The 142,753-nt window shown below is 48.1% G+C and overlaps 2 protein-coding genes and 1 pseudogene across 18 annotated transcripts; 1 reads left to right on the top strand and 2 right to left on the bottom strand.

Annotated features, from left to right (window-relative positions):
* Window positions 1-5,282: 5,282 nt before the first annotated feature.
* On the bottom strand, window positions 5,283-37,314 carry KDM5C (lysine demethylase 5C). Of its 9 annotated transcripts, none has more exons than XM_072816145.1 (26): window positions 36,640-37,314; window positions 32,544-32,621; window positions 30,156-30,278; window positions 29,680-29,850; window positions 29,018-29,152; window positions 28,133-28,256; window positions 27,841-28,022; window positions 26,660-26,818; window positions 24,748-24,867; window positions 24,458-24,616; window positions 23,662-23,843; window positions 23,407-23,569; window positions 16,973-17,092; window positions 16,665-16,859; window positions 12,897-13,078; window positions 12,680-12,804; window positions 12,400-12,547; window positions 11,679-11,784; window positions 10,641-10,999; window positions 9,887-10,025; window positions 9,252-9,431; window positions 8,968-9,105; window positions 8,198-8,797; window positions 7,852-7,930; window positions 7,529-7,728; window positions 5,283-6,149 (listed from the first exon to the last, which is right to left on the bottom strand). In XM_072816145.1, the coding sequence occupies exons 1-26, from the start codon at window positions 36,787-36,789 to the stop codon at window positions 6,012-6,014; spliced, it is 4,455 nt and encodes a 1,484-aa protein (XP_072672246.1). In that variant the 5' UTR covers window positions 36,790-37,314; the 3' UTR covers window positions 5,283-6,011. The 9 variants fall into 9 exon arrangements, with proteins under 9 accessions (XP_072672246.1, XP_072672240.1, XP_072672243.1 ...); XM_072816139.1 differs by lacking the exon at window positions 5,283-6,149 and adding an exon at window positions 6,180-7,425; XM_072816142.1 differs by lacking the exon at window positions 5,283-6,149 and adding an exon at window positions 6,180-7,425 and having other exon boundaries at window positions 7,861-7,930.
* A 6,287-nt stretch (window positions 37,315-43,601) lies between these two features.
* Window positions 43,602-123,764, bottom strand: IQSEC2 (IQ motif and Sec7 domain ArfGEF 2). Of its 9 annotated transcripts, none has more exons than XM_072816149.1 (16): window positions 122,835-123,764; window positions 96,756-96,785; window positions 83,700-83,795; window positions 62,792-63,053; window positions 61,193-61,594; window positions 59,228-60,123; window positions 57,612-57,773; window positions 57,007-57,129; window positions 55,849-56,015; window positions 53,291-53,430; window positions 51,779-51,904; window positions 49,450-49,549; window positions 48,728-48,889; window positions 47,013-47,186; window positions 46,472-46,521; window positions 43,602-45,874 (listed from the first exon to the last, which is right to left on the bottom strand). In XM_072816149.1, exons 1-16 carry the CDS (start codon window positions 123,539-123,541, stop codon window positions 44,909-44,911), a joined length of 4,563 nt encoding a protein of 1,520 aa, XP_072672250.1. In that variant the 5' UTR covers window positions 123,542-123,764; the 3' UTR covers window positions 43,602-44,908. The 9 variants fall into 9 exon arrangements, 6 of the variants coding, with proteins under 6 accessions (XP_072672250.1, XP_072672251.1, XP_072672252.1 ...); XR_012026320.1 differs by lacking the exons at window positions 43,602-45,874; window positions 46,472-46,521 and adding exons at window positions 48,135-48,279; window positions 48,461-48,600 and having other exon boundaries at window positions 47,047-47,186; window positions 122,835-123,762; XM_072816150.1 differs by lacking the exon at window positions 83,700-83,795 and having other exon boundaries at window positions 122,835-123,763.
* A 1,808-nt stretch (window positions 123,765-125,572) lies between these two features.
* LOC140628516 (small ribosomal subunit protein uS2 pseudogene) lies at window positions 125,573-126,447 on the top strand (annotated as a pseudogene).
* Window positions 126,448-142,753: the final 16,306 nt, after the last annotated feature.

The following is a 142,753-nucleotide window of genomic DNA, read 5'->3' as shown; positions in this document are numbered from 1 at the left end:
TGAACCTTCAGGTTGATTCTCCTCTTTATTCTTATAATCGGGCAAACTCCTGTTCATCTCTCCAAATAGCTCATCACCACCTTCTCCATGAGATCTACTCTTACCCCCTACTCTCAGGCACGGAAAAATGGAAATATTAGCTACAAAAAAATAGTGGGTATGGGTCCAACTTCATTCTTTTGCATATGGAAATCTAGTTGAACCATCACCAACTGTTAAAGACACTGTCTTTGCCCCATCGAATTGATTTGGTACTCTTGCACTGAGTAATGTATAGAATTGCTGAATCATTATATTGTATGCCTGAAGCTAATATAACGCTGTATGTTAATTACATTTCAATTTTAATTAAAGAGAACCACTTGGCCATTTGACTTTGTTCTTCTTGGCATGTTCTTCTTGGCAAATTTGCATTTCCATGTTTCTGCAAAAAGGCTGTTGGAATTTTTAAAAAGATTTTATTTTTATTTATTTATTCATGAAAGACACACACACACAGAGGCAGAGACATAGGTAGAGGGAGAAGCAGGCTCCATGCAGGAAGCCTGATGTGGGGATCCATTCCAGGACCCCGGGATCAAGACCTGAGCCAAAGGCAGACATGCAACCACTGAGCCACCCAGGCATCCCAAGGCTGTTGAAATTTTTAAAGAGATTGTGTTGAATCTGCATGTTAGTTTGGATAGTATTGACATCCTAACAATATAGTCTGCCAATCCATGAACACAGAATGTCTCTTTTAATTTCTTTCAACAACGTTTTCTAACAAGTCTTTGGCCTCCTTGGTTACATTTATTTTTAGGTATTTCTTTTAGATGCTATTGTAAACGGAATTGCTTTCTTAATTTCATTTTTGGATTGTTCATTGCTAATGTATAAAAGCAAAACTGATTTTTATGTGTTGATCTTGTACCCTGCAACTTTGCTGAATTTATTAGCTCTATGCCTTTTCTGCCACTCTTGCATTCCTGTGATAAATCCCGCTGATTATAGTGTATAATATTTTTAATATACTGTTGGGTTTGGTTTGCTAGTATTTTGTTGAGGACTTTTGCATCTACATTCTTAGGGATAATTGATCTATAATTTTCTTTACTTGTGATGTCTTTATCTGGTTTTGGCAGGCTCAAACTTTTCTCTTTTTTTACATTCCCTCACTCACCTCCCCTCTGGTAACCATCAGTTTGTTCTCTATAGTTAAGAGTCTGTTTCTTGGTTTGCCTCTTTCTCTCCATTTTTTCCCCTTTGCTTGTTTTTCTCTTAAAATTCCACACATGAGTGAAACCATATGGTATTTGTCTTTCTCTGACTTATTTCCCTTAGCATTATACCTTAGCTCTATCCATGTTGTTGCAAATGGCAAGATTTCATTCTTTTTTATGGCTGAATAGTATCTTAGGGAGGGTGTGTGTGTGTGTGTCTCACTTCTTTTTCTTCATCCATTCAACTATTGGTGGACACGTGGGCTGCTGCCATAATTTGGCTATTGTAAGTAGTGCTGCTATAAACATAGGGGTGCCTGTATCCTTTTAAATTAGTGTTTTTGTATTTTGGGTGTAAATACCCAGTATTTACTACTTTGTTGAGGATTTTTGCAACTATACTCATGAGAAATATTGGCCTGTGGTTCTCTTTTTTTTTTTTTTTTTTTGTGGTGGGTGTCTTTATCTGGTTTTGGTAACAGAGTGATACTGGCTTGATAGAATGAATTCGGAAGTTTTCCTTTTCTATTTTTTGGAACAGTTTGAGAATAGGTACCTATTAACTCTTCTTTAAATGTTTGGTAGGATTTGCCTGTGAAGCCCTCTGGCCCTGGACTTTTCCTTCTGGGGAGTTTTTTGATTGGTAGGGTCAAACTTTTCAATATGGGGGCACTTATCAGCAATCCTGGATATACTGCTAGCTGAAGCAGCTAGGAATATTTCTAAGATTTGTTCCATTGATTGATTGAAAGCTGTACTCAGCAGTAGCCTGTGTTAAATGAGGTAAAGATGCCAGATATACAATGTAGAGGGAGGAATCTCTAAATGCCAAGGGTATTGATAGCATAGTGGTGAATGTAGCTGCTCTCCAAATATTTAGGGCAATAAGAATGTTGGTGTTAACTCATCATGTGTAACCCATTTAACTCACCTTCTGGCCATGTGGACATTCCTCTTACAAGGGCTTTGAGAAATACATTATGAGGTGCAGCAGAGACTAGCTAGGTAGTCATTAAGCCTGTTTCCTCTTCAGACTACATTTTCCAATGTCCCTTGCAGTTGAGTATGACCTAATCAAGGAACTTCCATTTGCCGAAATGGATTTCAGACTTGCTATAAAGCAGGGACTTCCTTGTGTCTCCCATTTCCTCCCTTTCTGAACTGAAATGTCTGTAGTAGTTATCCTGTGCCTGTTTCACCATTGCATCTTGGGTGTGTTGGGGACTGATAACTTGTGTCATAAGTTTCACAGATCTACAGGTGGAGAAAAATAGTACTCAAGGAGCCATACTTAAGGAATACACACGGAGCCATGTTCACACCTGGTCCTGATTTAGAGGGGATCCTGGACTTTGAGGTGATGCTGAAATGAAGTGGGAATGCGTGAAAGGGATGCAAGTCACTGGGGGCCAATGAACTACAGTAATCAGTTTCCAAGGTGGCACCAAGGATCTTCACCTCCTGGTATTCGCACCCTTGTGTAATCCCTTTCCCTCGAGTGTGGCCTGAACCTAGTGAGTTACTCCTAATGAGTGGAATATTGCAAAAGTGATGGGATGTCACTTCAGAGATTGGGTCATGAAGACTTTTCATCCTGCACTCATGCAATTCTCATTTCACTTGACTGGCCTGATGAAGCAAGTGGCCGTGTTGTGAGCTGCCCTATAGAGAGGCCCACAAGACAAGGAACTTAGGGCAACCAACAGCTAGTGAGGAACTGAGACCCTAGTCCAAAGACCCTCAAAGAATTGAATCCTGCAAACACCCACGTGAGTGAGCTTGAAAGCAGATCCTTCCCCATTTGAGCCTTGAGATGACCGTAGCCCTGGCTGACGCCTTGACTGCAGCCTGTGAGGCCCCAAAATTGGAACCCAGCTAAGTCGTGCCCAGATTTCTGACCTACAGGAATTGTGAGATAAATGGCATAGTTTTAAAGCCACTAAATTTTGGAAATAATTTGTTACTCAACAATACTTCATGAATATAGGCAGGCATGAAGGTTATGCCCAAGTTCAGCAATATGGACTTTTACCTACCAAGGCCAATCTGGCTGTAGCATTGCTGAGTTCCCACCTGCCAGTGACAGAGATCGATAACGAGCCCCCGCTACCTAGTATTTCCTGGGTGCAGGCTGATTACTTTGGACCCCTTCTATCATGTAGCACAGAGCAGTATGTTCAGAGATTTGGTGGGAATCCTGGCTCTGCCAGGCTGATATGCCCACACTAGGCCTATTCTTCCAGGGGTCTGTTTCCCCACATGTCCTACAGGAACTTTGTGAAATGTCTTACATGGGGCTGGCACCCAAGAGGGAGTTCACAAGGAACTGCTCCCTTCCCTTTCCTAAGAATGTCCCAGGGATAGGGTTCGTGTCTGTCTTGAAACTCCTCCCATCAACAATTTCAGGACTTCTGAGAAGCATGGTCAGTGCCTGCTCCTTTAGGCCCCCAGTGACCATGGACCTGGACCCTAGACCCCACCTTCATAGGTTAACACCTTTACCAGTGGGGTTTACATAGTGCAAAGGGAATAGAGTTCATATGCAATGGGGCTTCAGAGGTTGCTCCTGTCTCCCTCCTTCTGTGCAAGACAGAGGACTTGGGCCTGGGCCTTGCTTTCCCTCCAGGAGCTCCCAGGAGAGACAGACCTGTTAATCCCAGAGTGTTTCAGACACCATGTAAAGCACAGTTGGAAGCACTAGAAGGAGGAAAGGTGTCAGTTGGGCCTGAGAAGACTTGGGGTAAGTCCCTAATGGAAGTGAGGTCTCTTCCCACCTTTGCCACTTGCAGACCCGGGAGCCATCCTGAGCCATGTTTGGGAGGATGCAACAGCAGCAAGGAGGTGTCACTATAGAAAATTACTTCAAAGTGAAGATACTCTCTTCTTCCTGGATCCTTTTTTCCATCTCCCACTCATCTGCCCCCTCTCCCCAACCCCTCCCCAACACATCACTCCTCCCTTTCTAGGTGAGTGCCTGAGAAAGGGGGACATATATGCCACCAATGAGCTTTCTGAAGAGGCCACGCTTGACCTAGGTCTTATGGGATCAGTTAGGGTGTCACCCGTAGGACTCTCCAGATGTAGGTCCACTGTGAGGAATGGGACAGGCAGTGCCAAGATGGAAAAGGTTGTCTGCCGACTGCTGAGGGCCAGGTCGTACCCTAAAGGACCCGTCTGGGCCCAGCACTTGCTGGCCTGGAAGCTGCTGCAGGCCACAGGTACCCTTTTTCCTCCCCTGTTGGGCCACTTCTAGGGGTAGACAGCCTTGGGGTGGGAGTGGTAGTAAAGTGCTGAGCCTGAGCCCCTTCCTTGTCCATCATAGCTCGCAAGCCTGTCTCTTCTGAGTTGTCTCCTCCAACCCTGCTTTCATGATCAATTCCAAACAGGTGGGCAGGTAAAAAGCCAGCCCTTCCCCCCTAGATTGGGGCCTGGGGTTGAACTGGATCCAGCAGGGATGTGTTGGCCCCTGCCTCCCTCCCCTTGACTTATACAGCCCAGTGTCTCCTGACCAGAAGACTAGAGGCAGGGCTGGCCAGATCCTCCCACCAATCAAACCTACCAGAAGAGGGTGGGCCTTCTCATTCATCACTAGGTTCCTATCAACCGGAAATCTTGGGAAGGGGGAGAAATGGAGCAAAATGAAGCCATTAAGCGAGCACTCAAGATGAGAAAGGGCAGAGTACTGATAGTTCCTGATCTAGTCCAACACCCTCATTTTCCTGACTCTGGAAGTGCCTGGGTGGCTCAGTCAATTTTGAGTGTCCAACTCTTAGTTTCGGCTCAGGTTGTGACCTCAGTCAGGGTCCTGAGATCCAGCCCCATGTCAGGCTCCACAATCAGTGTGGAGTCTGCTTGGGATTCTCTCCCTCTGCCCCTCCCCTCTACACACAGAACCACACATACTGTCTCTCTAAATAAATGAAATCTTAAAACAAAACAAACAAACAAAAAAAAAACCAAAAAAACCAGCCCAGATGGGGGGAAAATCTGTCCAATATAAAGATACCATTCATATCTACACTTAAAAGTGAACTCACCTTGAAACAATTATGCTAAGTGAAAGAACACAGTCACAAAGGATCACAAATTGTATGATTCCATTTATATAAAATGTCCAAAATAGGCAAATCCATATAGATTAGTGGTAGCCTAGGGTTGAAGGGCCGGGGAGGGGGGTGATGCCTAAGGAGTGTGGTTTCATTTTGAAATGATGAAAAAACATTCTAAAATCTTTTGCATTAATGGTTGCACAACTAGAATTATACTAAAAGCCACTGAATTGTATATTTTAAGTGGGTAAACTGTAGGATATGTAAATCATATCACAATAAAGCTGTAAAAGTGAACTTGGGCTGCAAATGACCATAGATCTGAGTTTTAGTCTCCATTCACAGGGGCAGAAAAAACCCTTTAGGGTAGAGAAAAGTCAGGGAAGCCTCCCCAAACATGGCTTATGGGTCGGACAGGAAAGCATTCCAGAAAGAATGAGATCATAAATATAATCTTGATCCTAAGGGCAATAAAGCATCACGGATGGTTTTAAGCAGCAAGAGTGACATGATGAGATCTGTACTTTGGAAACATCCCTCTAAATCACTGAATTTTACATTTAAAAACAGGTAAATGTTATGATGTATAAATTATGTCTCAATAAAGCCAAAACCAAAAATCCCCCTGGGGGCAGGGGGCATGAGGACAGACCAGAGGGCATAAAGTTGGAGGGGGCTATGGCAGAAGCTTAGTTGCGAGGTTGTCAGGCCCATCTGCTGGAAGATGGGGAAAACTGGTCTGGGGATGGGTAGGGGAGCCTCAGGATGTCTTGCCCACAGGTAAGGAGAACCTGGTAGAACTTGTTTTCAGAACCCAGAGCTCCCAGGCTTCAGCCCTAGTGCTCCCGCCAGCACTGCAGCTGCTCCACTGACAGGTGATGGAGGCACTGTTCTCCCCCTTCAAAGAGAAATGCACTTCAGAAACATATTTCCAAAAAATGTTGCTAAGGGTTTTATTTCTAACAAGAGGAAAATAATAAAATAAAATTAAAATAGGCTTCAGTTGGAACCAAGTTTCTTGTTTCTTTCTTTTTTTTTTTTTTTTTTTTTGAACAAATTAATTACACACCAACAATCTTCTTTTATTACAACATGAACCCAGGAGGAGGAAAGAAGACAGGGCAGGACAGGGAGAGAAGGTTGAGGTGGTTGTGAGGACAAGCACCAAAAGCTTTCTTCAGATCATAGGGAGCCTGCTCAGCTCCCCAACCAAATTCATTGAAAATAAACAACTGTGAGCACGGCTATGTGAAGTTTCCTCCTCCTGGGTAGAACAGTCAGGGGAAGGGGGGAGGAAGGAGAGAGAAGGAGAGAGAAGGAGAGAGAAGGAGGGAGAAAGTGGGATGGGGGGGAGGCAGGAAAAGGGGAGAGGAGAAAGAGTGAGAGGGAGGTGAGGTTAGTGTAGCATGGCCTGGCCAGGGCCAGAACTGGGGAGAGAAGGGAGAGGAGTTTCCCCCAGTTTGCATATGCACTGGCCTTGTCTCTGGAATGGTGCTGGCCCAGCCCCAGCCACCCCCCTGCCCACCTGCCTATCCATCTGTCTATCTGCCTCAGGTGTCTGGGAATGCTGGTTAGAGGCTACCAGGGAGGGGGACTCCAGGGGCCGGCCCCCAGGAGCTGAGGTCTGAACAATACCTTGGAGTCAGAATATAAAAGTCAAGGGATTCAGGGATGGGCTTGGGGGGTGGGGGGTGGCCATCCCCCCTACTTGCCCACCTCCCAAGAAGCAGGCTTGATGGTCAGAAAGAGGATCCTTGAGGCCAAGGGGGGGGGGGTCTTTGTTGGGGGGTCTGTGCTAGGCTCAGCCACTGTCACAACTGTTGCTGAGGTGGCTGCTGTGGGCAGGGCACATGCAGCTGAGGAGACAGAGTAGAGAAAGGGGCTGAGGGGCCTGAAGTGGCCAGCGCAGGCTCCAAGCCATTCTGGTTCTCCTGGGTGCTGGGGCTGCCAGTAGTGGGCAGGGTTTGGGGGGGGCCCTCACCCCCAGTCTCCTCCTCCAGCTCCTCCTCCTCCTGGGCCTCCTCGGCCTCTGGCCCTGAGCTCCGTACCCTCTTTGGCTCTAGCTCCTCTCGGGCTGGGTCATCGCCCTCCCCACCCCGATCCACCTTCCGCCGTCGCCGCCTCTCCAATGCCCGGCCCCGTGCCCGGCTCCCATGGCGCTCTGCCTTCTCCAGCTGTGATCAGACAGGCAGAAAGAGGTGTGGGCAAGTGGTCAGGCCTGGGCTCCCTGCCTCCTTGGCCTGACCTCCTGGCCCTATCCATGATCCCTGTCCTCACCTCCAGAAGTGTGCGGATCCGCTCCATGTCTGGAGGCTGCCCGGCCTGCAGTAACTGCCAGATGCTGTGGTTCTCATCCAGGGTTACCTCAAGCAGGTCCCCTTCTAACATAAGCTCCTCCAGAGGGGCCCGGGTGGCCTCAGGCAGCTCCAATGCGGGGCCAGTCAACTGTGGCAACAGCGAGGACAGCAGCTCCAGGTCTAGGGGGTTGAGGGGACAGGCTGGGTTAGAAGCTGCTCCCGGTTGTAGCCTCACTACAGAGCCGAGGACCCCATGGGTCACTGGGAATACCCAAGAAACAGCCTACCCACACCTAGACCTACCTCTCTTACCTGAGCCTTCCCCCAGGGCTACCTTCTCAGGACTGGTCACACTATCTCCGTTCTCTAGCAACCCCTGGACCTATCAAGGAGAGCAAGGATGGGTAGCGGTAACTAGAGAACCGGGCTCCCACCAACCCCAGACTCGGGACATTCTGTCTCCTGGAGGAGGAGGGCAAAGGTTGTGGCAGGGAGCAGTCTGGGGATCTGGACAGAATGCACAAGGGGGAAGGGAGGCCGGGTCAAGAAAGATCAGAAGTCAGAGAGCAGGGACAGGGCTTAGAGCCTAAATGGGGGAGGGGGCTAGGAGATGGTAATTGGAGGGCAAGAACTGGGGTGGGCAGCTCACCTTGGGCATATCCTTGCCACTACCTTCTCTGAGAGGGTCAGAGGCAGGGGCTGGAGGGTAGGTAGGGGGTTCCTCAGGTCTGGGTTCAGCCTGCAGCCGCTGGCGAAGCTCAGCCAGCCGTCCCAACAGAGCAGTCACATCCTCAGAGGCCAAAGCCTGCCTGGCACGGCCTTGCCAACTGATGGCCCTCTCTGTGAGACACTGCAGGGCTTCACCCTCAGGCAGCCGCACAGGCAGTCTCTGCAGGGCTACCAGCAGTGCCAGGATGGTCTCCAGGCGTGGGCGCCGTGAGCGCATGCACAGTGGACACAAGAATTTGGTGTCCCACTCCCACCAGGCCAGCAGTGGGGATGAGGTGGGACTGGGCCTCGGGGAGCTGAGGAGGCGGGGTACCGACACACATCGCCCATGGAACCAGTCCTGACACAGGTCACACTGCAGAGCTCCCACCCCAGCTGGCACCTGCCCACACACACAGACAGAGGTTGCAGAAGAAGCCGTGGCTGATGATGCCAGAGGACTGGGCTTGGCGGAGTTGGTGCGACGTAGCTGCAAGATGCCCTCCTTCTCCTTCTGTTCCCCCTCCTTGAAGGCCACGATCTGGTATACCCAGGACAGCAGGAGAGGAGGTCAGCAGCCCATCCCCTCCCTTCTTGGACACCCTTAACACCCTACTCCCAAACCAGGAGAAGTGAGAGGCCCAGGGAGCAAGTGGTCTGCCTACGGCTGCCCTACTCAGACACTGATCACCACAGGCCCCAGTTCCTTACCACAGAGCCTGGGTCCCTGAGGTCCTGCGCAGACAGTCCCAGAAGCTCTGTGTCAGATTTGTACAACCCCAGCTCCTTCTCCATCCACCGGCTGCGCTTGATGCTATCTGAGCCAGCATCTGCACATGGGCAGAGCACCTAAGGCAGGCAGACAGGGTGCAGATGCCTCAACTTCCCCTACCCCTCACTCCCAGTGCACCCAAAGCCCCATGTTCTCCTAGAAGCCATCTCATAGCAGCTGGGCCGGAGGCTGGAGAGGCTGTGGGTCAGGGTCCAGGCCTCACCTCTAGCAGAGTGTAGCAAGAATTCTTCTTGAGGAAGGTCTTGGAGGCCTTCTCCCTCCAGGAGTGCGCTGTCAGTACCTGCAGCTCTAGCTGTCTTAGCTCCTCCAATCCCACAGGGAGGTCCCGGCCCACAGCCACCAGGCCCTCTAAGTCATCCAAGCAGGGGTAGTGGTCACCATTCTGGGACAGGGGCAAGAGAAAGCTCAAGTCAACTTGTCAACATCCATGGATGTCATTCTGTGCTCAGCCCAGAGCTGCGAAGAGGCACCAGATTTGCGGTCTTTGGGCAGAACAGAACAGGGATCATCCTAAGGAAAGCACTCCTACAACTCCCACATTCAGTGGCTCCACCCCGCATTCAGCCTCCATGACCATCAGACTGATCATTCTGTTGTGGTCTGCCTCTTCCATCCTCCCTGCCCCTATCATTCTGACCCTCTCCACAACCTCTCCACCCTCAGGCTGGCCTTGTGAGCCCTCCTCACGTTGCTTGCCGCCAAGCACGTTTTGCCTCCTCTCAATGTACTGTGCCTGCTTCTCTAGCCAACCCAACTCAGCACAGCCAAATGCATGCCAGCCCTCCTGGCAGGAGTGAAGGTCTAGGGTGGATGGTCAGGGGGCAATAGGGTCCTCACTTGGATCTCGTCCACATCAGCAATCCAGGCTCGGGCCTTAGCAAGAGCCTCCTTAAGAGCCTGGATGTTAGGCAGGTGAACTGGGATGTTTTCTGCCTCATGGATTATGGCCTCAAGCGTGGCTGGTGGATGCTTCTGCCTAAAGATAAGGGAAAAAGAGGCCTGAGTCTAGAGTGATCTGCCTGAGCAGCAGCCTGAACTGACTACCAGATATATCAGCATGGGCCCCCGGAGCTGCCACTTGGGCCTACTTGCTAGCATTCTGCCTACAGGGGGCTGCCAGTCCCTGCTTGCTCCAGACTGCACGCACCCACCCAACTTCTGCCATAGCCTTCGTGCCTCTGCTCATCTACCAGGCTATCAGCCTGTTCATGCTGCCTATACAACCAGTGTTAGTGATCTGGCACTGCAGTGTGTGGCTTCTATCAACATCTGTCCATCTGCCTGTTAGTACTTGTGCAGATGTACTTGTACTTGTGTGTGTGTGTGCCCACGTGAGCCTGTGGAGTTAGTCCACTATACATCTCTGTACCTGTCCATCCCTGCTTCCCCATAAGCTTATCTCTGCCTCTATGTATACACGGAGTTTTAAAAAAAGAGAGAGAGAGAAGCTAGGGAACTAAAAAAGGGGAAGAAAGTCAATACACCAACACCAGAGTCTGGTACCCAAGGACACCCATGGGAATCACTGTCAGCTCTTCCACTAAACTTTGAAGGTTGGGGCAGAGGAGGGAGGGGTGGAGGCTAGACCTACCTGGCCTCCAGGCAGAGGTGGGCTTTCTCCTCCCAGCGCTCAGCAATGGTCAGCAGCTCCTGCAGCTCAGCCCGGGCCTTATCGACAGCAGGGCTAGGGGCTACGCTAGCACCCGCAACCAACAGTCCCCGCATAACAGCCAGGGTGCCCCTTCGGGCCGCAGGGGCCAGCGTCCGCTTCACTTCATCCAGCCATCGTGCCTGTTCCACCTGCCGCTGGAGCTGCTGGGCCTCAGGCACCTCCACCCCAAGCTGCTGCCCCCTCTCCAAAAGGGACTGCAGTAGCCCTGGACTGGAAGGCAGTGAGGCCAAGGCTTCACGGGCCTCAGCCTGGTAGCCCTCCACCTGTTCCAGAATACCCTACCAGGATACAGATGGAAGAACAAACTCCTCAGCTGGGGCCACTTAGAGGTCCCACCACCAAATACCTTTGCCCCATCTACCTTCTCACCCTCCAGTATTTGGGAAGAGCATCTAACACTGGCTGCGCTCTCCTCTTTTACCATGCCCTAAGACAATGGTTCCTAACACTCACTGCCTGTCAGAATACCCCAGGGAATTTGTTAAACAGATTCCTGGGCCCCACCCAGGGATCTTAGAGTATTAATAGGGTTTGGCCAGGAATCTATGGTTTAAGTCCCCAGAGGATTCTGAGGTCTAACACCAGGAGACCTCCCTGCCCTAAAAACACTCTGCTATGCTTGGCCTTCTCACAAACCCCTACACTCTCACTGGTGTCCACGGCCCTCTTCATCCCACCTCTCCTCTCCCTTAATGAATTTGACTTAGCTTTCCAGGCCCAAAGACATCCTCATTCCTTTCTCCTCTTCTACCTCCACCAGGACACCTTCCCTTGATTCCGCATCTTGTCACCTGCCCCATAAGCCTCCTCTGCCTCCTAGCTCCTGTTTCTCTCACATGTGCATGCTATCTTGCCCAAACACCTTATGCTTTTTGAAAATAGCCAAGAGTGGCCTGCTGCTCAGGTCTCCCAATCCCCCTGAACCCTCATCAGCACTCTGAGTACACTCCTCCTCACCTTGACATCCCCAATCTGGTGCATGGCACAAGGCAGGTTGTTCATCTGGTCCAGAAAGGCCCGGAGCTCAGCCAGGGTCATCTGTAGACCAGCCACCCTATGGGGGCTGTGGAGTTTCACATGTGGGGTTTCAGGTCCAAGCCGAGTTCCCTCCCTCCATCTCCATGCTCAGATCCAACACCTTTCCTCATACCTGCCCACCTTGAGCTCTCCTACTCACAGTGCCCCCAACTGTCCAGGTTAGAGGGAGGGTTTTAAGATATCAGCACATTCATATGATGGGAGCAAAGAATGATGGGGGGAGGGTGGGATATAGGATATATTTGCGGGGGGGGGGGGAGTCTAGAAATTAAATGATTGTAACAGAAGCTGGACTTTTCAACCCATCCTTTACTGTGAACTCTCTGATCAGGTTTTTGCTTCTGTGTCCTTTTCTTGTCCCTAAACCTTCCACAACTCCTCCCTGCCCACAAAATCCCTTGGCCTGTCTGAAATCTCCAGATACTGATAAAAAGAACAATTTCTAGCTTTCCCAGCACCAAGGCACTCTTCTCCATTCTAGCTGCCTGATCTCCTTGCCCTCCCAACATCTTAGGCCACCTTGCACTGCAGTGCTTGTCAGCTTCCTGCTGATGTCATCTGCTCAATGGCACTCAGAGTCTACTCCTAGGCGCGGGCTCCTCAGCAGGCTATCTGAGCCCGACACCCCCCACTGCCATACCCAGCCTCCTGGCCGCTGACTAGTCCCAGAGCCCGGGACACACAAGCCTCCGCCTCGCTCAGGCAGTTCTTTAGTCGCTGCAGCAGCTCGCTGTTAGGAAACCGCCGCTCACGGGCCTCAGACTCTAGTGCCCTCAGCTCTTCAAGGCCTGGGGAGAGAATGGAAGCAGCAAGGAGTAGGCAGTATTGAGTAAAGGGAGAGGAAGGAGGTGGGGGTGGGGGTACAGAAGAAAAGGGAAGAGAACTTGCCTGTGCAGTCCCTCCATCCCCCCATCACTCACTGCGCTTCCGCCCATCCTCCACCTCCAGGGCCACTCGAACTTTATTGGCCCAGGTGTCAAAGGACTCGGCTCGAACCTTCAGCTTATGCAGCATGGCAGGGAGCTCATCCAAGGTGTATCGATACCTGCAGGCAGACAGCAAGGAAGCACACATCTAGCCCAGCTCTCTGCATCCCTGCCTCAGCCCACTTCCTTAGTAGGCCCCCTCCCTGCTCACCGCAGGTACTGCCGGCTACTGGAGCACTTGCAGAGGTCATTGATGTGGGAAAGGCAGACAAGGCCGTCTGGGCAGTCATAGCAGGCCAGGGCTGACAGGAAGCACGTGGTCTTGCACTTGATGCACTGGCGCTCATCATCTGGGAGCAGCTCGAAAGCCTCTCGCTCAGCTTCTGTGATGCCCTGGGGGCAAATTCAACCCACACACATTATACAGAATCAGAACGGGGCTGCAGATATGGCCCTGTCTCTGCCACAGCTGAGCCCTGCATTAAGACTCTAATAATCTGGGTTGAGAGTTGTGGAGGCCAAACTCCACAGAATAGACTACCTCTGTGAAGTTCAAACTCTCGAAACTGGGGAAATCGGATGAACCAGGGCAAGATCAGTGTGGGCTGAGAGGAAAAAAAAAATGAGGTAAGATTCAGATCAGCAGAAAGGGCCTTTAGGGTAAGAGAGGGTGAGGAAAGTGATGGGCCAAGGCACCAGAGAGGTGGCAATATGTGGGAGTGGCCAAGAGAACTGCGTACAAGGGGAACAATGCTGGCTTCCAGTCATTCAGCACCCAGTGTTCCAGGCACCATGCTGGCAGCTTGGCAGACAGGACACACTGCACACACATATAAAACTCACAGAAATAAAATTCTGTGCTTGTGTCCAGTGTTTAAAGATAAATTTTTTTTTCAACAACATGGCTTCCAAACCTATGCCAATCACTTCATCTGTTACTCAGATGAAAAAAAGCATTCTGTTCCAAAAATGGAAGAAAAGCCAGCTTTGCTTTTCATTATACTAAAAGACAGTATAATGCTATGCATTATGGCTAGTTGTAGGGATTTTTAAAGGGAAATTCTGGCTAAGTTTTCGTTCTATATTGACTGTAACGTCTAACCTCTGCATCAGATGAGTCCGCTGTATATTACAAATCCCTCTCTGCTACTTACTGGTTGTATGATATGGAATACATTATTTACACCTCTCTGTTTCCGTTTCCCTGTCTTATAAAATGGGAGATAATATACCCTCATTGTATTGTCATGAAGATTAACAAAGGTACGGCAACTAAGGACTTAGTAAAGTATTTTAACATTTAGAATTAGTGGAGGCACAAAAGACCCCTAAAAGCCAAAACAACCTTGACCTTGAGAAAGAAGAACAAAGCTGGAGGCATCATACTTCCTGATCTCAAACTATACTACAAAGCTATAGTCATTAAAACAGTATGGTACTTGCTTAAAAACAGACACACAGACCAGTCAGTGGAACAAAATTGAGCCCAGAAATAAACACTTGCATACACAGCCAACTAACTTTTTTTTTTTTTTTTTTTTTTATGATAGTTAGAGAGAGAGGCAGAGACACAGGCAGAGGGAGAAGCAGGCTCCATGCACCGGGAGCCCGATGTGGGATTCAATCCCGGGTCTCCAGGATCACGCCCTGGGCCAAAGGCAGGCGCCAAACCGCTGTGCCACCCAGGGATCCCAGCCAACTAACATTTGATAAGAGAGCTAGAAATACTCAATAGGAAAAGGACAGTCTCATCAATAAATGGCACTGAGAAAACTGAGTAACCACATATAGAAGAATGATTTTTGGTCCTTACACCACTCAAGAAAATTAGCTTGAAATGGATTAAAGACTTAACACCTAAAACCGTAAAACTCCTAGAAGAAAACAGCGATAAAGTTCCTTGACCTGTGATCTTGGCAATGACTTCTTGGATAGGACACCTAAAGCACAAGCAACAAAAAGCAAAAAGCAAAATTACGTAAATGGGACTACATTAAGCTATAAAGTATCTGCACAGCAAAAGAAATCATGAACAAAATAAAAAGGAAACCTATAGAACAGGAGAAAGTATTTGTAAACCATCTATTTGGTAAAGAGCTAATATCCAAACATATAAGGAATTCGCCCAACATCAACAGCAAAAACCACCCCCACAAGCGATAAGAAAATAGGCAGAGAACCTGAACAGACATTTTTCCAAGGAGATACAAATGGCCAAGAGGTACATGAAAAGATGCTCCATGTGACGAACATCAGGGAAATGCAAATCAAAACCATAATGTGGTATCACTTTACACCTGTCAGAATGGCTATTACCAAAAAGACAAGAAATAAGTATTAGCAAGGATGTGAAGAAAAGGGAACCTTCGTGCCCTATTGGTGGGAATGTAAATCAATGCAGCTACCTGGAAAACAGTATGTACATTCCTCAAAAAATTCAAAATAGAATTACCCTATGATCTAGCAATCTCACTTCTGGATATTCCAAAGGAATCATAGACTCCTCTGAGAATTGGATGCAAGCTAGGAGCCCTCTCCTCATAAAAGTACTCAAACACACACACACACACACACACACACACACACACACACACCCTCTCCTCATAAAAGTACACACACACACACAATCTTTTACAGATTTTTAAGACTATGGGGTTCAGAACCCTCCTCTAAGGTAAGAGCCAAGTATAAAAAATTTTCAACATCAGGATGAGAATACCTAGTCTTCCCACCTTGCTTTGGCTTCTTATAGTCTGGTACAACCCCAGAGTCATCATTTAATAATAGCACTGAACAGAGAGAGAAAATGATGCCTGGAAAAGACCCGGGGCTTACCAACTAACACCACAGACTTTCAACATTACCATAGCTGCAATTCTCCTTACAGCCCATGCTCATGGGAAAGTTATAAATGAGCTTTAAAATAAGAAAGTATTATCCTAAATGGACAGCAAGGGGTCCCTCAGGACGAGCATTCCTTTGTAATACTATGAAGGACTCTCACTAAGTCACTTATCTAACAGGGCAGGTGTGGAGCTTTAAGAAGGCCACTGAACTACATGAGTAGCAATCCCACTCATCTACAAACACAACTGACCACATGCTTATGAGAAATCTATTAAAGGAACACTGCCTTAAAAAGTAAAATAAAATAGGGATGCCTGGGTGGCTCCGTTGGTTAGGGGCTGCCTTCAGTTCAGGTCATGATTCCAGGGTCCTAGGATTGAGCCCTGCATCAGGATCACTGCTCAGTGGGGAGTCTGCTTCTCCCTCTCTCTCTGGCCCTCCTCCTGGCTTGTGTTCTCTCTTGTTCACTCCCTCTCTAAGTTTTTAAAAAAGAAAAAATTAATTAATTAAATTTAATTAAATTAAAGAAGGACTGCCTTGTGTTTGGTAGTATCACCCTGGTTTGAGCTACTGAATCATTTGAATGTACTAAGATGACATTTCCTAAGAAATGTTCCATATTTCAATCTCTTTTTTCATGAATTAAAATTACGAATAAAAGCAGCTGTTACAATGCAAGTACAATTAATAGATACTTTGATGTAAATAACCTTCCTCAAGCTTTACATTTTACAGAGCAGGGAAGTGAGACCATGAGAGGTTAAGTAACCTGCAGTGGGGGTTTCATGTGCCCGTCAGTGCTGTTGGGTTATTTAAACAGATGACAAATAGCAGCGACACCAGCACTTGCTATGGGTCAGTTACTTAACAAACATAATCTTTAATCTACTTGACTATCCAAAATGATAAACATTATAATACTCATTTTTCAGATATGGATATAGACAGTGAAGTAAATTAACTTGCTCATGGCTGTTGATAAATGGCAGAGAATGGAATGTGATTTCCAACCCAGATGCATCCAGTTCTTTTTTTACTACACCCCAAGAAGAGAGGGTACATCTATTTCTTCCTTCTCCCACTTCTGCCAGGATAGGGTACCTAGTTCAGGGCACTTTCCCCTTCACCCTACCTTCTCAAGCAGAGCCTTTCGTAGGCGCCGCTCCTCTTGCACCATGATGAACATCTCCTTATGCACAGCTGCTGCCAGGTTCAGGTCCAGCTTCTCTGGGCAGGCGGCCATCTTACAGATGAGCTCCTCGTGGGAGAAGACACAGTATCTTCGGAGTCGGCGGTAGTGCTCAATGCACTGGCGACCAGCCGGCAACTGTGGGCAGATTCAAGGATGAGTGTGGCCAAGTCTGAAGGCCAGGGTGCCTCAGCTTCCCCACAACCCTCCTGCTTCTCCCTGTCAGCCAGCCCACCACACTCCAGACTCACCCAGTCAGCAGTGCAAAAGTTGACAGCCTCTGCAAAGTTGTAACCTTGGTTGAAGCCACTGTGGTAAGCACGAGGGAAGGTAATGACGAATTCTCCTGCACACTGGTTTGTGCGGACAACCTGGGGAAGAAGGCAGCCAAGGTCATGGAGACAGTTTTCCACAGTTGGGAGAAACCTGATTTAAGTGCAGGATCCTTAAGGAGAAAAAAGGAGAGCCTGAAGGAACAGTGTGAGGACAGATCCTCAGATCCTCCGATTCTAAAAGGAAGGACAACTGGCCTCTGCTCTCAAAGTTGAAGTTTACCTTGGCAGCAACAGGAAGATCTGAGTCAAAAGTAGGAAATGTACATACCAACATATTTCAACTTTCCTTGTAATTTTTATAAAAATGCAATATATCACTTTTCATTAAAAATTATTTTTATCAGTCACACATGCAGTTCCAAGAGCCAAATGTTCTACAAGATTTGTTTGAAAATCAGCAGGCCCAGGATTCTCCAATCCCCAGAGCAAATCACTTTCACCTCTTCTGATTATTTTGGCATTTACCTTGACAGCCCTAAATAAAATGCCTCTAGACTTTAAGGATAGCCTATTATTTCTCAGTTTGCTTAGTTTTCTGTGCATGTATTAGTAATCCAATCCCAACCTTTTAACAAGTGTCTAACCCTCCTCTTGCCTATCACTTCTCACCTTTCTGTAGCAGTCTTATGATCTGTTCCAACCCAAACCATCTGTCCTCCCTGGACCTTCACTTTCCCACGATGATCTCTTCCATTCCCTAGATCCCAGGTCTTCCTCTCTTGGTATTTATTCTTTCACTATACTTGAGTACATCCTCCACTAGCTTCCCAGGAAATGATGGGAAGAACTTTTTTTCAAATATGTCTCTATTCTACTCTAGTGCTTCATAATTTGACCTTATAGAATTCTAAATTGAAAGCCAACGTAAAGGCATGGCTCGGGACGCCTGGGTGGCTCAGTGGTTAAAGCGTCTGCCTTTGGCCCAGGGTGTGATCCTGGGGTCCCAGGACTGAGCCCCATATCGGGCTACCTGTGGGGAGCTTGCTACTCTGTGTCTCTGCCTCTCTCTCTCTCTCTCTCTCTCTCGGTCTCTCATGAATAAATAAAATCTTGAGGGAAAAAAAAGGCATGGCTTTAGTCTTCTAGTGTTGTTTTTGAAGTCTTAAGCCATTTTGGTCTCTAATGCTTTGAATTAAACTTGTTTTCTCTCTCAGGAAGCTTGTAGGACTTTTCTGACCCCAGTGTTTGATATATAAATTCATCAGATATACCTTGGTATGCATCTATTTTCATTCATGTCCTGGGCTGGCCCTTTGATTCTGAAAACTTAATCTTCTGATTCAGGGAAATGTTCTTGAATTTCATTAATGATTTGCTTCTGTTTTCATCTATTCTCTTTTCAGAACTCATTATTTGAATACTGAACATCCTGAACAAATTTTCTTTCAACTTTACCATTTCCCATCTTTATTTTTTATTCTATTTTCTGAGAGATTTCCTTAACCATTTATCTTCTAAACTTTTTTCTTCCACTTTTACTATAATTTCTAAGAGCTCTTTTCTGTTCTCAGGATGTTTTCAAATAGTATCCTGTTTGCGCTATATACTCCTCTCTAAAGACAGAGTGCATGAGCAAGGAGGAGGGAGAAGCAGGCTCCCCCGCACTGAGCAGGGAACCTGACATGGGGCTCAATCCCGGGACCCCTGGATCATGACCTGAGCCGAAGGCAGATGCTTAACCAACTGAGCCACCCAGGCACCCTTATCTCTGAAGATCTTGAGGTTTCTTTCCCTTTTCTTTTTGAAGTTTAATTCTCTGCCTGCCCAACCTATTTATCCAAGTTGCCTTGTTTGGTTCTGTTTTCTAGAGGTTCCTCGGCTGTTTGTTTATCTGTGACTGTCAACTTTTAAGAGTAAGAAATGGAAAAGCTGAATGGAAGTTCTGAGTATATAGGTGAAGTCTGTCAACTGTGAGCTTCACTGTAGGGCGATCTGGAAGTGCCATTCAGTTTGGGAAACTCTAGGTCTTTCTTTTAAGGCTGCTGAGATTCTCCAGAGAAAACTCTCCCATTTTTTTGGCTGAAGGAAAAAGATCTGGCTGCCAATGTTCTGAGAGCCAAGTGGAAGAAGATGGCTGGAAACCTCAGCATCCACTATGTATACAACGATGAATCCTACTATTTTCACTCTACCTCCACCCTCAACAGTACCTAGAAGACCTCAGTCCAGAGACGTTTTAACCTCTTCAAAAGTAAAGTCTTTTACTTTAGTGAGGAAGGGTCACATTTCCAGCTGCCCAGTGTGGGAGGGGAATCTCACAGCTTCCTATATAGACATGAACCAATCCTTATTTTCACCTCATTCATCCTTCCTCCCAGAATACCTGGTGTCACTGACTACTGAACCTTTGGGGGATATTCTGAGGTATAAATCAGGCTGGTTGGTTCTCAGATGTCTCAATACTGGCTTAAGACTCAGTTTCCTCATCCGTTTTTTAGTTTCAAGAATTTTATTGTATCGTCTCATTTTCTCCATTTTAGTAATTTTTTAAACCTTAAAAAAAAGAAACTGTGCTGTTTAAGTGGTTTCAGTAAGGAATGGAAGCAGCCATGTGTGTGTTTAATTTGCCATCTTTAAAAGTCTCATTAAGATGAACATTCAATGCTGATGAACACACAGTTAAATAGGTACAGGTAATGGGACCTGTACCAATAGGTTGGTAATGGGACCAGTAACTTCTACTATCTGGAAAATCAAATTGCTAATTAGATCAAGGTATAAAATGTTTATACCCTTCAACCCAACAATTCCTCTGCTAGGATTCTAGAATAATGTGGAGAGAATTAACATCCTCACAATATTGAATCTTCCCAATCATGAATACATCTCCACATTTATTCAGGTCATACATCAGCTCCCACCTCCAATACATTTTCTTTTCAAATCTACCCCTATTGAGGGGTAACATCAGCATTTCTTGCCTGGATTACTGCACTGGCCTCCATTACCAAGCACTAGAATGATCTTTCAAAAAATGCAAATCTGATCAGCAAGGCCCCTGCTGAGAACCCTTGACCTGAAACCCCATGTCCACATGATGAAGCCACGGCTCCAATGGGCCAACTCTCACCTTCCCCCAAAGATCACCACTTCCACAAATGGCTTTCCTGACTCCCTCTTCCTAGCGACCCAGTCTGTTGTTCTTTTGAAGCACCTCTAACATTTATTCACCTCCAAGCTCCACTCAACTGCACATACCCGAAGGCAAGGACTGGTTTATTTGTCTCCAAGATGTTGGCCAGAGGCCTTGTACACAGAAGGAGTTCTAGCAACACCTGCTAAATGATCTAGACCCAGCTGTAATTTTATAGATATGAAAACTGAGTCCGAGAGAAGCTTCAAATAGCAGAGCCAGAAAGAGAACTTAAGGCTCCTGACTCTTCATCTCAGCCTGCACCCTCACTTTGGCAATCAATATCCCTTCACCACTTTCTATGTGGTTAGCTCATAAAGCTCTCCTCACATTCTGCAGCTGTTAAAAATTACCCCAACAGCCATCAAGTGGTGAATGAATAAACAAAATGTGGTACTTCCATAAAATATATTATTCCACCATAAATAGGAATGGAGTTCTGACACATGCTATAACGTGGACAAACCTTGAAAATATTAAGTGAAACAAGCTGGATGCAAAAGACCACATATTATCCCATTCACGTGAACTCTCCAGAAAAGTGAAATCTCTAGAGACAGAAGGCAGACTGGTGGTTGCCTGGAGCTAGGGAGTTAGAATGGAGAGTGACTACAAGAGGGCATGAGGATCTTTTTGGGGTGATAAATGTCCTAAAACTGGATTGTGGTGATGGTAGCACAATTCTGTAAAATCACTGAACTGTGTGTGCTTAAAATGGGTGAATTTTATGGAAATTATACTGCAATAAGGTTTTTTTTAAAGAGATAGTTATAAACAGTTTATACTAAGGCAGCAAAAATCATTCTAGATCAACACTGTCCAACAGAAATATAGCACCAGCCACATAAGTACTTTTAAATTCTCTAGTAGCCACATTAAAAAAGTAAAAAGAAACAGGTGAAATTAACTTCAATGTATTTTATTTAATATATCCACAATATTACCATTTCAATGTATCAAATGGTACATAAAAAAGTATTCGTGAGATATTATCATACTAAGTCTTGACATCCAATGTGTTTTATACTTTCAGCACATTTCAGATGAGATTAACCTTGTTTCAAGTGCTCAGCAGCCGCATGTGGCTAGTGGCTACCAAACTGGACAGTGCTGTTCTAGATCATTAAACTTAAAAAGAGATGATAAAATCCACACACTAATTATTGTTATGTCAAAATTTACATAGGAGAATAACAGAAATGTATCAAAGTGTGGAGGAAATAGGGATGACCACTTTAAATTTCCATCTTCTGAAAAGGGGGTAGGTTTCTTTTATAATGAAAATAAATACTTACACTATATAGCTATAAAAAGAAATGGCCGCCTTCCACCAAAGGGGAAGGGGGGAGGGGTTGGGCTAAAGATAGCTCCTTGGGGAGCTTCAGCTGGCTAAACTGCAACCTGCCAGCATGAGAATATGAAAATCAGATGCCTTGGATTGAGGGGATACTGCCAAGTCCAAAGAGTCTGGAGATGCTGGGAACCACCTATAGGAGGGGCAGGGTAGGGGATGGGGGTGGGGGGTGAAGCAGCAGCTGGCGAGCCATGAGCAGGACAAATGCTGTGGAGCTGGAAGCAAAGAGCACATGTTTAAAAATCTGTATTCAAGTTTTCTTAAAAAGAGGTAAGGATTAAACAGCCATATATATAGATATATACAGTACATATATATAATCTATATACATATATATATAATCTATATATATATATATCTTAGCTGTCTAAATCCTTAAGGATCCTCTTCCACTCCTACAATTAATTTTTCCTGACACTAGGCAAGGACTAATACCGTGCTGTGGGTCAGGAAGAAAGGAGTATGAGGAAAAGTCAGACCCAATGCCTACTTATGAAGAGAAGTGGAAGGGCCTGCAATCATCTCCACCCCTCAAGTCCAGTAGTTTTTAAACGGAGTGAGGCAGTGAGGGAAAAAGATGCCCATCCCCCCACCCCCACCATCTTGTGTGGAGGAAGGCTGCTTGAACTGTTGTGGTATACACTTCTTCTAATTCTCTAGATCCCTCAATGCTTAGTATATATAGTAGTATATAATGAATATATTATAGGGCATGTAGTGCATTAAATCAAGGTGAAGGCAAGAACTGTGGGTGAGAATCACTGACCTAGTCCAAAGCCCTACTATATAGATGATCGGGGATATCAAGGAGACATTAATTCAGTATGAAGTGACTGCCTACCACGTCCCATGTGTTAGACTAAGTGGCAGGGAAGCCAAGGTGGTGGGGAGGGGCGGGGGTTGGGAGGAAAAGTAGTATAGAATAAGACTCAAAGCACAGGTGGAAGATATACTAATTACTGTTCCTACAGAACTGATCAGGCTGTCTTAAGATCCACACCAGAAAACTGACTGATGCTAATGCTAGAAATTCTGTTACAGACAAGCCAGACTGTATAACCAGCAAAGTGTTTTATGGAGTCCACAGAGGAGGATAGGTTCAGTCCAGCACTCTGGGTTCAACTTTAAGTGTTGACAGATATTAGCCCTTTTTAAAAAGAAGTTATGTACTCCTCTCCCAGCACTACTGAGATGTGTGACATATAATACTGTATAAGTTTAAAATGTACAACATGTTGACTTAATACACTTAGATGTTACAAAATAATTACTACCATAGAACTCCTGACTTGTTACATAAGTAAAAATAAATAAATAAATAAATAAATAAATAAATAAAAGCACCCATTGCTCCCAGAAGTGCTACATGTCAAAGACAGCTAGTTATCCCCCAATATTCATTCTTACCTTCTTTCACAACAATATGAATTTGTAACTGGAATGTGACCATTCAGAATAAAAATCACATTTTCCAGTTCTCCTTGCAGCTAGATGTGGCCATGTGACTAAGGTGTGACTAACAGAAGATGAATGGAAATGATGTAAGACTTTAAAAATAAGGAGACTTGTCTTGCCCTGTCCTTTTCCCATTTCCCTCTTCCACTGGCTAGAATACAGACATGAAAAGAAGCCATCCTGAGGTGTTGCCCTCAAACACAAGGTCCAGAGGGCTCACCACCACATTGCCTATCTAACCACTATTATGTACAGTCTCTAGAGTTGTCAAATTAAGATAGAAAAGGAATGAGAAAGAGGCAGGGGTAAATTCTGGATGATCACCACCACCACCACCACCATTACCACCACCACAAAGGACATCGCTACATCATTCCTACCCCTTGTTCCTGTTTCCTGAGCACTCACCGGCACACCATGGGACATGAGGGTGTTGGGATTCATGAGGGTGACAAGTTGGTGCAGGAGGTCAGGCTGGCTATCAAAGAGCTCAGGTGTCAGCTTCTTCATCACCTCTTCCAAATGTTCTGCTGCAAGTGAGGGTACCCCATACCAGGTCTTCGGCTCACCCCTGGTCACATGGAAAGGGGACACATGGTGGTCATGCACATGGTCCTGAGGGAACCTACTCTGCCTCCCTGGCTTCCCAGGGGCCCCACTCACCAATGGAGGTAGTTAATGGAGTAACTCCAGTGATCCTCAATATGCCAGCAAAAGGCTGAAAAGACCATGCCCACATACAGCCAGGGCACCTTCATGCCAGAAATATCCGCATTGATGTGGCACAGTACAGACTGCTCCAACACTGGCATCACATTCAGGTTCCAACCACTGGTAGCATACTCCTGTCAGGTTGGGTATTTGTGGAAAGGGGATGAGGGTTATGCTACAGAGCTGAGATCTTTAGCCCAGGGAACCTTAATTTTGAGGTCACAGACCTTTTGACACATCTGAGATACCATAGACTTTCTCCACCTCCTACCCACCCCGACTAGCCAAATGCATACATACAAGATTTCAATTCCATTCGATTTTAGGAAGTTTTATAGAAATACTCACCCACCAAAATATCTGCAAGCTAAAAGCCCCTGCTCTAGACCAAAATGCACCCTTCTCTTGAGGTAGGCCTGGGCCCTCATTTTTTCCTACACATACAATACCAGTCACTGGACTCTTCTTATGAATGAGCCAGGTACCCTGCCAAGTATTTCATACACCTTCTCATTTAGTTCTTGTAACAAATTTGTAAGGTAGATACTATCCTCGTTCTAGAAAGAAATAGCCATCTCATGGCTAGAGATGTCATACCAGATCATCGGGCTGTTTTCTACATATACCATCTTATCTACATCTCACAGCAACCATTTGAAGCAGGTATAATTACCCCCTACCCCAACAGAGATACTAAATGACCTGCTGAAACTCACACAGCTGACATAACCGTGAATCACCCACTCACCTCCTCCTCTGGAGTTAGGTGCCGCTTATTATCACTGACAGGGAAACCGCTACCAAATTCTTTGGAATGGATGTCAGCCCCATACTCGACGGTCACATCCTCTTCAATGCTGTTCACCAGCCGCCAGAACTCCTTCTCCACGAGTTCTGTAGGCACCATCTGGGGAACAGGGGTAGCAGATGACTGTGGCCCACCACATCCTGGCCCCAATGACCCAAGAGAGCCAAGCCTCTCAGGCACCAACATCTATGACCATAGCCCTGATGCTACCTCAGCCCTCCGTCACCTACGTGCACAGGCATGTTGAAGTAATCGGCTTTAAAGGAGTCAGCCATCTCGCCAAAGCTCTGCAGAGTGTATTCCCGGGTAGCCTGCTCAAAGCCAAAGGCTTCAGGGGGGCGCTTACACTCCTGAAACCCAAAGGAGAACATGTCACCACAGCAGAGGGTACAGAGGTGGAAAACCCTAAGGAGCGGAGCTGGAATATGGGATAGGAGCAGGGAGGAAGAAGAGCCCTAGGTCTGCACTCAAGGCCCCTGAGGCAGGCCTCACTTTATAGCTCCACCTTTTTTTCCCAGTGCTGTGGCTTAGTCTTTTCATTCCCCACAGGCACTGTTGCTGTGCTTTTGCTCTTCTCTTCCTTTAGGACTCTACCATCGAAATCATGAACTCTGACTTAGATATGCTATCCTATGTTCCTCTGCCACCGTGTTTTCCTCTTGAGCTTAAAACAGGGAGTTTAAACAGGGTGCCTAAGGAAACTTTCTTATGCCCAGACTGGAACTACAAGCCTGGGAAAATGGCGCTGAATATTCCAGTAACTCAGAGGATGGAAGTCAAAGGCACTAGCTTCTACACTATTCCTGTTCGTTAGACTGTTTCAGAAGACAGGACGTAAGACTACCTTGCTTTGTACCTATGTTCATGGTTTTAGGTGAGAGCTGTATGTATCCCAGAGTTAGATTCACTCATGTCTGGAAAAATCAATGTCAATCTGGTCTGCTGGACCAGAACCACTTAGAGCCAAGTAGAGCTGACAGCCTTCACTGTCTATGATGCTCCTGGTATCCAAACTCCTTCCTGAAGGAATTCCCACCATTTCCAAGGCCTTTATGCACTGCCCTGGTCTCTTTTCTCAGCTGTGTGTATATGTGTGCATACACACATACCTGGTCTCTAGGGCCACATTTGAGTCCCTAAGATAAGACAAAAGACCATCAATATCTGCTCTCCAGAAACCCAGAGAAAAATGTAGATGAGTGCCCAGAATTTGGATGAAGGAAGCAAGCTAATGGAACGGACCTGGCAGACTTACTGGACCTCTCAGCCCTCACTGCTGCTTTAGGTGCTCTCCTTACCGCCCCTCTTACCCTAAGGTGCATCCTCCCCAAACATCCTTGCTCCAGCACGCCTCCATCCCAAGTTTACAAAGCCTGCCCACCTCTTCCAGTTAAAGCTTATTATCACTACAAACTAATGAAATTACCAAAACAAAAGGAAAATGAACTAAGGACTATACCCATATGATGGACCCTCCCCTACAAGAAAAAACAAATCACTGCCCATGAATAAATGTAACAACATAGAAAAATGATTATAAGACAGCAAATGAAAATATGTAATAAGAGCCCAAACTTGTTAAAGATAGTTTCGCAATAATGAAAAGATGAGAAGAAAATATACCAGATTATTAACAATGGCTGTCTCTAGGTGGTGAAATGATAGGTAATTTGCCTATTTTCCAAGCTTTCTTAAAAAAACAAAACAAAACAAAACAAAACAAAAAAAAACACCAAAGAATAAAAAGCTTGGAAATTAAAAGAACAATTTTTCCTTCATATTCCTATCCTCCAAATCTCATTCCTGTCACCTTTCCTGATTGCTACCTTTTGTCATTTTCCTTTCCTCTGAACTTCTACACCTCAGAGTTTCTAACACATAATTTAGCACATGACTCTACATCGGCAAAGGATCCATCCAATTATGACTCTCACCTCCCCAGGTAGTCTGGCGGCTCCCAGGGGGACACAAGCAAAGGCTAGGTCTCCTCTTCTCTCTCCCCAAACTCTGCCCAGCCTGGCCTCCCCAGGGTTCTAAAACATTGAATTGTGGCTGAGCTAGGAAGTTTGTCAATAAGGCCTGATGAAGGAAGGCAAGAATACCCTATGAGGCAGACGTGAAGTGAGGCTGGGAGGGCCTTACCGCCATGACACACTTTGGGCACCGCCAGACACCCTTGGGAATCTCAGGCAGAGGAGGCAGCAGGCAGAAGATGTGGTAGTTGTCATCACAGCCATCACACAGCAGAAGCTTGTCATCCTCATCTCCTCGGGAACACATCCGGCACACATATGACTCAATCTGCCAGGAAAAGGAGGCAACGGTTCATCAAAGCCCTGTCCTCCAGACAGCACCCTAGTCCACAGAGCTCTCCATTAGAAACCCACCGTGCCTGCTGGCTAGATCATTCACAGCTCTGTTACAGGCTAATCGTGCTAGTTTTGGAGTTTAACTATATGCACATACCATCTCCCCCCAAAAAACTGGTAGAGCTGTGAGAGCAGTCTTTATCATTCAGTCATGAAATCTCCCATTTTTATTAATTCAGTAAACACTGAGCACTTACATGTTCAACACTGTGCTGGACTCTGAAATACAGCAATGAATAAGACATGACATCTGCCTTCTAAAGGCACATGGTATTCCAGAGACATATATTCATAAAAATTAAAGGGTAGTGTGGAAACTGCCACTATCAGTCTATAGAGGGTACCAGGGGAGCCTAGAGAAGGGAGCACTCAAATCAGCTGGAGATAAGGAGAATAGCTTTGAGGAATGACTTCACTGAAAAGGTGATACCTGACAATGACATTTGAAACTGACTAAAACCTGCAGGCAAACTAAAGTCTGGCTATGGGGGAGAGCACAGGGAAACTCTTCCAGGTAGAAGAGATAGCAGGTACAAAGGGATGGGGGAAAGAGAGCATGGTGCATCTCAGGGGAAAAAATGAACATACCTATAAGTAGTTCAGTGTGGCTATAGCAGAGGAGTGAGGTGGGCAGTGCTGGGGAATGAGGCTAGAGGTCAGCAGGGACTGGATCATGCATGATAATGAGGAGCTTAGCCTTTATCCTGAAGCAATGGAGGGAGCCTCCTTCTCTGGACCCTTCCAGCACTTCATGTTGACAGCACTTGATCACCCTTTCTCGTCCTTTGTTCCATGTGAGTTGGCCTTGGTTCCCCAATTAAGTGAGCTACCTGAGGGCAGGGCCCACCAGGCCCACTTTTCTGCTTAATGCAACCTGGTCCAGAGCCATGCTGGGGAAATGCTCGCTGAAGGGATGAGAAGCAGAGCATTAGGAAGTCAGGGCTGGGTCCTTACAAACTGGGCATTGCTGTGGTTCCTCCGCAGTCTCATGGTCATCTTGGTGCACGGCTCTGGGCTGTGACTCAGCTCCTCCTTGCTCTCCAGGAAGGTCTTAGGTGAGGTTGACTCCACCTTCACATCCCCGCCTGACTCCTCCTTCACCACTACGGTGGGGGGACACTCAGGCCCTTCCTTATCTGGGAGAGGGAAGAGTGGCTCTAAAGTACAGGTCTAGAACAGTCAGGGCCCCGCCTCCTCTCCCCAGGTGAGGCCATCCTTCACACTGCCCCAGCCTGTCAGGCCTCACCTTTCTTCCGCAATGTCTTATCCTTGGCCATGAGGCCCAGGCCCATCATCTTGGGGCCTGCCCCATAGATCTGCAGCTTCTTCAGCTCCGGATTCTTTTCAATGTCTTCCTCCGTGGGTTCCGGCTGGGAGGGGAAAAAAAGGAAATGAATTAAGTCTTCTATCTGAGGCAAACTGCTCCAACCTAAAAGAATGATAGCTTGGACTATATATTGCTTGAGCTCATGCCAGGAGTCAGAAGCAGGCCGGCTGCTTTTTGGAGACTAGGGTTAAGTGAGCTCCCCCATTAGCTCTCTCTTGGAAAGAAATTAAGGTGGAATTTCAGCTTTCCCAACTGTAAAATGAGAATATTAAGTCCTACCTTCCAAGGAGGTTCACAAAGGGGCTTGGGGAGAACACAGAGAGAGAAATCTAACAGTGTCTGGCACTACCAGTAGATGGCAGTGACTAATATTACCTACTATACAACATGCTCCGGTGAGCCCAGGGACAATGTCCATCTTGTTCCTTCTTGTATCCCCCAGTGCCTAGAACAATACCTGGCACATAAGCTGCTGCCTCAAGCTAGGATAGAGGTATGAGGGAAAAGAGCTCTAGCCCTAGGAGCAGAGTGAGTCTGGAAAGAACAAGACAGGTAAGAAAAAAAGGCAGACACAGAAAAAGACAGTGAATGAGCAGATCAAGACACAGCTCAGAAGTTCAGCTGAGAGTGAAGGAGAAAGATCAAGAAACCGGGGTGGGGGGGGGTGGGGGGGGGGCACACCACTGCTCGGAACTCAGGAAAATAGAGTGAAGGGAGAGTAAAACAGGGAACAGAACTCTGGTCAGAACTTTGTGGACTCCCATCACCACCCCCAAAGCTCTAAGTTAGAAGTGGAGTACTCACATCAGGCTGCAGCCTCTTGGCCCGCCGGCCATAGCTATTGAACTTGGAAGGCTGGACAGACTGTCGAAGGGGGATACTGTGGGGTTTGTACTCCTTGTCCTTTTCCTCATTATCAAATGGACGTGTGTTGCACTGCTGGGGACAAGTGACGAGTAAGGGTCAGGGAACGGGGCCCCGGCCACCATCAGTGACTCCTCTCTATCCTTACCTGATGGCAAACAAAGTTGTGGAGCTGCACCTGCCTGACCCGCAACAACAGGCCCTGTTCCACTGGTCGTTATCAACGACACCAGCACACACTTTGAGAATTCTTCTCTTACCTTTGCTTATGTCATTCCACTTTCAAACCACCTCCCACAACCACCTCCCTAACTAAATCAGATGCCATTTTTTCCCAGACCTCTCCAGCCCAAAATGTCTCTCCCTCCTATTCCTTTATCAGTTAAAACCTTGTCACATATTGGATAGTAGGCTCATTCTGTGGGCGACCCCAAGACGTGTGACCCTGGGCAGTATGGGAAGAGTATAAGCATCACTAGAAAAGGGTAGAGTCTAGCTCCCAGGTCTCCAGCCCACTGAACCAGTTCCATTAAGAGCAAGTATGAGAAATCTGCATCTGGTGTGGGGGAAAGCCTTCTTCCACCCCAGCCTGGCATCCTTACCACCAGGTTGGCTCCAGACTGGTACATCTCATAGGGGTAAACGATGCGTTCATAGTGGGAGCGTAGCAGGGAGCCTATGTTTTTGCCTGGTGGGTAGTTGAGGCGCTGGGCCACCCGGGCCCACCGACGGTCTTTGCAGATGGCTTCATAGCCACCTTCCTCCACCACGATCTGCAGGGACAAGCAGGAAGGGATGTGGATGTGCTGTGTGTATGTACATAAGGGAGTAGGCCTGCAGAAAGGGTGATGAGGACAACTCCAGCCCCTTACCTCACTGGGGGCTAACCCCTCCTCCTACCACCACCGATCAGATTCAGATTGCAGTAAGAGATGCCAAGAAGTTCTGGTGACACATGTGTTACCAGACTGTGCCCCTTCCACTGCAGCCTAGAGATCTAATATCCAAACCAAGGGAGTCCCCAGAGTATCAAGGATATTAAGGGGTAGGGAGGGTTTTGAGAAAAACCTTTTCTTACTTTGCTGAGGCTGTAGAGGTCCAAGATCCGCCGTTCTACATTGGGAATCTTTAAGGAGGAGCCCTGGATTTCCCAGAATTTGGCAATCTGGTCCAAGTAGTTCAGCTTCACTCTTGTTTGGGCCTGGAAAAGAAATGGCTCAAAGAGGCTGGCCTCCCCCTCCACCTGACCCCTGTCTTCTGGCCTAATTTTAGAAGAGTTGAAAGGGCATACAGAGCAGCTCACCATCCAGGGTTTCTCCCATGAAATGGGTCCCAAAGTGTAGGCAGTGCTTAGCCCACCTCTCTCATCTCTGCCACCGTCAATAGGAAAAGCCCAACAGAGAAGGTCACGGCACAAGGCCAAAGCTTTACATACACACCCTCTCAATCTCTGTCAGGGTTGTGTATCATCATCTCTTCTACAGAGAGCCTCTGTTGCCTTAAGTCAAACAGCAGGTACCAAGAGACCCAAATGTCAAGTAAGTTTTAGCCGTTCCCTGCTGATTTGCTGTATAGCCTTGAACAAATTGGTTCTACTCTCTGGATCTCCATCTACTGATTATAAAAGGAAAATAAAATAATTGCCCAGTCCACTTACCCCAGAAGGGTGGACTTACAAGAAAAACAATGGAGGCCTTCTGGAATATCCAAAACTACATCTAAGTTCTTGGCATGTTTCAGAGATTGAAGGCTCCAAAAGAGCACATTTACCTCTTCTTATGCACCACCAAACTTGTCCCGTGGGGGCTTGATGGTTGAGAGTATATGCTGGAGGCAGACTGGCCTGAAGAACTAAGATAGTGTACCAAAGCGGCGCTGGGACCTGGCCAAACCAGGACTTGCTGAGGGCCAAGGATCCTGGGAACAAGGCATGTACCATGCTTCCCTGAAATTTCAGTGGCCCAAGAAAGACTCTCCAAAGCCCCAAGTCTAGAAACACCTTGCACTGGTCGGAGGGCCTGATTCTAGGGAGAACTAGAGTCCTTACCATTCTCCACCTTGCTTGGATCCTATTAGAGGAATAGAAACAGTTCTATTTCATAGATGGGGAAAACTAAGGTCTGTTTGTAGAAATAAACAAACTATGGCTCTTTAGCTATGAGAACCTGGAAGAGGCCAGGAACTCTACTCCCTCCACTTTAACCACTTAGCTTTCTAATCTTGGCCTCATCCTTGCTCTTCCTCATCATTAGCCAGCACAGTACCTCTAAAAAATCCTACTCTTGTCCCATACTAGGTAACATCATATAGCACTTAGCTGTACCTTCACAGACCTAGTCAGATGCATTTCTTTTTTTTTTTTTTTTTTTTTTTTCAGATCCATTTCTTTAAGGAACTTATAACCCCTTCATGAGAGGACTTTTGGTCTGACCAGGACAGCATACAGACAGACTCTAGAATAGTGGTTCTCAATGAGGAGAACAATTTTGCCCCCTACTCCCACCACAGGAGACATTTAGCAATGCCTGGAGATATTTTTGGTTGCTGTAACTGGGAAAAGATATTACTGGCATCTAACAGGTAGAAGTCGGAGTGCTGACAAATATCCTACAATATATCGGACAGTCCCCCCACAACAAAAAATTATCTGGGCCAAGATGTCAATAGTGTCAAGGCTGAGGAACTGTGGTCTAGAAACAAGTAAGGCTTTAGGTCATGGGTTTCCAGTTGGCCCTAATACGCCCTCTCCCCAGGACATCTAGTAAGGTTTGTGGATATATAACAATGACTGAATAGTGGTAGCAAACTTGTAAACTACATCTTCTGTGGGAAACTCCAGGATCCTCCCTGGAACTGGCTTCAAAGCACCCACTCTCATTACCCCCAGGGCATTCTCAAGCCCTTAGTGGAGAACTTCCCCTATCCATGCAAAGGGCCTGGACTTCCTGTACAGAACAAAAGGGAGAGGGAAAAGCCTGTCTGCCTAACCCCTGTTCAAATTTATAACCACTCTAGCCTCAATACAGACCAGTTCTTGTGTTGTTTCTGCCTATCCACCTCATGTCCCACCTTATCAAGCCCCATAGAAGGAAGCACAGTGCTGTGGATGAATTGGATAATGAGGCCACACTCAGCTGGCCAAGAAAGAAAGGGCTCAGCCAACCCATTTCCCTTTTGTTGACTCAGGTATGGTACATTAGCCGACAGGAGTCTCAGAAGTAGCAAACCTTTAGGGAAACGGAGATACCCAGTCTTTGAGCTATCAGACTGGAGATGCTAAATGCTCCTGCTCTTGGTTATATACAGAGCTCTAAAGCTTCCTCCATGACCTCCATGCAACTTCACAGAAGAGAGAATAAAGGCCAAGTCGGGTAAAGTACCTTAGCCTGAGAAGGAATGAGGGAAGTGGGATCAGAGCTCAGGTATTCATTCGCCCAATCCCGCCATCAGCTGCTAGTCTTCTCACCTCTAGTTCATTCAGCCTCTGGATTCGGGGTGTAAACCTGAAGTTGTCCACTTCTACAGCAAAGGGTGGCTGCCAGTCCTGGGGGAGGGGGGGGGAGTTACAGAGGGGAAAGGGAGTTGGGTTATTCCAGCAGAGTGTAAGACCAGAGGGTACCACAAGCGGCTCAGTATCCCATTCGTGCCTCCCCAGACCTCTGGCCACCCGACTCTTTAACCTGGCAAACACCCAACCCACTACCCACTGCCCAGGATTCACGACAGGGCCCTAGCAGCCCCTCAAGTCCATACTCAATGCCCTAAGCACATGTCCTGGAAAATTTCTCCCAAGTCCTTCTCAACAGTACAGTGCCTAGATTTCAAGAAATAGAGATAGGGGACCCAAAACAGTTGACCCCAAACTCTCCCTACATCAACATTAACTCCTTATTCCCCAGGCATGTGCTATAGAACACAGGCTAGAACTACTGGTGAGCACAAAGGATCTGGAGTCAGAAGACTTTGGTTCATGTTCTAGCTCTACTACTTATGAGCTATGGGATTTTTACCTTTCTGGGCCGGTTTTCTCATGTAAGGCAGGAATATGAACACTTGCCCTGGCTTCCTCATAAGACTGATATGGAAAATTAAACTGGTTTTCAAATGAAAATGAAAATGTTATCCCCAAAGGAATTGTCCTTAAGACTTGATATTTTAAGCTGACCCCACCACCTAATACACATGCACAGCAGCTCAGCTCCGATCCTAGCAGGATTTAAAGGTTCGGGCCTTTAACGTCTGTTCTCTCACTTTAAAGGGCCTGAGACAGACACTGCAGGGAAAAGCAAGAATCTGCATCACTCACCCAGTCTGGAAGGTTTCCTGTGGGTCCTCTCTCAAACACCTGCCCAGTACAGGAAGAGGCAGGGGGTGGGGGGTGGGGGGGACAGGGGAGATAAGTGATGGAATACCCAACTGTGGTGGCCAATGGGAGAATTTGGAGAGGAAGGAAGTCAGGGAAAGATAATGAAAAGGGTGGGGAGGGTGACTCTGTCCTGCCAAGTTTAAGCTTGTTGTGTCCTACCCAAAGGGTGGCTATGGGGAGCCCCTCACTGATGGCCTCCCCAAACCTTGCACAGTCCTCTCCTCCCCAGAGCCTCAGCTCCTGGGGAGTGGTAAAAAGAACCTTGAGTAACCCATTCATTTTATGAATGGGGAAAATGAGGCCCAGAGAAGAAATGCGGTTTCTCCAACATCACATGCTGATTTAGTGGCGGAGCCAAGACTAGAACCCATGTCTTCTGACCTCCAGTCCAAGGCTCTTTGCACTACACCAGGATACCAGTGTTCGTACACGCACACACATGCATACATATGGAAGTGGGAGGTAGTAAAAAAAAAAAAAAAAAAAAAAAAAAAAAAAAAAACCTGTCGGCCTCTTCTGCACACTTTCTTTTAGAACAGAGGCCAGAGGACTCTCACTTGCATGCACATATAGTCCCCTCAACCCCTCAGCTGAGAGAGGTTTGCAGCAAACACCTGGGGCTCAGTGAAGCACGGGCAAATTAAAAAAAAAAAAGGAGAGAGATAGAGACAGGGAGAGAGAAGACTAAAATGGTATGTCTCATGCCCAGACAAGCGCCCCATGTCCTCTTGCCAGCCATCAGTAGGGCAGTCCCCTTAGTACAGGTAGAAAGGGATTCAACCTCAAAACTCCAGGCACCCTTCTTTTTTTGCTGAATCGAGTTCTATATAAGTACAGCATCAAGCAACCTGACAGGAAATGGCAAAACTGAATCCTAGAGAAGGAGCTGTGGGTGCAACAGATAGGTGTGGAAGGTCCAGCAAACCTCCCTGCCCTGTTCTCCATGGGACCTATGAGCTCCCTCATCCTGCCTTTGTCTCATACACCTGTGTGCCAAACACACCGGTATTATCAGGATGGTGATTAAAAAGTTGGCTACGTGATACAGGAAGCAAGGCCCTTCCAAGATCCCCTGGGTCTACTCCGGGTACCAACATTCTCCTCCTACCCATCTTCCCCAAGACTAGCAGTCAACCATCTAGCAACTCAAAACCCAAATCACCCTTCCCTTAGGCAAACCTCCAATTTCCAAGCACCCACCCATACAAGGTTCCCACTGTGGGCCCAAGCACAACTTGGGTGAGTGCTTCAAATTCCAGCCAAAAGGCCTGGCTGCCTAAAGGTGGCGTAGGAGCAGCCCTACAGGAGGAAAAAAAAAACAAAACAAAACAAAAAAAAACTGAACAAAACCAAAGAGACCAGGTTTCCAGGACTGGAGGAAAAGAAAATACACTATTGGGGTAAAGAGGAGAGGAGAAGCATAACAAAAGATGGCCCCTTGCAGGTCACGCGGGGGGGGGGGGGGGGTTCCCCCCCTCTCTCCCCCTCTCCCTCTTTCTCTCTCTCTCTCTCTCTCTCTCACACACACACACACACACACACACACACACACACGTGTCACTTTTTCCCTTCCCGGTCCCCTAAGGAAGGGTAACACCTGCACGAGGCCAGCCTGCCCGTAAGTTCAAGGCAGAAAAATAGAAATACAGGCCTCAGCCACCCCCTGTGTCAGATATACTTCTTTCCCACAGGCATGCTGGACCACTCCAGGGAGTGCCTCCTTGAGGCTGCCCAGGACTCCAACCTCTCCTTTCTGCTTAGTGCCTTCCTGACTTCTAACTACCTAATGCCACTCATTCACCATGAACAAGGATACCTTAGAGATCAGTGGCCAGGCTCCAACTAGGAAAAAATTGGTTTACGCAACACCTCCCAAAAGATCCATTTGAAACTAGCCTAGATCTGTGGCTGAACACCAGAAAACACCAAGTTGGATAAGGAGGCCTGTGGTGCCCTCCTCAGGTGGCAGTCAGGCTTCCTATCCCTTTTCAGACGGGAGACGCCCACTCAAAAACACCCTGTTCCAAACTCAATTCCTGCCTTTGGAATCCCAAGTGGCGACTGAGCAACACACATCATCATTTCTCCTCCATGCCAGCAAGGTGGCAGCCTATCCTAGCCCTTGGGGGACTTCTTGCAGCCTGAAGCCAGGCCTAAGAACAAAGATATGCCCTTTGTCATTGACCTCTGGGAATCGAGTGTTCCAAAGGAGACAGACTTCCATAGCTCCATTCTGTTTTTGGAAGTCCAAGAATACCCTTTTGTCTGGGACCTGCTATATCCTGGGACAGAACACCATACAAATCTGAGAAGGACCCATACCAAGCTGCCAAGCTGACTGGTCCAAGCCTATCCGTAGAAGTCAAGGCTGGGGGGTGATACGCAGGGAAGGATATTGCCTTCCACTAGGAAAAGAAGGGGACAATTCCCTAAACCTATCTCAGGGGAGCCAGAGAGAACGTTCCCAGAGATTGATTTCCTGACTGATCTGCCAGGACCTTATCATAGATGGATTGGTCTGGCAGGGTGTGAGTAAATATGAATCAACCCACATAGAAGCAAACCAATGACCACATCAAACACCTTCGCAGTCACAATAATTACCACTTACCTAGCACCTACTACACAGACTCTACCTAGTTTAATCCAATTTTCAAAATAACCATTCACGGGACTCATTTCACAGGCTCAGAGAAGTTAGGTTATTTCTCCAAGGTCACACAGCTGGTAAGCTGCACAGAATTTTGAACTCAGGTCTGTCTCCATTTACACCTGTGGTCTTTCCACTACACCACACTGCCTGCCTTAAGGGAAGCGATGACAATAAACGGAAAGATGGCCTTATTCAGTGCAGCCTTGACCTGGGTGGTCCAGGGTAACTAAGAGATGTGCAGGTACTTCTCTGAACGCTCCTCGGCCCACTCGGCATCCCTTTTTTGAACCTTACCAAGAATGAACCTAAAAGTCGGAGTGGGAGTGAGGGTGGGTATCTGACCCCAGATCCCTTGAGGGCTTCATACCACGAGAGGACCCTAGCCCCATCACCCTTTCTCCGACCCACCGCCACATCCACAGCAGTCCCAGCAATCCCGTTTCCCCACACCTCGAGATGCCCTCCGCCCCAGAATTCTCAGCCAGCTACCCTAGCTCTTCATCCCCGGCCTCGCCTGCGGCGACCACAGACCCCGGGCCTTACCGCGGGTGGGCGGATCTTGCAAATGCCGGACTTCTCGGCGATGGGCCTTATTTTCGCGATGTAGCCTAGAGGGTCTCGGAACTCGGCCCAGCTAGGCTCGAACACCGGGCACTCCGGCGGCGGCAGGAAGTCGTCGGATCCCGGCTCCATGGTGGGCCCTAGAACTGGAGGGCTCGGACCACCCTTAAGGACTCATGGCGGACGCCGCTGTATGAAGCCGAGGCACTGCTCGGGGACTAGGCCCTACGCGGGGCGGCCGCCGCCCGCCGAGGGCTTTGGGGGGCGTGTAGCTGCTGCGCTCCGAGAGGCTCAGGCTGGCGCTACTGCTACCGCCTCTTCGTCCTGCTCTGTTCCTTCCAAACTCTGCCGCTGCCTCCCAACTACTGTAGCCTTCAACACGACAGTTACCTCCTTGCCGCCGCGGCCTTCACCGCCGCCGCCGCCATCTTGGTTTGTCAGCGTCTCCCCCCCCCTCCTCACCACAACAAACCGGATCCTTCCGCGGTGTGTCCCTCCGAGCCTCGTGTACGTTGCGTGAGGCCAAGCCCTAGGAAACTTTCATCCCGTGGGGACTGAGCTGAATCTGCAAGTGTGGGTTCCCTATTTGGAAGCGGGAACTCAAAAGTACCTCCCAGACTGAGAGCAAGTAGTCCACCTCGGCGGCGGAGGAGCAATATTGTAATTAAACCGCCGGGTCCTTTTTCCGGATGGACCGGCGGCGCACGTTTAAAGGCCAGTGGTGCGCATGCGCGCTACGAATTCAGACCGGAAGAGGAGCTGGCGTTGGTGGGTGGTGGGCCCAAACTGGCTCCCCCTCTATGACCTCAGCTCTGGCCCGAGCCCCGCCCCAACATTTTCTTCTTCAGGGTCCTTCCGGTGTGGGCCAAAGAAGGCGGCTTTGGGTGCTTGAATACGAGGGATCCCTTATTCTGACAAACAGGTTGGGAAAGACATAGGGAGTTCCCAGCTCTAGGCACTGACACCTCTGAAAGAAGGAGAGCAAGATGCTGCTCACCCCCTGGGGATTATGGATTTTGGGAATGCTGGGTCCCAGGGAAAGGAAGGAAATATTTATTTCATCCAAGGTTATGTGTAGAAGCCTCTCAGAGATGGGGCTTCCATTCATACCCCCCAACGAGTCATTGTCAGTCAGCATTTTAATGAACACTTTCAACTGTTCTGTATGCACTTTTATTGTGTTCACATTTGTGGAATGTACTATAAAACATGCTCGAGTGTATATATATTTTAACTGTTGGGTGTTTAGCAACAGCATATTCATCTATCGCCTACTAGTGCCTACTGTATGGAACATATACCATTTGTGAGCCTACAGTGTACTTATCAAACATCTGTGTACATGGGTTGTATTTTTTGTGTATAACACCTGTCATATGCATTTGAGTACCTATTATGTATGCATCTACTCCTATTGTGTGCGTGACCATTGAGCGGTTTCTGAATAGGTTTATTGCAACTACTTTGAATATCAAACCAGCACTTTGCCCACACATCAGGCATCTCCTGCATTTGAGGATATTTTTCATTGGTTGTGGGACTATTGCACACAGGGTGAACACCTACTACGCACATATTAGAGTACTTGTGTACGTGCTGATTAAATGCTTAATTTGTGCCCCCCCTCCCCCGCATCAGACTGAATTTCTTAAGGGCAGGAACCATGTGGCTTTATATGTCCTTAGCACTTGGCATGGTAAGCAGTAAATGTTGAGTAAACAAAAGAAAAATGAGTATATATTTTTGAGTATCCTTAGTATATATTGACTGAAAATAATATATGCTCTTTGCAAAGACTTCCTGTGTATAATAAGCATCTGTTACAAGCTTAAATATGTTTGAAGCAGGAACAGTTAACTGTACCATGTCCCAGTTAGGTACATCATTCTACCTGCTTCAGGGCTGAGCTGAAGACATCCTGATAGAGCAGCACACACCACTAGGAGCTCACACTGTAGGATCAGATAGGCCTAATTATTTTAATTATTATTAATCTTTGCAATTTCCCTTAACCTTTGTCCTGGGAAAGATGTAGGTCAACTTAACCATTCTGTAGATGAGGAACTAAATTCTAGAAAGATTAAACAACTTGTCTACTGTTACATGGGAAGTTGCTAAACTCCTGGTCAAATGCTCTTCCTATCATTTGCTCTCACTAGGAATAGGACAGGCAGAAGGGTGAGGAGAATGCAGAAGGTGGGAAATATGTCAAATTCTAGGCTGAAGGAAGTTCAGCCTTTCCATCTAGATGCAGCTCAGCAAAGGGCAAAGAACATAAATCAGGAGTCAGGAGACCAGGTTCAGGACCTCAGTTCAGCCCACATGCCTGAGGTCCTGAGCCCAGACACCACCCCCAGCATCCTGGAAGGGCGAATGGAAATTGCACAGAATCTTTAAAGCCAGTGAGATCTAATTCATTCATTCATGAATATTTATTAAATTCCTCTTATGTACCAGGCACTTTTCTGGGCTCTGGGAATATAATAGTGACCAAGATGGATAGGGGCCCTGCTTTCCTGAAGCTAGCATTCACCAACAGAGGTCTGCCGGATACTTCTTCTCCCTTAGCCTTGATTTTCTCATTTATCCAATGAAGCTCTATAATCCCTTCCTCACAGAGTAGTTATGAAAATTAGAGATAATGATAACTGCCATTCATCAAGGGCCTAGTGCCATGAAATAGGTATAGTTATCCATGTTCTGCACATAAGTGGGCTGAAGCTCAGGTAAGTATAAACTTATCATGTCATATGTAAGTGGCAGAGCTGGTATTCAAACCCAGACCTGTCTGCCTGTAAAAGTCTCAGATGGTGCCCTCTACCCCCACCCTGCAGCCCCAGTAAGGTGCTCAGGAAACGGGTTCCTTGCCCAACCCTCTGGTCTTGCTGGAGATCAATCCGCATCTGGCCACTGCAGAGTTAAGATTTGGGAAGCACCAGGGAGCTCACCCTGGGCCTCACCCACCCACCTGGTAGAGAAAGTCTGGCGCAGAGCTGGTGCAAAGCAGTGATTGAGCTCTCCACCACACACCCCATCCATGTTTTCTGAATGGACAGGATCAGAATGACTTTGTACCTTACTTTTTTGATTTGTAAAATAGGATCCCTTTTAGTTCTGATGTGGGTATGAGCTATGAGTTCTGACTCCTGAAGAGCTCTGGAATCCATCCTCTCCTTCCCTTGCCATTGTCTAACCTATTCCCCAGAGAGCCATTTCCTATCTCTAGCCTGTATTATTAAAAGAGCCTCCTCAAGGTATTAAGGTATCTGTGTGAATTCATGGATATATACGCACAAAAAACAATAAAACATATTCAAAATAATGACAATTCCAGATGAATTATGACAGTGGATTATAACTCATTGAAGAGTGGAATAAAAATCCATGACTTCACACTGATATACATAAATAAAATGAGGGAAAGGGAAAGCTTTTCTTTCAAGGAAGGATGGAGTAAGTAGATCCTCAATAGATGCTCAGACTTTTTCCAAGTAAAAAAGTAAACTCTTAATTAAAACATAGCTATAACACTGAAATCTTGGCCCAAATCTTGGTTCTTAAATGCCATTCTCTACTAAAAAGAACCAGGGCTCCTTGGAAAAAGTGGCTGATTCCAAGACTAGGGCAAGGAAAGTACATGACGGGGCTGGAGCATCTTGTAGTGCCAGAAAACAAGGAAGTGCTCAAAAAAAGGTGGAGACCTGCCAAAAGTACACAGCAGCCAGCTCCCGGAGGGCCTCCTGCTGGCCAGATCTGGGGCATTTTGAACATCATAATAAAGAATGATACTAATGTGTTATAACCCATTGAATACTATAGACAATCAAGAGTCCACAAGGATATAAACAAATACTTGTAGAAGAAGGGAAAGTTCTCCCTTAGAGTGGAAAGCCAACTAATCCATGTCAAAAGAATGATGGCATTTGAAAATCACCACTTGGCAACCTGGAGAATCATCAGTGAATACTCAAACTGGTGGGTGCAAGTTTGAGGAGAACGGGATATTTATATGATGTCGATGTAGCTCTCCACAAGATGCTCATTTATTACAAAGAGGAAAACAGTAACTGTGCAATGGGGACACTAGGTCTAGTTCAATGTGTCACCGGGTCTTACTTAGGTCCTCATGAGGCTCAGGTGAAAAAACGTATTGGCAACAGAGGAATGAGGGTATGCTGCCTGCCAGCCACTGTGCTTCAGGATATGCCAGGCCTACCACCTGGGCTTCCCTCTCTCATTCCTTCCTCACTATGCCACTAACACATCACACACTCACACCCCTCCAGGCGTTTGTATACACTGTTCCCTCTGACAGATGCCCTTCCTTATCAGGGTAATTCCTATTCACCTTTGAAGACTCGGCTAAAGGGGCAGTTCCTTCCTTGCCTGCCCATCACCCACCCCAAGCTGGGTTTTCCCTCTTCTTTGCACCCCCTCATCCATGCTGTGCTCCCTTCTGGGCCTGTACTTGTTATACCACATGGACATTATCCCCGCCAGGCTGTTCACTCCTGAAGGTCTTGTTCTGCTCTAATATGGTAGCCACTATCCACACGTGGCTATTTATATTTAAATTTAAAAACTCAGGTCCTATGTTGCTGTAGCCACATTTCAAGTGCCCAAGAGCCACATGTGCTAGGGGGTATTGTACTGGACAGTGCAAATACAGGACATTTCCATCATCACATAAAGACTTATTGGACAATGCTAGTCTAGGACAAAGAATGCTGTGAGAGTCTAGGACCTTTGTCTTTTGTTGTGTGTTGTCTGTTGCCATCTACATTCCCAAAGAGATTGGCAGTAGAACCTTTGATAGCCGGACAGCCACTGGGCTTCTTGTCTTCAGGCCCTCAAACAAATGGGGAGGTGAGGAGCAGAATTACCCCTCCACAGTCTGGATGGTGAGGCTCCGGGGAGTGGGGGTGGGAGGGTGAGGGTGCAGGGTCAGGAACAGCCCAGTGCTGATGCTGCAATGAGGAGGGAACAGGAGAACATAGGCAAGAGCTGAAGGAGGCATGAAGAGGTCCCAGGGGGCCCAGAAGCTTGGGACACAGGTTGCACCAATCAGTAAATCAACCAATTCAAAGGTACCTGACTCTAGAAAGAACTATATATTCATTTGAATCAACAAAATTTCAGCGTCATCTGTGCTGGGCAATGCTCTGGACAGCGATGATTCAGACCATCGTCGCTCTTGAGCCACTTATATGGCCTGGTGGGGGAGAAAGATAACGAAAGATCTCAGAGGATGTAATCAAGGGCCCATTTTGTGAGGGATGGGTTTTTTAAAGCCCATCTCACAAGAATGAGAAACTCTTCATCAGGGATGTTGGGGGGAGCCCCTTTGGTGGGGGTGCAGGGAGGCACAGGTAAAATACAGAACTGGGAAATTACACACAGGCCTTCTCAGGGAACAGTGAGTGGGTGGTCAAAGTGTGAGTGAGGAAAGAGGATGAGGAGATCAATTGGGGCCCTGCGGTGGAGGACCTCCAATGTCAAGACAAGGAGTTTGCATTAGTTTCTGTAGGTGGCAGAGAACAGCTTACTGTGTGTCCGGCAGGAGGGAAGCATTTCACATGCATCTATTATCAGTTTCCCTACAAGATTATTATCCCTGTCTTACAAGTGAAAGACCCAGCTCAGAAGGGCTAGGTAACTTGCCAAAGGCAACATAGTCGGATATGTGACTGAGCCTGGATTTGAGTGCAAAAGGCTCAGCCTTGGGGAGACAAAACCGGCATCTGGCATCACCTTGAAGGTGGGAGAAGGGGGAGCAACCAAAGGCAGTCCAGCTTGGCCCACCAGGGAAGAAACCAACCAAAAAAAATACTTATTGGATTTCATTCTGGCACCTCTGTATCTAAGCTCTTCAAAAGCTCAGAGTGGGTCCCCGAGGAGGCATCAAGTGGCTAGACAGTCCCAGCTGCTTCTTCCATTCGAATGTGCAGGCAAAGAGGCAAACTGAGCCACTGTCCAAGCTGCTAAAGAGTGGGGCCATCCAAACCATTCCCTAGAAGGCACCAAAAATGTTTACTGACTGCTGCTTCTGGGGACCCTGCTGAGCCCAACCAAGAGCCAATGCTCTGCCCCCATTTCTCCTGTGCTCCCCAGGATATAACTAGTAGGGTTGGAAACATGTTCATTTCCTAGGGAGGCAGTTTGGAGGGCTGGACAGTAGCCTGGCCTAGAACTCAGGAACCCTTGTTCTGACTTGTATAGCCTTGGAAAAGACCTTTCCTTTCTCTGGACTTGTCCCCTGCCTTGTAAACTGAAGAGAATCCAGCTATTTGTTATCTGAGGACCTAAGTGGATACACATAAGAGCTCTTATAATGTATCTAGCCTCTGGATGCCTGGCCCAGGTCACCTACTACCCCCGTTGTTACGCTGCCGGACCTCCCTCTCAAGGACAGAAACATGGCTTGCTGTGGAGGGTGGGGAGTGCCCCAGGGTAAAGCCAGGCCAGCCACAGGAAGGGTAAGCATAGATGGCACAAGAGCAGAAGGAAGTCTCCGACCTGTGAAAGGAAGAGCAGGGAAGTAACTTCCCGAGCACCTACTCCATGCTTTTGGCTTGACATTCATCCGTCCCTGCATGTCATCATCCCAACTCCACGTGGCAACGGCTTATCACCTTTGATTTTAAAGTAAGAAGACTGAGACTGAGAGGGTGCTCTTCCCAAGTGTGCATGCCTCAGAAGGGAAAGCTTCAGGATTTGAACTGGATCAACTCCAGAGCCCACATCCTTGCTGCTGTCACCTGGGCAGCTAATGAGCTGAGACAGGGAAACCTCCCTCTTCCCCACCTCCCACCCAACCAAGGCATTTCACCCACCCAGCTGCCTGAGCTGCTACCCTTAGCTCCTTACCTCTCTGGGCTAAGGCCTCTTTCTCCATGGGCTCCACCCAGGGGGAAGGGGCATAAGTAGGAGGCAGAGGCGGGAGGTGAGCACAAGGTCTTTTATGAGGCATCAAATATACATTCTTATATACAAGGAGGAAAAAAGACAATGCCTGAACCCCAGCTCCTCTCCATACAGCCCCTCCGGCTGCTGCCCTCCCCCACCCCAAGCCCCTGGGTCCTTGGACCTTCATACAGCCAGGCTCTGTCTGTCTGTACTGCAGCCCACTGTGGAGGGGGGAGAGGGAGGCAGGAGCTGAGAAAGGAGCTGGATATGCGGGGCAAGAAGAGGAGCTGGGGTTTGTAAAAAATATATTTATAATAAATAAACAGGGCTGTAAAGGGGCTGGAGAGGCAGCAGACATTTTGATGGACAGAAGGACTCAGGCATCCTGGCTCCCAACCCCTGCTCTGATGGCTTCAATCTGCCTCAGGAAGGAACATCATGGGCTTATGGTGGCCCTCTGGGAGCCTCTCTCCCCAGGGCTGATGCAGGGTGCCCTGCCCCAGCGAGGTGTATGTGGGCAAGATCTATAAAGTGCATTGTCTTCAGTTGTAGACGGGGGAGGTATAAGGGAATGGGGGGGCATGCAACATGGGTGAGGGAGGGCAGTGCCCTTCTCATCCTAGACCTGAGCACCCCCCTCCAAAACCTGTCTGGACTTTGATCAAGCTGAAGAGGTCTAGGCTGGGGCCCACTGGAGAGAGGACAGAGGCTGGCTCTGGAGAGGAAGCGTTGCCCCTTGCGGAGGGTGGGGGGAGGCCCCCCCACCCCAGTGTTAGTGGGGGCCCACCCACTGAGTGCACTGATAGCCCCATTCCTCCAGCAGGTGGAGAGACACACGGAGGGATCTAGCCAGGCCCTGAGGTCTGAGAGAGCTGAGCCAGCTAAGGTTTGGCCACAACTCTACAGAGCTCCCTCCTAGGCCCCCATGGCTAGAGGTGCTCTGGGGAAGCCTTCACCCTCACTGCTCCTGACACCTACCTGCCCTTCTCTACCAGCTAGAGCTGACAGGTCGCTCACATTGGTTCTCAGGCCTGAGGCCACCTCAGGGAGTGGGGAGTGGGTGGGGGAGTGGAGAGAGGAAAAACAAAAAGGTCAAGGATCTCCGAAAGGTCCTCACCACTCCCCAGAGCTTGAGAGCCCTGTGTCCAGGCTTTAAGTGGCAAAGATCCTTGAATCTGGAAGGAAACCCCATGGCAACTGTTGGGGGTTAGAGGAAGGGTGCCGAGACAGGGAGGAAGTGGGGAGGAGGACATCTCTATGTGTATATATATTTTGGAAAAACCAGGGAATCTCTTGTAGAATCCCCAGACCTCCCTGGGCCCCAGCTCACTCCCTCCATTCATCATCAGACCACGGTGCTGATCCGGCTTGGCTTGGCCTTGGGGTTTGCACTGGGTGGGTTGGCCGTGCCAGGGGGCCCAGAGGCGTGCAGTGGGCCATGGGGGGAGGTGGGTGGCAAGGGCGAGTGTGGGGTGTGGGGGGAGGGTGGGGGCAGGGGTGGGTAGGAAGGGTGGGGCGGGATGGGTGAGTGCGGTGACAAGGGTGACTGGGGGTGGTGAGGGTGGGAATAGGAGCCTCCTGGTGGCCGGGATCCAGGGCCCCCAGTGGCCCCTGCTGCTGGCATCATCTGTGGGTGGTGGCTGAAGATGAAGTGCTTGGGGCCCTGTTTGTGGGCTGGAGGGTGCTGGGGGGCAGGACTGTACAGAGGCAATGGGGATGTGGGCTGGTGCAGGGGGTGGCGGCCATGTGGAGCAAACTGAGGGTGTCCTCCAGCCCCCCGTCTGGGCACCCTGCCTGGCCGGCCCAAGGTATAGTGCTGGGGGCCTGGGACTGGGCCGTGGGCGTGGAAGTGGCGATGTGGCCCCACAGGTGGGGCCGAGGCGGGAGGTGGTGGAATGGAGCCCAGCTGGGGCAGGGGTGGGGGCTGCTGAGGAGGTGGGGGGAGAGGAGGTTGCTGGGGTGGGAGGTAGGGTGGTGGGGCAGGGCCTGGTCCTTGGCAATATTGGGCATGCAGGGCCTGGAGCTTGGACTGCCCATCAGGTAGCACTCCCAGGCCACCATGGCTATGACCGTGGTGGTGGTGGTGGTGGTGGTGGTGGGTGGAAGAAGCAGATGAAGAGGAGGCAGAAGCCTGGCCTGTTGGCGGCGGTGGCATCTGGAAGGGCCCCTTGCCCCGCTTGCTTCCAAACAGGGAGCCCAGGAAGGATGAGGAGTTGGAGACGGGCCTCTGGCTCTTGTACTCCTCTGGCGGCGGGGGTGGGGGCGGAGGTGGCATCCTCTGGTGAGGGCGTGGACTGCTAATAACAGACCCCTGGAAGCGGGGAGGGGGGGAAAGTCAGGCCAGTCTAGACTTCCTAAATGCCCAACCCTAAACTCCACCCGGCCCCTGGGGGTCTGGAGCTGGGGAGACAGGAACCCCCAGGGCATCATGAAAACCAATAGTGGTCCTATACTTTGTACACAGAGCTCCCCAGCTTGCAGAACTCTGCTGTCACATCTACTATCTCATCTGAGCCTCCACTGGGAGAGGAAGAAGTAATCCCTCTTCATCATCCCCATTTTGCAGGCAGGGAGAGTGTCAGGCCCCGAGAGAGAGACACAGATTGACCTGCCCCGGCTCAAAGGGCAGGGACTTGGAGGTGAGAGCTTCTCATGGCTCAACTCCAAGGACAGCTCTACTCGGAGCAGCCCTGGGATTGAGCGGGGCTAGGGAGAGTGGAAAAAAGACTGAGAGACAGGCAGAGTGAGGACAGACAGAGTTGACAGATAGAGAGTGGGTGGCCGGGAGAGGCAGCTTCAGGGTTCCCGTCAGGGAAGAGGGGGAAGCAACAGGTCCCCTCCTCCTCTGGGGCTCCATGGCAGGGCAGGGCTCATGCAGAGGACATGTGGGGCAGGAGCTGGCACTTACTTCGATGGTGCTGTCCAGCGATCCCACGCTGTTACGCCGCCCCCGCTTCCCTGCACCCATAAGCAAGGAGCCCAGCGTCAGAGCAGCAACCCCCTCTCCCCACCCTGCTGGGCTCCAGAGCTGGGCACCAGGCCTGGGCCCCTCCCGGAGATAGACACCCCTATTCCCTTTTCCCCATTGAAGAGGGGAAGGCAGGGAGGAGGAGAGATGGAGGAGGAGGAGGAGGAGTGAGAGGAGGAAAAGATGGAGGAGGAAAGGTGGTGCTGGAGAGATAGAAGAGGAGAGGAGAGGTGGAGCAGCAAGAGAGAGGAGCTAAGACTGTGGCCCCGCTTCACACTCCCTGGCCCAAACTCTGGGCTCAACCTGATCTGACCTGGCTCCCAGGCCCCCCTGCGGTGCAGCGCCCAGGGCTCTGGATGAAGGCAGGCAGGGTGCGTGCATGTATGGCAGGTGCAGGGAAGGCTGGAGGCCAGTGAGAGGAGGCAGAGAGGACACCCGGTCCCACATCTCCTTGGCCAGGGCAGGGGCCCCAAACACTTGCCTGCGTCAGAGAGGTCTCGCAGGGAACTGCTGAGTGCGCCCCGTTTGAGCCCATCGCCTGCCCCATATGTGTCCTCCAGGCTGCTGCGGGCCAGAGTGCCATTGACTGAGTCCTTGGCCCCTCCAGGCTGTGAGGCGTTAGGCCGCATCATACCTTTCTGCTTCTCTAGCTCCGCTGGGGTAGTCGGGGAGACAGGGAGAGAGGGTCAGGAACAGGAGTTAAAGGCCACCCAACTGCCCCCAGCCCTCCATGAACCTTCCCGCTCTGTCTCCAGGCCTCCTGCTTTGCCCCCTGGACATTCAGCACATTCCCTCCCACTTCAGCTCCATCTCTGAAGCCCCCCATAGTGCCCAGCCCTGTTTTGCACCATCTCCCCTAGCTCTAGCTGGGTTTTCCCTCTGTTCCTCCTATTCCCCCCCTTTCCTCTGGCAACTTCTGGTTCCTGGCTTCCCTGCCCACTCTCATTCTAGTCTCCCAAACCACCCCTACCCTTCAAAACAAAGCTTCAGAGCTGTTGGTCACACCAGGGGTAGGAAGAATCTTCTAGATTATGGCAAAGGGCAAGCATTCCAAAGTCTGCTCAGTTCTCAGAGCAGAGGGCTCCTGGAAAGACAGGAGCAGGAAACCAAAAGGAATGCAATCCTCTGTTATGTGCCAGCAGTATGCTGGGTGCTATGCATACTTGATCTTGCTCAATCTCACAACAGTTCAGAGGTAAGCACCACCATCCACAGTTTTCAGATAAAGAAACTGAGAGTCCAAGAATACATAGAGTTTGCCCAGGGTCATACGGCTGGAAGGCGGGGAGCCAATACTCTGGAAGCAGGTCTGCCTGAGTCCAGAGCCTGAGCTCCCCAGCCTCTTTATACCCTCATTTCCTGGAGGAGGTCATGGAGACTTCTGTCTGCGGCCTTCCCCCTCATCTTGGTATGCTCACCCCTCTCTGAATATCCCCTGAGTCTCAAGGATCTGGTCTCAAGGAACTGAAATGTGTGACCCTGCTTTGCTGAGGAGAAGAGTAGACCCTGGAACCATGATGAGCTCACTGAGCAGCTGTCCACTGCCTTAGTTTCTCTCTCTGTGTCTGCCTGCCCCTTTATCCTCAACACCATGTTACTTAACTGTTGCTTATCCTGGAGAAGAGAAAACTTGGAGGGCACTGAGTGGAATGAGATGTAATCACCACTTTCCATTATATATGCTTTAAGTGACTTGATGTGGCTTCTGGTGGCCAGAAGGATGGGCAATGAGGACACTGCTCAGAAACCTGAATGTGAGAAGAGGACACCCTGTCTCCCTTACCTCACTGAATCTCCACAACTCTGTGAAGGAGATTTCATTTTTCCAATGTCATGTATGAAGAAATTGGGGCTCGGGGAGTCAGGCAACTTGTCCCCGTTTATCTAAATAATAAGTAGCATACCTGGGATCTGAAACTAGAGTCCTACCTCTGGTACCCTGATTCTTCTCCCTGCTGCCTTTCAAGAGAAGGAGTTGATTCATAATTAGGGCTTGGAATAATAATCTGCAGTTCAGAGGTAATGAGCCCCTTGTCACTGAAGGTATTCAAGCAGAGGCTGAAAGGCTCCTAGAATGAGGGTAGGAAGGTTGGACAAGCTAACCCTCAACTCTGAGATTCTCAGAGGACAGGATTCTTGGTGTCTGTGGGATACTGTGTCAGGGAAAGGGGAAAGAGGCGTGGCTGCAATACTCACACTCCACGCGGTATTTCTCCATCTCCTGAACCTCAGCGATGGACTCACGCAAGTCAGAAGTGAAGCGCAGCCGGTCCTGGAGGCTGGGGGCATTGAAGATGATGAGGACTTTGCGCTCCCCGCCAGGTACTGCAGACAGCAACTTGATCCCAAACTGGTAATCTGCGGGGAAGCGGGAGGTCGGGCACCTTCGTCAGGATGGAAGCAAAATGGCTCATATGTGAACGCATTTTTCTCAATTCCATCTTCCTCTCCTGCTCCAGCATCTTCAGTGGCTCCCCTTTGCCCCCCCAAGCCCCCCCAAGTTCCTGGTAGTTATGGCCCCATTACTTCCTCTATTCCAGATATAAAGGCAAAGTGAACCCTAGCTGCTCTCTCGAACCCCTTCCTTCACACCTCTGCCTCTACTCACATTGCTTGTGCTGCCACCCCACAAAGCTCCACTGGCTCAGTCCTGCAAAGCACAGTGTGATCACCATCTCTTCGGCCCACCGGAAAACATACACACCACAGCTCTCTGCCAGACCACGAGCTCCCCAGGGCACAGACCCAAATTATACCTCACCCTGGCCTGCCCTGCCATCCTAGGACCAAGTAGGTGCTTTGGAGACCTTGGTCCAGTTGTAAAGGACTCCAAAAACTGGAGATTGGTATGGATGAAGGATGAGTACAGGGGCTATAGCATAGACTTTGGGGATGCTGGGATCCAAGGAAGGACTCACATGAATTCTGGAAGAGCTGCATGTGCATTTCCACGAGAGGAAAGGACTGACGGAAGCTGTACGTCACCAAGATCTTCTTCTTCTGGAAAATTTTGGTGACCTTTGGCAGGGGGGCGGGAAAAAGACAAAAGGCAGAGTTTGGGGTGAGGAATTTCCATATGACACCTATTTCTTACAGCCGCCCTCCTCTCCCACTGCCACTAACACACACACACACACACACACACACAAACACACAAACACTCATACCCACAAATTGGGAAAAACTGAAGCTTAAGGAGCAGACGGGGAGAAAACGCAAGTTCCTGATGTAATGACGCATAACAGGCATTTACGATTTTTATAGGAGGTAACTGAAGGCTGTTCTCTCCAGAAAGTCTGTTCTACCTAACACCTCTCACAGACTCCCCCATCCTGCCCCCCACTTTTTAAAAACGATTTCATTTATTTATTTGAAAAAGAGAATGAATGGGAGGGAGGGGCAGAGGGAGAAGGAGAAGCAGACTACTTGCTAAGCCGGGAGCCTGATGAGCCTGATGAGCCTGATGGGGGGGCTTGATTCCTGGACTCTAGTCCAGACGCAGACCCTTCACCGACTGAGCCACCTAGGTGCCCCCCCTCCCCTTTTTGGAACTTGAGAGTGCTGCTTCAGTGCCTTTCACCAAGAGGCTTTAGGTGAGCACTCTGAGGGTGGATTGCCCCCTGCTGGACCAGAAGTGCCAAGAGGAGTCTCGTTTTCCTGTCTCTTGCTCACCCTTCCCACCCCCCCCACGCCCCCACCCCCCCACCCCACCCCCACCCCACCCCCCCACCCCCAACCCAGCAAAACAATGGTAAATGCCAAGGAATGGATGTCTTGAGTCTTCCTCTCTCAATACCCCAAGGTCTTTACCAAGTACTTGAGCACGTACTTGAGCACTCTAGATTCAACCACCATAGGCTGTGAACATCTCAAACAGTCTACAAGTAGTGTTTAAAAGCAAAGTATTTCATTTCAGGATGGTTACAGTGCATGGTTATGCAAAGCATTTTTTTTCTTTTCTTTCCTTTTTTTTTAGTCCTGAGAACAAGGACTGAGTCTCATTCATCTCTGGGAACCCAGTGCCTAGTATGGGGCTGGACACACACAGGTGTCAGTATGTGACAGGTACTGAGACATTTACTCAGCAGCTGTGTGGACCAATCATTCCTCTGGGTTAGGTTCTTCCACATCCAACTTCTTAACTCCATCCTCATGGCAACCCCATGAGAGAGGGATTAGCCCCACTTCACAGAGGAGGAAATTAAGGCTTAGCAAAAGCATCAGAGGGGCTTCATCTAAAGTGGCAATTCTCAACCAGGGGCGACTTTGAACCCTGGGGGGATATCTAGCAATGTCTGGAAACAGTTTTGGTTGAAAGAAGTGCTACTGGTATATAGTAGGTAGAGACCAGGGATGCTGCTAAATGTCCTCTGATGCATAGGATAGCCCCTACAACAAAGAGTTATCCCGCCCCAAATGTCAATAATGTTGAAATTGAGAGACCCTGTTCTAAAGCACAGAAGACCACAGAGGTGGGTGGTGGGGGAGACAGGTCACTGTCCTCAAATCCCTGGGAAGCTGTCTCAGAGCAGGAGAACACTTGTTCTCTGTGATTGCAAGGACCCGGGGAAGATGGTTAGTGGAGACTCATTGGGAGACAGTTTCTATCAATCAGAGCTGTCTAACCAGGAAACTGGCTGCCTTAGAGGAAGGCAGCCTTCTCTCTGCAGTCATGCAGGCAGGGGGCCATGCAGGAAACTAGTTCTTGCACCGGGTAAGAGGTTGGACAGGAGGCCCTGAAATTCTTTTCCTACTGGCAGAGTCCTTAAGAGTCCCAGCTCTAAAAGATGTAGTGGTGATGAGCTTGGTTTTAAGAATCACTTCAAGTGTCCTGACCACCCAAAGGTTTCAGAGTGACCCCAGGGTCACAGGTTCACCTCCTTCCAGCCAGCACTCTGGGGTACTGAGATGGATGGGGACGTTTCCTACCACTTCCCAGACTGTAGGTCTGTCAGCTCCCCTGCTCCTCACATTTTCTCCCCTTATGCCACTGTCACTACCTCCAAAAGAACGCAAAAGGTAATAGAGGGGCAGAGGGCCTTATCCAGTGCCTTATCCAGGACTGCACAGATCACATGATAAAGCACCTCACCCACCATGCCTCCACCTGCCAATGTTAGCATGGTTCATACTGGACCCAGGGTCTGAACTTACCACCTCCCCTTCATCTCCACCCCCACATAGGATACCACAAGGTATCCTCATACCACAAGGAGATCACTCATACCACAAGGAGATCACTCATACCACAAGGAGATCATTGAAGAGGAAGACTTCCCGCTGATGCAACCCTAGCCTCTGCGGGCGGTTTGGATCTGGCACCTCATAGAGTTGACAGCAGCAAACCAGTCGACGGTGAGGAAGAGACAAGACCTAGACAGGCATGAAGAAATAGGTGTCAACAAGGCTAGAATACCAGCTTCAGGCCTCTGGCACCTTATCACTCAACCTCAAGAGGAAGTTTACCTCTGATACATATCACTGTCACTCTGACACAAGGAGTCTAAACAACAAAGGCCTAGGCTTGCCTTTGTCCTAATAGCTTTCTCTGTCTGGAATGCCTTTCTTTTCTTTCCTTTTTATTTTTTAAATATTATTTATTTATTCATGAGAAAGAGAGAGAGAGAGAGAGGCAGAGGGAAAAGCAGGTTCCCTGTGGGGAGCCCAATGTGGGACTCAATCCCAGGACCCCAGGATCTCGCCTTGAGCCAAAGGCAGACACTCAGCCACTGAGTCATCCAGGCATCACTGGAATGCCTTTCTTGCCCAGCTCCATATTCCACTCTTCCTCCAAACCCCAGTTCTAGTGTTGTCTCTTCCAAAAAGCTGTTTCTGATTTCCCTGGACTGAAAATGACTTCTCCCTCTTTAAGATTTGATTTATCTATTTGAGAGAGAACGTGCACATGAGTGGGGCGAAGGGGCAGAGGGAGAGGGAGAAGCAGACTCCCTGTGCAGCAGGGAGCCTGATGCAGGGCTTGATCCAGGACCCTGAGATCATGACCCAAACTGAAAGCAGATGCCCAACCAACTGAGCCACCCAGGTGCCGTGACCTTTCCCTCCTTTATGCCCCCTTAGACTAACTATGATGCAGAAGTATTGCGCTGTCTGACACCCCCCACTCCCAGGCTCTGAGTGCCCCCAAGGACAAGACTCTATCTGATTCATATCTATGTCCCTACTCCCTGGTGCATTGCTGGGCTCTGTGGAAAGGCATCTGTAAATGTCTGTTGACCACAAGACTAAAGCGTGTACTTCATTTGGGTTATCAGCTAACTATGAGCTTGGCTCCTCACCTGAGATGGAGAGGCAAAACCAGAGGTGGGAAGGATGCTAGTATTTACACAGCACCCATTATGTGTCTTACAATGTGCTAGATGCGGGCAGCCCCAGTGGCGCAGCGGTTTAGCGCTGCCTGCGACCCAGGGCCTGATCCTGGAGACCCGGGATGGAGTCCCACGTCGGGCTCCCTGCGTGGAGCCTGCTTCTCCCTCTGCCTCTCTCTCTCTCTCTCTCTCTCTCTCACTCTGTATCTCTCATGAGTAAATAAAATAAAATCTTTAAAAACAAAACAATGTGCTAGATGCATTCCCCTAAGAGCATTGCACTCTGCACCATGACCCCTGAGAACGCATTATCACTCACTCCAGTCAGCAGGAGAGGGGAGTCTGGGGCTCTGAGAGGGCTACTGGCTTACCTACCACTCTGGCAGAAGCCAACCCAAACCCTGTCCCCTCTGTAGCCTCCCAAGGCACTTACTGGTTTTTTGCCCACAATCATGCGCTCCACGGCCTGCACCTGGGACACATGGTCATCATTGGTCCTCAGTTCACGCCCCTGGATACGCTGGTAGATGCCCACCAGGAGGTCTCGGGGGATGTCTTCACCATTGTCAACCCCTGGGTAGGGGAGTAACACAGAGGCATATTGTATAAATGTGGGGAGTGGGTGGTAGTGGTTCTCCACAATACCTCACACCCAGACTCCTGCAGGCAAGCAATGGCTGGGACTGGAGGCAGTGGGCACCCCTCAGTCCCTTAGGACTGGGCCAGAAGAGCTGCTCTTCACCAAGGACTATTGTTCAGCAAACAACTGGATACCCAGTTGCTTTCTTTCCCAGCATGGGGATTTTTTCTAAGCAACTCAGAGCACCTGGGATTAAAATAATCAGGTACTTTTTTTTCCCTTCTAACTGGCAAAAATAGCATTAGATGATATAGCCAGTGTTAGTAAAAGGGCAGGGAAGTGGGCACATATATTAACATAACTGTTTTGGAAGGCAACCTGGCAAAAGCCTAAATATTCTGGGGTTCTTCTTTTAGGAATCTACCCTAAGGAACTGCTCAGAAACAGTGCAGAGATACATGTGCAAGTGCTACTTACCCACAGGAAAACTTTGAAACAACCTAAGTCCTCACAATAGAGGAATAGTCAACTAAAGCTGAATATATCCACTTAATAATTTATAGCTATTAAAAACTTGATGTTTATAAAAAAGCCTGAGAAAATTCCTGGAGCAAAGTAAGTGGAAAGAGCAGGATAAAAATTACATTCACAGCTTAACTGTGATCTTAACTGTATAAAAAGTTACATATGCTGAGGGGGAAAAAAGACTAGAAAACAGCAAAATATCAACCATGGCTGCCTCTAGGCAGCAGAATTCAGGACAATTAAACAAATTTTTTCTCATTTGCTCTATTTCCAAAATTTCTGGGCATGAGCAAGTATTCATTTCGCTTGTTTATTTATTTAATAATTGGAGGGGGAAAGATATACACATACATAATACATATATATATATAAATGTATGTACAAATATATGTATATGCACACATATACATAGAGAGGAAGTACCTCCTCTCCAAATACATATACACATATACAATAATACATGCACACACGTATATATACACATATATGTATGCACACACATGTGTATGCATGTAACCATATGTATGCACACATACACATATACATACAGAGGAGGAGGGAGGGAGAAAGAAAGGGGAGAATGAGTGAATGAACAAATGACTAACAGCAGGAGTCTGGAAGACAGCTCCAGATGGCCTCTGATCTAACTCCCTCCCCCCGAGTCTACCATCCTTCTCCACTCCTGTCTGCTGAGTGAAACCCACTCACTCTTCCCCCTAAATCTTCTGCTAGAGAAACTGTATTCTCCTTTGGAAATGCCACATCTCCTCCTTGGACAGGTGCTAAGGGAACATCCTTCATCACATCATCTTTTTATCTCAGCTGCCAGAGAGCTTAAGCCCAGCAACCGTGCAAAGCCTGTCGGTCAGCCAATTTGTCTCATCTGTTTGTTTTTCCTCAAATCTATTGCTCTCTTTCATTTCTGTTTAAATAATACTAACATCTGTGCCGCTTTTAGTAGGCTGCTCTTTAGTGAGATGACAGGCTTGATATCAACACAATAAACCAAGAAAAAAGGTCAAGGTGACACCTTTCACCTCGCATTTGAGGCCCTCATATATTGATTCCAACTGACCTTTCTGACTAGGTCGTCCACCCCATCTTAATTGTTCTCCCAACAACTTTTCCTACCTCTGTGCCTTTTTATTCTTACTGCTAGGTAAGCCTCCTCTGTTGCTATTCTGTCACATTGTCACATTGTCTATGCCTTGAAGGTCAATCTTAAAAATGAAAATTCTACTTCCTCCAGGAAGTGTATTGAAGGTGGGCTCTCCTACCTCTGAGCTCTGACTGCACTTTCGGCCTATCTGACATCATGATTCACTTATTTATTCTCTTGTGTTGGGTATCTGGTACTATAAGTCAGTCCCACAAACCGGGAGCTCTCTCGGGGCAGGGGCTACGGTGTCCTAAGTCCCCATTGCAGGGCCGGGCACACATGAGGCATTCAGTGTTGGTTGGCTGGCCGTCTGGCTGGCTGATCAAGGGAATCAATAAATGTATGGATGGAGAAGGAGCACAGAGCATAATTAAATGAGCCTTTATGAGCATAAATAAAGAGGAGAGGGGAAGAGGGAGTGATGCGTCAATGCCTGGGTGGATTAGAATAAGCTCTGTAAGAGCCAGGACTTTCATCTCTCACATCCACTGTTGTAACCCCAGAACCCACTCAGTCAGTGTTCAGTGCAGGAATGAGTGGATGGACAAGTATTTGAGTGAATTAATAAGGGAATATGGCAGCTTTGGAGGAAATCAGAGAACATCACAGGTTAATATCCAGGGAGCCTATATGATCTCCCTCCTCCTTCCCCAGCCCACTCCCACCCTGCCCACTCTCCCTTCCAAAGGGAAGGACAGGACAAGCCAACAGGGGGACCTGGGGTCACCTCTCAGGTTCTTGATGAAGTCATCTAGTTTCATCTTGCGTTCAGCCTTGACGCTGGGACTGTACATGTCAGTATTGAGAAGAATGATAGCAAAAGCAAGGATGAAGATGGTGTCTGGATTCCGGAACTGGCGCACGAGGGCTGGGTTACACACACAGTATCGTTGGCTGCAGGGCAGGATCAGGGCCAGGGTCAGGCACCAGTAATCTTCACCTACCCACCATTGCCCCTCTGTCCTGAGTCTGGTGCCACCAACCCTCTCCCCCAAGAAATACTCCCAAGCCTTTTGGGTACAACCTCTTTCTTCAGTTTCCCCAACACTAGTGTGTAAAAATCACAACCACTACCTCTTCGGAGCTCTGCTAGGGGACTTAGGTACCTTGTGTCATGTAATCCTATCAGAATTCTACAAAGTAGCTATTAGCAGCCCCATGTGACAGAGGAAGTAATGAGGCCCAAAGTGAAGAGGTATCTTTCTCAGGGTAATAGAGCTGGTAAATGGTGAAGACAAGATGAAAATCCAGATCTTTCTAACAAGTCAAATCCTTCTCCCATTATGGGCAACAAGTTCTTAGGAATTCTTCTGTTTCTCTGCTAAATACCCCAAAGTGATGGGGCCAGGATTTCTATCCAGGTCTGCCTAATCCCCAAAGCATTAACTCTACTAAGTTAAGGGCATCTGGTCATGAAAGCAAACACCCTTGAGTTCAAGTCCTGGCTCTGCCTCTTACTCACTTTATGACCCTGAGCAAGTTACTTAACCTCTCTAAATTTCTGATTTCTTATCTGCAGCATGGGAATCACAATAAAAGCACCTACCTCACAGGGTTGTTGTGAGCATCCAGAGAAATAATTGTGTAAAGTGCCCAGCTTAGCACCTGATACCTGGTAAGTGCTCAACAAATATTAGCTGTGGCTGCTGTTGTCACCTATTGGATGCCCACGTCCCAGATGCTGAACCAAACACTTTAGGCACGCTACCTCTGATCCTCACAACTGCACAACTGCCTGGCAAGGTAGGATTTATCATTTCCATTTTCTGGTGAGGAAAGTAGGAGGCCCAGAGAGGTAACTTGGAGATGCATACTGTACTGACCCCTCTCCCCATCCCCATCCCACCCCCAATCTTGCTTGGGGAGAGTGGGGAAACAGGCACACCTGAAGGCTTCAATGAGTCGCTCCACTTTCTGGGCCTCGCCTTGAACCCGGATGTGGGACTGGAACTTTCGGAGTGCATCATCCAAATCCATGGAGGAGAAGTCCATCTCATCCACCACACAGCTGAGAAACACAGAAGTGGGTATGGCACTCTCAAGTCCTCTGCAGAAAACCTCTGACCTACCCTGACCTGCCTAAATGGACGGACACCCCCACTGACAAGACTTCCAAAATCTGGACCCATGGTCCCTAGCAGGTCCTTATGAGGAAGGAATGTTCGAAATGGAATCCACCCCCAAAAAGTCAGGGCCAGACTACATGGTTACTCGGGGTCCTTTCCACTGACCCACTCATTTCAGAGACAGGAAAATGGGGGCCCAAAGCAGGGCAGGGGATAAGCCGGGCCACCCAGAAAGACTTTTGGGCATAGAGCCAAGAGAGATGAGAGCTTTTGTGAAGTACAGGGGTACGGGAACAGGAAAGTCTCTTCATCCTGTTTTGTCAAGCTCATCTGAGCACAACAGACCAACTGCCCACTTCCTCCCTCCTGCCCTCCTTTTCCAGGAAGCCCCAGCCCAGTCTCTGCCCCTTCCTGGGGTCCTCACTCCAACACATCTCTGTTGAACTGCTTCTGCCGGTTCCCTAGGAATTCCCCTATCATCTGCCGGCTCAGGCCTTTCCGCTCCAGGATAAAGTGAGCCACTCCCACCGGTGTGTCTGACAGGAAGCCCCGCTCGATCAGATACTGGATACCCTTCTCTGGCTTCCTGCAGAAAGAGGGGAGGTAGATGAGATGGCTGTCCGCCTGGAGCTCCGCCCCCTGTCCCTACTACTTGCACTAACTTGGGGCTCAACCACTGCCTCAGAGAACCAAGACAACTTCCTTGCTATGCAGTCAACTGAATACATAATTTGGTCCAATGCCACCACAGTACAGGTGAGAAAACAGGCCCAGGCAGAGGAAGATACTCTTGCAGAGCTTCCAAATTTCCAAGGTATCCTCAACCCAACTGCCTTCTTTACTGGAGCCACACTACAATGGAAAGAAAATGAAGATCTAATGGGAGGCTGCTATATGCCAGGGGCTTTGATATTCCCAGGGGGCACAGAGGAGTCCCAGGAAAAGGCATGAGCTCCAGGCGAAGCCCTTCTCTCTGGGTCACAGACCCTCAGAATAGGAAGGTGAAGAGGTTACTCTGTCTGCCTCCCACATCCCACTAAGACAAAGTATTACCCAGCCTCTGTGGGTGGTTTGACAGAGAAGATACTCCCTACTTTCCACAAGGCCAAATCTGGGTCTGAACTATCCCATAGTCAGAACCCCAGAGCCTTAGGACGCCACAACGCTGGAATTTGGAAAAGACTTTGGTGCCACCAGAGTCTCAAACCCATTACTTACCAGTTGTATGACACAGGACAACTCCTTTTACTTCTCCAAGCCTCAGTTCTTTTTTATAATATAAACGGGGACACTACTTCCCACCTTACTGAGCTATTGTGAGAAGTAAATACAGGTGGCAGTGTCTCCTAGGCTATAAAGACACAGAGCATTTGCTTTCTAATTATTTTCTGACCAAATGTCACACTTCTACCCCACTCCTAAGCACCTGGCAACAAGATCAGGCACCTAGAAAGAGCTCAATCATGGTTACTGATGACTCCAGCACCCCACCATGCCCCCCAGAACTTCAAACATTACACACCCTGCTAATCAATAGGTGGAAGAACTGAAACCCTAAGGAAGGCACACACCTTGCCCATGGCTGCACACAGAGTTCAGCTGAAGTCAGGTTGGGGCCCAGGGTGCCTGTTACTCAGAGCAGGGCTCTTTATACATCATATTACCTCCCCCACCAAAAAGGGGATGTGGAAGAACCGAGGTTCAGAATCCATCCCTAGAGACGGTGAACTGGGGCCCAGAGAAGGAAGTTACTTGCCCAAGGTCACATAGCCAGTCAGAGGCAGTATGAAGACTAGAACTGCCTCTGACGGGGTGTGTGTGTGTGTGTGTGTGTGTGTGTGCGCGGTGGGGAGGGCTTTCTATTCTGCCACCCTGTTGCCAATCCTCTTCCCTGAAAAGCTGGGGAGAAGCCCCATCCATGAAATAAGAGGACAGCAAGGGGAAGCAGGATCTCTGCTTGGAGTTCAGCACCCCCGCCCCAGTCAAAGCACCCCCAGCAGGGTAGAAACAGGTGCGGAGGCAGGATCAGGGAGCACGTACTTATTAAACAGGTTGAGGCCAATTCTGTAGTGCCGCCTCTGTACCACGTCGTTGTTAAAGGCTGGTGAGTCCCAGCTGTGCCTCGTCTCTCGCTGGTAAGTCTGCTTGCACAGACCTGTGGCAGGAGGCTCCCTCAGGCTGTCTCTCGAAGAGGAACCAGAACTGCAGTTGATGGTCTCATTGGAATTGCTGGAGCTCTCAAGGCTCTCATTATCTCCACCATCAGAGTTCTCGCCTGCTGCCTCGCACTTCCCCAACCTCCGACCCCCAGCCACACCACTGGGTCCAGTGCCACTGCTGGGGGCTGGTGGCAGGGGCCCTGGTGGGGCTGGGGCTGGGCCCTCCGGGGCTGGGTAGTGGCGGTGGGGGATTGGGGCCCTGCCTGGTGGCCCCTTGTGCTTCAGGGTCCCATGGGGGCTGCAGCCGTCAGCCTCGTACACCAGCTGGCGGTGGACAGAGCCGCGATCTGAGCGGTCACTCAGGTCCACGGAGCTGTCACTAGGAGGCTCAATGGTAAGCAGGGGAAGGTGAGCGGCCCGCAGCCGGAAATCCCGGCACTCCAAGCACCCGGGACCCCTGCGAGTGGCTTCCTCACGGGCACCATCTTCCCGGGTCCCTGGTGGCACTGGTGGAGTAACTGGCGGGAGAGGGGCTGGTGCCCAGAACTCAGCCCGGCCCTGGGGTGGGGGCTCTGTGCTGGGCAATCGTTCAGGGGATGGTGGGGGAACTGGGTCATCCAGGTAGAGGGGAAGATCACTGAAGGATGTGGCTGAGCTGTCCTCTTGCTGTTCCTTTGACTCCCGCTTCTCCAGTTGGGCTGACCCTGGCTCCTCAGACATGGGCCCTGATGGGTGGCAGTTCAGGGCCTCATCAATGGATTCAGCCAGAGACTTTACCTGTGCAGGAGGAAAGGGGAAGAGGGAAAGGGAGAGAGAGGGAGGAAAGATGTAGGGGAGGAGGGTGGGATGGTGCAAGGGAGGAATGAGGAAGGGAAGGAAGAGGGGAGGGAGCGGAGAGGGAGGGAGGGAGAGAGGAAGGGAGGGAGAAGAGGGGAATCTTCCTAGTGGGTCAGCCAAGAAGAAGGAATTCCCCTCCCCCTCCACAGGTTCTCTGCAGTATATAAAATAGCTCCCAGGGAGCCATTGTGAGCTCACAGGAGCTGTATAATGGCAGTGACAAGGTCCCTTCTCAGATATCTCAATACCTCCTTCATGTCCCTATAGACCCAAGCCAAATGCTGCCTCCACCCTGATTCAATCCACATTTCTTGCCTCTGCCATCCCCCAGGGTAAACCGAAATCCCAGCTTCCTCTGCGGTCCCAGAGTCCTCTGTCTGGTTATGTCTTAGGAAATCTGTAATATTTATCACTTGAAACTCTGAACCATGACTGGCAACCCTGTTTCCCTGTGGTATCTAGCCTCCAAAATGGTCTCTAAAGATCCCTACCTCTTGGGATCCACACCTTTATGTCCCAGGTGTGGTCTGTGGGACCAACAGTATATGGCAGAAGTGATGGAATGTCACTTCAAAGATTAGGTTATGAAAGACTACAGCTTCCTTCTTGAGAACTCTTGTTCACTCTGCTCGCTCTCTCTCTCTCTTTCTCTCTCTCCCTCCCCCTCTCTCAGACCCCTTGCTCTGGGGGAAGCCACACCATGAGCAGTCCCATAGAGATGCCCACATGGTAAGGACCTGAATTTTCCTGCCAGTAGTCAAATGAGTGAGTTTGGAAGCACACTCATCAGTACCAGTCAAGTCTTCAGAGACTGTGATCCCACATAGATTTTTAACTTGCTTGTTTTAACTACATGATTTTTTATCTGGCCAATTCTTTCTCATCAATCTCACAGCCCTGACTCAAATGCTTGCTAGGCAACTTCTTTCAGTTTGGAATATAGGTGAGAGCCATAGGAATAGCCAGAGTATGGGGCTGGGGAGGAAAGGCCCTTTTCATGGATGCTGACCTGTTTGGAGAAGGAGTCCTCGAGCTCTGTGATGTCATTAGAAAACTCTCCAGATGTGGTGACTGAGCTTCCCCCACCATCGATGCCCCCTCCACAGGAGCCTCCATAGGGGAGCCCTCGTTCAAGCCGGTGGCTCCGGGCACCAGCCATGGCACCCTCGTCCAGCGAGGCAGGCTTGCCCTCGAAGTACGCGGGGTTCTGGGCCTTCTCATACTCCTCGAAGGAGAACTGCATCCGCATGTTGGAAAGGATGATGCGGCGGGACATGCGGCTCTCAGAAGCTGAGCTTCGGAGCCGCTCAAAGTTCTTGTTCATGCGGTACTGGCGAAAGGCTGTCTGGATGGTCCTGGCAGCCCTGCGGCTCAGGAAGGAGCCTCCATACTTCCTCTCCAGCATTTCCACCTAGCATGGGGAAGATGGAGGAAAACAAGGTCAGAAACCCTCTATAGCCTCATTCTTCTCCCTGGGCCTCAACCACACCACCACCCCCAGTCACAGCTAGCTGCTTAGAGCTGCCTGGACACTCCAGGTTGTGCTCTGTGTTGGGTCCTCACTTTAATCTCAGATAGCACTTGTCACATGGGGCTGGCTTGTGGTTTTCTTTCTTTCCTCCTTTCTTTCTCTTTAAATATTTTATTTATTTATTTGACAGAGATAGAGAACATAAGCAGGGGCAGAGGCAGAGGCAGAGGGAGAGGGCGAAGGAGAAGCAGACTCTCTACTGAGCAGGGAGCCCAATCTGGGGCTCAATCCCCGGACCTGAGCCAAAGGCAGACGCTTAACTGACTGAGCCACCCAGGCACCCCTGCGGTTTTCTTTCTTATTTATAGGAAGTAGATGTTTGTTATCCCAAAAACAGTTTGAAAAAGAACCCACAGAAGCCAAAAATGGAAAGAAAGTAAAAAATAAGTTGGGAGTAAGAAGGAGGAAAGAGAAAGAGAGAGAGAAAGAAGAGAGGGAGGGAGGAAGGGAGGGAGAGTGGAGAGAAAGGGAAAGAAGGAAGGAAGGAAGGAAGGAAGGAAGGAAGGAAGGAAGGAAGGAAAGAAGGAAGGAAGGAAAGAAAGAAGGAAGGAAAGAAGGGAGGAAGGAAGATTGGTTCACCTAAAGTCCCGATACCTAGGAAAACCACAATTAACATTTTGGTATATGTCCTTCCAGGTTTTTTTTTTTCCTATTCATGGCATTTTTGTGCCCCTCCCACTTTTTTTTTTTTTTTTTAACTAACTGATAGCCTGTGTGATATATATGTTATACTATAGCACACTCTTCTGGAAGTGTCAATTTATGTGTGTCCTTCTCCTATCAGACAGATTTTGGAGGACTGGGTCGTGGTCCCATTCATCTTTATGTCTCCAGCATGGGCTTGGAGCTCAATCCATATTTGCTGAGTAAACAAGACTCAGCGGATGGGTGGTGAATGAGGGAGTGAGTCCCTAGTAGGGTGAAGGATCCTAGAGCTAGTCTTCTATTCTAGGCTCCCCATGCCTCCCCTGGATACCACCCTTCCTTGAGGGTCACACCCTGATCCCTCCCTTGGTTCTCTCAGGGCCCCCCATTCCCACTCTCATTCCCCGCCAGAGCTGTCTGTCTCCTCTGCACCTTCTTGTCTTGCAGGTCCGTGGAGAGTTCGTAGCTGTCCGATAGGGCCTTGGAGCGCTTTATCTCCTCCTCCTCCTGCTTCCTCAAGGCGACACTGGCTGGCTGGAGGCGAGTTCGCTGAGCCCAAGGAAGGCCCACCCCAGCTGGGGGGCCCCCCATGTGGCTGCTGGTGGGGGGCAGCTGGCTCAGCCGGTAGGGGGGTTGGCTCCCAGGACTATCAACCGCTGTGCTCAGGTCACTGCCTGGGGCATCACCCTCCACACTGTGGGGATGAGATAACATGAGCCAAGATGTGGGACCGGGAGATGGGCCTGCACAGCCAGACTGGATGTGAGTGGATCGGCTCCCTTCCCACAACCCCAGCCTCCCTGGCTTCCTTGAGGACATAGGAACCCTAATATTTAAAGGCCAGAGGGAAGTTCTACCCTCTCAAGCTGCCTGTTGCAGTCTCCTCCCTTCGGGCCCCCTTGCTTTCCCAGCCCTACCCTCATGTTGCCCTTCTGGCCACCGCTCACAGCACCAGCTGTGAGACTCCTTTACCTCAAGACAGGGTCTCCTCACAGGCTTGTCCTGGTCCCCACTCACACCCTGGTCCCTTCATGGTCATGCCCCCTCACAGCCTTATGCCTGGACAAGCTTCCTCCTGGTCTCGTCCACTCCAAGTCCCCTTTGTTAATAGTCTCAGCCCCTCATGATTCCATCCCCAAACCCTCCTTCCCCTGCTGGCCAGGTCCCTCACAGCCCCACCCCTCCCACCACCAGGCCCCTTCCCCTCTCAGCTCCAACCCCTCGTGGCTCTGTCTCCAGCACTGTGTCACAGTTTCCACTCCCAGTCTGATCCCGCAGCACCACCTAGATGGGCCCTGACCCCAGGCCTGGGGGCCCACTCCTGCCTCCTGCACCTCCAGACTCATCCCTACCCCGCCCAGCCCTGCCCCCTCCTGCGCCCAACTGCCTGGACATGGGCCTGGCCAGTTCCCAGGGTTCTCTGGCTGCTAGGCTCTGGGACAGCGAGAAGCACCTCCCCTTCAGCATCCTCACAGGTAAAGAGCTGCCCTGAGGGGCAACTTCTTTTTTCTCCTCATGGCCTTCTCTGTTCTGCTGAGGGAGGGAGGGGGCAAAAGTCTCAAGGTCGAAGACTGGCAGGAGCTGGGCACTGGGCCTTGCCTGCCCTGGTTTCCCAGAGTTGTTGTTCTGCCAGCCCTGCTCCCATGGTACCATGGCAACCAGGCTGCCAGGGAACCCAGGTGGCGACAGAGCCCAGGTGCCCTGAGCCTAGCCAGCAAAGTGAGGAGCCACAGAGGTGAGGAGGAGGGAGGAGGGGTTCAGGAGGGGAGGGACAGGTGGGTGAAGCATGGGCATTGTTGGGGGAATGGGTGTCATAGAGCCCAGAGAATGGTCTGCTTTGGGCAGGCACATGGTTGGGGGGGCTCTTGGCTGGAAAGGCTTAAGGGGCCACTCCCAAACCTCTACTTGGCAGAGGCCTGGATGCAGGGCAAGGCAAGCTGGAGTGCATGGAACTCAGGAGAGCATATTGTGCTGGGGGCTGGGTGCAGTGGGCAGGCTGCACCCACCCACCAGGCTGGGTCCTGGGCTGCAGCAGTAGAGCTCAGCTCCACCCTAGTGAGCCCCCTCTTCCCACCATTCATCCTCCACCCTTATGATATCAGTCTATGACACTGCCAGGAACAAGGCAGAAACAGACTGGGGAACTTCCCTCTACTCTAAATTCTTTCTCCTCTGGGGCCTCAGGGGCTTATGAAGTCCCACTCTGGGGGGCAGACCTCGTCCAGCCCCGCACTCCCAACCAACCTGGGCATCTAAGATGTTCCTCTCCACCACCCTCAGGGACTGCAGGATCCTGCCCATCAACCTTTCAAATCTCTCCCTCTCAGCACACAGCTTAAACCCAGGTTCGATCCAATTGTCCCCTCTGTTCATGAACCATCCATAGCTCCTGCTGCCCACAAGAGATAGCCCCAAGTTCCTTATTCTGGCAATGGAGGCTTCTCAAAGATACAATAGCCAATGCTTACAGAGCACTTGGCATGTCAGGTGCTATTCTTACCACTTCACATTTAATAACCTGTTCACTCTTCAGAACAACCCTATGAAGATAAGAATTGTGATTTATCTTCATTTTACACATCAAGAAACGGAAGCCCAGAGAGGTTAAGTAACTTGTCAATGGTCACACAGCTACTAACAATAGAACCAGGATTCAAATCCAGGCAGTCTGACGCCAGAGCTCACAGTCTTAAACATTAAGCCATACTGCAGGGTTTGCTGCCAGCTCCCCATCCCATCCACCCTTCACTCCAGCCTGGCCCAGATCCTGTTTCTCCCAAATACTCCTCTGCTTTCCACCTCTGAAACTGCTTATACAGTACCTTCCACCTGGAATGCAGTCCCTATCATCTCTGCCATCTGCAACCCGAGAAATCCCCCCACACCCTACTTCCATCAAGATTCAGGTCATATGCCACCACTAAGAAGCCCTCCTGAAGCCCGCCTCCAGCCAAAAATTATTGCTGATCCTGTTCAGAGCTCCCACACACAGCACATATCTGTCCTTCTTTTTATGGTGCTGGTTAGCTTTGGCAAAGCGTGACAGCTATTTGTGTTCATGACTCCCAGAATCCCAGCACAGGAAGAGAATTTGGTAATCTCCTTGCCAACACAGAGCACAAGGCCTTGAACAGTCACTCAATAGAAGCGTCTGGAGTGCCAGAGTCAATGAATGAGCTCTGGTGGCTTTCCTAATAAGTCCTCCCACCTAAGCCTTGACCTCCCCCTCCTGTGTCCTCTTCCAATCCATTCTTCATGTGCCAGGCGCAGCGCTAGGTGCTGGAAATGTAATGGTGAACAAGACACAGAAGATGTGTTCCCTAGGGGAGGTGACTTTCTAGTGGGAGATGCAAGCTATAAATACAGACTATAATTTCAGGTAGAGATGAGTGCTAGGAAAGAAAGTACAGCTGAGTGATAAAAGGTGCTGTTTCAACCCGGCAGTCAGGGAATGTCTTTTTGAAGAAAGGGCGTATACGCTGAGCCCAGATGGAAGTGAGGGAGTGAGAGGTGTGGTCACCTGAGGCCAAAGCAATCCAGACAGAAGGTAGAGCCAGTGCAAAGACTTTGCAGTAAACAACAACAACAACAACAACACAATGCCTGGCATATTCAAAAAACAACAAGGAGGCCAGTGTAGCTGGAGTAGAGTGAACAAGGGGAGAGTGACAGGAGGTAAGATCAGAGGGTAAGGGAGGCCCAATTGTGAAGGGCACTGAGCCCATGGTAAGGACTGTGGCTTTGCTCTGATTGAAAGGGCAGAGGAGGGATGTGATTCTACCTCTGGCTTTATAGAAATCATCATCCAGCTACCTCACCAGAGCCATGGATGGCTCTCCTGACCTGACCCCTGCCTCATATACCTTCTGCCCCATTATTTCAACCTGGCTACTTCTGGCTCACCCTTCAACATTTAGCTCAGGTGTGCCCATCCATGCAGACTGCCCCCTCCACACGGGTTGGCTTACAGGTCCTTCCTCTGCTGCCATAGGGCCCTATAGCCACCTCTACCCTGAGGGCAAGAGCATTAATGAGCTGAGTCCTGGAAACTTATCAAGGCAGACACCATTAGCCCTGTGTTATAGATGAGGACACTGAGGCTCAGAGAGGCAATATAAAGTTGCTCAAGGTCACACAAGCTATCAAGAGAGAAAGTCAGGATGCAAGCAGAGGGCCCAGGCTGTTTTTTCCTGACATCTAATCACCTCTCGCCACTCCCAGCTTCATGCTGCCCCTGGCTCTCTGCTCTTTGGCAATTCTTCCCTTCAGAGCTGGCCCCCAATTTTGGTTGCAGAGGGAATAGTGGCAGGGAGATCAGGCTGTCAACGCAGCCTCCCCCAACAGGGCCTGGCGGAAAGTACAGTGCTTGGGGGTGCTGCTTCTGATATCATACATACTGCTGAAGAAATCAGACCTGGAGATGTGAAATCCCTTTACTCAGGGCCCCCAAAACACTGAGGAGCATGCTGATCACATGGAAAATCTCTCCTCTCTCGTTCAGGTCTTGACTGTCAGTTGTGTGAGCCTGGACATGCCCCTCTCCCTCTCTGTACTTGTTTCTCATCTATGCAGGGCTAGAGGGAAATGCAATTCCCTCTTTGGGTTCCAGGACTACAGATAGGGCCTGGGAAACACCCCCCTGGACTCCTTCCTCCCAGCAGGAGCAAAGAACACAAGAACACACACACACACACACACACACACACACACATACACACACATGTGCGCATGTGCATGCATGCCTATGTACACTGTCTTCTGGGCTATTCTGTGGGGGAAGCTGGAGAGCATCCTCTGCAGTGGGGGAAATAAACCATGTTACACAAATAACACAGTACAAAGCTGAAAGTTCTCAAGGCCGGGGAACAGAGGAAGTGCTGGGGGAGCTCAGGAGAGAGATTCCTTCTGCTTGGGGGTGGCTGCACAGAATAAAAATAAACTCACACTTACAGTGCACCTTCCCTGTGTCAGGCATTTTGGCATATTATTTAATCTGCATGACAAACGTGAAGGAAGAATTAGGATTCCTATTTTGCAGGTGAGGAAAAAGGCTCTGAGGGGGCAAGTAACTGCCAAAAGGTCTCAGAGCTAGCAAGTGGTAGGACAGGAAGCCAAAGCCCAGAGCCTGAACTAGTTTCCCTGCTGCCTTAAATGCTTCCATGGGGAGGAAGCTCCTTGCCTAAGAGGAGCTAGTAGAAGTGAGTGAGTGACCTTGTGAGCCAAGGCAGTGAGATGGGGAGAAGCAGGGCAGAACATTCTGTAGGGAGTTGGGGTGGCCTGCCCACGGAGTGGGGGCATTGACCCTCCCTGGATGCCGTTCCTAATGGGAGGTCTCTCTCCCTCCTTCCCTTTATTGGCACTGCTGGAACCAGGCAGCCAGCAGGGGACAGGATCAGGATACAGTTGCCATGGAAATGAATGGGGGCTGTCGCTATGGATACCATAAGATGAGGGCAAGAGGAAGCTAGGGATGCTGAGGACTATCCCCATGACAACTTAGGCTGGAGGGGGGGACCAGAAGTGAGAGACAAGAAAACAAGAAGAGGAGGTCAGCACACCTACATGAGAGCAGGGGCTTCAGGCTTTGGAGGATACTAGGTGAGGCGGTCAGACAAAGGGGTGGGTAGGGCAGAGGGACTGAGGGACCCCAGTCACCTCGGTCTCCTCTGACGGTTCTTCTGCAAGCTATTTCTGCTGCCCAATCCCAATGCCATGGAGATTCCAAACCTGAGGCCAGCCTGGCTTGGCATAGAGGCTGGCAGGGGAGGAAGCCAATCAGAGGGGCTGACTGGGGAGACAGTAGGCAAACATGGGCTTGGGAGCACACAGGCCTGGGTTTGAATCCCACCTCTACTTCTTCGCAGCCCTAAAAAGAACTGTTGTCACTTACCAAGTACCTACTTTTGGCTAGGCCTAGCAACTCTGCAAGGTCTGGGTTGTTCTCCCCAAAGGAGACAACAGAGGAGGAAACTGAAGTACAGAAGGATGAAGTAATTTGCCCAAAGGCTCAAAGCTCACCAGTGGTGGGACCAGGAGCCACATCGACACTCATGTTCTGACCCCCGCCCCCCCAAGCTGAACCACCCCTCCCAGGTCTGGTCTGCATTTTCTGGCTCCCTGTGCCTTCTTATAGTGACATGCACAGGGCCAGATGCTGGGGAACTATCTGTGGAGTGTGAAAAGAAGCAACCCAAGAGGAAGCAGGAAAGACTGGGGTTAGATGGAAGAAGTGCCTGACTTCGAGAATACTGAGTCACGGGTTTAGCCAAGGGGAGAAGAGCCACAGACCATGGATGGACTTCATGGACCAGCCAATCCCAGAGATCCAAACCAAGGCCCACAAAGTCAAAGTGACGTGTCCAGGTCATGAAGAATGAGAATCCGAATCCCCTACCTTCCAGGCCAGTGTCCCACTTTTAGTTGGAGAAGCCCCTTGAATCTGTCCAGCACCCCCCCAACCCTGCACCTTTAAGCTCCCAGACAATAGCAGGCTACTTGAACTTGCTAGGCGGTGTAAGCCCAGTGCCTGTGCTCATATTCTTCCTTTGTTTCTTCTGCCCAGGATGGCCTCCCTCTCTACTTTGCCTCAGACTTCATTGGTCTGGGTGAGCTTATCTGCATCTTGCAGCACTCTGAGCAGATGAGCCCTCCTTGAAAGTCAATTCTGACTCACTTCCTGCTGCCCACCACCTACCCCGAACCTGACAGGGTCTAACTACTCTCCATGCTGTGTCTTGTGCACACTCATGTCATGGGTGGTCTTTATGGGCAGCTAACTCATGGTACTCCCTCCAAGTGTCCCTCCCCTTCCCTGCTCCTATCTCCCAAGGGCACTGGCAGGGTATGATTCACCTCTGTGGACTGTGCATGCCCAGGACAGGGCCCAGCCCACAGCACATGCTCAGCAGCCACCTTGATCTCCTAAGACAGGAGGCAGTTGTGTGTATCTGAATGTGTGTGACCATCTTGCCTGACAACTGTCACCCTAAAAGTCATAGCCCCATATGCTCGAAAGCCACCCACACCCAGTCTTGTGATTATCTCTACCAGGCACACACAGCCTGTTGGGCACAGAAAGTTGCCACCTCACACAATCAAACTTGCATACACGCACTCAGAATTCCTCATGCCCAGCCTCACACGATCACGTTCTCTTAGATACGTGATAATGCATAGTCTCTCACTACAGATCCACCTGCCCACCACACAGAAAAACACGCACACACATGCACAGGCACACACGTTTCCCCCCACAACTGATGGGAAACCTTCCCCCTTCCCACAGCACAAGCCCTCAGCCAGTTCAGTTGCCTACACAGGGGTCTACACTTCCTTGGCTCCCACAGTGATCATCTGACCTTGACTTGCCCTCTCCCACCAGTTAGTTGAACCCCCACCCCCACCCCACTTCCTTGTATCTCCAATCAGAGAAAAGGTAGGATGGTCTCTCCAGCCACAGGTCATCCAGCCCTCATACACCCTAGAGAGCCAGTTGAACAGAGCAATCTACACACCATTCCCTAGCACAACCCTGGAGCTCTCTACCACGTTTTTGTCCAGGCTATGCCTGTAGCCTATGATGCCTCTTCATGTCCACCACCCATTCAAACCTTCCCAGTCTTCCACTCTCACCCCTCCTCCTCCAGCAAGCCCTCCTTGATACTGCCATCCTCCCCAACCCACCTGGACCTGCTTTTCTACTCTTTGGGCCAGGAACATATCTTGCTTGCCAGCAAAGCCATCTATATACTCAGTCATTTCTGCCCCTCACATCCTGCCTATTTTCCCAAAGGGATTCTCATCTCCCCTGAGAGATGGAGAACTTATGGAGAACACAGCCACTGTCTTCCTTTGGACCCGTCACAGCATTTAGCTTGAAGCCTTGCCCACAGTCAGGTGCTCAAGCAATGCCTTCTGGAAGAGTAAAGGTGGGAGAGAGAAAGAGAGAGAGAGAGAGAGAGAGAAGAGGTCAGAGGGAGGGGAGAAATAAATTGGGATGTGAATGAGTAAAGGAGCTGATGAGTTGAGTAGCTGAGTGAAACACACAGTGAGGGAATAAGGTGAGCCTCCGGGAATAGGACAGGACCAATGTAATGGGGATGCTGAAAGGAGGGCTGAAAGGAATGAGAGGCAAGACTCTCACATGGACCCTCATCAAAGCAAGGGCCACCAGTCACTACACACTTGCCCAACTGTGCACCAGACCAAACCCTATACACTGAGCTCCTTGGGTTTTTTTTTGCTAGTCCTCACGATATCCCACAGAGGTAGATATACTCTCACTGCGCTCAGGAGGAAAATGAAGCTCAAGGAGAACGTATTTGCTCAAGATTACACAGATAGTGAGAGAACCAGAAGGTAAACTCAGATTTGTTCAATGCCAAAGGCTCAGGAAGGGAAAGCCAGGGTATGAGCCCACCTGGGTGTCTCCTGGCTTTGTTCCCAACACAGACATATGATGGAAGGTGTGGGTCCTACAGTCCATAAAGAATACCTTCCACCCTCCTGCCAACAGCCTAGGGATTCTGAGAACCAGCTTCTGGAAGGTGCAGGAAATATTTAGGGTCGTTGCATCTGGAGGTAACAGCTCCCCCTTAGATTCAGAGATCCCTAAAGCTATAGAATCGGAACCGTGAAAGTACAGAATCAAGGACTCTTACCGTCACAGAACATTAAAATCATACCATCAGAAATTTTTTTTAAATAATAGAATCAGGAAATCTTAAAAACACAGGATTGGAGAATCCTCAAATCACAGTGTTGTAGAAATAGAAACCCCAGAATTGCATGGAATGTGTCACTGAATTATCATATTTAAATTCATGTAATTGCAGTTTCTTAAAATCATAGCATCTAAGGCTGACAGAATGTCAGAGCTGGAGGAGCCCCTGGAGATCCTCTGACCCAACCTCTCTCCTCCTTTCGCACATGGGGGAGACTAGGTAGCAGAGGGGTTAAGCGATATGTCCAAGTTGGCCAGCTCACGCCGCCTCAGGTTGACAGGCTGGAGAAGGGCGGCAGGCTTGTCCACAGTGAGAGCACCACACCATTCATTCGTTCATTGAGTGCCTGTCTCTTGGGTGTTGACAATAACAAAAACTGAAGCCTTCCCCCCACCCTTTCTCTCTCTCTCTCCCAGGCCCTGTTCTCAGCCTTGGCTAGGAAAGAAGTAAGGACCTGGTGGGGATGAGGAGAGGAAAGTGGGGGCAGGGTGGATCATACATCAGACAGAGAGAAGAGATCAGCTTTTATTGATGGAAATTCCTTTGTACACAGCGACACACACACTCTGAAAGGCCTTTTCCTCCTGATCATATTTACAGAGCACTATGGGAGTGGCAGAGGGCGTGGACGAGGCCTTCAAGCAGGGGGAAGAGATGGCAGCAATGGCCACTGCGAGGGAACGAGCAAGGAGGGGGGGCGGGGTGGGGTGGGGGGGTGGGGGTAGGAACTAGGCAGGCTGGGTCCCGCCCCCGTCTGGTCCTCTAAAGCCCTAGGCACCCTGCATCTCTGTTTGTGCTCACAGAGGACAGAGGTAGGTCCTTAGGATGTCATTTGGAGACCTCTCCAGGAGTGGCAGGCTCCAGGGTGCCTGGGAAGTGGGGTTCGGGTGCAGGAGGGTCCAAGCTCCAAGCTCCAAACTGTTTTATTCAGATCTAGGGCTCCAGCCTTCATAATTCGGGGGCTGGAGTCCAGGGGAGACAGCAGTGGGGATGGGGGTGGGAATTCCAAGGAGGTGGGGGAAGAAGGGGCACGATGCTTGCCCATCTTGAAGCAGGGACAGGGTCCCCTGGGGGGGTCGAGGGCAGGGTGTGTGGGTCGGCGGGGGTGAGGGGGCTGGTTAAGGCTTTTGCTTCTGCATAGAAAATGACCCATGCCCTCTCAGTTACCGAGAGGAGGGACTACTGCACTCGGAGGCCGGACAGCAGAACTGATGAGCGTCTTCCTCTTCCTCTTCCTCAGTCTCCTCCTCCTCCTCCTCTTCCCTGAGGCCAGGAAGGGCAGGGTAGAGGCCACAGGCAGGCGGGTGACAGAGAGAGGCAGAGGCATTAGTTTGCAGAGCAGGGGAGATACATGAACGGCTGGAACCAGGGCAGTAGGGCTGGGATGGGGGTCTGAATGGGGAGGCCAGTGTGACAGATTAGCTAGGGCCACACCCTACTCAGTCTCCAAGGAGCCTGAGATAGCCCTCCCCCACACCCAGGCTGGGCTCACTTATAGTCAGGCCCAGAGTATACCAATTCTATTTCGGACCTGACAGGTACCCAACCTTCATCTGAATAGAAATAGTAGCATCCTGCTCTATGCTGGCTCTTTGCAGACATTGGCTCATTGAACTCGTGCAACAACACTGCAACCTTTTAGAGAGAAGGGAACTGAAGCTCATAGAGGTTGGTTAACCAGCCCAACCAAGGTCACACAGCTGGGAGAGTGGTAGAGTCAGGATTTCAATGTGGAGTTCTCAGAGCTCCAAGTCTCAACTCATCCCACTAGGTCCCGTAGGTGAACTTGGCACTATCTCTAGAACTCTAGGTTGCCCTTAAAGGGCAAAGATTTCTATTTCTGGAAGGCTCTGGGTAGGGGAGGTTGGAGATGCTCAGGCATGGAGTGTAGAAAGCCCACAGCTTTGAAAGCAAACAGACCTGGGTTCCAAGGCCAGCTCTACGAGCGCTTCCAGGCTATGTGCCCAGGCATGTTATTGGCCCCTCTTGAAGCCTCAGTGTCCTCATCTATAAAAATAGGGCTCAGGATGCCAAGCCCACAGGATTGTTGCAAGGACTGGAACATGCATCAAGTGCCTGGCAAATCAGAGCAACGGGGATGTGGTGGTGGTTACTGCTCACAGCTCATGAACTGAATCTAATTCCCAAGGCGGCCATTCGCCCCCACGCAGAAGTGCCGCAGTGGCAGGGAGGAGTCGGTACAGGAACAGGCCCTGGGCCCCAGGGTCCTGCGGAATGGTCCCAGGGGCCGGTCTGCACGTGGCAGTCACTGGAGCTGGGCTACGGTTTCACAGCGTGGATGGACAGACAGGAGGGCTGAGAGGGGTCCAGCTGCCTCAGGAAGAAAAAGGCTGATCCTCTGGAGAGATAGCCAATGAAACGGTATCATCCCCACTCCCAGACCCCGTGGCTCAAGAGATGCAGGAAGTGTGGAATCCTGGAACCTGGAGGGCTGGGAAGAGATGGAAAGGAGAGAGGACAGGCAAGGGAAGGCACTGAGGTCCATCTGACAGCTGGACAAGCACACACCCACGCACATGCGCACATACACACACCCGAGCACACGCCCCCCACTTCATCCTTCAAGCTCCCTCTGACACACTGTTCCACAGAGTCACTGAGTCAGCAAAACCACGTGAAGCAGAGCTCAAGTCCTGGGCAAGCAGATCCCCCTGAGTTTCCCATTCCTCATCTATAAAAGGAGAAGTCTCCACACCTCTCAAGGCTGTCATGAAAAATGAGTGATCTTCCAGTCCTGCTGCTCACTTCCCCTCGTATCCAGGCCCAGCTCCTGCCACCCCTCACCCTGACCCTGCAGTCACCTCCGAATTTCTTCTCTCTACCCTTTTGGACCCACTAGGCTTCCTAATAAAGTCTGCAAGCACAGATCTCTTGCTTGTCTCTGCTTAGACACCCACTTTGGCTCCCCATTGCTTCCTGGATAAAGGTCAAGTTCTTCAACTTGGTATTCAAGGCTCCCCCACCAGATGGCTTCACCTGACCTACCCTGTCCAGTGGAAAAAGCATTGGCTTCAGAGTTGGACAGATCTTGGTACAAATATCAGCACCCCCCGCTCCTACTAGCTGGGTGACCTTGGGTCTGCTTCTTTACTTCACTAGGACTTACTTTCCTCATCTACGAAGTGAGAAAAATGCCTATTCCGCAGGGCATGGTGGAATGAAATGAATTCAAGTATTCAAAGCACTTGCCACAGGATAGGTTTGGTGCTTCATATGCAGTAACTGTTATTAGTACTGTCATTATCAGTGGCTCCCTCATGCTCAGCCTCCATCAAACTAGCTCGTTCACTATTCTATCAGAATGGCCAGCCTCTTTACACATCTCTGCTTTGGTGACTCTGTTTCTTCCTTCGGCACACATCTTTCGCTATCAAAATCCTATGTGAAACGTTATGGCCCAGATTAAATGCTGCTTCCTGCAGGAAGTCCTCCCTCTCAACCAGAAGTACTCCTTTGCTTCCTCCTTGCTCCCCCATCTCTGCCCTTGGATCTCTGGCAGCTGCTCCAAACTTCACCAAAGCATTTCTTTCACCAACCCCTTCAACGCCCTTGTATTCGCCCCTACTACCTCTGCTCTGCTTCTGTGTGAGAAAGAGAGGGCCCCTATACTACTTAAGGCCAGCCCCTCCACTTGGGCTCTGGAGCCCACCCCTGCTACCTCCTCCACAACCATCATCCCCTCTCCCTCCTGTATTTCAATCTCTCTCTCTCTCTCTCTCTTTCTGTTGCCTCCTTCTTACCACATTTATAGAAGCTCAAGTCTCTCCCATCTGGGAATAAAAACCCTCTATCTGCCCCCACATCTCCCTCTAGCAATCACTGTCCCTCTCTCCTCTTCACAGCTAAGCTTCTTGAGAAATTCATCTACACTGGCCATCTCCACCTCAGTACCTCCCACGAGCTCTTCAGCCCACTGCAATCTGCCTCGTGCACCCACCATGTCACTGAAACTGTTCTCAGCCAGGTCACCAAGGACCTCCTAGTGGTTAAAGCCAATAGACTCTTCTACCCTCATCTGCCTTCCCCCAGCTGTAACACTTGCCACTCTTTACAAGCCCCTCCTGTATGTGGATGGCTCTTTCCTTCCTCTGCTTCCCTGAGCCCATCTCCCTGCTGGTTTTCCTCCTACTCCTCTGACCACCCCATCTCTTCTTCTTCTCCTCATTACTCATAGGTTGGTCCCTCTTCCCCAGTTCTGCTCTGGTCCTCTTCTCTATCATTCCACATCCTGTGCCAGTGATCTCACTACATTGCATGACTTAAGGGATGGCTTAGGACCCCTACCCTAACCCTGTTTCATGGATCTCTCTCCTGGGCCTCAGCCCCCTCAAGCCTAATTCTTGCAGGAAGCCCCACCAGGATGGCCTTCAGAGCTCACAGGGACCTCAAACTCGGCATCTTACCACTGCCAACCTGTCCTCTGTGTTTTGCACCTTAGCAAAAAGCAGCACCATCCACCTACTTGCTCAAGCCCCAAACACACCTGATAGTCATTCTTCCCGCTCCCTTAACAAGTCAGTCGCCAAATTCTGTGGATTTCACCTCCTCATCTTCTACTCTTCTCACTCCTTGTTGACTCTTTCTCCAATCATACTGGTCTCCTTGCTGTCCCTCAAACATGACATGCAAACTCTTGCCTCCAGGCCTTTGTGCTCTATGTTCCTTCTGTCTGGAACATCGTCCCCCGGAGAGGTATGGCACCAGACACAGTCTATATATTTAGTTGTTTATTTGTTATCCATCTCATCCACCACAAGATCCATCAGGCCCAGCATCTGTTCTGTCCAGTGCCATTTTCCTGATGCCCAGCACAGTGTCTGGCACTCAATAGGTATTTGTTGAATGAATGACTCCATGGCCAGACCTGAACACTGAAGCTCCCTCTGGATTCCAAACTCTGTCCTGTCTACTCCCTTCAACCCCCACTATTTATTTGGCCTACTACTCCAGTTCTCTCTTCCCATCACCTCTCAAATGCATCCCCTCTGCTCTATCCCCACAGCCACTACCTTAGTGAATCTCTCTCTTGGATTACCATGGCTGCCTCCTCCCTAGTTTCTCGTCCTCTAAAAAGCCACTTTGATGTGTCACTTCACCTACTCAAGAACTGCTCATGGCTCTCTACCTGGCCTACCACGAAGGATGAAGCCTGAACTCCCCAGAGAGCTATTTGGGGCAGGTCTATGCTCTGCCCCCTTCCCATGTTCAATTTCACCATCTCTCACCCCTGGGCCTTTGCGTGTACTCTTAGAGCATCCTCTCCCATCTCTAGCTCTATAAATCTTTATGAACCTTGAATGATTGACTCAACACCACTTTCTTTGGGAAACAACCTGATGCACAAACCAGACGTTAGTTCCTCTCCAAAGTCCATAGAGAGATAAGTGTCTCCAGTGTCACTCAGGATCTCCAAGAACCGAGTAGATTGGAAGTTAGTAATTCCCAAGGATGTTAGTGCTGGGTAAGTATTAAAAGAGGTTGCCTTTTCCTCTTGCACTGTTATCCTGGATTCATGTCCCTCTGGCCCTCTGCAAATGCCAACTCATTCTTGTCTCTTCCCTCTCCTTCATCTTTTGTTGGGTCTATCTCATTAATCACTCCCAAAGGCTTTTGATTTCATAATTTGAAATGAAAATATTTCTATATGACTGGTACCCAATGGAGTAGTGCAACAGGGTAGTCCTGCTCAATTCCATTCCCTTCTATGCCAGTACCCCAGTTTAGGCCTTCCAACTGGCCCCCATGCATACAATCCATTTCTCATATGGACTACTGATGTGATGTTTCTAAAACACAAATTTTACCAAATTTCTCTCCTATTTAGAATCCATTCCCATGATACTTGTCACTAGCAACATTGGTTCTCAACCCTTCTGGAGGAACACAAACCCTTTATGTGTATAACGAAAGCCACGGACCATCTCCCCAACAAAAAAGGCCCATAGGTGTACACACAAAACATTCTGCACTCAATTTCAGGAGGTTCAGGGACAACCCAGAGCCCATGCAACCCAGGTTAAGAACTCTGACCCTATCCAATAACATCTAGGTTTTTCTGCATTTGCTGCTCCTTCTGCCTGAAATGTTCTTCCACACATTACCCTTCTGTCCCTGACTACCTCTTACTCATCCTCTAAGACTCAACTCTTAGGGTGAGTTGACCTGCAGCAGTCCTGGAATGGGCCAGATCCCTTCCTTTGGGCTTCTACAGCACCCCACCACCACTATGATCCCCTCTATCATAGCCCTCCTTGGTCTCCTCAACTAACTGGGGACTCGTGGGAGGCAAAAACCATTACCCAGCATAGGCCCTGGCTACCGCAGGACTCCATAAGTGTCTACTGAAATGAACACTAATGACAGCTATGCTGTTTTTGAGTACCCATTATGTGCCAGGCACTCAGCAACTGATCTCATCTTTAAACCCCATGATGTTAGTGGTATTGTGTTTCTTTTAACAGATATGGAACTAAGTTCAGAGATGTGAAGTGAGTTGTTTATGGCCACTCAGCTAGTGAGTGAAAGAACTGAGAATGAAATTGAGATGTGTTGGCACCAGTGCAAATATTGGTCCACCATGCTTCCCTGCCCTGGACTGTGAGATTGAAAGATGGTATCAGTAGAAGAACAGGGTCGATAACCAGGGCCAGAATGCCCCATCTAGGCTCCATTTCCCAGGGCCACCTGCCCATTTTTTCTGCTCATGTGTCACCTTCATGCCAAAACCTGAGACGTGGCTCTCTCTTATAGTGCAACCCCCTCCATCCCATTTACTATTCTCAGCCTTCTCATTAACATAAGAAGTCCCACTATGGTCAGGCCCATTCTTTGCTACAGAACCATCCCCAGACACATAAAGCCTTTAGATCCAATCCAATCCAATGCTATATACTTGGCTATGAGGAAAACAAGACATGGGCAGTCCCTGCCCTTCAGGAGTTGATAGTCACTCAGGAATTTTACACGTACCATCTCCAATCCTAAATCAGCTCTGAGAAGTAAGTAGGCATCATCCCCATTATACTGATGAGGAAACAGAGGCTCAGAGGTTAAATGGTTTGCCCACAGTCATAGAGTTGGTAAGTGGTCAAACTTAGATTTGAATAAAGAAAGGTACTGACTCAACTATTTTCCCCCATTAGGTCATCCTGCTCACAAGAGCCAAAAAGTAGGCAAGACCACTTCTGGCAGGGTAAGCTAGTACTCTTTCAAGACTCAGTACCCATGTTCCCTCCTGTCAGGGACAGATAGGATTAGGTACTCTTCCTCAGCAACCCCTCTGAACTTTCTTCTGTCCCATACCAAACCACACTGCACTGTCATGGTCTATGTGTCTCTCCCTTCTAGACTTGAGCTCCCTGATGGTAGGACCACATGCAATTCATTCCTATATGCCACAAAGGTTCAGCAAAAGGCCTAACAGAGGGTAGGCAGGACAAATCTTGCTGAATGAATAAGGTGGTATTTGAGCTAGTTATTAAAAGGAAAAGCAAGATCTGAACAACTCGACATAGGGAAATGGTATAGAGGAGGAAGGAAATGAGGTAGTAGAAGCAAGGAAATGGGAGCAAGGAAAAAAGCCAGTAATTTTGAAATTATGACATGATGTGTATAACATGTTTCCAACATTTTTATATGGATTTTCTTTTCCTTACCAGAATGGGATAATACTACAAGCCCTGTTCTGCAACGTGTTTTTCATATAACAATAAATCTTGGATATACTTCCATGCCAGTATACAGAGATATATATTTTTCTTTTGATCTGTAAGAGTATTCCATAGTATGGGTGAATCACGAAGGAAAAGCTGTTCTCTATTAATGAACATGTAGGTTGCTTTAATTTTTCGCTATTATAAACAATGCTGCAACGAACATCTTTGTGTATGTCTGGAAGTAGTTTTGAAGGATGGCTGCCTAAAGGTTGAATTGCTGGGCCAAAGGAATGCATACTTTGTTTAAAATGTAGATAAAAGTTATTTTTTATAGACTGGCTAAAAGATTATTTCTGCTCACATAATTTTTATAGACTGGCTAAAAGATTATTCCTGGTCACATAATCCCATCTTTATTTTGAGGAGCATACATCATATAACCTTTTCATTAAGAGCTGGTTGAGAATGCTATCCTACAAGGGTATGTGATAAAGAGTTGCATAGTATGGTTTGTTTGCAGTTGGGATTGAATGTTTTAGAAAAGACATCTGGTTGGGGGACCATCAAGTAGTAAAGCCTTACAGAAATCTACCTCCAAGACATGGCTGTCAGGTTAGAAGTATAAGCACATTTAAGATTCTGGGGGCAACTAACAAATGGTGCCATAAAAAATTGCACCAATTTGCACTCCAGTCAAGGAATATGAGAGGTTCTGTTTCCTCACAACTCTTCCAACATAGTATGGTTTGTTTGCAGTTGGGATTGAATATTTTAGAAAAGACATCTGGTTGGGGGACCATCAAGTAGTAAAGCCTTACAGAAATCTACCTCTAAGACATGGCTGTCAGGTTAGAAGTATATGCACATTTAAGATTCTGGGGGCAACTAACAAATGGTGCCATAAAAAATTGCACCAATTTGCCCTCCAGTCAAGGAATATGAGAGGTTCTGTTTCCTCACAACTCTTCCAATCTTTTTAATTTTTGGCACTTTAAAATTGGTACTTCGGGGATCCCTGGGTGGCGCAGCGGTTTGGCGCCTGCCTTTGGCCCAGGGCGCGATCCTGGAGACCCCGGATCGAATCCCACATCGGGTTCCCGGTGCATGGAGCCTGCTTCTCCCTCTGCCTATGTCTCTGCCTCTCTCTTTCTCTCTCTGTGTGACTATCATAAATAAATAAAAATTTAAAAAAAAAATAAATAAAATAAAATTGGTACTTCGTTGTTGTTTTAGTTACATTTCTTTAGTTATTAGCAAGCTTGAATATCCTTTCTCATTCATCAGCTAATGGATGTTGATTTCTTCGCTGAATTGCCAAATCATGTTATTTCTCTATTCTAAATGTGCTATACATCTTTTTCTTATTGATTTCCAGGAGATGATATATAGACAGAGATATTAACCTCTGATATTTATGTAGCAAATACTTTTTCCTAACTGTTATGTTTTAACTTTGTGTATAGTCTCTTTCTCCACACAGAAGTTCCTAACTTCAATGTTGCCTAAATTATTGTTCTTTACTTTATGGCTTCTGGGTTCTTAATTCATGCTCAGGAAGACTTCTCTACCCTAATATTTTAAAAATATTCAGTATTTTCTTCTGGTACATTTGATTTTATATGAGAAAGAGGTTTAACTTAAATTTTTCCCAAATGGGAGTCAATGGTCCCATCCTATTTACTGATTCCCTACTGACTTTAAATGTACTTTTTAATCCTAAATTAAATTCCCATATGAATATGAGTTTGTTTTTAGACTCTCTATTTTGTTCCATATGTATAATCCTCTATTTCTGTGTTTATATATGTAATTTCTGCAGCTTCATGATAAGTTTTGCATTTAATAGGACAAATGGCCCCTCACTATTCTTTTTTTTCAAAATTTTCTTAGTGATTCATGGGTATTTACTCTTCCAAGTGAACTTTAAAATCCAATTGCCCAAGTCCCAAAGAAAATACCACTGAAGGGGATCCCTGGGTGGCTCAGTGGTTTGGTGCCTGCCTTTGGTCCAGGGTGCGATCCTGGAGTCCCAGGATCGAGTTCCAGGATCGAGTTCCAGGATCGAGTCCCAGGATCGAGTCCTGTGTCGGGCTCCCTGCATGGAGCCTGCTTCTCCCTCTGTCTGTGTCTCTGCCTCTCTCTTTCTCTCTCTATGTCTATCGTGAATAAATAAATAAAATCTTTTAAAAAAGAAAGAAAATACCACTGAAATTGTAATGCAAAATGCATTGAACCTTTTTAACCAAATTGAGAGGGGGGAAATGTCATTTTTACCGTATTCAACCTTCCCATCTAGGAACAGGATAGGATGCTTGACTATTCAAGTCTTCTCATAGCCTTTGATGAAATTTTACAGTTTTCTACAGGAAAGTATTTCATGTTTCTTGTCAATTCCTAGGAATTTTATCATTTTTTCCTACTGTTGTGAATGGAATCTTTTTTTTTTATTATGTCTTCTAATTAGTTATTGCTGGTATTCAGAGAAGCTAATGGTTTGGGTGTATATTTATCTTGTATCTAGCCATCTCATGTAATTTTCTTATTAGTTCTAATAAGTTTTCCTTTTATTCTCTTTTATTACCTAAGTAGACAACTATATCATCTTCAAGCAGTGCTAATTCTGAGTCTTTCTAATATTCATACCACTTATTTCTTCTTTATTTAATACCACTGCTTAAAACTTCTAGAAAAAAATGTTGGTTAGTGACAGTGATAGCAGTCATACTTACTTTGTTCCTGAACTTAATGGAAATTTACCTAGCATTTCACTATTACATTTGATGACTGTCTTTGGTTTCTGATTAAAAAATTCTTTACTAAGTTAAGGATGTCTTTTTTTTAAGATTTTATTTATTCACTCATGAGAGACAGAGAGAGAGAGAGAGAGAGAGAGGCAGAGACACAGGCAGAGGGAGAACCAGGCTCCATGCAGGGAGCCCGATGCGGGACTCGATCCCAGGACTCCAGGATCACGCCCTGGGCTGAAGGCAGGCGCTAAACCGCTGAGCCACCTGGGCTTCCCTAAGGTCTTCTTCACTGAGAGCTTACTGTACTAGTTATCTATTGCTGTGTAACAAATTACCCCAATACAGCAAGAAATTACTAGACACTTACTAAGAGTTCTAAAATCAAGAATGGATGTGTAGTTCTATCAGATTATTTTTTTCAGCATTTATGGAGATAGTTATTTTTACTTTAATCTATTAATGTAATCCATCATAATAACAGCTTTCCTAATGTTTAACAATCCCTGCCTTCCCGGGACAAACCATTTGTCACAATACATTCTTTTTTCAATACACTGATGGATTCAGTTTATTTATTTTTTATTTTTTTTTATTTTTTATGATAGTCACACAGAGAGAGAGAGAGAGAGAGAGGCAGAGACACAGGCAGAGGGAGAAGCAGGCTCCATGCACCGGGAGCCCGATGTGGGATTCGATCCCGGATCTCCAGGATCGCGCCCTGGGCCAAAGGCAGGCGCCAAACCGCTGTGCCACCCAGGGATCCCCAGTTTATTTTTTATTTTATTTATTATTTATCTTTTATTTAAAATATTCATGACTGTATTAATATATGAGATTAGGCTATAGTTTCCTTTTTTCTTTTCTTCTTTTTTTTTGTCTAAACCTATTCAGTCCAGTTACAGGACCTATTCAGTCCTGCTGTCTGGAATGAATTTTGTCCAAACCTATTCAGTCCAGTTATAGGACCTATTCAGTCCTCCTTTCTGGAATGAATTGGGAAGCTGTCCATTTTCTTCGATTATCCTATCTTTCCAGATTCAATAGAACTTCTGTCAATACCAGAACTTCCATAATATCAACTGGGCCCTGGTACCATTTCTGAGGAGAAAATTTTGGCCATCTTTTTAACTTCTATATTGTTCTATTCTATTCAGGTTTTCTGTCACTCCTTAAGTCATTTTGGTAATTTATATATTCCTAGAAAACCACCCATTTCACCTAGATTTTCACATTTATTGGTATAGAATTATACAAAGCATCTTTTATGACTTTTTCACCTCTTCAAAATTTGTTTAAATCCCCTTCATGATACTTTATTTTATTTATGTCTTTCTTGCCTTTTCTCTGTCATATCTGACAGAGGACAGTCTGTCTAGTTTACTTGTCTTTTCATAAACCAAACCACCTCTTAATTTATCAAACCTTTTTCATTAATTTCCAGGTTTATCTATAGTAATTACTTTATTCTTCTTTCTTTTGGTTGTTCTTTTCCTAAATTCTTGAGTGGAATAATTAGTTCATTCAATTTAAACTGTCTTGTTCTCTAATAAAAGCATTTAAGACTATAAATTTTCCTCTGGGAATCTCCCATGGTCACATCCTGTAGGTTTTGATATATAGTATTCCTGATGACATTTATTCTAAATAGTCTATAATTGATATTTATCCTAAATAGTTTATAAATTCATTCTTACTTCCTTTTTCACTCAAGTAGTTTTTTCAACTCTCAAATGGGCCTAACCTTTTTGCTGTTGCTATTAATATTTAATGTTATTGCATTATGATTAGAAAATATAAAATGTGATTTCCAATTAACTTGGAAATAATGTTGCTCTCAAAGGTGTGGGTGATTATTCCCTCTGCCTAAACACCCTTCTCTATCCTATCCAACTGGCAAACTCTTATTTATCCTTCAAAACAGCTCAAATATTCCATATTCTAGAACCGACCACTCCCACTTTTTGGGGTGGGTATCTAGGGAGGGATTTTTAAGGAAGGACAAACTACAAACAGAATCTGAATGTCCTCTCTGGTCTCCTACCTGGTCTCCCAGTCACTCTCCTCACAGGATCAGACATCCATCCACAATCACTCCAGGGGCTAGAGGGAGATGGGGGAGGGGGGTCTGGCAATGCTGTGGCAGATTTGTCCCGGGAGGGTGAAGGATGGGGGGAGGGTTGGGTCTAGCTCTTACCTGCTCTCTGCCAGCCTGCCTGAGGGGATAAGCTTCATGGAGTCAAGGACCTGAGTAGGACAGCAATACTGGTGTAGAGTATGAGACGCTGTGGACCTGAGAGACAGCAAAAGACAGAGAGAGAAAGAGAGACAGAGAGACAGAGAGAGAGAGAGAGACAAGGAGGGAGGGGAGAGGCAGGGTGAGGGAGCAGGGACAAGGAAATGAGAGTAAGTGAGGTAGGGGAAAGGAAAGACTGGGAGGAATGGGTGGTGGAGGATTGGGAATAGAAGAGGGGGGTGGAGGTGGGGAGGCAAGGAAGGAAAGAGAGAAGGGAAAGGGGGAAATAAGGAGGGAGGGAGGAAGAGAAAGAGGGAGGGAGGAAGAGAGGGAGGGAGGGAGGAAAGGAAGGAAGGAAGGAAGGAAGGAAGGAAGGAAGGAAGGAAGGAAGGAAGGAAGAAAAAAAGAAAAAAACCACAAAGTCAAGAAAGAGAGGACGGCACTCGAACCACAAACAGAACACAATGACAACAGGGGGCAGCAGAGACAAAAGATCCAGTCTGGGCCTCCTGTGTTCCAGGTGGACTCCGTGGGGACCTGAGCCACGGAGACACTGGGACACCACAGCAGGGAAGGGGGAAGGGAACCCTCCTCATACCAGACGCCACACGGGTAGGGAAGGGGGAGGGGAGGGGAATGAAAGAGAAAGGGCGAAGATGTATGGGGGGGTGGCTCCCCCTTATAGAAGGCCCCTGATGAGAAGGGAGGGAGGGAGAGAGGGAGAAGAGGCTCTGGGCCCAAAGCCGGGGAAGAACCCAGGCCAGGAGGGTGAAGGAAACACTGTGGGAGGAGTGGGAAAGGAACAGAGAGAAAATGAAAGGGACAAGGAAAGGGTGAGACAGAAAAGGAGAAAGACAGAGAAAGGCAAGACAAAAGACACAGAGAGAAGACGGGAGAGGCAAGAGAGCACCAGAGCAGAGGAGAGGAGAGGAGAGGGCGGAGGAGAGGTGACAAGGTCTCAGTGGTCTAGGTGACAAGGTGGGGGCTGAGTGGGTGGCTGGGGCCCAGTGAGCCAGAGGACACAGTGGTTCCCAGTAGAAATCTTTGCTTCCAAGGACAGTGCTGTGCCTAGCACGCGGCCCACACGCCACCCCCCAGTGCTGTGCCCCCACCCCTAGTGCAAGGGTCCAAAGGCCCCTGTGCCTCCTGTTTCCCAGGATTAAAGTCAAGAGAATGGACAGGGGTGGGGGAAGGGGGACCAGGAGACAGTAGGGCAGTGAGGCTGAGGGCCTGGTCTACCCAGTGCCCTTCCAGATCAGCCAGCTCCTGTCCCCTCCACAGCCCTTGAAGGCAGGTTGTGGTCAGGGACTAGCTATTCCAAAACCCAAGTAAAGGCCAGGAAATGTGGCTGCAGGCCAGGCCAGGCCAGCTACCCAGGATCTCCCTTGTGATTTTGAGGATGCCCAAATCTTAGATCCTTATAAGGATCTTGGAATCTGAGATTGTTCTTGTCAGAGACTCTGAAATGATGTTGATGATGATGATCATCATCATCAGAAGGACTGTTTCTCAAGTGCTATCTATGTGCTGGTAACCAGCCAGAGTTCTTGACCCATTATCTCATTAAACCTGAGAAGTAGAGACCCTTAGGCTTCAGGAATGTGAGTATCAGAGAATCTCAGTGGCTACGGGGAGCCCTGCAGTGCTGAGCCAGGCTAGCATGCCAAGGCAGCCACTAGTTACACCCCTCATAGGCCACAGACTGTGCTGCTGCTCAGGGCTCCAGAGTCCTTACAGCACTGGGCACCCAGATGCCCATGCTCACCCACTCTCACTAACTCCTTCCCCAAGCCAAAGGCCTCCTAGAGTTCAAGAGTGGAGCCAGGAACCAGGAAGCCAGGAGGCTGCTGAATCAGCAGCCCAAGGACCGTGTCCAGGCCAGGGCAGGGAAGGAGGGGGTCAGGCTGCAGGGTGGGTGGGTGGGGGGGCTATCTTCCTACCTGCTACTCCTCCTGGGGGCCTCCATGGGTCTGGACCTGTCCTGAGGGCAGGCCCCCTGGCCAGGCGGTGCTTCCACTGTGTCACCACCCCCTCCTCCCTAGCCCTTCCCTAGAAGGAGGAACCAAGGAGGCGGGGCCAGGCCAGCTGGGCGGTAGGCCAGACTGCAACTGGAAACTTTGCTCCTTCCCCTGCTCCCCCGGGAGGGCTGGGAACTTCAAGTAAGAGGAAGCAGTTTTGAGAACTCACAGTGACTCCTCTGGGCCAAACCCAGGCTAGGCTCCTGCATCTTTGCTAGAATCTCCCCAAGCACCCTGTCAAGTATGTGTCACTAAGCCCTATTCTCCTGAGGAGAAAACAAGATGGAGAGACATTAAGTAATTGGGCTCAGGTACTACAGCTGTCATTGTGCAAGGTGCTCCAGATAAAGTAATGTTCTATTCGACCATTTTGGGAAATCAAGATGAGGCCCTGGCCAATATTCCTGACCACAGCAATAAGCTCTCATTCTCTTTTGTGTTGTCTCCCAAGCTGGCTAAGAGAAATGTTCCCTGAGTAGAGAAGCACAAATCAGAAGAAATGCCATTCTCAATCAAGAGGCTCTTCTCCCAAGGAAAGTGCCCTGCCTGACTTGACAGATGGGGAAACTGAGGCCTCCAGAGGGGAAGAGTCTTGCTAATGTTCACACTGCCAGTCAGACTAAAATCCAGATGCCCTGACTCCCTACCTACCTATCACAGTAATCTCTCTCTCTCCCTCCCTCTTCTATATGAGTGGAGCTGGAAAGAGTAGAGAATTTGGAGGATGTGAAGGATGGGAGATAGGGGGGTTCCTAAGAGTCCCACAGATCCAGCTCAGAGAGCTCCTGTCCTTTCATGGCCCCAGAGCCCAGGCCCCTAGCTGTTCTGAGCAGAAGGCGGCCCTGGGAGGGGCCAGGGGGCCAGTGATCTAGAAAGAATAGGAACTGACAGGCAACAGGCCAGCCTTCCTACCTTCCTGCCTCCCTGCTGGGGCAGCTGGTTCCTCTCAAAAAAAGCCAAAGCTGCTGAGAGAGATAGGCCCTTTAGACCACTGCAAAGTTGGCATCTATGGGCTTATCGTGGCCTCCTTTCCCTCTTCCCACCTTCTAAAGCCCCTGGTCCTTGGGGTGCTGCTTGGGGGGGCCTCAACTCCCACTTCTTTTCTCTCTTCTTTCAGCTTTTCTAGCTCTTACAGCAGCTGTGTCTTGTGCCTTCATTGCTGCACCTCTGGCCCAGACCCGCCTCTTGGCCTGGTAGGAGCTGAGAGACAGAAATTCTAGTCCTGGCCTTAAGGAAGGCTGATACTGTGTGACCTGGGGTAGGCCCCTTCCCCTCTGTGGCAAGGCAGAGAGCTGGGTGCCTGGTGGATCAAGTGCAAGTCCCAGCTCCAGCACTTTCTAGCTGGATAACCCCTCTGAGGGTCAGTCTCCTTATTTATGAGAGAGGAGTAGCCATTCCTACCTCATGGGTTCTTGTAAGGGTGCCATGAAACAAAAGTGCATATATGACAAAGAATCAGCTTGAGCCTGAAAGAATCTGACCCCTCCCCCAGGAAAACAGGGGAGACCCACAGGAAGCCTGTTTGTTTCAGGGATGGAGAGAAGTCTCTGAGCCACTCTTGGAAATCAGATGTATCTGAGCATGTTGGGTAGACTCATGTGATGACCCAGTGGGCCAAAAGGAAGAAGGAATTGAGGGTGAGGAGCTTCACCCAGCCGTAGGGCACCAGCAGGGCCTTCACTCACTTGTTCAACAAATCCTATGGACAAGGCACTGGGCCGGGACCTGATATGGCAGGGGCTGAGGGGAGCCAACATCCTGATCTCACAGAGCTTGTATCAGAGAGGAGAAGACATTCACCAACGAATGGAATTAAGCTGGACAAAAAGTGGAGGTAGCAGGAGAGGATGTTCCAGGCCAAGGAAACAACTCGACAAAAGGCCTGAGGTGGTATTTCCAGGAACTATAAGGAGGCCAACACAGCTGAGTGGAAAAAGCAAAGGGGAGAGAGGCCAGGCTGGAGATGTAGGCAGGTGTCCAATCACACAGAGCCTTGGAGGCCACGATAAAGTTTCAGTATTTATAATAAGAGTAGTTTGGCAGAAAAAAAAAAAAAGAGTAGTTTGGCAGCCTGTGGTTCATGGGTAGGCACTGGGGGGTGGGAGTGGGGGGAGTATCTCTGAAGCTCTTGAAGTCGTATGGAAAATATTAATGAGTAACAGCATGTTTGGGGGTGGGGGGAGCATAGCTTTCATAAGATCCTCAGATGGGTTTAAAATCCCCAAAGGTGGGATGCCTGGGTGGCTCAGCAGTTGAGCGTTTGCCTTCAGCTCTGGGTGTGATCCCAGGGTCCAGGATCTAGTCCCACATCAGGCTCCCCATGGGGAGCCTGCCTATGTCTCTGCCTCTCTCTCTCTGTCTTTAATGAATGAGTAAATAAAATCTTATTTTATTTATTTTATCCCCAAAGGGCAGGGGAGCTCCTTATATGATTCCATTCACTAAGTGCCAACCATAAGCTAGGGACAGGCACCCTAGAACCTTCTCTGAGCTGGCACCTAACCCCCCACCCTCTGGTTAGTCTCAGCTTTCCCCCGACTCCCATCTTCAAGCAGTGCACCACCCAGACAGAAGTGCTTATATTCTTGGCCACACAGCTGTCCAAGCCTTCACTCTGCCTCTGTTCAAGAAGCCATTCCCCACCACCACCACCCCCCGGTCCCCCACTGCCACCTCTCCACCTTGCAAGCTCACCCTTGTTCTTCACAGGTCAGTGTATAGGTAAATAGGTAAATACCTGCTCTGCCCACAGGTTGTGCCCTTGGGGAACCTGCCCTGACCCCTTCCCTGTTTCCTTCTCACCCTGCACTTGTCTCAGCATCCTCTGTCCACATGCGGATGCTCCTTCTGGGCCAGGAGCCCTATGGGGATAGAGGCTGGGTCTTATTTATCCCAGCGTCCCCTGCAACCAGCACAGGGCATCTAGTCACACAGGTCAGTAAGTGGTGTTGATTGGTGGACAATCCACCTGGAGGTGGAGAGGCTGCAAGATGGGCTGGTGGACACTAGAGGGCACTGTGGCCACTGGGATCGTGGCCTGATGCTGCCCAGGCAAAAGGCGTGTGTGTGTGTGTGTGTGTGTGTGTGTGTGTGTGTGTGTGTGTACCAGGTGCTCCGGGAAGCAGGGAAACTGCCCCAGGGGACTGCAGCTCCTTAGCTCTGAGCCTAATTGACCAGGGTCCCTGTTACAGCCTCCCAATTTACATTCTGCTCTGTTTCCACACCATTTCTCATGACAGCCCCATTCCTTTTGCAGAAAAGAGCTTCCATTCTTCCCAAATATAGGGGCCAACCATGCCCGCCACCATCATGGCATACATTTTCTGCTCTGCCCAAAACACCTCACCCCTCACCCACTCCTCACCCGGCTAACTTCTACTCATCCTCCAAGTCTCAGCTTAGATGGCAGCTTAGAGAAGCCTCCCTGGCCCTCAGGCTGGGTTGGGTATACTTCTGAGATGCTCCCGCCTTCCACTTCCTGGTAATTGTCTCCTTGTCTGTTTCCCTACTGGACAGTGGGCTTCCTCAGAGCAGGACTCTATTATTTGTATTTGTATCAACTGCATCTAATTTAGCACAGTGCCTAGAACACTGGAGGTACTCAATAAATCATCCTCACATGAATGAGTGGATAGGTGGACAAATGGATGGATGGGTGAGTGGACAGGTGGGTGGATGGATGGATGGATGACTGGCAAGTCACTTTACCTCCCCGGGCTTCAGCTTCCCCAGCTGTATAGTGTACACAATCACTCCTACTTGGCAGGGTGGCCAGGAGGCTTAAAGAGAACCTGTGCCAAATGCTCCCTAACAGTACCTGCACAGCAGACATTTTGTGAATTAAAGCAATTATTAATATTTGGAATAGTAATAAATAAATAAATAAATAAATAAATAAATAAATAAATAAATAAATAAGGAGGCGGAGGGGAGAAGTTGAAGGAGACTCTGCTCTGAACCTGGGATAATCTCTCCCACTCACATTTACCATTTACCTGTAGAAGACAGCTTTAATGATAATGAAAAAGCGATCATTCTTATTAAAAATAGCAACAGCACCTTCTCTGTGCCAGGCCAGAAACAGGAGGCCCCCGGGGAGGTGGTGGGCAGCCTCTAAGTCTCAGCCAGAGGATGCGAGGCCAAGGCCAAAGTTAGAGCCGTGGGCATTGCCCCTGCGTCTGGAGAGCAGTCATTATGAGCACAGCTGGTTCCAAACTCTTTACTCATAGGTGAAAACTTGTCTAAGAAGTCATTAATTCTCTCTGTAATTAATGTAAAAACTGCAAGGGTTTGTATTAATGGAAAAGTAAGCTCAAGCATCAAGCTGATAATATTGATAATGTGTGCCTGTAATTATATACCGCAGATAACTATAAATTCAGTCACTGCACTAATAAAATGTGCAAATTCTCAAAGCAACCAAGAACTCAGTAACAGCTGTCCTACGAGTAGCACTGTGCCAGTTGTTCCAGAGCTATAACAATAACCATACCTGGATAGCAATGGTAATATTCATGGGTGCACATAAAAGCTGGCATTAAAAGGGGGAATTATTTCGATAAAACAAGGTGTTCTCAGGCAAGGGCATAGAACTTGAAAGCATGGTGAGCAAAGGTCAACCTGCATTCAAATAATCAAAATCTTGATAGATGGGCAACCTTACAACCCTGGGCTCTGAGCAGACTGCCCCATCCCTGCCCACCAGGCGCCCAGGCTCTGATTTCACTTGTGGACTCATAAAAACTGCTCACTGTGGAAGTATCTGACCTCTCTATCCTCACCCACTTCTAGGAGAACTGACTCCCACCTACAGCCCCCCTTGCTGTCTTATGTTACCATAGGATGGATAGAAATGCTGTAGTCCTATGGAATGGACCCGTAAGCTATAAGGTCACATAGCTTCCAGGGTTGGCAGCCACATCAAAAGGTGTGAAAGCAGAGGAGGCTTAGTCCAGAGGGGCAAGGCAGTGACAAAGAGATGATGGGGGACCAATCAAGCCATGAGATACATAGACAAGACATGGGCCTGGAAGATGCAAGGCGGAGGGGGGTGGGGTGAGGGAAGAGAAAGAATCTCGGTCCTTGACTTCCTGGTCCTGCTTCCAATTGGTATGAGGCCTGGCTATATATATTTCATTTCTCAGATTCTGTGAGCTGTAGCCTTAGCCTCACAATAGTTTTCCCCCTTTATTCTGGAGCAAGTTTGAGTGGGTTTCTGTTCCCTGCAACAAAATGTACCCAGACTAAGACAAGGGAAAATTGGGGATGTAAGTGCAGGGCTTGCATAAGCAAGACTGCATAGAGAACATTATGTAGGGAGGGGTGAATGCAATTATACAGTGTTTGTATTTGCTCACTCAAATGCTCCCTCATTTTCTGCCACTTGCTACCACAGACACACATTATAGCCCCACACTCACACACTGACATTCAGTGGCACGCAGAAACAAAGGCGGTGATGCCTAGATTTGCTTCTCTGCAGACATCCAGACACACATGGATGCATGCCAGCACCCTGGTGCTCTTCACACCCTCATGGACATGAAACTGGGTGGCACACTGGAGGGCACCCGCATGCATGAGCACAGTGGCATTGCCCACAGGGCGCGGGGCAGGAGTCGAGGCTTGACTGGGCTCTGTGCAGCCTCCCTCCCCAGCTGCCAAGTGACTCATCCCCAGGGCTGCTAATTAAAGCCAGGACAAAAAAAAATAAAAAATAAAGCCAGGACAGAGGGGACAGAGGCAAGGGGAGGGGAAGAGAGAGAAGGCAAGTTTATTTTGGTGCCAACCAGGCATGCAACCAGCTCAGGGGTCACCTGCTTCTTGGGGCTGGGCCAGGCAGAGGCTGGGGAGTGCAAACAGGAAGGGGAGGGAAGACCCTCTTACCCTTTCTTGTCCCTCCTGAGCTTCCTGGAATGGTGCCTCCTTTGGGAAAACTATCCAACTCCCCCGTGTTTCCCCCCACATCATCCTCCTCTATCCCACTGTCACTCCAGCTCTCCCACTCCAGACTCTTGTCCTTACAACTGGTTTCTCCTCTTTAGCACACTCCCATATAGGCTTGCCAAAGCTGGCTTATTTGTGTTGGCACCTCGCTTTTGCCCTCCCACCCCCAACAGACCACCCAACACAGGTCCAGTACACAGGGAATGCTCTATGTGCTGCTGGAGAGTTGCTGTGGTGATGGCAACTCTGATGGTCTGAATCCCTATCCTTGTTCTACTACCAGGGAAATAATTTCAGCTAAGATTAGTTTCCTTGCTGGTAAAATGACAAGAACATATACCCGATAGCGTTATTATGGAGATGAAATGAGAGAGTATAGGTAAAGTGCCCAGCATGGTGCCTGGCATGGAAAAGCTCTAGCTAACACTCTAAGTGCTGCTGCTGCAAACACCTGCCTCACCAGCCCTGGGGTAGCAGCAATCACACAGAGCCAAGTTCAAGCCTGGCTCCACCACACACTACCCAGGGAACCTCAGACAGGTCACAGAAGCTCACAGAGCAGTGACTTGTCTGTAAAATGGAGATTCATGATATGACCCCGTAGATTTTACTGTAAAGATCTGAGCCTGTCAGGCATCCTGTGTGGAGCCCCACCCTTAGAAGCTGCCAGATAGGGCAGCCCGGGTGGCTCAGTGGTTTAGCACCGCCTTCAGCCCAGGGTGTGATCCTGGAGACCAGGATCGGGATCAAGTCCCATGTCAGGCTCCCTGCATGGAGCCTGCTTCTCTCTCTGCCTGTGTCTCTGCCTCTCTCTCTCTCTCTCTCTCTCTCTCTGTGTGTGTGTGTGTGTGTGTGTGTCTCTCAATAAATAAATAAAAACTTAAAAAAAAGAAGAAGCTGCCAGATAAATGGCAGCAGTGAATATGGAGAGGCAGCAAGGAGGAGCTCTTGACCTGACGTTTGGGGGGCCAGAGCATCCCAGGAGGGAAGAAGCAGCCGGGGTGGGCTTAGGGCAGCCAGGCAAGGCTTCCCAGAATGAGCAGGACTGGGGTTGGGCCCCCCAGAGCCAGAAAGCCTTCAACTGACCTGAAAGTGACAAGGTGGCAGGCACAGGAAGTGGTAGGAACAGAGAGCTGGGCAGGACAGGCAACTAGGCTCTGCTGAACAGGAGGCAGCATGGGAAGGAAGACTTGGACACAGCTGGGTTGCCTCCTGGGACTGGCAGTGTCATCGACATGTGGACTGGGGAGCCTTGGAAGGTCTGTGAGGTCTCAGCCACCCCAGATTGCCAGGAGGTCAAAACAAAGAAGAATCTTAGAGGTGATCTAAGCCAAACTCCGGTTGGACAGATGGGGGCACTGGGGCCCAGAGTGGGAGGCCTCCTCTGGGAACAGAGCCAGCAGTGGCTCCTCCTCCCACTTCTCCTCCGAAGGCAGCGGCTCCTGTTGCCATGGGGACCTCCTGGGCTCTGCGGGTGTCAGTGGCTCCCCCACCTCCTCCCTCCTTCCCTAGCAACAGGCCACCTCCGTGGCTCTCATCCTTGCATGCCTGGCAACCCCAGCCTGGTCCCCCAGGCCCCCTAGTTCCAGCCTGACCCTCCCAACCATGTCAGTGCCTCCAAACCTGAGATCCCTGGGTTTCTGGTGGCAGAGGTAGCAGTCCCTCCTGCCTCTCAGGCACATCTCCACATTTTTCAAGCTTGGCTATCCAGTGAAAGACAATGGATTGGGGGCGGCAGAGGGCTGAGGGCATTAGGATGTACTGAGCACTATTTTATGCTGGACACTGCTTTACTTTCATTTCCCTCATCTAACCCAGAGGAGTCCAAACTGTTGTCCCCACTCACGGATGAGGAAACCAAGAATCTGAGAAGTTCAGTGACTGCAGAGAGCACACAGTGAGGAAGCAGGCTCCACTGACCAGCTAGCTTTGTGAATTTGAGCCATCCTCATGCCCTCTGCGGACCTTGGTTTCAAATGCCTGTGGGCCTGACAGCTTCTCACAAATCCACAGGAAGTCCAGGCACCTTCCTCTGCCCACAGCCCTCGCACAACACCAGCTGTTCAGCTCTAATTAGACTCCACACTTTCTCTGGCACCCCATACTTAGAAGCCCTCAGGCCTCAGTGGTTTGCAATCTACCCACCCTGCTCCCTCCTTGCTGCTTGGCTGCCACAACAGCCAAGGCCTAGCCTCTCTCCTTGGTGTTTCTTCTATCCACCGTTCCCTTCTACACACACACACACACACACACACACACACACACACACACAGTTTATTAGATGAGGACACTTGGAGCTCCAAGGGATGAGCAGATTTGTCCAAAGTCACATAACGAGAAAGTGACCTAGCCATAAATGGCGTCCTGTGCCCCAACCCAGATGCTGCCTTTGCTATGCTGCAGAGCCCAGTCTCTCTCCTCTGGCCTTCCCTGGCTCCTGTTGAGGACAGAAGGTCTCTGACCCAGCCCCGATCCATGTTCTGAACTTTAGCATTAGCTCTTTTCCTGCCCTGATCTGTTGGAGCCCAACAGAATGCACCCACTCTCATCCCATCCTCACTTCTGATGCATGCTGGTTCCACTTCCAGGGATGTGGACCCTGACCCCATGCCCTCACTGCCTTGTAAAGTCTGCATGACAGTCTTCCACAGCCTCGATCAGATTCTGCCTTCTCCACAAAGATCTCCCTGACCCCTAACTGAAGTGAGCTCAAACATTTATGTGTGTGGTCTGGTCCGGGAGCACCTTCACACGTCTCCACCCAGTCCTGGTTCCAAGTTCATCTTCCCACCCCATTTGCTGGCTCTTGCCCCACAAGTACTATGTTTTAGGACCCTTCCACAGCCCAAGTGTGACCCTTGCTTCTCAATTGCTGAGTCCTCAAGACACCCTCCCCCCACGGCCTCCTGGACTGTGGAACTGGGACGGGTGTTGGGAAGTATGGCTCAGTAAAATCAATGCTGGCTCTGCAACCAGACAGCACAAGGCATGAGTCAGAGTGATGCTGCCCTGACCTATTGCTGTTCTTTCCTTGGGCAAGGTGCTGACCCTCTGGGGTACCTCATTGTCCTCATCCATAAATCTGGGAACCCAACCCACATCTAACAGGGCCATTGTGAGCATTAAATAAGATCATGCTCAGAGTTCTTAATATGTGAGGAGCAAAGGATAACTACTATTATTACTAATATTAGGATGATGATGAGGACAATTATTATCTGCCAGGCTGTCAAGAGCTCCCACAGTGGCAACGTGGGCAGGGCTCTGGGCTTGGTGCCAGGCAGACCTTGGTTTGAATTCCAGCCCAGCCATCTATTAGCTGTGTGGCTGTAGGCAAAACCCATAACCAGCCCAAGCTTCAATTTCTTTAACTGTAAAACAGTGATGATAAGGCCAGCTCGGGCTCCACCTACAGTGTTGCTGGGAGGATCAAACAAAAGAAAGTCCCTGACAACTTTTATAAGTTGTAAAGGCCTAGTGTATGTCATCGTGACTTATGATTATGATCATCAGTAAACACCCTGAGCTGCATGTCCCAGGAACTCTCCTGCTGGGGAGAGCTGGGAGCTAGAGATGCCTTTGATCAGGTTCCTTGACAAGCAGCAGGGATATCAGGGGGGAGGCCTGGGAACCTGTGCTCAGAGTCATGCTAAGTTGCCTCTCTCCAAACCCGTAGTGGGATCCATATCCTTTGCTAGACTAGTAGTGCCTTCCTAAATGCTAGGACAGGCTGTGCCCATGCTGTCCTCCTTGGCTGCATGCTGGGACTAATTGCATCTTGTCATGTACTCCTTGCCTAGACGCTGGGCCTGACTGTACCTAACACAGTCCCCTGCTCTCCCGCTGACCACAGCCTATACCCCAGACCCGGGGCATCAGTGTGATCTTCCCACAGCTCCTGCCTGGGATACTAGGACATGCTGTGTCTCATTATGTGCTTCCGGCTATATGCTGGGATCCTCTGCCTCACTTCCCACATCCACTGCCCAATGGCAGGACCTGGGCGGCTGCATAAGGTTGGACAAGCTGTGCTCTGCACAAGGGTTCATGGCCAAGAGGCCATAAACAGCGGGGGGGGGGGGTGGCTGAAATGCAACCTGTGCTCTGCTCACTGAGCTGGGAACCCCGGTGAGAGGCCGCAGTAGCCCTGGAGAAAGGGAACATGCCTTCAACTGGTCCACTCAGTGGATCCCACCCTTCACAAAGGCACTGTGTGGGTTAATTAAGAACTGTGTAGCCCTGGCTGGAATTCAGTGTACCCATCCCATGCCTCTGTTGCCTGGGCCCATCTCATCTTATCTCAGAGGCCCACTGCATTGCCTCTGACCTGGATGCTAAGACTTAATGGGCCCTATCCTGAGTACCCCATCATTCCCCCGTAGACTCTATCCTTGATACTTGTGACTTCGTGAAGCTTCTGATGGGTTAAGGCCCAGGAAATGCACAACTAGCCTTTGTCTTAACCCCAGTTTTATTCCCATCTCTTCGAGTGGCAGATTGATCACACCACGAAAACTTACTGAAGCTTGTAATTTTTTACCAAGCATGGAAAAAAAAGTGCACTTGTCACCATAATGTATGTTTCTAATGTGTAGAATGTGTCATGTCAAAAGTCCAGATCTCACTACTCAGAGCTAGCTAGTGCAATTCAGGGTGGAGCACCAATGCCAGACCAAAGAAGCCCTGCTTCTCTCATGCCCTCTTCTCCAGAAAGGAGAAGGTGGAGAAGGACCCAGGTCCAGAGCTGACCTCTCTGCAGGTCAGCTTTCCCATCTGAGCAGCAATCATGAGTCTTTCTGGGGTTCAGCCCAGCCCAGAGTAGCCAGGGTCAGAAAGACTGAGGAACAGTTTTCAGCCTCCTTCCACGCCTGCTACACTCACCTTAGCCCTTCCACTCTGCTCCATACCCACTCCTAGTACCAATGGGACAAAACCCCTGGGGTCGACTGCCCCCCCCCCGCCCCTGCCCACAGATCCCCAAGTAACAAACCAAAGGGCCCACCCCAGTCCCTGTCCCATCTCCCCACTGCTACTACAGAAAGAGGGTACTGACCTGACTGTCCTGGAATTCTCACCATCAGATCTGAAAGGGAAGCAGAAAAAAAAAACCCCAATGATCAGTACACGCTCTCTGTTCTTCTCCTGGTGCCCTATGCAATGGCCTTGTGGCCTAACACATGCCGGGAAAAGGAAGGGGAGGGTATTTCATGCAGAGGAGAGCCAATGGGAAAGTTGTTGGGACCGGGAAGAAGATAGTATGGTGGGGGTGGACTGAACCAGGGGAGGAGTGGGTGTGGGTGAGGTTGGAGAGGTTCTTGGAACCAACCATGAGGGCCCTGGTGGGTCACAGTGAGAAGTGAGGCCCAAATCGAAGTGGCTAAGAGGCAGCCCACAGCTGTGGGCCAAGGCAGAGCCCCCCACTTTAAACGCAGAGAGACCTAGCCCTGGATATTAGTTTTGCCACAGACCAGCCCCGTGACCCAGGCAAGCCATTTCCCTTCTCAAGACCTGAGCCTCAGTCTCCCTCTCCCCACCTGGAACATAAGGCCAATCTGGGCAGGACTGTTGGGATGATTAAGCCCTCTGGAACCCAGCAGACAAATGCCAGGTATTATTAACAACATAGAAAAGGCTTTGCCAATTGCCTAGTTCAACCTGCTTATTTTCTAGATGAAGGGAATGAAGCTGAGGGGGTAAGTGAGTCAGCTGCTGGGCTCCTTTCTACTACGCTGGCCTGCCTTCTTCAGCTGGCCTGCCTTCTTCATCGTGAGGCCCCCTCAGAGGTGAAAGAAGGGCAGAGAGGAGAGAATGGGGTGCAAGACAGCTCTGAGGGAGCTGAGGGAATGAGTGAAATCTGCAGCACACCCCTCTGGCTGCTTCTCCTGGGGAGGGGGTGTGGTGAGGGGCAGGGAGGATTGGGATCGTGGCACTGGGGTATCCAGGGTGAGAAAGGGGAGACAGGACCCAGGAACTTGGAAGAATTGGCAAAGTGTGGGAAGCAGCTTTTCTCATCTCCTTTGTCTTCTTCCTCCTCCTTTACAGTCCCCCCGCCCCTCCCCACACTCCCCACCCGCCACCCCCCCCAGCCCCACCCCCGCCCACATTTTCCCTGCAGAGAAGAGAGAGATAACACATCACAGGCTCTGTCCTCAGGTAAGAGAACCAAGACTCAAGCTCAGTGAGAGGAGCATTATCTCTGCTGCATGCAAAATGAGACAGGGGTGCATGGGGAGAGGAGGTGGACCTCAGAAGAGAGTATTTGCTATAAGAGTGAATGGGATCCCTGGGTGGCGCAGCGGTTTAGCGCCTGCCTTTGGCCCAGGGCGCAATCCTAGGATCAAATCCCACGTCGGGCTCCCGGTGCATGGAGCCTGCTTCTCCCTCTGCCTGTGTCTCTGCCTCTCTCTCTCTCTCTCTCTCTCTCTCTCTCTCTCTCTGTGACTATCATAAAAAAAAAAAGAGTGAATGGAGCCTGGTGGGATGAGCACTGGGTGTTATTGAACTCCAATAAAAAACAAACAAACAAACAAAAAGAGTGAATAGAGCCCTCACAGAGAGGTAGGGCAGGCAAGCAGCAGGGCACTGGAGCTCTAACAGAGCACTCCCAGTTCTGCTACTTACTAGCCACATGATCCTGGGGAAGGCACTCCCCTATGCCAAGCCTTGGCTTTCTCACTTGGAAAATGGGGTGAGGGGAGGATCCCTCCCCTCATCAGGTGGCTATGAGGCTTGGCCTAGCACACTTTCTGCCTGGCACATGGCACGTGTGTTCAGCCAAGGACAGTGGCACTAACCTTTAGCCTTCACAGCCCCCTAAAGGGACAGAGGACTAGGGCCGCAGAGCACGTTTTCACATTTATTAAAACCTTCCATCTCACTCCGAAGCAGCAAGACTGCTTTGAGGCCTGGCTCAATTTTTCACAGGTACCAGGTCGGAGGGGTCTGACTTCAATGATCCTTCAAGGCCAAGCCCCTCAGCCTCTCTCCCTAACACTAAGCCTCTGCTCCAGGCAGGCTGCCCCCACCCCACCCCCTGAGCCCCGGCACACACTTAATAGGTCTACTGTATACCAAACCCAGACCTGGAAATATGAACCTTCCAAGAGCTCATGGACTGGCCCCCTGCCCCAATCTGCTTTAGAGCATAAGCAACATATATAATCATCCCCATCATCATGTGAAAAATCGCTGAGCACCTGCTATGTACCAGGCACCATGTTAGGCTCTTTCCCTACATTATCTACTTTGATCCTGCAATGTGAGAACTGTTCGTCCAATTTCTAGATGATTAAACTGAGACTCAGAGAGGTTGAAATGATTTGCCACACATCATACAAGTAGGGGAGCTTGGCATAAAGCCCAAAGCTTGTGCTCTTATCACCATACTCCACTGTACCAGTGGCTTGATGCTGAGCACATGCACACCATTAAGGTGAGATCCCTTGTCCTATATCCCTGATGCCAAGACAGACTCTTCCTCTCTAGGGCTCTTTCTTCTGAGGGGTTATCACACATGTACTTCTGCTCCAAAAGCATTTCTATGTGATGTGTTACAGTCCTCAAGATGGCACTTCAGGGGAGTGAAAGAGCTCCAAGCCATGATGCAGATGTATTAACCAGTTCTCCTCACCGTGGACTAATTCTTACCAGTTTAAGAGTGTTTGGCATCATGCAACATTCAAGGTAGGGGTGCTTCCCACCTCGGAGGTTTCCGGCTCCTTACACATTTAGTATGTTATGAATTACATGTAGATAACAGTGACCATTAATGCTATTCTTTCCTATACCTCCCTGGGGCTAATGACCTGCCGAATGGTCAGTCTACCTCTTACTCCACTAAGCTGAGCCACTATTCTTTGGAAGATAGCACACACTTGGATAAGTCACTTCTGGCTAGACCTTGGTTCCTCATCTATAAACAATGGGGCTGTGTTAAGTTGAGTTCCCAACAACCTTCAGGCTCTGAAATTTTTTGTTCCTTTGGAATGCCAAAGTTTCTCTTTTGTATCAATTTGGTTCAGCTGTCTAGTACATAGAGACCCAAAGACCCAGGGGACAAGGCCTCCCTTTATCAATCCATGTCAGGAGAAGAAATCAATCTGTCTTGCTACTCCCACAGCCTTCTCCTGATGACAGGCCACTTAAGATTCCAGGGTTCTCAAAAGGTTTAACAGGGCCAGTTCCTATCCTCAGGAGTGGTCCTCAATAAATAGTAATTCATCGGGGGATCCCTGGGTGGCGCAGCGGTTTGGCGCCTGCCTTTGGCCCAGGGCGCGATCCTGGAGACCCGGGATCGAATCCCACATCGGGCTCCCGGTGCATGGAGCCTGCTTCTCCCTCTGCCTGTGTCTCTGCCTCTCTCTCTCTCACTGTGTGCCTATCATAAATAAATAAAAAAAAATTTTAAATAGTAATTCATCAAAGCCTATGAGTACAGTGACCGTATTTTCTGAACCCAAAACTTGGGCATGTAATCGGACCGAGGATTTTTTTTAAGCAATCTCTACATCCAACATGGGGCTCGAACTCACAACCCTGAGATCAAGAGTCTCATGCTCTTCCAACCAAGCCAGCCAGGCACCCTTGACCAAGGATTCTGACACTGCTGCTTCCAGGTATAAGAAGCAGTCTGGCAGATGAGACAATAAATGGCAAAATATGGAAAGTTCCTGAACCTTTGGGGGACCTATTGGGATAACAGGGCAGAATAACTGAAAAGAATGTAAGCCCTTCAGTTGCCACATTGGGGTTTCTGCCCTTGCCTCCTGACTGGTTCCCTGCCTCTGGTTTAGGTCTTCCCAGCCATCCGTAAACAGCACCTCAGGAAACAATAAGATGCCTCACCCCAAGAACCTAGAATTAGATAAACAAGACTGTCCTCTGAGAGCTAAACTAACAAACATAAAATATATCAGAAATGAGAAATGCAAAGTTACCTGAAAGAGACAGACTGGTCCTCAAGTCAGGATGTGAGTTGAGTAACATGTCTAAAAACTCTTGTGTCCAAGAGAAAGGAGGTTGGATACTGATGGAGGTAGATTTTTTTTAAGGAAGCCTGAAGGACAACCATGAACAGGGCTTCTTCCAGCAGTGCCCTGAGGACAAGGAGGTGGGTATCCTAGCCCAGGTATCACACAGGTCTCTCCAAAAACTGACAATCAGCCCTAGGGCAGCCAGGCACCTTCTCTCCTAGACATTGCCTGGTCTAACTGCAAGTCTCTTCATTGGAGAACTCCCTTCTCACTGCTAAAGGAACATCTCTAAAGTACACATCAGTTGATGTGGTTCTCTTGCTTTAAGCATCAGTAACTCCTCCCAGTGACCTCCCTGCCTGTCTTGCCCAAACTCTCTAAGGCTCTCCACCTCACCCTGCCCTCCCATCCCTTTTTCACGCATCTGGTATTGGCTACCTGGAACACTCCCTGCCCCTCTTTAGGTCTTTTAAATTATTTTTTTGAGATCTTTATTTATTTGAGAGAGAGAGAGAACGCACAAGCAAGGGGGAGGAGTAGAGGGAGAAGCAGACTTCCCGCTGAGCAGGGAGCACCGATGCGGGACTCGATCCCAGGACCCCAGGATCATGACTTGAGCCAAAGGCAGACGCCTAACCAACTGAGCCCTCCAGGTGCCCTTTTAAAATTATTTTTAATTGTATTAAAGTGATACGTGAAACAGCTGAAAAAGTCAAACTGTCAAAGGATCTTAGAATGAAACTCCTTTTCTTTTTTTTTTTGTTTTTTTGTTTTTGTTTTTTTTTTTTTTTTTTTTTTTTTTTTAAATTTATTTATTCATTTGAGACCCAGAGAGAGAGAGAGAGAGAGAGAGGCAGAGACACAGGCAGAGGGAGAAGCAGGCCCCATGCACCGGGAGCCCGATGTGGGACTTGATCCCGGGTCTCCAGGATCGCGCCCTGGGCCAAAGGCAGGCGCCAAACCGCTGCGCCACCCAGGGATCCCTGTTTTTTGTTTTTTTTTAATTTATTTTTTATTGGTGTTCAATTTACTAACATACAGAATAACCCCCAGTGCCCGTCACCCATTCACTCCCACCCCCCGCCCTCCTCCCCTTCTACCACCCCTAGTTCGTTTCCCAGAGTTAGCAGTCTTTACATTCTGTCTCCCTTTCTGATATTTCCCACACATTTCTTCTCCCTTCCCTTATATTCCCTTTCACTATTATTTATATTCCCCAAATGAATGAGAACATATAATGTTTGTCCTTCTCCGACTGACTTACTTCACTCAGCATAATACCCTCCAGTTCCATCCACGTTGAAGCAAATGGTGGGTATTTGTCATTTCTAATAGCTGAGTAATATTCCATTGTGTACATAAACCACATCTTCTTTATCCATTCATTTTTCGTTGGACACCGAGGCTCCTTCCACAGTTTGGCTATCGTGGCCATTGCTGCTATAAACATCGGGGTGCAGGTGTCCCGGCGTTTCATTGCATTTGTATCTTTGGGGTAAATCCCCAACGGTGCAATTGCTGGGTCGTAGGGCAGGTATATTTTTAACTGTTTGAGGAACCTCCACACAGTTTTCCAGAGTGGCTGCACCAGTTCACATTCCCACCAACAGTGTAAGAGGGTTCCCCTTTCTCCGCATCCTCTCCAACATTTGTTGTTTCCTGCCTTGTTAATTTTCCCCATTCTCACTGGTGTGAGGTGGTATCTCATTGCGGTTTTGATTTGTATTTCCCTGATGGCAAGTGATGCAGAGCATTTTCTCATATGCATGTTGGCCATGTCTATATCTTCCTCTGTGAGATTTCTGTTCATGTCTTTTGCCCATTTCATGATTGGATTGTTTGTTTCTTTGGTGTTGATGAAACTCCTTTTCAATGTTATTTTTTCTCAGTTCACTTTCAGATTTCTAAAGTATATGTTCACATTGCTAATCTGCTTGTGAAACTTCTTTTGTGTGTCCTTTTACATTTTTTTGCCAAAGTAATACATGTATGTAGATTTTCAAGTCATGCAGGACTGTGAGGATTGTAAAAAACAGATTCTCCACTCTACCCCCTTCCCACACCCAACCCCCACTCTCTGAGACAAACCCACTTCAACTCTTTTAACTGCTTGTTCAGGTATTTACCTCATCATTTCTAAAGAACCCGTGCATACACCTACCTCAATACCCAGTACTGGTAGCTGACATTACTATGACTGCATCAATGCTAATAATGGATAAATCATATCATATGCTATAACTACATTTCTTTTCCCATACTACTTTTTCTTTTCCCTGGGGTTGATGGTGGTGATGACTTTGCTTGCTTAGTTTTCTTCAGAACGATGATCAGTTCTCCCCAAACTCTGTCAGAAGTGCATTTCTTCTCTCAACGTGTTTTGACACATCAGGCAATCCATCAGATTTTCTTCTTTTTCCCTTCAAGACATTGTCCCTACTGCAATTCAGGCTGGGCGCTCTCTACACCCACCTAAGGTTGCACTAAGATCTTGTCCCTGCCCCATCACTCTGGGATTCCTTTCACCTTTCATCTGTTTCCTAGATCCCTTGGACTTTTTTCTGACTTTATGTCTACATTTTGCTGGAGCACATTCTCCAGCACTCTGAGCAAAAAGGCCTAGGACATAAAATCTTCAGACCGCATCTATCTGAAAAATGTATTCATTAGGCCTTCAGCCTTGATTGATAATTCTTTTTTTTTATTATTCATAGAGACACAGATAGAGAATGAGAGGCAGAGACACAGGCAGAGGGAGAAGCGGGCTCCATGCAGAGAGCCCGACTTGGGACTGGATCCAGGGTCTCCAGGATCATGCCCTGGGCTGCAGGCGGCCCTAAACCGCTGTGCCACCGGGGCTGCCCCTTGATTGATAATTCAACTGAGTATAGATTTCTAGGTTGGAAATTATGTTTGCTCAGAATTTTTAGAACACTGCTACATTTATTGTCTCCTAGCTTCCAGTGCTGCTGTTGAGAAATCCAATGCCATTCTTTTTCTTGATCTTTTGTGTATGATATGTTTTTGTTTTCTGGAACCCCTAAGGATCTTCTCTTTATCACTGGTATTCTGGAATTCCACAGGCATACCTTCGTGTGGGTCTTTTTATCATTTATTTTGCTGGTTACTCAGTGGGATTTTTATTCCTTCAGTTCTGGGACATGTTCTTGTATTTTGGCTTTGATTACTTCCTTCGTGCTGCTTCCTCCACTCTCTATTTCTGGAACTCCTGTGGTTGGATGTTGGAGTTCCTCAACTGATCCTCCAATTTTCTCATCTTTTCTCTTCTGTTGTCTATTTCTTCATCTTGTTATTTTGCTTTCCTAGGATGTTTTCTCTCCTTTTATTTTCTAATCCTTCCTGCTGAAATCTTTATTTTGACCCTATTTTTAATTTCCCAGGGTTCTTCTCCTCCCTCCTGACGTCTGTTCCTTCCAAGTTCCTTTCTTTACTGTTTGTTTGCTTGCTTTTTTGGTCACTCTATAGGTTGATATCTTCTTCAAAAAGCCTTGTACTATCTGATCATATCTAGCTACCTAAGGCTTGCCAGTGGTGTGCGTGTGTGTGTGTGTGTGTTAAATGTCAGTTGTACCAATGCTTAATTTACATAAAATCAAATATACCAATCTTAAGGGTCCTTGGCTGGTGATCCTTGGTGATTGGTTTCCCTAACACTAACAAGCAGATGGGAAGCTCTGTATATAGATGAGGATTGCCAGGTGGTAGGCTTCACTACAGTTGCTGGGCTGAAGCCTGTTCTTTTGTTGGAAGACTCCCATTTGTCATCTTTTGCAGGCCTTTCTCTAGAGCCTTTCAGTTTCCTCAAAGAAGACTACTTTGATCCCTTGTATGCTCCTGACTTTGGTGTCCTAGAAGGAGGAAAGTGGGAGGAGGTTGGGGTCCCACTGTTTAAGGATGCAGAAACCTTTGCTTATAACCCTATTCCATCCCACCCTTTATTGTGCCTGGTATCCCCAAGCCCAGGGCCTCTTAACTTCAATTTGTCCAAAAAATCAACCCCCATCTGCAGAGATGGGGTTGGGGGTGGAGGAGGCCCCTCACTAGATGGGGCCAGGGAGGGGACAAGAGGGTCTGTTAACAGACTTTTAAAATTCTCCCTGTTTTCAATTCCATACCTCACCCTGCCTTCTGTGGTTCATAGTGCCTCTGAATTCTCATATTTCAGTTGGATTTGGGGAAGCAGCAGAGATAAATAAGTTAATTCAACTCATTATGTTTAACAGGAAGTTCCCCCTTTTTTTTTTATTCCAGCCAACTCCTAATCATTTTCCGTGACTCATTTAGGCAAGACCTCCTCCAGAAAGCTTATCTTAATGTTTCTAGGCTGGATGAGGAGGCCCTCCTCTGTTCTCCTGTAGTATCCTTTTCTTGCTTCCATCACAGCCCTGATCAAACTGTTCTGAAAGTGTCCATTACCGTGCCTGACTCTCCCTGCAGAGGGGGAGCCCCTGGCAGTCTGGGGCTGTGACTTAGTCACACCTGTACCCCTATATCTCAGGGTCTGGCTCACAGAGGTATGGAGCCATTATGTGGTGATGGAATGAATGAACAAATGAATGACTACCAGAATGTGTCAGACCCAGCCACGGGTAAAATCTAGAAAGGGAAATAAGCTGAGGACAGTTGTTCCTCTACAAGGCCAGTTCCCCAAATGCTGTAAGTTTTAGAGCTGTATGTGCAAGGATGCCCACTGCAGCCTGATTTAAAACTGTGGAAAAAATGGGCCCAGCTTCTGTGCCCTACATTCGGAGGATGGTTAAGTACATTATGGTATATCAGTTGCCGTTAAAAATAATGCTCGTGGAGAATATGCAATTACGTGGGGGAAATGCTCAAGTGAAAAGAAGCAAGAAAAAAATCGTATGTGCTGTATCATTTCAACTACATGAAAAGAATAAAAAAGAACAAGGGAAATACATCAAATGCTCGCAGTGGCTGCCTTTGTGTGCTGTAATTACAGGTAATATTTTTCACCTCTACTTTTCTGAGTTTTTTCTACATTTTCTAATGCAAGGATGCATTAAATGTCTAATTTTTTTAAAAGCTCCTAAGAAATGAAGGTAAATGTCCTGCAAGTGCTATGGAGAAAATACTGTGATGGGGGACCTAAGAGTCTGTGGGCAGGTCCAGCTGTGCTTGCTGGGAAGGCTCTGTTCTTTACTGCTCAGAGGCCTTGAAGACTCAGGCCCATGGATACCACCCATCCCCTCACTGCAAAAGCAGGACCTAGCTCGGGAAGCCAAAGAAGGGGGATCTTGGGGTCTAGCTTATTACAAATCACAATACCATAGGCCATGCTGGGAAACAGAGGGCCCTAAATTGGACCCCAAACTTTAGATGCCTCTCTCCATGAGGTAAAGGGTCTGTGGGGCCATGGGAATACAGCCATCAGGATCTTTGGCCCTCTGTCTTCTAGACTGCACTCCTGGTACCCAGAACCCCAGAGTCTCCTGCCTGTATCTCTTGAGCTTATTTGCAAGAATTGTGTGGTCTTATCATCCAGGTCCATCTGCTAGGCCCAACAGGTGGCCAAGGGGAAGTTGGATGGAGACAGGGCTTTGATGTGTATGTACTCCATGAATATGGAGTAGCCATATTCATCCCAAGGTTCTATAAGAACCATAGGTAGGAAGAGAAGCAAGGAGGGCCAAAAGCCTCAACTGGTACCTGGGCCCTGAAAAAGTAGAGGCAGGCAAGTCCATAGGTCCTTAGGCCTCAGGGTTTATAGAAAGGCCTAACACTAAGAGGAAGACAGATCTAGGTTCAAATCCACTTATTTGCTGTGCAACCACAAATGAGTCCATTCCTTTCCCTGAACCTCAGTTTCTCCAACTATAAAACAGGTATAATAATATCCACTTCAGAGAGTTGTGGTGAGGCTTGCTGGGGACAGAACAGCCTAGTGGTTACGAGCACAGGCTTTGGGTCAGACAGGCCTAGACCTCAATTGCAGCTCTGCCCCTCTTAACTATGTGAATTATATCTGTAAGGTTCAGTTTGCTCATCAATGTAATGTAAATAGCAATAGCATTAACCCAACAGAGCTTCTGGAAGGATTATGGTCATAAATAATGTGCAAAACATTGGAAAATGCTTCAATGAGGAAAGGCTGCTTAATAATAATTGTGCAAATACTGACTATGGTGGAGTCGACGGGACCTTCTCTACTCCCCATACTCCTGTCCAGCTTGATTTTTCACCATAGCACTTAACACTATAGGACAGATTCTGCATCCTCTTGTTTCTTTTCTGCCCCTGCCTGCCGACCCCCAGATATCCACACACTAGAATATCAGCTTCACAAGGCAGAGATTTTGTCTGCTTTGTTCAGTGTTGCCAAGTACCTGGAACAGTGCGACATACAGAGAAGATGTTCTTCTACAGTTTAGTAGCTATCTGCTCCTTAGGGGTAAAAAGATGTTCTTGGCTAATAAAATAGCCAGAATATGGGCATGGGAGCACAAAGAAGTCCACTTTGCTTAGGGAACACGACACAGTTCAATACAACTTGAATACTGGTCAGGAAAGGAAGAACATGGCTAGAAAGATGAGTGGAGCCCTGGCCTTTCCAAAAGGAGCATGCAAGAGCTTTCCTAGACCAAAAGTGATATAAAGACTTACTTGCAATGGCCAAGGAATGGAAAAGCCCTGAGGAAAAGGCAAAAGACGCCTCCTAACTTCAAGAGCCACCTAAATCGTGACAATGTGAAAAGTGACTGTAAAAACCTCTTGAAAGAGGGCAGCCCTGGTGGCCCAGCAGTTTAGCGCCGTCTTCAGCCCGGGGTGTGATCCTGGAGACCCGGGATCGAGTCCCACGTCAGGCTCCCTGCATGGAGCCTGCTTCTTCCTCTGCCTGTGTCTTTGCCTGCCTCTCTCTCTCTCTTTCTCTCTCTCTCTTTCTCTCTCTCTCTCTGTCATGAATAAATAAATAAAATCTATGCTGAGTGAAATAAGTCAATCGGAAAAGGACAAACATTATATGGTCTCATTCATTTGGGGAATATAAAAATTAGTGAAAGGGAATAAAGGGAAAGGAGAGAAAAGGAGTGAAAATATCAGTGAGGGTGACGGAACATGAGAGACTCCTAACTCTGGGAAATGAACAAGGGGTAGTGGAAAGGGAGGTGGGCGGGGGGTTGGGGTGACTGGGTGATGGGCACTGAGGGGGGCACTTGGCAGGATGAGCACTGGATGTTATGCTAAATGTTGGTAAATTGAACTTCAATAAAAAATTTTTTTAATCTTTAAAAAAAAAACAACAACTCTTGAAAGATAATTCAGAAGGAGAAGACTCCTGCCCCAGGGACCCATCTGAGCCAAGAATCGGACCTAGAAATGACACATAGGTGGTTAGAGAAGTCAGGAAGATGAGATGATGGTGACATGCAAGAAAATCTTATAAAGGTTAATAAGAGAGAACCACTAGATGAGCCACTGGGCAAATCAAAAAGCTTGTTGGATAATGAAACCACTTTCAGCAATCAAAGGCCAAGATGGTGGCAGAGATGTAAAACGAAGGCCATGATAATCTCGGTTGCTGATTATCCTTTTGTTGGTGATCACTCTTCCTATGGTCCTTGATGAGCACTATTTGTGGAGTAAGTTCTAGGATGCTGAGGATGATGATGAAGACGGCTGCATACTTCAAAGGAAATATTTGGCTATCACTTTTCAATTTCTTTTCTCAGGAATAGGCAGTGCCATTTTACATTATTATTTTAAAAAGAAGACAGGCAGAGACTACAACGAAGAGCCTTGAATGCCAAACAACAGACTATTGTCCTGTAATTTCTGGGGAGCCCTTAGGGAGCTCAGCCCTGGGACTGATAAGGTCAGATGCTGCCTTCCCTGATCCCAGGCTCCTTCCTGTCAAGCAGGCTTTATTTGGTCTTAAGCATATTCTGCCTTCTAACAATCCAAAAAGAATAAAGTGACTATTTATTAAGTACCTATGATGGGTTCGGGGCTTGCACTGTGTTCTTGACAGCTGGGCAAGATGGTTATTCTTCCCATCGTACAGATGTGAAAACTCAGGCTCAGGACAGCCATGTGATTTGCCTAGAGTTATGCAGCTAATAAGTGGTGGGGCTGAGATTCAGGTCTGGTTGGTCTAACTCTAAAACCAACGCTTTTAACTGCTACAGCTGTGGCTTCCTTCTGTCATGCCAGAGCTAAGTGGCACTTCATCTCCCATACCAGCCTGTGAGCTTGGCCTCTCTCCCTCACCTGGCCCCCATCTCCCCTATACACAGTGCAGCCCAAGCCCGGCATCCACCCTCAACCATAAACATTCAGGGAAGTACTTCTGGAAGAAACAATCATTCTAGGTCAGAGGGAGGGCACCAAACAGGGAAGGTGGGATTAGGCACAGGTATTACAGTCCAGATCAGCTCAGCATTAGGACCAAAAAAAAGAAAAAAAGAAAAGAAAAAAAAAGAAAAAAGAAAAAGAAGGGGAAGAGAGAGAGAGAAAAGTAAAATGGAACTGGCTCTCTCCAGCCCTCCCTTCCTGCCTCCCTCTGCTAGAGGCAAAGGGATGGAGGATCAGTCATGATGGGAAGGAGAGTGGGTGGAAGTGGGGAGCAGCCTAGAGCAGCTCGCTGTTGCAGAAGCCTCACTCAGCCTCAAAGCCCCCTCCTGTGTGCTAGGGGCCCTGGTCTGGCCTACCTGCTCCCCCTGCCTAAGCAAAGGAGGCTGGGCTGCACTCCCAGGAGCCCACTAAAATGAATGTGGAAAACAAAACAAGATATGAAGTCATAACAGTGAAGAGGATGGAAGAAAGCAATATCAACGGATGAGAGATTTAAATGAAGGTCTGTAAGCTAAAAACAAAGAGAAGAGTGTTCATATTTGAAGGAGAGCCAGGGACACCATTCAGGGGGTGGCAGCCAGGGTGGGAGCCAATCAGGCCAGCAGAGGCCCAGAGAGACTCCAGACTTGGAGATGATCAGGGATGATCAGGGACGATCAGGATCTGAAAACAGGGGGATAAACTGAAAATAAGTACATGAAATCCTCCCCTGCTCCCCTAACTCCCAAATCCAGAATACAAGCTGCCTGGCATGTGCCCCTAGGCAAAATGTCAGAGAGCTTCTAGCTAAAGGAATTAAACTATCTAGGGTGAATTAGGGCACCCAGTGGCATGTTGGTGTCTCCAGAATAAAGTGCTTTACATTCTGGCATTTAGGGGGCCACCCATGATAACAGCCAGCTCTCTGGAGGCTCACCTGAAATAAAGCTGGCAAGTGGACAAGACAGCCTGGATATATAAACATATCAATCAGGCTTTCTATGAACTCATTCATAAACAATAAAATGGAAAGTATGAGAGAAAAGATAGGCAGCCTGGAGGATCAATCCTGGAAGTTCAACATCTAACTAGCAGACATTCCAGAAAGAGGAAACAGAGAAAATGAAGAGGAGGAAACTACCAAAGAAATTATGTAAGAAGAGATAAAAGGCACTGGATTGAACACTCACTGAGTACCAGGCCAGGTGAATGGAAAACAGACCTTGAACTGAGTGCTAGTGACATGGGTATGTTTGGCTTGCAAAAATTGCCCCAGCTGTTCATTTGTGATATGAGCACTTTTCTGTATGCATATTATACTTCAGTGTGACGTTTACCAAAAAATCCTTCTTCTAGAAAACTCCAGGTAAACTGTCCCCAGAAGATGTGCTATGATTATCCTGCAGTTTCAAGGAGCTCCATATAGCGATAACTAAATAAGTAAGCAAGCAAGCAAACAAACGAGGGAGAAAGTCCTAGGCTCAAATATAAAACAAAGTAAAAGGTGGCATGATTTTGAGCCATGCCATAGAGAGTAAGAAAGGAAAATTCGTTTGCTCTTGACGCGAGGCACATCTTCCTATGAGGACAGAGGTCGTGACAGTGGATCCTGAAAACTGAGCTGCAATTATAGTCATAATCACATAAACAGAGTATATTGGTGGTCCACTTTTATTTGTTTGTTTTTATTTGTTTTTATTGAAGTTCGATTTGCCAACATATAGTATAACACCCACTGCTCATCCCATCAAGTGCCCTCCTTACTGGGTGAGGGGTGCCCATGGGGTAACTGGGTGACGGGTAGTTGACTTTTAAAATCGATGTGTCTTGATAAAGCACTGGAGGCCTAATTATTACAGGATGCAACTGCAATCAACCTTGTGGAATGCAAAAGTGTCGAGCACAGAATGTGGGAGGTGCAAGGGTGGAGAGATAGAGGGAAGGATGGGGCCCTAATAACTGCCTTACAGACCCAGTGGTGAAGAGATACTGTAGAAAATGGATGGACTCAGAAACTGTAGTTTAAAACAGTGCTTAATAGGGGCACCTGGGTGGCTCAGTGGTTGAGTATCTACCTTTGGCTCAGGTCATGATCCCGGGGTCCGGGGATTGAGTCCCACATCGGCCTTCCCGAGGAGCCTGCTTCTTCCTCTGCCTCTGTCTCTGCCTCTCTCTGTGTGTCTTTCATGAAAAAATAAATAAAATCTTAAAAGAAATAAAAATAAAACAGTGCTTAATAAAGTTACAAAGGCAACTAACAGAGGAACCAAAGTATTAATGTTAACTATCACAATCTGTGCGGGGGAAAGATGTGTCATAAATAAGTTAAATCCTCATTTGTCGGAGGAGAAGGAAGTCAGTAGATAATGTTTCAAGTTGATAAATGAAGAAATAACCATGAAAGCACATGACTTAGATAAAACCACCACCAGAAAACCTAAATGATAAAAGCAGTAACCTCTGGGGGCCGGAAGGGGAGAAGAGGGAGACATTGGCTTTTTACTATACACGTGTCTGTGTACTCTTTGCCGTTTTTTTTTTTTTTTTTTTTTTTTTTTTAAAGATTTTGTATTTAAGTAATCTCTCCACCCAACATGGGGCTCGAATCCACGACTCCAACCCAGAGATCAGGAGTCACAGGCTCTATCGCCTGAGCCAGCCAGGTGCCACTGTTTGCCTTTTTGACAGTATGCACATGTAACTGCTTTAATTTAAAGAATGAGTCCCTCCTCTTTCTTTGGACCTCAGTTTCCCCACACAGTATGTATAAAAGAGGAAAGGTATGATTCTATGTGATATAAGGTCCTGTTCTTCAATGTAGGCTTCTTTTTATTTTTATATTTTTAAAAGATTTTTATTTATTTGAGAGAGATCACAAGCAGGGGGGATGGGCAGGGGGAGAGGGAGAAGCAGACTCCCCACTGAGCAGAGGGCCCAATATGGGGCTCCATCCCAGGACCCTGGGATCATTACCTGAGCTGAAGGCAGCCGTCTAACCTCTAATGGACTGAGCCACCCAGGTGCCCTACAGGCTTCCTTTTAAAGCAAGAATGAAACAGGTGAGTGAGGGGCCGATGCCCCCCCCCATAACACTTCCATTCCTCCTGATGCCACAGTTAGTTGTCCATGGGAATGCCTTCTCAGCTACCCCAACCAGCACCGCCTTCCGGTCCCCTTTTAGCCCAACCATCACCCATCCAGCCTCTCCAGCCTTCCACTCATTCTACTATTTACACCCGTTAGTTATTTATACCTGCCTGAGTCACAAAGGATTTGAGGTGGCTTACTTCAATAACACAAAGAAAGAATAAGAAATTGAACTAGAAAATAAGCTCAGAAAAAGAGATCAACAAAGATGCTCAAGCTGTACTTCAAATTAATCAGTAGCCAGGGAAGAGGGGTGAGATACAATGAGCCATGACAGCCTCATATTAGGAAGGAGGAAATACACCCATTCTCTGGGCATGGAATTCTGCAAATCGCTGTCCATGGGAGATTTCATGAGGAAGAAGGAAATGACGGGTTTGGTTTGGTTTTTAAACTTTAAGTTGTCCTACTTTAAATGATATGCTATCCAGATATTTGGACGAGTTAGCTCCTATTAAAAACTAAAGATGGGTGCCTGGATGGCTCAGCAGTTGAGCATCTGCCTTTGGCTCAGGTAGTGATCTCGGGATCCTGGGATTGAGTCCCACATCAGGCTCCCTGTGAGGAGCCTGCTTCTCCTTCTGCCTATGTCTCTGCTTCTCTCTCTGTGTCTCTTAGGAAGAAATAAATAAAATCTTTAAAAAAATAAAATAAAAACTAAAGAATCTCAGGTAATATCATGATTATAGAAATGAAGTGTAAGAGGGGTGCCTGGGTGGCTCAGTCAGTTGGGCATCTGCCCTTAGCTCAGATCATGATCCTGGGGTCCTGGGATTGAGTCCCACATTGGGCTCCCTGCTCAGCAGGGAGTCTGCTTCTCCCTCTCCCCCCCCTCCCCCACTGTTCTCTCTTTCTCTCTCAAATGAATAAATTTTTTTAAAAAATACAAAAAAAAGAAATGAGGTATAAGGGCATGTGCTTTGGCATGATCTTGGATTATTTCATTGGTTTTCTGCCCTTGGAAATGCCTAGGAAGCACCTACATGTATCAGTGAATGCCATTCAAATGATCTAGGTTAATCCTGAAAGATGGGCATTGTCCAGCCATCTTCCAGACAAGGAAACTAAAGCTCAGAGAAGACAAGATGACATAGCTGAGGTCCTCCAGTGGGTTGGGGCAAGCCGAGATTCAAACCTAGGGCTCTCTGCTGGTAGCTACACTTGTGGGGAGCATAGCATAATGTATAAACTTGTGGAATCACTATGTCCTATACTTGAAATGAATGTAATATTGTGTGTCCACTATACTCAAAACAAAACAAAAGAGAAACAAACCTAATCTGTCTGTCTCCAAAGCTGGTTCTTTGTGTATCATGCCATGGAGCCTCAAAACAAAGTCATCCAGGCTGGAGAGGCTCTGCCCTAAGCAATGGGCACACACAGGTGATGACAGACAAGCCTGTCCTCCTCCATGAAAACAGAAAAAAGGGGTATGACAGGCAGGGCTCTCAGGCCAAAATCTGCCTCTGAGCTGCCTTGCTTACATTAAATGAGGACCTAGAAGGCAGACAGCAGCAGGAGAAAAGGTGAGTTGGGCGGAAAAAGGGAAATCTGGGTCTACTCCCTCGCTGTGAATCTGAGATCTGATTTCTGTGGGGCTGAGCCAGACAGAGCAGAGGGTCTCTTGCTTCAATGGCAAGACAGAGGGTTTGTCTCAAAGACCCGGCTTCCTCATCTGTAGGACACAACAATAATGAGCCCTTCAACCTTCACAGGATTTCAAGGCATAAAATAGCACATTTAAGGAATGGTCCTTTGAACCCTGGCATTAACATTAGAGTGACTCTTCTAATCAGAGCTCTTCTGCTTTGACATTGAGCAGCATCATACAGGTTCTCTCTCTCTGGGCCTCAGCCTTCTCATCTATGAAATGAACAGCTTTAGCTGAATGATTTTTTTTTAGAGATGTTATTGATTTATTTGAGTAAGAGAGAGACAGAGACAGAGAGAGCATGCGCAGGAGGAGGGACAGAGGGAGAAGGAGAAGCAGGCTCCCCACTGAGCAGACAGCCAACCATAGACTGGATCCCAGGACTACAGGGTTGCATCCTAGAACCCTGAGATCGAGACCTGAGCCGAAGGCAGACACTTAACCAACTGACCCACCCAGATGCCCCTTGAGCTGGATCATTTCTAAGGGTCCTTATAATTTGAAGTTTCTTGGCTTTTATGCTGGTATTATTAAAATCCTGCTAGTCATGCATGGCTGCCACTTCTCTGATTTCCCACAGTTAGCTGCATGCCCCTCTTTCACAGCACTTACCAATGTGTTGTCACTGTCTCTCTCCTCCAATAGATTATCTCTACTCCCAACTGCCTAAGATCAGGTCTTATCATCTCTCATCTAGACTGTCACCACTGACTTCTCACTAGGTGCCCTCCAAATCTTCCAAATTGTCCACTAGTGGGATCTCTCCAAAACATAGCTTTTGACACCACCCCATATTCTAAAATGAGCACCTCTTTCCTCAACCTAAAACCCTATCTTGGCTCCCAATTCCCAACGGAATAAAGCTCCTTATCCTGCTCTTCAAGTGTTCTCCTGATCTGGGCTGGCTGACTTTTCAGACCCTGCTCCAGACTCTTCCTGCCTTTCCTGTTTGTGCTTTAGTTTTCTACTGACCTCATAAACTGCCCCCCCCTACACACACTCTGCTGGTTCCATGTCTCTGCATGTTCACTCCTGTGGTTCCCTCTGCCCTAGCCTCCCATTTGTTCTCCATTTCCACCAACCCACATACAGTCCTTCTTCATCTAACTAACTTCTACTCATCCAAGTCTCAGCTCAGGCATCACTTCCTCCAGGAAGTCCTCCCTGACAGTCTAGATAGATGTCCCTCCTTTGGGCACCCACAGCCCCCTGTGCTCCCCTCTAGCCCAGCGCACAGGAAACCGCAGTACATTCATCTTCACTGCCCAACTGTGAATGTTGTGAAGCCGAGAACTGTGTAATATTAACGACAGAACTTCCTGCCTGTAGTAGTACAAGGCATGGCACATACTAGGCATGCAATATTCACTGGACTGATCTCTCATTCAGAAATGTGGTGAGCTCCCACATGGCCTCTCCCTCCGGTCCCTCCACAGCACAGAGTTTGGCAAAGTTATTAATAATAATAATGCCTACTGCTAAGTAAGCAGACACTGTGTGCTAAACACTTCACCTATGTCATCTTATTTCATTTTCACGACAATCATGAGAAGATTCATAGCCATTTATGAATTGGCCAGCTTATCAGACAGACAACTACCTCCCTACCAGTTTTTTTTTTTAAAGATTTCATTCATTTATTTGAGAGAGAGAGGAAGAGCACAGAGGGAGAGTTAGAGGGAGAAGCAGACTCCCCGCTGAGCAGAGAGCTCAATTTGGGACTCAGGACCCGATAGCAGGACCCTGAGATCATGACCTGAGCCAAAGGCAAATGCTTAACCAACTGAGCCACCCCGGTGCCTTCCCTCCCAGTTTTTTTTATAAGGGAATTTGGGGGAGGGAAAAAATTTAGGTACTTTTAATCTCAGATATGATGACAATAATTCTAAAGTGGCTATAGAGAGGAAAATATTGGTTTTCGTCAGGTAAATGCAACATCCTGGAATCCAGGAGGAAATCACAAGGCCCAGATTTGCAGTCATATTATCCCTTTCAAAAGGTATAAACATTATCTAGCTATAAAAAATGCATTGATATTAGGAAAATGGTATATGCCAGGTGATAATTGTGATAAATTTCCTTCTAAAATGTTAGAGGAATCATCCCGATTAGCTCTTGTAGCTCTGGGTTGTTTTGAAGATGTGATGTGAGGATCTTGGCGGAGTTGTTTTGTTTGCTACATTACACCTCTAGGGGGCAGGGCAGGCCCACAAATGATTTTCCATCCTTGTTTCTCAGCTTTCCATCTGATCAAGAACTTTGATGGGTATGTTAGGCAAACAGGAAATTTTCTGGTATATGGGGGGGGGGGTTGCGCAACATGAATCTTATATATCAGAAAACACAGTTTTATCTGCTACTTGAGAAAAACCGAGGCTCTGAAAGTTAAGTGACTTGCCTAAATTTGCAGAAAGTCCCCCTTCCAGGGCACTGCACTTTCTCCGAATACTAAGGCCCCCAGAGAACTTCAGTTCCGAAGTGCTTGGAAACAGCCTTCCCCATGTAAATGCTATCAACACGGATGCTTGGAGAGAGACCACATAATTTCCAGGAGGAAGTCAGAGTAACTAACAAATTACCTGGCCTAAATGAGTGACATCAAAAGTGGAAACAAATCATTTACTCATCATTCTTGCCCACAACCAGGGTTTATCATTCTGCCAAGGAACACAGCAGGGGAAGAGCCAAAGGGGTTGCATCTTATTCTTACTCTAAGACACCTTGCTGAGCCCTGGGTCTGAGCCCAATAAAGACTTGATGGATAATAAGTAACTTCCCACTAGACTGCACAGGCTGCACACAGGTCCTATGCATGTCTCTTTGCTCCTTTCAGAACAGATTGGGGGTCAAGACCATGGTGTGACATGGCCATGGCATGGGACAGAGGGGTAACGATAAGCAGATTGCCCTAAATGTCTCCTAAGGTTCCTCTGACTGCTACCCTGACATCCTAGCAACTGGAAGATGGGTGAGTGCAAAAAGCACAGGGGGAGGAGGCCCAACAACTCCTGGAAGCATAAGAAGGCCACACAGGAGCCAAGAGAATTCTGAAGTGGAGTCGTCTCTATAGGAGCCCTGGGATGAAGAAAAACTTAGGCACCTCTGGCCATTAGGGCACCAAGAGTTAACCTGACCTGCATTTATCTATTCAGCATTTACCAAGCAGTCACTACTGTGCTATATGTTTCCAGGCTGCTTGCTCTTTCACTCATGCCCAGAGCACCTACCAGAGGGACCAACACAACACGCTCTGGATACTATCAGTTAAATCTCTATCTGAAGGAGTTCCCAATCTGGTAGGGAGGACACAAGATGCAAACAAAGAGTCGTTAAGGTATAAAAAGGGGCAAAGCGCTCATTTCAAGGGTCAGGGATAAGCTAACAAACTCGGAGAGGTGACAGTGCAGCTCAGCCTGGGAACTGGATGGAACAGCCTAGGAGAAAGAAACAGCATGAGTAGACTCTGAAATTATCAAAAGGCTGAGTGGGCTAACAATGGGGTATATAGGCCCTTCTGGCCAGAGCACAGTGTGTAGGAAAGACGAGAGGAGAAAGGTAAGTTAAGTGCAGATCCTAAGAGGACCATGTGTGGCAGGTAGAGGCCTGCAAACATTCTCCTGCAGGCCAAAGCAGAGTGAAACCACAGGAGCCCTGCAGAAAGCTTGGTCTGGCTGCATGTCATCGGAGGCTTGAAGGAACAAGAGCAGGGGAAGCATCTATTAGAGAAGACTCTGGCAAAAATCCAGGAGGCAATCAGGAAAATCCAAGGGGCAATCAGCAGATGGACCCTGACTCTGAGCAGTGGTCTTGGGAGCTCTGAGGGAAGGCCAGAGCCATGCCTGGAGTGTCGTTAACATCTTTACACCTTGCCTGCGGGAGGTGATGGCACACCACAGACTTGAGCCAGACAGTTCTGGGCCCCATGCCGTTGTGTAAGCTCAGGCAGGTCACTGCACCTCTCTGATCCTCATTTCCGTGTCTGAAAAATGAGGATAATACTAACCCCCACCTGGCAGGGACTCTGCAAATGAGATAAGAGGCAGTACTGCATGGTGGGTAAGAATGCTGCAGATGGACTCTGGAGCCTAGCCACCTGGGTTCCTTCTAGCTCCTTCTCCATTCTGCTGCTTATTCATTGAATCACCTTGGGTAGTTAACCAACCTCTCTGGGCCTCATTTTCCTCATCTGTATAATAGATTTTTTTAAAGATTTATTTATTTATTTACGATATATATATATAGAGAGAGAGAGAGAGAGAGAGAGGCAGAACACAGGAGGAGGGAGAAGCAGGCTCCATGCCGGGAGCCCGACGTGGGACTCGATCCTGGGTCTCCAGGATCGTGCCCTGGGCCAAAGGCAGGCGCCAAACCGCTGAGCCACCCAAAGATCCCTGTATAATAGATTTAATGACAATATCTACATCAAAGGATTCACGTGAAGATTGAACGAATTAATACATGGAAAGCGCTTAGAACAAATAATGCTTGGCACACAGTAAATACAGAAAAAAAAGTGCTAGCTATTATTACATAAAGCCACATAGGGTGGTGCCTGGCACACGGAAGGCTGAGACTCACTCAGCACATGAGTGGCCTCTTCTCCATGCTCCCGGCCTTCACTATACTCTTGGCAAATTCAGAGGCCCTGGGTAGGCAGGAGAGGGTGAGATGAAAGAGGAGCAGAGAGCAAGCCTGGGTCCAGGCTTCTCCAACCGAGGTCCCCATCTGACACTAGGAGACACCCACTCTCTTCAAAGCCCTCCAGCCTGGTCCTCGGCCAGTGTCCTGACGTGCCTTGCTCTTTCATTCCTTCCTCCAAGAATCTCCACACTCCTCCACCCTTGCTACTCATTTTGTCCTGAACACTGTCGCTCTGGTGGGCTGAGCCTGGAGCCCTGCATCTCTGGCCAGGAGGAAGGGGCTCTGCAAGCACAGAGAGCATGGTGTTCACTCAGCCTGGTGGCCCCTCTTGCTCTGTGCACGCAGCCAAGAAATGTTTGTGGATGACAACAACCCCTTCTTGCCCCAGATATAGACAGAGAAGAAAGACTCCTCTAATTCTCATTCAACTTGACATTATCATTTCCTCCCACACAAGTATAATGCTCCCAACACGGGGGGGGGGGGGGGGATAAATGGCTTACCCTCCTGGGAAGAAGGAGAAATCCCCCTGGGAAAAGCACCCCAGACCCCAGAGGAAACAGACTTCCCTAGGGCCCTTCCCTGGGCTCACTCTCTCCTCCCCCTCCCTTCTCCCTCCCAGTGCCCTCAGGCCCTGCAGGGAGCACACTGACACAGCCCAGCAGCCAAGCAGTAGACCACGCACTGCCCTGGCTGTCAAGAACACCAGGCCGGGCCCTCTGGCTGCTGTCTCACAATGTGAGCCAGCATGCAGGGTAGGCTGGGGGGTATGAGGAAGTGCTGGGGTGAGGGCAGAGGATGAAGAGTTACCACCAAACCAGCTTCAGCCCCCCACCGCCTACAGCAGAGCCAGAGCCAGGCCCATGCAAAAAGCGTGGGAAATACAGCTCTCTTCGGTGTGGGCCACCTCAGCAGTGGCCCCCAGCACACTGGTAAATCATTCCAGGTACCAGAACTGCAGGTGGGGGCGGGCAGGGGAGAGGGCAGGCCAAGATCAACAATGAAGAAACACAGACCTCTTCTCTAGTCATCTGGAGAGGGACACCGATTCCAAGGGTAAAAGACCTGTACATTGGCGTGGCAGAGACCAGTAGCCACAAACAAATAAGCAAGCAAGCAAAGCCCTCACATACAGGAGAGCAGTGAGTGGCCAGCAGGAGGTTGAGCCTCGCCTCACTCTATGCTGTACGAGAAAGGCCACACCCAGAGCAAGCAGAAGGCATACTGGCAACCGGGAACCTGTCCAGAGGAGACAGTGCAGGCGGCTGTGGGAATCCTGGGGGTATGACACGGGTGGGGGTGGACACGACAGCAGCCGTCAACTGCAGTAGAGGGAAAGTTCACAGGACCAAGAGTCCATCTTCGGGGTAGTGTGACCTCTGGCGTGTGGCTTCACTCCTCGGAGCTGCTCAGTTTCTTCAGCTGTCAAGTGTGGATCATAATGACAGACACACAGGGTCTCAGGGAAGGGCTAAATCAAGTCCCTGAGGCAAACGGGGAGGGGAGAACACCCCCCACCACCCCTCACCCCCCACCCACCCCCCGGGCCACGAAAGGCAGCTGGGCCTCAGGCCCTCTCTCCCCTCTTCCTCCACCAGAGGGAGCCCAGGGACCAGAAACCGGTCGCCTGGACAGGTGCTACTTATCCTCCCCCAGTGCTGCAGCCTCTGCTGCGAAGACTCCCACCCTGCTAGCCCCGGCTTCTCAAGGCAGCCTGCTCACCCACTCCTGACAAACCCCGACAGGCCTGGCAGGGGAGTCTCCTCAGCAGCCATGGAGGCAGCAATGGCCACTGCAGCAGCAGGCCCTCTTGATGCCTGGCTGCAAGGGAGAATGGTGAGGAGGGAGACACAGCCTTTTGCCCCCTTGCGCCTCAACCCCAGATCCCCCTTCTCCTCCCCCCACCCCCATCGACGCCCCCACTCATCCCAGTCTCAGCTCCTCCTGCTCAAATCCTCTAGATCCTAAGGCTCTCCTGGCCTCTCCCAGTTTGTGACCCGGCTGGGTCTTGAAGTCGGGAGTCTCCCGTGGGTTGGAAAGCTCTGGTGAAAAAATGACAGGCCTCAGAGACAGGGGGACTTGGGTTTGAGTCCCAGCCCCGACAGGAGCCAGCAGCATAACCCTGAGCAAAAACCTTTTCTCGGAGGCTCAGTTTCTCCATCTCTAAAATGGAGTTGCTAATGCTCACTGCATGGGGCCTGTGGCGAGGCCCCCAAAGAGGCAATAAGGGATGTGCAAATATTTAATATATGCTTAGGAGAGACTCAAAGTACTATCTAAACTGTCTTATTAATCCAGTGGGAAATGTGAAGGAAGCAGAGAAATCCAACCAACAGCCTAGAGGGTACACAAAGGAGGGACCGACTGAAAGGCAGGCCTGTGCGGATGGCAGAAGCACAGAGCTTAGGAGCAAATGGGCTCCCAGCCAGCCAAAAGATTCAGATCCACATCTGCAGGATGGAGAATCTGAGGGCAATGGAATCCTGGAATTGAGGAAGACCCAGGTCACTTCACTGGGCTTTACATCCGATTCAGGAACACTGCTTTCTCCAGCTCATCCCAACACCCACTGGGCCTCTGCTGGACAGGTCCAGCAGGCTCCCACCCCCCACCTCTCAAGTCAGTCCACTGCATCACCAGACAGCCAGGTTGGAAAGTTCTCCCTGATTTCTGCCCAAATCTCCCCCCTGCTCCTGGTTCTTCTGTTCCCCAGAACCACACATAATGAGGCTGCTTTGCCCTGTCACAGGCCTGATCACTCTGAAAAGTATTCCACAGCCAGGATCAGGGCCCACCATGCCCACCCAGTCTCTTGCTTCTACCCCACTGTGGCCCTCTCCGGACACAGCCTTGCTTGGTGGGTCTGGACCCTTCCTCTGGTGTGGGGACCCAAGCTGCACCCAGGCAGACTACTGGGAATGAGCCTGGACAGGAGAACCCATCTTCCTTGCCCCCAGACGACTCTGGGGCAGTCCACACCAAAACTCAGCTGAGGGTGCATTGCAGTGGAGCCCAGCTGAGCCCTCGAGCTGCAGCTGCTGCTCCTGGGGCCCAGCCATCTCAACCCAGCACCCCAGCCTGCTGCCTCACCACGGGGGAGTTGCAGAGAGCTGTCTCCCGGCAGATTTCCTGAGGCAGAAGGCTTCCCCACCCCCAGCCCAGCCTCCAAGAGACACTCCACTGGTTGTGGCACATGGTAGGACCAGCTGAGCAGTGAGAGGAGGGGGAAGGCTGTCCATTCGCTAGAGGACTTCAGACTTGTTCTGTAGTGTGGCTGGATTAGTCACAGAACCAGCAAATCTAAACTGAGGGACTTTAGGGAGCATTCGAGGCAGACAAGATATGGGGGGACCTGCTGGCCAGAGAGAGGAAGGGACTCCGTCAAGGTCACGAATCCATCTGCAGCATGGCTGGAAGGGGGAATCCCAGGTCTCCTAGCTCTCAGTCTGGTGTTCTCTCCAGCACAGCAAAAGGGAAATCAGGGGGCCTTCAGGGCAGTCCTGTGAGCCTGCATGCCCTTGACTCTTCACCTGACATCTATCCCGACTGGTAGATACTGGTAGTATCTGCATGGAAGAAGTGGCCCCAGCCCATGTCCCACCAACCCAAGAGAGACAGCCAAGGTGTCCCAAATAGGCAGATACACAAACACCAGCACGGAAAACTGGCACTGATCCAACAAGAGGAAAGCTCTGTAGACTTCCCTTCCTTGGTAGCTCTTTAATTGGGTAGTGTTTTTCTCGAGGGTGGAGAGAGGGGTGGTCTTTGAGGAACTAGCCAAGGGCCTGGCCTCCATCTTTGCTCCCCCATCTTTGCTCCCCTGGCCAGGATGTGCTGCAGTTCCCCTCAGAGGGATATCTCAGCCTCCAGCAGCCATTCTGGTCCCCACCTGCCTCTCTGGGAAAGGATGGGGCTGAGGCAACCAGAGACAAGATCCGGCCTGCACTTGGGACCTACAGAGGAGACCCAAAGGGCGGGGGTAAGGATGGGGGGCTTTCTTTCCCTTGAGGCTCTGAGGTGACACCATCACAGATAATAAAAATCCCAAGCAGCACATCCAAAATCAATAAAGAAATGAAAAGCCATCCTCTGGCACGGCTACAGCCTAGGGGGTGAAGAAGTGGAGGGGTGATGACTGCCGTAGGCCCTCCCTGGCGGCGGTTTTGAGAAAGAAGAGACACCTGCACTCATCTGGCCAGCCCAAGCTGGGGTGGCTAGAGAAGGGGTGGCGGCTGCTTGAGGAGGACCCAGCTTCCTCCCACAGGCTGGGACGGAAGAGGAGGACATGGAATCAGGCACAGGCTTCTTACTTTATCAACCGGACAAGTTGGGAGAGGGAACTAGAGGGGAAGAGCCGGGATGAACGGGAAGGTTGGGAGGGGATAGGAGGGTACGAACACACGTTCCTTACTTTCTCTGGAGGGTTGTGGCCGGGCTGGTGCTGGTACTGGTGCTGTGGCCTCCGCCGGCCCCAGGGCTGGAGCTCCTGGATGCGCCACGGCTCAGCTGGCCCCGCTCCCGCGGTGGCCGGGACCCCACGCCCACCGCCACCGAATAGCCGGCTTCCTTCTCGCGGCCAGGGTGAGCTGGCCCTGTCTCCCGCCCGCCACGCTCGCGCCCCAGGGCTGGGTTCTCGTGGTGCAGGTGGCACTGGGCCACGTCACGTTCGCGGGCTGGGTATCCAGTAGTGTCCTGGAGCGGGTAGGCGGCGTCCCGCTCCTTGTCCCGATATGCTGCCTCCCGGTTCTGGTAGGCGCCATCCCGGTTCGGGTAGCCCACGTCCCGGGTCGCCTGGTGGAACTGGCTCTCCCGCAGCTCGCGGTGGTGGAACTGGGTCTCGCGCAGGTTCTGGTACTGGCTCTCGCGGCCGGGGCTATCCCGCGCGCCGTGGGGGTCCCGGTGCAGCTCCCCGCGGTGCAGCTGGCTTTCCTCCCTCAGATCGCGGTTCTCCTGGGTGAGCTGGTCCAGCTGGCCCTCCAGCTCTTCAATGCGCCGCCGCTGGGTCTCCAGCAGCTGCTGCTGGCTCTCGATGATGTTGTTCAGCTCCAGCAGGTACTCCACCGCCCGGTTGGGGCTCTCGGATCCCGGACCGCCCGGGGGCCCCGACCCCGCCTCCATCCTGGCGGCCCAGGGGCAGGGGAAGGGGCAGGAGAGCCCGGTTCCCGCTCGGTCACGGCGCCACCCTCCCCCGGGCCCAGCCGGGGGAGGGGGCCGGCGGGACGCGAGGGCGCGCACCGGGCTCGAGGGCCCGGGGGCCCGGGGGGGCCCGGGAGACAGCTCTGGGGCCGGCGGCACTGGAAGCAGGAGCTGAGGCTACGGCTGCCGCCGCCACCACCGCCACGGCTCGGGAGGACGCGGCCCACGGCGCTCCGCCCGCTGCGGAGTCACTGCGCAGCGCGGCCGCGCGGGACCGCCCCAGCCGCCGGCCCGCCCCCCGCCCCTGCCCCCACCACGCGCGCCGGGTCCGCCCCCGCGCGCCCCACCTGCCGCCGCCACCCGCGCACGAAGGCGGACCCGCCCTGAGACCCCCGCGCCAGGCAGGGGCAGGCTGCATCACAAGCTTCCGGGGATCTCTCCATTCCAGCAATCCCAGGGGCTTCACCAAAGGCAGCCTAACGAAGCCCTCCATCCCAGCCCGTTCCAGTGTCCCTCGGGTCCTCTCAGCCCGAGATCCTCATCTTAAGACATCCCTGGAACCCCCATCTCAGGCAGCCTCCAGGTCCGGACATCCCATGGAGTCCGCATTCCCTGGGTCTGCCAGTCCCAAGTGTCAGATTCCCCGTTCCGTCCAACCCCTGGACGTCCTGTCTCAGGCGACCTCTTTCCCGCCCACATCCCGAGTAGTCCCAGGATCTCTCATCCTAGCCAGTCCGTGGACCATTCCTCCAGCCCAGCCAGCCCATGGTTCCTCCAGCCCAGGTGATCCACAGCTCCCTCTTCCCAGGCAGCCCCTGGAACATCACTCCCCCTTCCCACCCCCCCACAACATCACAGTCATCCCCCAGCTCCAGCCAGTTCCTAAACGCTCCATGCAAGCCAGCACCCAGATCACCTATCCCAGTCAACCCCACCATCTGGAAGGTTAGCCAGTCCCTGGGTCCTCCAACAGAGGCAGTGCCAGGATGCCCATCCTAACAAGCTCTGGGACTCCCCATTGCAGTCAATCTTAGGATCAAAGCTCCATTCATTCAACTCTCAATTTCTGCCCGCCTTCAGAAATGGGCTTCTCCATTCTGTCCATCATCTTCATCTAATGAAACTGTACTCATCCTTCGAGACTTAAATGCCACCTTACTGAAGGCAACCTTGATTTCCCTAGCCAGAAGTGCTTGCCTTCTCTCTCCTCTCAACCTTCCATTGCACTTCCCTACATTTTTCTCTTGTGGCACTTGTGAGACAAGTGGAACTCTGCTTTAAAGCACATTCATTTGTGTTCTTGTTTTATGTCCTCTGCCAGGCTCAGCTTCTTAAAGCCAGAAACATATCTTCATTCATCTTTGTGAGCAAGTTGGGGTAGAGGAGAAAGCTACATTTTACAGTCAGAAAAAAAAATGGATTTGTATTCTATTTTCTCCTCTCCAAACTTCCATTTCCCCTATCAATAACACCTGCCACACAGGGAGTGGTCTTGGAAAAAAACAGTAAAAACATTTGGCACAGAACACACAACCCATGGAATAGGAAAAAAATATTTGCAGATGATATATCTGATAAGGGTTTTGTATTCAGAATATGCAAAGAACTCTTACAGCCCAACAACAAAAAGATAACCCAATCTCTTTGGGTGAAGAATTTGAAGACACATTTCTCCAAAGAAGGTGTACAAGTGACCAATAAGCTCATGAGATGCTCAACATCATTAGCCACCAGAGAAATGCAGATCAAAAATGACAGTGAGAGGGGATCCTTGGGCGGCTCAGCGGTTTAGAGCCTGCCTTCAGCCCAGGGTGTTATTCTGGAGTCCTGGGATCGAGTCCCGCATTGGGCTTTCTGCATGGAGCCTCTGTCTTTCTGTCTCTCTCTCTGGCTCTTGTGAGTAAACGAATTAAGTCTTTAAAAAAAAAAAAAACGCAATGAGCTTTCTGTGCCCCCCACACATCATGCTGTTCTGGGTTCCTGTCATAATTTTCATGGTTTCCAGAGCCCTCCATGTCCTGTAGATGGGAAGAGGCAGTCTTTAAGTTCCTGGCAGCAGGAACCCTCTTAGGTGGCACCAACGACTTCCAAGTGAAACGGTACATCTACCAAAGGAAAAGTGAATGCACCTACATCTTAAGTCTGAAGAGAACCTAGGAGATGCTTCTGCTGGTGGCTTGCACCATTGTTGCCATTGAAAACCGGGCTGATGTTAGTGTCATATCCTCCAGAAATACTGGCAGGCTGGCCAGCTGTGCTGAAGTTTTCTGCTGCCACCAGGGCCACTCATACTGCTGGCCACTTCACTCCTGGAAGATTTACTAGCCAGATCCAGGCAGCCTCCCAAGAGCCATAACATCTAGTGGTTACTGGTCCCAGGGCTGACCATCAGCCTGTCACAGAGGTGTCTGACGTTATGTTCCCACTGCTCCGTGTAACACAGACTCTCCTCTGTGGGCAATGCCATATGGGCATTGCCGTCCCATGCAACGACAAGGGAGAATACTCAGTGGGTCTGATGTGGTGGTTGCTGGACCAGGAAGTTCATTCTGTGTGTGCGTGGCATCATCTCTCATGAGCACCCATAGGAGATCATACCTGATCTCTACTTCTATGGAGATCCTGAAGAGACGGAAGGGAAGAGAGGGCCACTCCTGAAATACTGTGTCCAAGAGGAATTTCAAGGTGAATGTACTGCTCCAGCTTCTGAGTTAACTGTTACTCAACCCAAGGTCATGGACTGGTCTGAAGGTGTGCATATACCCTCACTGACTTTCCAGAAGTTCCCTATTGAAGACTTGAGTGCTCAGCCCACTACTGAACAATGGTCCTCAGCTCCCACTGCTTAGATCACTGAATGGATAGGAACAACCACTGGGTGGTCTTAAGCTGCTCTTCCGCATGCTCTTAAACAAAAAAAAATGGAAATAAGGTTATTGAAAAACAAACACAAGCTTCACACACACACACACACACACACACACAGATACCACTTCACACCCACTATAGTAGCTAAAATTAAAAGGACAGACAAGGAATCCCTGGGTTGCTCAGTGGTTTGGCGCCTGCCTTAGGCCCAGGGCATGATTCTGGAGTCCCAGGATCGAGTCCCACATCAGGCTCCCTGCATGGGGCCTGCTTCTCCTTCTGCCTGTGTCTCTGTCTCTAATAAATAAATAAAATCTTTTTTTAAATTTTTAAAAAAAGGATAGACAAGAAGAAGTATGTGGTGACATTAGAACCCTCATTCACTGCTGGTTGGGATGCAAAATGGTGTGGTCACTTGGGAAAACAGTTTGAAATTTTCTCAAAATGTGAAACATAGAGTCACCACATGATCCAGGAATTCCACTCCTAGGTCTATACCCCTACCCTATACTCCTAGGTTCTATACCAATGAAAGCATATGTCCACATAAAAACTTGTACATGAATGTTCATAGTAGCATTATTCATAATAACCAAAAAGTAGAAACAATCAAATGCTCATCTGTTGATGAATAAGCAAATAAAATGTGGCATATCCACACAATGGAGTATTATTCAGCCACAAAAAGGAATAAAGTGCTGATCCATCCTAAAACATGGATAAATCTTAAAAACACTATGCTACGTTATGCTAAATGAGACACAAAAGGCCACATATTGAAATAAAATCTTATTAAAAAGGCAAGGGGCACTGGGTGGCTCAGTGGTTGGGCGTCTGCCTTTTGGTTCAGGTTTTGATCCTGGGATCAAGTCCTGTATTGGGCTCCCCACGGGCAGCCTGCTTCTCCCTCTCCCTCTGCCTATGTCTCTCTGCCTCTCTCTGTGTCTCTCATGAATAAATAAAATATGTTTTTTAAAGTCCACATATGGTGATTTCACTTATAAAATTCCAGAATAGGCAAACTAGTAGAGACAAAAGGCAGAGTAGTGGTTGCCAGGGGCTGGGGCATGTGTTGGGGAAAGGGGAGTGACTGCTAACAGGTATGGGGTTTTTTGAGGGAGAAAAAAAAATGTTCTAAAATTAGATTGTGTTGGGGCGCCTGGGTGGTTCAGCCAGTTAAGCCTCCAACTCTTGATTTTGGCTCAGGTCATGACCTCAGGGTTATGAGACCAAGCCCTGAGTTGGGCACCACACTGGCGTGAAGTCTGCTTAAGATTCTTCCCTTCTCTCTCTCCCCCTCCCTAAAAACACAAGTAAAAAATAAAATTAGATTGTGGTGATTGTTGCACGACTCTTAATTAAAAAATCACTGAACTATACGTTTTTAAAGGGAGAATTTTATGATATGTGAATTTTATCTCTATAAAGCTGGTTTAAAAAATAACAAATACCAGAACGCCTGGGTGGCTCAGCGGTTTAGCGCCGCCTTCGGCCCAGGGCGCGATCGATCCTGGAGTCCTGGGATTGAATCCCACATCGGGCTCCCTGCATGGAGCCTGCTTCTCCCTCTGCCTGTGTCTCTCATGAATAAATAAAATATTTTTAAAAATAACAAATACTTTTCACAGAGTCTAGCACATAACAGCAACTACAGTAATAATAACTAACACATCTATGGAGCTTACCATGTGCCAACCGCCGTGCTAAGCATTTTACATGTATGACCTCACTTAATCCTTGTGACAATCCTATGATGTAGGTAATGTTATTACCTCCATGTTACAGGTAAGGAAAGTGAAACCCAGAGGTTGAATGACTTGCTCAGGGTCCACATGAAGGCATAGCCCAGATGCTCAGATGTTTCCTTCTCACTTTGTACGTCTTCTCAGTACTTTATACAAAAGAGGTGCCCCCAAAAGTGTTAAATTAACACATCTGTCAAATACTTCTATTCATCCAGTGAACACTTACAAAGTATATATTATGTTCTAGGTCTATGTTCTCATCCTTATCCTTGCTTCTTTCATTCAGATTCCCTGTGGGGCATGGGGCAAGTGGGTATAGAGAGTCATTCACAAAATACTTATTGAGTGTCTATATGTATCAAGTACTATTCTAGACACCGAGGACAGAGCAATGAAAGAAATAGACAACAATCCCTGACCTCATGGAGCTAACATTCTAGTGGGATGGAGAGACAATAAATAAATAGAATGTATAGAGCATGTTGGAGGGCACACTAGATTGCATAGTGTCCCTCAAAACTTGATGTCCTCCTCCTGCATGTAACCTTATTTGGAAATAAAGGTCTTTGCAGATGTAATCAAGTTAAGGTGAGGTCATACTCTATTTGTCTGAGTCCTAATCCAATGACTGGTGGCCTCATAAGAAGAGGGGAAATTTGGACATAGACACGCACACACATGAGGACAATGTCATGTGGAGACACAGGCAGAGATTGCAGTCTACAAGCCAAGGAATGCTAAGGATTGCCAGCAACCACCAGAAGGTAGGAGGAGACAGGGAAGGAATCTTCCCTAGAGATTTCAGAAGGGGCATAGCCCTGCCAACACCTCAATTTTGGACTTCTAGCCCCCAGAACTGTGAGAGAATAAATTTATGTTGTTTTAGGTCACCCAGTTTGTAGTACTTTGTTACAGCAACACGAGGAGACTAACACAGGTACTGCTGGGTGCTCTGGAGAAAGACAAAAGGGGGAAGGATGACGGAGAGCCCTGGGTGAACCAGACAGAGCCTGTGCCCTCAAGGAGCTCCCAGTCTAATCAGAGAGTTACAACCATAAGTCACAAACAGAACTAACAACATGATGCATAAAGCATGAGAGTAGAGACACAGCAGGACTAGGATGCTGGGAGGCCTTTATGGATATGAAGGTGTTTGAGCTGAGCTTAGCATTTCAACAGGTGGAAGTGGTAGAGCTGAGAAATACCTGTTGAAAGGAGCCATGTGTGGTAAGAGGAAAGGAACAGTCAGTAAAACAGTGTGTGTTTAGGGACCCATACATAGTTTGGTAGAAGAGAGCACAAGAAATGTGTGCGTGAACAGGTGTGTGTGTGTGTATGTGTGTTGTAAGGAATGGGAGGTAGTGGGAAGACATGGCTTGATTTAGCTTGGAGAAGACTCTATTGCCAAGTTGGAGTATCTTGACCTTCACTTATAGGCAATGAAAAGTCATGGAACATTTTTGAGCAAGAGAGTAACATGGTAGGCAGGAGTGGGTCCACATGGATATTATACATACCAAATATTACACACTACAAGGTGAGTTTTGTATTGGTTCATTGTTGTTCAGCAGAAACTGAAGTACTACCTTTTTATTTTTTCCTGCCTGCTGGTTCCCAGAGTCATTTCAGGGGCTGAAGCCTCAGCCCCTGGTGTGGTTGTTCCAATGCCCCTTACTCTAGGGCCAGCGTTGCCAAGGAATATGGAGCTACAGCAGGAAAGAACCCCCAAAACCACATCTCACCACTACCAGTATCTAGTCAACAAGAATTCGTCATGATAATGAGAGCCAGGAAATATTTTCCTCAGCTGCAAAGGTGGCATCTGTTCAAATTGGTTTTTCCTTTTGGGTTCTCATAGCTCTGTCCATCAACAGATCTTCTCTTATACCGGTTAGCTGCCAGACATGAAATGGGAAAATTAAATTAAAAAAAAAAACAGTCATTGGTCTTTCCACCAAAGAGTTTATAGTCCAGAATGTCAGAGCCGAAGTGATGTTAGAGATTAATTCACCTTTCAGATGAGGACACTGAGGACCCAAGAGAAATTATTTGTACATACTTGCTGTGTGATTGCTTAGGCTACAATTTCTCACTTGGGCTATTTCCTGAGGTCTGGTGTTCCGAAGAATCTTAAGATTGCAGACTTTACAGAGCAGAACGCTGCTCAAAAGAATGAAGAAGGAAGGGAAAAGGAAGTCTCTTATCTCTGTGGGGAATCCCTAAAGAGATAGCGGTGCTTAAAACTGAGACAGTATTTAGCTAATTAATTAATCATCCTTCCAGTCCTCTTTCCCCTAGTGGGGGAAGGGGTAAGATATATTCAAAGTACCTGTCAGTCTTGAACAGCCTCACAGAGAGCAATCTTAATAGGCTAGTCTGGAGTTTTGTTTCAGGAAAAATCTTCTCTCTGAAGATGATTTGTAAGCTTGATCCTGTCAGAATATAAAACCACATAACCCAACGTGTTTCCAAATTTGTCCTAGCTGCCATAAAATTTTGAGCCAAATTCAGAGTCCAATTATAATCCAGTTCATTTTGGGTACCTGGCAACATCTATTCGTGCTTCCTTTACATGGTTTCTGGTCTGTTTTCTTCCACAGTTTTATCCCTAATTGTCTTTCTTTCATGTTATAACTGATGAGTCTCCTAATAACCTCTTTAAAGTAGGCGGGAACAAATCTTACATAAACTAAACTATATTTACAGATGCTAAGGGGATTTGAACTAGTGAAGAACATTTGAAGGAACAGATGATATTTGGCCCAGAAGAGAGCAGGCTTATGAATACATGATTACTGGCATCAAATATCCAATAGGCTGTCAGAGGGGCAATGCAGTGGAATTATTGTGCTTAGCTCCAAAGGACACAACCAGAACAATGGATAAAAAAGTACAGGGAGACAAATTCCCAGAGGGAAGAAACGTCTCACAGGCAAAGCTTAGTAAAGACAGTGAGTTCACCATCACTGGAGGTCTTCAAATAGTGGCTGGATGGCTTCATTTGGAAGGTCTGTTGCATAAGGAATGTAAACAACTGGATGGAGGGCCTGGATAAGACGATTTAAAAGGCCCTTTCCTGGGGCACCTGGGTGGCTCAGTAGTTGAGCATCTGCTTTCGGTTCAGTTCATCATCCTGGGTCCTAGGATCAAGTTCCACATCGGGCTCCCTGCGGGAAGTCTGCTTCTCCCTCTGCCTATGTCTCTGTCTCTCTCTGTGTGTCTCTCATGAATAAATAAATAATCTTTAAAATAAATAAATAAAAGGCCCTTTCCAGCCCTAATATATGCAAAATACAGCTCTAGGTGTAGAAAAGAAGACTGGAGAGAGAGGCAGGTGGGGAAAGGAGACAAGAAAGAAAGAAACAAAAGAGTTCATCAAATGCTAGAATGTTCTAGTCAAAAGCAGTGAACCCTAACTGATTCTGAGATCCTTGTAAATGGAAAGATGGTCCATAAACAGAATCCCAGGCTGCATTTCCCCAGTCCTATTCCATATGACTCTTACAGGGCAGGAGAAATGAAAGAATCAGCTCCATTGCTTCCATGGCTATTGTTCAAGAAAGAGCACATCAAGACTGTTAGAGCTCAAAGGAGTCTTAGAGATCCTATAATCCCAACCCCTCACTTTAGAATTAGAGAGAAAGAGGCCCAGAGAGTGGAAGGGGCCTGTCTACCTGTCGGCCACATCACTGATCCTGTGCCGCTGGAGGGTAGAGACTATTCTGTTTACCTTTCAATCTCCCAACTAGACCTGGCTGCAGCTCCTTGCACATGGTGAAGGCACAGTAAGCAATTGGAAAATTGAATTGCCCAGGAGCGCTGGATGTAGAAGCTAGGTCCTTGACACCCCCACCCCCAGCCCATGATGCTTTTCCGTGACAAAATTTCATCCAATTCAATTCAGCAGACATTGATTTGGCATATCTGTGCACCAGGCCTGGAGCTATAGCAAGAGATGAACAAGAGGCAGGCTGTGCCCTCAAGGAGCAAATGGCTCCTCCTGGGAGCTGGGTTCTTTCCCTCTTGGGCCCTACACACCTGCTGTTCTTTTGGCGTGGAAAGCTCTTTTTGCTGCCTTTGCCTACTTACCGCCTATTCATCCTTCAGATCTCAGTTCAAATGTCAATTCCTCAGCAGCACTGTCTCTCACTCCCAGATGAGGCAGATTCCTCTGATAAAAGCTCTCAGTGAGTCGTTCTCCTTCCTTGAGCTTAGCAAGTATGTAATCACATATTGATTTGTGCAGTTCTTTGTTTGCTTTCCTCCTGCCTCCTTCACTAGACTGTTAGCTCTACAAGGGCAGATACTCTGTCTGTTTTGCTCCCCACTGTACCACGAGTCTGAAATCAGACCATATGGGACTGGTATGACCAAAAGGACACTCCTGCTATTCAAAATTCACTGATCTCTCTGTTCCTCAGTGAGGTCCTCTATAGGAGAAAGACCCAGAGGATTGATTGGTCCTTGGTCCTGGAATGAGGGGGCAGTTCTGCACCTTTTGGGGGGGGTGGGGTAAGACCTACTCCTAGGCATAAGAGAGTGTTGCCCTCTAGTGGTAATAATGATCATGATCATGATCATAACAAGTAGTGGATATGGGTAGAATGAGCAACCACCCCGGTTTGTTCAGGATATTTTCTGCATTCAAGTTCTGCTTCCCAGGGAACCTCTGAGTCCTAGGCAGTGACAGTTGGTCATCCTACTCCTTGATGGTGTTCAATGTACTATGCATATACGTGATCTCATTAGATGGCTCATAACCCCCAAGGCCAGGAATCAGGATTCAGGCTTCAGAGATCAGTAGAGCTTTAGATATCCAGTCTGATTTCCAGATGAGAAAAGAAAGCCCAAGAGAAGCAAATTCTTTGTTCAACATCACATTACAAATTTATAGCAGAACTGGGATCAACATGTAGGTGTCCAGACCCACAATGCTGTGCTCTCTTCCTCTGCCTGGCATGCTTTGTCAGTTTGTCTAGGTGCTACATCCTTTAGGAAGCCTTTCCTAAACTATCCATCTCTCAATCCTTTCAGAAAGCTTTCCCCTGAAACACTCATCTGACACTTAGCATATGCTATAGGTACTGGGGTTTTTTATGCTTTAAATATATAACTGGAAAAAAAGGAAAGTTCCCTGGCCTCCCACCCTCAAACCCCCACAAGTACTAGGGAGGAGAACAGCCTCTGGGCATGAGTGTCAGGTATGCCCATAGTTCGTTCAGGGCCCTGAGAAAAAGGCATTTGGCATTGCAGAGGAAGGAAAGAAGCAGAGAGAGATTTTTGCAATTACCAGGTGGGATGGATTTGAAAGCCAAGAGCTAAGCAGAGGTAAGAAGGCATCCCTGCGGCCTTAAGAAGAAAGGAAAGAGAGTGAGAGCCTTCCTTGCCCAGTAATACCATCAAGGAATAGGTCCTAGTTTCTTGCTACCAGAATTACAGTGTCCTTTGGTGATCCCCTGGTCCCTGACAAAGACCCCCCAAATCAGCTCTTGCCTCTCCCCTCCACGGAGACAAATTTGCAAACTCCCACATCTCTGTGGAAACGGCAGAGAGCAGGAGAGAAGAAAAAAGGAGAAAAATCCACCCACATGCCAACAAACTGGAAAAAAAATAACCCAGGCCTTGTCTCACTCAGCTGTTGGCTTGCTTCTCCCTCCCACTGTGATGGCTGCTCCTGCCTCCTGGACAGAGACCTGGCTCAGTGCAGCATCCCTTCTCATCCTGAGCTGGCTTTTGTCAATACTCCTCCCCCAACCTCAGCTTTGGGAAGGAGGGTCCTCCAGCCTAGAGGTAGGAAGGCTGGAAGGAAGGACTGACAGAACCACCAAATGGTTGTGGCCAACCACAAACTCAGTTCCCATCACTGTCCCCCAAACCATGCAGGGGACCATCCTCCCATCCCAGGGAGCGAAGTCAAGGAGCTCTCTCCCACCACGCAACTTCTCCCTCAGATGCTGTCCCTTGCCCATTCCCTCTGCTGCCTCTCTCTACCATTTCATTTTTAGGCTCTGTTTTCAGTCTAACTCCCTTTAACTCCAGTGTTTTTGTGTCCTGTCCTATCCTATCTTCATCTTCTGCCTAGTTCTGAGCAACATACTTAAAACAAAACAAAACAACAACAACAAAAACAAAACAAGATGGAGTGTGCTGATAGGAAAGGAGGGCTCTGGAAGTCATCACTAGTAGAAACTATTAAGGAAGGGATCCCTGGGTGGCGCAGCGGTTTGGCGCCTGCCTTTGGCCCAGGGCGCGATCCTGGAGACCCCGTGGAGACCCCGGATCGAATCCCACGTCGGGCTCCTGGTGCATGGAGTCTGCTTCTCCCTCTGCCTGCTTCTCCCTCTGCCTGCTTCTCCCTCTGCCTGTGTCTCTGCCTCTCTCTCTCTGTGACTATCATAAAAAAAAAAACTATTAAGGAAAATAGAAATGTTTAGTAGCAGAGAGGATACAGACTCATAAATCATGGCAAGATAGAACCACAAGGAGCTTTTTGGATTACTTTGTCCAACCCTTCATTTTTCAGCTGAGGTGACTGAGGCCTAGAGAGGAAAGAAGACCTGAGCTGTCATGCAGAAGAGGGGACAGCTTTGGTCTGTGGGCCTCCAGGAAACAGAAGGAGGATGAGTGGGTGAAAGATATGAGAAAGTAGATTTAAATGACAGTTTTGTTTCTTCCTTCCAAATCCTTATTCCTGCTATTTTATGTCCTTGTCTTACTGTGCAGGATCACCAGTTCAATACTGAACAAAGGGGCAATAATGGGCATCCTTGTTTTGTTATTCAACTTAAAAGGAAAAATTTCAATGTTTCACCGTTATATATGTTTGCTGTAGGATTTTGGAGGATGCTTTTATTGGGTTAAGGAAATTTCCTTTTATTCGTAGTATGCTAAGATATTTTTTATCACTAACAGGTGTTGAATTTTATCAAAGGCGTCCTCAGCATCTTTTGTAACGATCATGTTTTTTTTAATTTTCTAATCTGTTTATATGGTCAAGAATGCAATATTTTAGCTCAAGAGAAAAATGAAATTTCTAACATACAAAACCACCCACAGAAGCATTGGCTGCCTTATAGATCAAAGCAGTCAGCTCCAAGTCACTGGAAATGTTCAAGCAGAAGTGCAGCCATCCAGTAAATATTTAGATACGAGGCTCTGTTCTAGGTATAGACAAGTCAGTGGTTAAAAGAGTCCCAGCTCTCTTGGTGCTTACATTTTAGATAAAAGATGATAGACACAAACAATCAACAAATACAAGATCATTCCCAAAAGTTAAAAGTGCTTTGAAAACAAATGGGAAAAAATGTACAAAGGCAGTGTGACCGGTAGGGATGGGGAACAAGGTTAAATAGAGTATCAGGGAGGTCTCTCCAAGGAGGTGACAGTTAAGGCACATGAATGATAGATTGAATGACAAGAAGGAAGTCATTTCATAAAGATTCAGAGACATGGCATCCCAGTCAGGGTGAAACACAAGGGCAAAGGCCCTAAGGTGAGAATGAGTTTGGTATATTCAAGGGGCTTCAGAAGAAGTCTGACTAGAGAGAAAGCAAGAGGAGAGACTTGTAATAGATGAGTCAGGAAAGAAGTTCCAGAGCAAAACTGTGTAGAGCATATTAGTCGTAAAAAAGAATGAAATCTTGCCATTTACAACAGCATGGGTGGAGCTAGAGGGTATAATGCTAGGTGAAATAAGTCGGAGAAAGACAAATATGCCATGTGATTTTGCTCATATGCATAATTTAAGAAACAAAATGAAGGAAAAAAGACACAAACAAAAAACCAGACTCTTAAATATAGAGAATAAACTGGGGCACCTGGGTGGCTCAGTGGTTGAGCATCTGCCTTTGGCTCAGGTTGTGATCCCAGGGTCCCGGGATCGAGTCCTGCAACAGGCTCCCCACAAGGAGAGAGGGAGCATAGGCTCCCTCTGCCTATGTCTCTGTCTCTGTCTCTGTGTCTCTCATGAATAAATAAATAAAATATTTTTAAAAATATATAGGATAAACTGGTGGTTGCCAGAGGGGAGGTGGGTATGGACATGGTGAAATGATAGAGATTAAGAGTACATTTATCATGATGAGCACTGAGTTATATATTGAATCAGGGCAGCCCCGGTGGCTCAGCAGTTTAGCGCCGCCTTCAGCCCAGGGTGTGATCCTGGAGACTCGGGATCGAATCCCACGTCGGGCTCCCTGCATGGAGCCTGCTTCTCCCTCTGCCTGTGTCTCTGCCTCTCTCTGTTTCTCATGAATAAATAAAATCTTTAAAAAAAAAAGAATCATTGAATCGCTATATTGTACACCTGAAACTAATATAATACTGTATGTTAATTACACTTGAATTAAAAAAATAAATTAAAGGGGCACCTGGGTGACTCAGTGGATGAGCACCTGCCTTTGGCTCAGATTGTGGTCCTGGGGTCCTGGGATCGAGTTATGGATTGGGCTCTCCACAGGGTGTCTGCTTCTCCTTCTGCCTATGTCTCTGCCTTTCTCTGTGTGTCTTTCGTGAATAAATAAAACCTTTTAAAAATTAATTAATTAATTAATTAATTTTAAAAAGATTGTGTTGGACCATGCCAGTCATGGGAAAGTGTCTAGATTTTATTGTGGGTACAATTAAAAGCCAATGGAGACTTTGAGCTGAGAGTGATATGATCTATGATCATTTTGTATGATATGAAGAGAATGAATTATAGTGACAGCAAAACTGGAAACAGGTCGATGAGTTAGAAGGCTAGTTATGAAACCAGTTAGGAGGTCCAGGTGACTGACCATGATAGCTTTGGCTAGGATAGTGATGATAGAGAAAGTTAAGTGGACAGATCTGGGATATGTTTTTACCTGAACATCATTATCAATCAATTTGATCTCACTGGCATTTACAGATTATTCCATGCAACAGCAGAGTGCACATTCTTCTCAAATCTACAGTGAACACTCACCAAGAGAGACCATATTCTGGGCCATGAAACACATCTTGACAAATCTAAAAGAATAAAAATCACATAAAGTATGCTCTCAGATCACAATGGAATTAAACCAGAAATCTATAACAGAAAGTAGCTGGAAAATCCCCAAGTGTTTAGACATTAAACAACACATTTCTAAATAATGTGTGGGTCAAAGAAGGAGTTTCAAGAGAAAGTTTAAAATATTTTGAATTAGGGATCCCTGGGTGGCGCAGCGGTTTGGCGCCTGCCTTTGGCCCAGGGCGCGATCCTGGAGACCCGGGATCCAATCCCATGTCGGGCTGCCGGTGCATGGAGCCTGCTTCTCCCTCTGCCTCTCTTTCTTTCTCTCTCTCTGTGACTATCATAAATAAATAAAAATTAAAAAAAAGATGATTTAAAAAAATATTTTGAATTAAATGAAAATACAATTTATCCAAATTTGTAGCATTGTAGAAAATCCCCAACAATTTACACGCACGCACACATACACACACCTTCACACCCTTCTGGAACTAATGAGAACATGTACAGCAAGGTTGCAGATACAACTTCAATACACAAAAATCAAGTTCTTTCTTATACACCAGCAATGAATAATTAGAATTGGAACTTTTAAGAAAATGTTACTACTTACAGCAGCTGCAAAACAATGAAATACTTAGGTATAAATGTAACAAAATATGTACAGGATCTGAATGTGAAAAGCTGAAAAACACATAAAAGAAACCAAAGGAGATCTAAATAAATGGAGAGATGTTCCATGTTCATGGATAGGAAGACTCAATGATGTTAAATATTGTTAAATATTGATGTTAAATATCAGTTCTTCCCAACTTGATCTATTGATTTAACATAATTTCAGTTAAAATACAACCATGTTATTTTGTAGATATAAACAAAGTGATTCTAAAGTTTATATGGAAAAGCCAAAGACCTAACACAACCAAAATGATACTGAACAACAAAGTTGGAGGATTCATACTACTGATTTCAAGATAGCTACAATACTATAAAACTATGGTACATAAGGCAGTGGTATTCAAAGAAAGAATAAACATATAGGTCAATGGAACAAAGTGAAATATACTTTAAAATAGAGCCCCAAAACTTGTTGATGGATATACAGGATAAAGAAAAGAAGGGAATCAAGAAGAACCATCTGTATGAGATGAGAGGAAGATCAGAGTAGATCCTTTCAAATTTTTCTTCCAAACTTTAAGTTTTAATAAAAAATTGTAAGGTCTATGATTCCTTGGCCTGCCCCACATATTTCTCCTAACCCACTACAGCTATACTTGGGACTGGTGTCTCCCTACTTACAGACACCACGCCTCCAAGCTCAGTCCCCTTTTTTCTCCTTTGGATGGGGTGGGGGGGTTCTGGGGGCTCTCTGCAAGTGGGAACCAATGAACAGAGTGAAGCTGCCTCTAGTCTTGATTTTAAGAGGCTTCAAGCTATGTGTATCAAAGATACTATTACCCTATAATTATGTGTTAATGAAGCATGAGGGAGGAGCTGGAGAAGGGAAAGGGGAAGGGAAGGATAATGAGGAATAGAGTTTTGAAGAAGATGAAGAAAGAGAGATGGGGGAAGGGAGGAAAAGGGAAAGAATAAATAATCTGTTGGCAGAAAGTGGGGAGAGGAGCAGGTTATATAGCACACAGGAGCCCCTAGGAACAGAGTGCCTCCAGCTCTGCTCACCTCAGCCCATTTCCTGGGCAAGATCCCCTCCTTATTTGCAGCACTTGGAGAGCAAAGAGAACTGTTATACAGAGAAATAACCTTCCGCAGTGACTACATCTAGTCAGAGTGGAGGGGTGGATGAAAAGAAGTGGAGTTAGAGCAATATGCTTAACTTTCTGAGTCACAGACCTGCCTGAGAGTGTGAGGAAGGCTATGCCTTGCACACTCTTCCAGAAAAATACTAATACACATAACCATACCAAATTTTGCCTACAACTCAGTATGTTCATGGATTTTCTAAACCCTCCAGGGTCCATGAACCACTGTATAGAATCTTTGAATAAGAGAATATTTAGGAGGTAAAAATCAACACTATTAGTTAATTCACTGAGAGAATACCCAAAGAAGAACAGATTTCAGAGGGAAAATACTGAATCCGATTTGGACCTGGTGACTTTTAAGTGTTTGTGGGCTATCCAAGGGGAGATATTTAGAAGGCAGTTGGATATATGAATCTGGAGTTCAGGAAAGAAATGTAGGCAGGAGCTATAGAACTGGGAGTCATCAGCATGTACATGGCTATTAGGGCCATAGTAATGGATGAGATCACCCACCGTGACTGTACAGACTGAGAAGAACAAAGGGCCTTGGATATAACCCTATCAGACACCAACATTTGAGGAAAGGAAGAGGGAGAGGGGATCACAAAAGGGACCAGGAAGTAGTGGCCAAAAAGTAATGAACAGAACCAGGAGAGTGTGGTGTCAGAGGAACCAAGGGAAAATCATCTTCCAAATGGAGGGAGGCGTCAACATGCCAGATATTACACGAAACAAAGTCTGAAAACCTTCTACTAGGTTTAGCAACAAGGTCACTGGTTGTCTTTCAGAGAACAGGGAATGATGGGGATGGATGGCAAATTATGATGGGTTAAGAAGGAAGGAGTGGAAGGCAAAATACAATGGGTGAAGAGGAGACTGGAGGTGAAAAAAGACTAAAAGAAGAAAGAAATGAACAGGAAATGAGGAAGTATAGACAGGAGTGCAAACAACATTTTAAAGCTGCTTGCCCATGACAGAGAGCTGAGAAACAGGGCAGAAGGTAGAGAATAATGAGGCACCAAGGCATTGTTGTTGTTGTCGTTTTTCTATTTTTGATGAGGACATTTAAGTTCTACTTTCTTAGCTAATTTCAATTATATAATACGGTGTTGTCAACTCTAGTCACCATGTTATATACATTAGATCCTCAGACTTATTCATCTTATAGCTGAAAGTTTTTACCTTTTTACCAACCTGTCCCCATTTTCTCCACTGCCCCACCCTTGGCAACAACTTTTCTATTGTCTGTTTCTCTGAGTTTGACTTTTTTTCTTTTAGATTCCACAGTTTGCACGATACTACGAAATATTTGTTTTTCTCTGTCTGGCTTATTTCACTTAGCATAAGGCCTCAAGGTCCATCCGTGTTGTCACAAATGGCAGGATTTCCTTCTTTCACATAGCTGAATAGTAGTCTGAATATATATCCAAATATATAATGTGTGAATATATATCACATGCTCTTTATCCATTTATCCTTTATTGGACTCTTAGGTTTTCTCTGTATCTTGGCTATTGTGAATAATACTGTAATGACATGTGGATTCAGATATCTCTGTGAGGCTGTGTTCTTATTTCCTTTGGATATATGTCCAGAAGTTGGATTGCTGGATCATATAGTAGTTCAAGTTTTAATTTTTTAAGGAAAACTCCATAGTGTTTTCCATAGTGGCTGCACCAATTTGCATTCCCACCAACAGTGCACAAGAGTTCCCTTTTCTCCACGTTTTTGCCAACACTTTTCTCTTGTCTTTTTTATGATAGCCATTCTAACATGTGAAGTAATATTGTGATTTTGATGTGCATTTCTCTGATTAGTGATGTTGAACACCTTTCATGTACCCGTTGGCCATTTGTATATCTTTTTTTTTAATGTCTATTCAGTTCCTCTTCCCATTTTTAATCTTGTTTGGTTTTTTTGCTATTGAGTTGTATGAGGTCTTTATATATTGTGAATATTAACCTTTATCAGATATATGATTTGCAAATATCTTCACCCATTCCATAGGTTGCCTTTCCATTTTGAAACGGTGAGCAGCATAGTGACTTTCCTTTGCTGTGCAGAAGCTTTTTAGTTTGAAGCAGTTACACTTGTTTATTTTTGCTTTAGTTGCCTTTGCTTTTGTTGTCAAATCCAAAAAATCTTTGCCAAGATCCCTATCAAGGAGGTTACCCTCTATGTTTTCTCCTACAATTTCAGGTCTTATATCCAAGCTTTTAATCAATTTTGAGTTGATCTTTGGGTATGTTGTAAGATAGAGATCCTGTTCATCATTTTGCATGTGTCTGTCCAATTTTCCCAATACCATTTATTGAAGGGCTTATCCTTTCCCCATGTGTATGCTTGACTCCTTTATTGTAAATTAATTGACTGTATATGCATGGGTTTATTTCTGGGTTCTCTATTCTTTCCACTGATCAATGTGTCTGTTTTCATGCTAAATACCATACTGTTTTTTTCCCCAGTTTTATTGGGATATAATTGATACGAAACACCGTATAAGTTTAAGGTGTATAGAATAATGACTTGACATACATATATTGCAAAACAATTAAGATTAGTTAACATAAGTTTAGCTAACATCTGTCACCTCATATAGCTACAATTTTTTTCCTTGGGATGAGAACTTTTAGGATCTGAGAGCATATTTCTCAGATGACTATAGTTTTGTAATATAGCTCAAAATCAGGGAATATGCTTCCAGCTTTGCTCTTCCTCAAGATTGCTTTGGCTATTCAGGATCTTTCATGGTAGCAACAAATTTTATGATTGTTTGTTGTATTTATATGAAAAAATGTCATTGGAATTTTGATAAAGATCTCTTTGAATCTGTAGATTGCTTTGGATAGTACAAACATTTTAATAATGTTAGTTCTTCCAATCCATATCATGGAATATCTTTCCAGTTATTTGTGTCTTCTTCAATTTCTTGTATTGGTGTAAAACACATGTATTATAGTTTTCAGTGTACAGATGTTTCACCTTCTTGGTTAAATTTATTCCTAGGTATTTTATTCCTTTCAATGCAATTGTAAACAGGATTATTTTTTTAATTTCCTTCTGATAGTTCATTGTTAGGATATAGAAATACAACTCATTTTTTAAGATTGATTTTGTACTCTGCAAATTTACTGAATTCGTTGATTCATTCTAACAGTTCTTTTGTGGAGTATTTAGGGTTTTATATATATAATATTATCTGCAAATAGAGGCAGTTTTACTTCTTCCTTTCTGATATGAATGTCTTTATTTCTCTTTATTGCCTAATTTTTCTGGCTAAGACTTGCAGTACTATGTTGAATAAAAGCAGCAGGTGTAGGCCTCCTTGTCTTGTTCCTGATCTTAGAGGAAAAACTTTCAGCTTCTCACTATTAGGTGTGGTATCGGCTATAAACTTGTCATATATGGCCTTTATTGTGTTGAAGGATGTTCCTTCTATACCCAGTTTGTTGAATTTTGTCAAATGTTTTTTTCCGTATCCATTAGGAAAATAATGATTTTTATACATCATTTTGCTAATGTGGCATATCACATTGATTGGCTCATGGATGTTGAACCATCCTTGCACCTCTGGAATATATCCCACTTTATCGTGTGCAAGATTATTTTAATGTATTGTTGAATTCAGGGCAGGACATTGGCCTGTAATTTTATTTTTTTCTAGTGTTATTATCTGGTTTTGGTATTGGGGTAATGCTGGCCTCATAAAATGAGATTGGAAGTGTTTCCTCTCTTCTAGTTTTTGGATAAGTTTGAAAAGGACTGGTATTTATTCTTCTATAAACGTTTGGTAGAATTCACCTGTGAAGTCATTGGTCCTGGGCTTTTCTTTGTTGGAGGT

The sequence above is a fragment of the Canis lupus genome, chromosome X (genome assembly GCF_048164855.1).
Source record: "Canis lupus baileyi chromosome X, mCanLup2.hap1, whole genome shotgun sequence".
Lineage (NCBI taxonomy): Eukaryota > Metazoa > Chordata > Mammalia > Carnivora > Canidae > Canis > Canis lupus.
Note: the sequence above shows the minus strand (reverse complement) of the source record. Positions and strands in the feature narration are given on the sequence as shown.

Bases quoted from the DNA above. Each gene is read 5' to 3' on its own strand.
- IQSEC2 (XM_072816149.1), bottom strand. From the start codon at position 123,541: ATGGAGGCGGGGTCGGGGCCCCCGGGCGGTCCGGGATCCGAGAGCCCC. The intron at 53,431-55,848 runs GTGACCCCAGGT...TCCCCTACCCAG, and splicing joins CTTCATCAAGAACCTGAGAG to GGGTTGACAATGGTGAAGAC. The intron at 46,522-47,012 runs GCAAGTGTTTGG...TTATGGGTGCAG, and splicing joins GCGAGACCTCTCTGACGCAG to GGAAGCGGGGGCGGCGTAAC.
- KDM5C (XM_072816139.1), bottom strand. From the start codon at position 36,789: ATGGAGCCGGGATCCGACGACTTCCTGCCGCCGCCGGAGTGCCCGGTG. The intron at 16,860-16,972 runs GTGAGTCTGGAG...ATCTGCCCACAG, and splicing joins ACTTTTGCACTGCTGACTGG to TTGCCGGCTGGTCGCCAGTG. The intron at 12,805-12,896 runs GTGAGCAGGGAG...GTCTGCCTGCAG, and splicing joins AGTAGCCGGCAGTACCTGCG to GTATCGATACACCTTGGATG.